This window comes from Cryptomeria japonica, chromosome 5, assembly GCF_030272615.1.
Source record: "Cryptomeria japonica chromosome 5, Sugi_1.0, whole genome shotgun sequence".
NCBI lineage: Eukaryota > Viridiplantae > Streptophyta > Pinopsida > Cupressales > Cupressaceae > Cryptomeria > Cryptomeria japonica.
In genome coordinates, this window is record NC_081409.1 from 859845802 (window position 1) to 859989980 (window position 144179).

General features: G+C 37.6%; 1 protein-coding gene across 4 annotated transcripts; it reads left to right on the forward strand.

The window, feature by feature from the left end:
- Positions 1–47777: 47777 nt before the first annotated feature.
- On the forward strand, positions 47778–94657 carry LOC131033827 (serine/arginine-rich splicing factor RSZ21A). Of its 4 annotated transcripts, none has more exons than XM_057965114.2 (7): positions 47778–48030; positions 56168–56258; positions 92370–92458; positions 92594–92813; positions 93178–93378; positions 93552–93674; positions 93773–94376. In XM_057965114.2, the coding sequence occupies exons 2-7, from the start codon at positions 56170–56172 to the stop codon at positions 93777–93779; spliced, it is 729 nt and encodes a 242-aa protein (XP_057821097.2). In that variant the 5' UTR covers positions 47778–48030; positions 56168–56169; the 3' UTR covers positions 93780–94376. The 4 variants fall into 4 exon arrangements, with proteins under 4 accessions (XP_057821097.2, XP_057821096.2, XP_057821100.1 ...); XM_057965113.2 differs by having other exon boundaries at positions 47780–48030; positions 93786–94657; XM_057965117.2 differs by lacking the exon at positions 93178–93378 and having other exon boundaries at positions 47786–48030.
- The last annotated feature ends 49522 nt before the right edge of the window (positions 94658–144179 follow it).

Below are 144179 nucleotides of genomic sequence, written 5' to 3' on the forward strand. Positions count from 1 at the left end.
ATCATAGTGAATAACTACTGGTGCATCACAATCCACCTTTATATCCTTCAACATTTTCTTCATCCATAAAACTTGTGTACAGTTAGTAGCAACAGCAACATACTCAGCTTTAGCAGTAGATAAAGAAGTATACGACTGTTTCATGTTGATTCATGAAACCAACTTATTTCCAAGAAAGAAAGCTCCACCGGAAGTACTTTTATGGTCATCAACATCTTGAACCCAATCATCATCTGTATATGCACATAAAGTAAAGTTATCATCCTTAGGGTACCACAAGCCATATCATGATGTACCTTACAAGTATCTAAAAATCCTTTTCACTGCCATCTCATAATTTTCTCTAGCATCACTCTGAAATCTTGAAACAATACAAACAACATTCATAATGTCAGGCCTATTCTGAGTCAAATAAAGTAGACCTCCAATCATAGATTTGTATCTTGTAGGATTTACCGGCGCAGAAACATCTTTTCTTGTCAATTTCTCACTCGTAACCATAGGAGTACTTACTGGTTTAAAATCTCCCATACCAAATTTCTTCAACAATTCCTTAGCATATTTAGTTTGACAGATGAAAATACCTTTGTCAGTCTAAGTAATCTGCAAACCTAAGAAAAATTTCATCTCACCGATCATAGACATCTCAAATTCTTTCTCCGTATTTTTAGAAAACTCTATGCATAACTTATCTTCACCTCCAAAAATAATGTCATCAACAAATACTTCAATAATTAGTATATCATCATCGGTGATCTTATAATATAAATTATTGTCAGCACTTCCCTTAGTAAAACCAAGCTTCAAAAGATATTTATCCAACCTTGCATACCAAGCTCTAGGTGCTTGTTTCAATCTATATAAAGCTTTCCTTAACCTGCAAACCATATATGTATCATCTGATAGTGAAAAACCATCAAGTTTCTCAATATAAACTTCCTCATCAAGATCCCCATTCAAAAATGCACATTTAAAATCCATCCGATAAACCTTGTAGTTTTTATAAGTAGCATAGGCAAGAAATAATCTTACAACTTCAATCCTAGCAACAAGTGCAAAAGTCTCTCCATAATCAATTCCTTCCTTCTGAGAATATCCTTTACAAACCAATCTAGCCTTATTCCTTATAACTTGACCATCCTCATTCAATTTATTCCTAAAAACCCATTTAGTTCCAATAACATTTTTTTTTAGGCCGGGGAACCAAGGTCCATGTGTTGTTTTTCTTAATCTGATCTAATTCTTCTTCCATAGATTTCAACCAATATTCATCTTTACATGTGTCAATTACTGATACCGGTTCAACTTGTGAAATTAAAGATACCTCATTAGTTTCCAGTATTCTTCTTGCCATCACTCTATTGCTCTTATCCCCAATTATTTGATCTTCTGAATGATTCAATCTCACATACCTAGGAGTCTTCTGAATTTATGTTCCTCTTCCATGTTCTTCAGTTACTATAGAATTCTCTGATAATGCTGGAGTAACTAGTTCAACTCTTTGTTCCGGTAAAGGTGCTACTAGTTCATATATAATCATTTCCACTATCGGTTCCTTCTCATAAACTCTTATTTGACTTCTATTCAGCTCATCTACTTTGACATTAGCAGTCTCCACAATTCTTTACAATCTCTTGTTATAGCATCTATATGCTTTGCTTTCATTATAATAACCAATAAATATGCCTTCATCACATCTAGGATAAAATTTCCCAATAATATCATCTCTCCTAATATAACATTTACTACCAAAAATTCTGAAATACTTAACTGTGGGTGTATTGCCAAACCATAATTCATAAGGTATCTTACCAGTTTCTCCTTTGATATGTACTTTGTTAAATGTATAAACCATTGTGCTGACTACTTCTCTCCAGTATATATGAGGTAGACTAGCTTCCATCATCATTGTTCTAGCAGCATCCAAGATAGTTTTGTTCTTTCTTTCCACAACTCCATTCTACTGAGGTGTCCGGGGAGCAGAAAATTGTCTTCTTATACCATGCTTGTCACAAAAGTTATTAAACTCACCGGATGTGAATTCACCACCATGATTTGATCTCAAACACTTAATCTTCAATCCTGTCTCATTTTCCACTTTAGCCTTAAAGATTTTAAACTTTTCAAATGCTTCATATTTCTCTCTCATAAAAGTAACCCACATCATTCTAGAATAATCATCAATGATTAGCATGAAATATCTATCACCTTGAAAACTTTTAACTCTAGCAGGGCCACACAAATCAGTATGAATAAGATCAAGTACATCATTTGATTTATCTTGTATACTCCTAAAAGAGGTTCTGACATGTTTACCCATTTGACATTCTTTACATACCAGATTATAGGGCTTCATAATCTTAGGTATATCCCTAATTGCCTTAGTTGAACTGATCTTCACAATGCAATCAAAATTCACATGACATAGCCTTTTATGCCATAGCTAACTCTCATCAATCTGTGTAATCAAACATGTCTTCTCACCAGAGTTCAAATGAAATATATTACCTTTTGTTTGTGTACTGGTTGCAATCTCCAAGCCAGATCTATTAATGATTTTGCATTTCCCATCCTTGAACTGTAGTTGAAATCCCTTATCTACCAATTGTCCTACACTCAAGATATTATGCCTTAAAACTTCAACATAATAAGCATTGTCAGTGTTGTTCTTACCATCCAATGATATCGTTCATTTTCCTTTGATCATTCATGCCTTATCATCCCAAATCTAACTAGACCACCATCAAATTCTTGCAAAGACAGAAACTTCCCTTTATCTCCAGTCATATGATGTGAACAACCACTGTCAATTACCCATTCATCATTGTCTTCAATTTTAGTAGCAAGTGTCTTTTCTTTAGGTACATTCTCTTCCAGTGTCGGATCATCTTCCTTGATAGCCAGGAATACCCATTCCTTCCCATTGTCGGATCCACTAGTAGAGTCTTCTGTCAGTTCATCATCAGAATCAATAATGCCTTCCTCATCCGCTATGTAGCATGATTTGTCTCTGTTCTTATTGTATTTATACTTGTTCTGATATCCAGGGTTAGGCTTAAATGATCTTCTAACTCTTTCTTCAAATCTTGAATTCCTTTCAAGACATCTAGATGCAAAATGACCAATCTTATTACATGCAAAACATTTAAAAGGTGCTTTTCCTTCATACTTACTTCCTACCGTTCCTTTAGGTACTCTGCTAGCAAATAGTGCTTCAAGTTGCTCAAACTCATCATCTTCTCTCTTCATATCTTCCAATTCATTTGCATACAAAGCTTTCCAGTCTTGCTTACCGGTTGTAGATGTAGATGAATGAAAAGCAGGTTCAAACTTCACAACTCCAGAAGGTCCAAATTCTTCAAGCTCAAAAGCAGATAGTTTCCCAACCAAAGTATCTCTATTGACAAATGTATTAGCTATTGTTCTCAACTCATTAATAGTAGTAGCCTTCATTTTGTAAGCCAGTGGTAGGGCTCTCAAGATTAGAAACAATTTCATCTTCTCTCAGAGTTCCACCACAACATTGAATTCCCATAACAATCTCATTTACCCTTTCCATGAATGCAGTAATCCTTTCATCTTCTTCCATCTTCAGGTTTTCATATCTCACCCAGTAACCATCAAGTTTAGCAATTTTCACTGTAGGGTCACCTTCATTAAGAGTCTCCAACTTATCTCGTATAGTCTTTCCAGATGATTTGTCGGTTAACCCCATTATTTGTTGATCAGAAAGTGCACACAAGAGGGCTTCTCTTGCTTTGCAATCATTCTCAAGCTCCTTGTCTAGGTTTGTCGGAGGAGGATTGCTAGATCCTAGATTATAGGGTGTGACACCATTCTATGTGATCTCTCAAATCCCCTTGCCAAGACATGTCAGATGAGTCTCCATCTGAATCTTCCATACTATGTAATTTGTCCCATCAAGCCTCGTGATAGGGAGAAACCCACAGGAGGACCAATTAAAGCTAAATATAATCTTCTTGTTAAGAGACTCCTTCAAATGAGAGAGGAAAGGTTTTGGTTTTCTTGATAAGGCCCACTTTCAATATTCACAAGCTTCACTCAACCCAAAACTTCCTCCTTGAGCTCTTCCTATCACTTGTTCATACACTTGCTCAACTTAAACTATCATGCTCTCATTCCTCAACCCATCAACTTCAACATATGGATACCCCTGCTCACCACACATTATTTATGTTGTTTCTTGGTATCATTTATCTTCTTCAAAAGGTTTAGACAAGGAGTTAAAAACTTTCTCTTGGTTTTGTTCTCAAAGGCCTTGTTCAAACCCACTTACTCAACACTTACTCAAACCCTTCTTATAGGTCTAAACCCCAAATATAGTACCACTTCTCTTACTAAGGTGTTAGGAGGATTTCTTGAGTGTTTTAAAATTATTTCCAATGGTTCTTCAAGACCATTCGACCTTGCACCAATCGGATTCTTAATTTTCTTCAAAACAGGGCTACAAGGAATAAGCCCTTTTTAGCCCTCCTGAAACACTATTTTGCTCATTACTCACTCCCAACTTGGAATATTTGAAAAAGGGGAATAGTTTCGAGTACCCTTTTGGCCAGAATAATGAACTAGTTCCAAGAGAGGTCTTGGGAAGGTCAATTTATAACTGTCCTGTTTTGTAGCCTCAAAACAAGGGTTTTTGAACAAGGGTTTTTGTGAGGGTTTTGAAGCTTGCTTTGTTAGATACACTCCTCCTTCACAAACCAAGGACCTATACTAATGGATAGACCCTTCCACACCTTTGAGAACACTATACAGACAAATACCACTTGTCATTTTTCCAAACACTTGGCATACCAGTTGTAGAAGATGACACAAACAGTCATTTTCACTATTTTCATTGTCTTTCACTGTTATTTCTGCATAATGGAGGTTAGAACTTCTAATATGACTGCACAAAAGCATAGATAAACCTTTCAAAAAAAAATTAAACCTGAATTGAACAAGTATGGAGAAGACTTCATGCTTAGAAGGTTCCAAAGACAATCTTGGTGCCAAAAACCAATATATTTCCCAAAACAGGGAGTTTGCTGCCCTTCACAAACAGTGACACTTTATAATGCAAAATGGATAAATTTTGGTGCTCCAACTTGCTTCAAATTACTTCTAGGACAGGTGTAGACCTTTGTCCAAGTTTGTTTTAACACTTGGTGCTTAGAAACCACATTTTGAGCTTTAAGGAAGCATACTAGCCAAGTTAGACAACTTGCCTAATTAGTGCTCAAATTCACCTTTTCCATCACAATGGACAGCACAAACTTAAAATATAATATGTACAAAGGTCCAAATTGGTCTCCAAGGTTCATTTTTTCTTGGTTACCCATGGAGACCAAGTGTTTCAACCCATTTTCTTCAAAACCCCAGTTCAAGGCAGCGAACTGGCAAAAACTAAAAGATTTTTTTTTATAAACCAAAACATAGTAAAAACCCTGACACAAAGAATGAAAAACCTTCATACAACCATGACACAAACTCCCATGAAAGAACAGTATGGAAATACTTATCTGTACGGACTATTACAGCAGATTAAGCTTTAAAAGCATGAAAAACAATCATATTTTATTAATTTCCTCTTGCTAATACAAATCCAACCTATTTACAATGTTTGAAGTGTCCTTATATAGGCACACTCAAACCATTTCAACCCTTATGGCATCCATAACTACCTTGTAGAGTGATTTTACAACTTTTCTCACTTTTTGTCAAAATGTTGCTTGACAATATTGGCAATTTTTTACTCTTAGTGCATTTTTGGCCTACAAGACAAATATATTCCACCTAACCATTTGAGATGGTGTCAAATAATTAAATAGACCTACTCCAATTCCTTGCTAATCTTGTTACAAGGTTTTTAACACATTTTCACTAAAATGCCATTTTTGGCTTACAAAGGCACTATGGGCCAAAATTGGAAAGAAAACTTGAGTAAAATTATCTAAACTACTCTAAGATAAACCTAAACCATAATGAAACCTAAAACACACACTTGGACTATTACAATAGTCCTTTATTCAATTCTTGATCCCATCAAGATCAAACAAGCCAAAATTGTGAAGGTGCTCCTGCACCATACTCCCCAAAATTGAAAAAGTTCCAAGTCCTCTTGGAAATGTTACCTGCAAAATAAATGATACCTGCAAATCATATAGGCTTCATCTTGACCTTGGGCATGTACTTGTCTTCGGCTTCATCATGCATGGCCAAATGAAAATCTCCTTCCTTTATCTTCACTCTAGGCCTTGCTTCAAAAATCAACATCCACCATAGTTGTAGCTGCTCATAAGGTGTAGATGATACCATCAACTGCCATTCCAGCAAACTCTCAATCCAAGAACAACTCCATGAATAGATATGAGAAATCTCAATGAACTTCATCTCAAAGTGAGGAGAAGTGCTCATTTGTGGGGACCAATATAGGTGCTTGGTGTCATGCTTCAGGAACCCAAGATAGAGCATTGTTCCCATAAAGGTCATGACACCTTCATAAAGACTAATACCAATCTGATAGTGTTCATGCATGTAGACCTGTGTAGTAACATAATGATCAGTAACAACTATCTTTGTATCCTACTTGTCAATAGGCTCCTCAAGTGCATGTGACCCTTGTACCATGTCTTCTTCTTGTCTAATTTGCTCAACAAATCCATCATCAAGATAAAGACTATGTGCTCCAGCCACATTGGTCTCTAACCCTTGCTCATCCTCAAGAACCTTTCCCATATAAGGTTCCTCTTCAACTCCTTGTTGCTCACTTTTCACTTCAGCATGTATCTGCTGCTCAAAGTCTCTGAATGGACTATCTACCTCTTCAACTTCACCTTCTATGGTACTTGGGGTCACTTCTTCCACTAAACTTCCATTGTGTACACCTGCACCATTTTCTTCTTCAACATTTTCCTTTCTCTTTTTCTCTAGTTCCTCTTTAAGCTCCCTCAATCTTACTTCATTTGCTTCTAAATCCCTTCTTAAACTTCTCAAGTCCTCTCATTTCTTTTCTTCTTCTTCTCTCTTTGTTCTTTCGACTTCTTGTTTCCTCAACTCTTCTTCCTCTCTTTTCTTATGTCCACCAAACATTAGTTCTTTCCACTTCTTGTAAGCACCTACTATCTCTTTCTCAGATTTTGTTAACTCCATCTTCATCCCTATATCCTAGACCTTTCGCTGGCTCTGATACCACTTTGATAGGGAGAAACCCACATGAGGACCAATTAAAGCTAAATATAATCTTCTTGTTAAGAGACTCCTTCAAATGAGAGAGGAAAGGTTTTGGTTTTGGTGTGTGTTTCTCAAATTCACCTTTTCCATCACAGTAGACAACACAAACTTAAAATACAATATTTACAAAGGTCCAACTTGGTCTCCAAGGTTCATTTTTGCTTGGTTCTTCCTATCACTTGTTCATACACTTGTTCAACTCAAACGATCATGCTCTCATTCGTCAACCCATCAACTTCAACATATGGATACCCCTACTTACCACACATTATTTATGATGTGTCTTGGTATCATTTAGCTTCTTCAAAAGGTTTAGACAAAGAGTTAAAAACTTGCTCTTGGTTTTGTTCTCAAAGACCTTGTTCAAACCCACTTACTCAACACTTACTCAAACCCTTCTTATAGGTCTAAACCCCAAATATAGTACCACTGCTCTTACTAAGGTGTTAGGAGGATTTCTTGAGTGTTTTTAAATGATTTCCAATGGTTCTTCAAGACCATTCAACCTTGCACCAATCGGATTCTTAATTTTCTTCAAAACAGGGCTACAAGGAATAAGCCCCTTTTAGCCCTCTTGAAACACTATTTTGCTCATTACTCACTCCCAACTTGGAATATTTGAAAAAGGCGAATATTTTTTAGTACCCTTTTGGCCAAAATAATGAATTAGTTCCAAGAGAGGTCTTGGGAAGGTCAATTTATGACTGTCCTATTTTGTAGCCTTAAAACAAGGGTTTTTGTGAGGGTTTTGAAGCTTGCTTTGTTAGATACACTCCTCCTTCACAAACCAAGGACCTATACTAATGGATAGACCCTTCCACACCTTTGAGAACACTATACAGACAAATACCACTTGTCATTTTGCCAAACACTTGGCATACCAGCTATAGAAGATGACACAAATAGTCATTTTCATTGTTTTCATTGTCTTTCATTGTTATTTTTGCACAATGGAGGTTAGAACTTCTAAAATGCCTGCACAAAAGCATAGATAAACCTTTCAACAAAAATTTAAACCTGAATTGAACAATTATGGAGAAGACTTCATTCTTAGAAGGTTTCAAAGACAATCTTGGTGCCAAAAACCAATATATTTCCCAAAACAGGGAGTTTGCTGCCCTTCACAAACAGTGACACTTTATATTGCAAAATGGATAAATTTTGGTGCTCCAACTTGCTTCAAATTACTTCTAGGACAGGTTCAAACCTCTTTCCAAGTTTGTTTTAACACTTGGTGCTTAGAAACCACATTTTGAGCTTTAAGGAAGCATACTAGCCAAGTTAGACAACTTGCCTAATAAGTGCTAAAATTCACCTTTTCCATCACAATGGACATCACAAACTTAAAATACAATATGTACAAAGGTCCAAATTGGTCTCCAAGGTTCATTTTTGCTTGGTTACCCATGGAGACCAAGTGTTTCAACCCATTTTCTTCAAAACCCCAGTTCAGGGCAGCGAACTGGCAAAAACTAAAAGATTTTTTTTGATAAACCAAAACACAGTAAAAACCATAACACAAACAATGAAAAACCTTCATACAACCATGACACAAACTCCCATGAAAGAACAGTATGGAAATATTTCTCTATACGAACTATTACAGCAGATTAAGCTTAAAAAGCATGAAAAACATTCATATTTTATTAATTTCCTCTTGCTAATACAAATCCAACCTATTTAAAATGTTTGAAGTGTCCTTATATAGGCACACTCAAACCATTTCAACCCTTATGGCATCCATAACTACCTTGTAGAGTGATTTTACAACTTTTCTCACTTTTTGTCAAAATGTTGCTTGACAACATTGGCAATTTTTGACTCTTAGTGCATTTTTGGCCTACAAGATAAATATCTTCCACCTAACCATTTGAGATTGTGTCAAATAATTAAATAGACCTACTCCAATTGCTTTCTAAGCTTGTTACAATTTTTTTAACACATTTTCACTATAATGTCATTTTTGGCTTACAAAGGCACTATGGGCCAAAACTGGAAAGAAAACGAGTAAAATTGTCTAAACAACTCTAAGATAAACCTAAACCATAATGAAACCTAAAACACACACTTGGACTCTTACAATAGTCCTTTATTCAATTCTTGATCCCATCAAGATCAAACAAGCCAAAATTATGAAGGTGCTCTTGCACCACCTCGAAATATCCCTTCGAAAGATAGCTCCAAAATAACTAGATGAACTTGAATTGTTAGTCACCATAGGATCTTCCTCAAGCGGTTAAGATTTTTGCAGAGAGGACCAAAGCTCTGCTACCAATTTTTAGATGGTTCAAATAACCAAAAGAGAACTGAGGGGGGGGGGGGGGCGTGAATCAGTTGTCACAAATTACCGAAACCATTAGCAATTTAAACTTTAATACCTGAACCCAAAACATTAATACCAGAATAGCAGATAAACCAATTAAGCATAAACAATAATCATAGAATAAATACCATCCACATGACACCAAGATTTGTACATGGAAAACTCGGTAAATGGAAAAACCACGGTGGGAAGCCTACCCACAATTAGATAATACTTTTGCAGTAAGTATGTGAATTACAATGAAGGGGCCTACACTTGCAGGAATGACAACAACCTAGAGCGCACTGCTCATCACAAAAGGAGCCCCACTGACTACATAGAAATCCATACTACAATCTGGAGAAGTGTTAAACTGCAAAAGATAGCATCTCCTATGCCTGAGTACAGTTCTGGTTAAGCTCAATACCGGAGGACTAAATCCTCTTACATAAACCCAATTTGATCTCCAATGATCGACCAACTCCTCTGCCTGAATGATACTACATTATTCGCACATTACATTCCTTGACCATGACTTCTAACAATAACCATGATGATATACAATGAGATCTTACATCTATATATAAAAATACCTCAATCATAAACAATTAGGTCATCCACCAGATAATAAACCAATTACATAATTACAAACCATGTCGGTCTTAGACCAAATAAATAATATCAACACATAAGACATCCCGAAAATACATCAATAGGTCTTATCCATACATTACATTAAAGTCGATCCACAACCTAGATCAACTAGGACCAAGTATAGGTCCACATGCCACAACAATGATCTCCATCCGCCAAGTCTCGAACATGATCAACATCAGCATCCTGAAACTCCACCAGAAGTTGCACCAACACCACTTATGCAATTCATCAAAGATCTCCACCAAAAGTTGTGCCAGTGAAACCCTCACCGGAACTAGAAAACCAATCTTCTAAGCAAGCAGGATATCAACCAATCTCCAAACCAAAACCAACTAACCAAATATGAGTATAAGTATCATGAACAAGATGATTCCATCACCAAAATATATCGGAGCCTACCGGATCATGCTAGATCCAAGTTAACTAGAAACCACTCAACCTACCGGGATCAGAAGGGTGTCGATAAAGCATCCAAACAACTAGTGTTGGCATCAATGACAAAACATCAATGCAACACATAATCAATTTCACTGAATGGCCAACACATAGGACCTAAATTATGTCATAATAGGACCTAGATTATGTCATATTAGGTGCTATTATTTCATGAGACCCCTTAAGAGGATCTATTATGTCTTAAGGGGTCTTATGAAATATAATAGGACCTCTTGAGGGGTCTTATGTCATAAGACCCCTTAAGACATGTTTAATAGGACCTATTATGACATAATAGGACTGATTATCACATAAAAGGTCGTATGATGTCATGTAATAGGACCTATTACATCATAATAAGTCCTATTACATGACATCATAGGACCTATTATGACATAATTTAGTCCACCTATTATGTCATAATAGGTGCTATTATTTCATAAGATCCATTAAGAGGTCATATTACATGTCTTAAGGGGTCTTATGACATGTAATGGGACCTCTTAAGGGGTATTATGTCATAAGACCTCTTAAGACATAATATAGGTCCTCTTAAGGGGTCTCATCAAATAATAGCACCTATTATGAAATAATAGATGGACTATTATGTCATAATAGATCCTATTATGTGATTGTTAGTCCTATTATGACATGGGTTAAAAGTGGATTGTTAGTCCTATTACATTTGAAGAGAAAAAACCATGATTAATACTATGCAACCTTGAGAGAGATTGATCTAAAGAGGAATAAGATGTTGAGATTAACATGTATTAAAATTGAATAGATTGCAATGAATGAATGTATTGATTTTGAGAGAATAAGAGAAACCTAATCTAAAATTAGGAATCTAAAATTAGCTCAAAGAACTAAATATTAGCTCAACTAAGTGAACTTTATCTATTATTAGCCTAATCTAATAAAAGATAAAAAGAACCCAAGTTTAGCTAAAGTGAATTAAGTAATTGAAGGACCTAATTAATTAAATAGTTAGATAATGTTAATTAGTCCAACAACCCCCCTTAATATTAACTTGGGGATAAGCTAAAGAGGTGATGATTAATATAAAATTCAAGCATGAATGGGTCTCGACAACAAGGTCTGATTACGTACCTATGTACATACCAAGGAAACTCTTAGAAAATGAAGAAAAATAGAAAAATTTAGTGGGAGAAAAGTCCTCTCCAAAAGAGAGAAAAATAAATACAAAAGACTACGTGACAAGAATGGACTCAAGATGTCCCCTCGAGTATTGAATCAGTCACATAAGTACAACCAATATCCTCCCCATAGGAGAGAGAAAATGAGGAAATTCCCCCAATGAAGAAGTAGCTCCTATGCCAATTACGAGAGCTTGAAGATAGAACACGATCCACTGCCTACAAACAACATTTGTCCCCTTGGGAATAAATAGATCCACTGAAGATATGAGAAGTGATTCCCATAAATTGGAATAAGTAAGAATCCCAATCCAAATACTATGCGCCTCTGGAAACTACTCAAATGCCATTATGTCCATGAAAGATGATTAGGTACATGCCTAATAAATGTAGGAGGTAACAAATTAGGACTCTGCAAAAGTTGATGTAGAACAATCTCTATGGGCGATAAAGATGGGTTGACAACACTAATGAGGCTATCAACAAATGGGAGATGAATGTCCTCTAGATAATCATCCAAATCTACAATATGAAACTCCACAAAAAAGGATGATATGTATGTAAGATATGAATTCCAAGTAGCTATGTTTGGAAGAATAATGTTCTGCTACAGTGAATCAATGGGGGACATGCATGTGCCAATGCCATGGTCATTAGAATCAACATAAATTAAGATTAAGATAGTGTCTCAATGCGGGGAGTGAGAATTGAGAGACAAGCTTCTGATCCATCGGGACATGAAAGACTTGTGATATACTCAAGCATCTCAAAAGTACCACGATCATAGGGTATACAATTTACATGTGCAATAGGAATGAGACAATTTATTTCTAGGTCCTCTAAAAATGGAGAGACATGGGGGTCTCCATAGATCTCATATTCAATATCCAATAATCTAGACAGTGTCAAAATCAACACTAGAACCAATCACTCTACAACATGGTTATTAATGATCCTCCAAGAATACTTACACCTCTATGAAGCTAGTTGAGGGATGAATCTATATAGATAAGGCAAAAAATTAAGCCACCTAAGATGTATCAAGATGCCCTTTCACCAAGACTCATAATTGCCCTTGCTAGGTTGATAACAAAAGGATGAATAGAAAAACCAATGATAAATCCTCAAATGAAATAATCAAACCCCAAACAAAAATAGTACATATAAATTAGATCAAACAAAGCACTCTCTCATAAATAAGATCTATTCTAGGTGTCAAAACATCTAAGTAATCAACTAGATAGTGAAAACACTAGAATTTAAATAAATATACGTAAGATTTTTTTTGGAAAATAAGCATAAAGAGCTCTAAACCACCTTTCCAATGCAACAAGAGTCACAAAAATAAGAGATACTGGTGAAAAGATATGGGTTCAGAAGCTAAAACTAAAGATTTGATTTTGATCGAGTGTAGCAAAATTCTAGAGTTAAATTTTATAATGAAACCACCACCTCTAGAAAGTGCTTGGAAATATATTTTCAATGATATCTTATTTGCTCAATTTCGATACCACATGCAAAAGCTATGGCAAATAGAAGAATAGGCTAATTTAGCCAATTAAAAACCTGCAAACACGACCCTTGAAATTTGATTTTTGCAAGATTTTCTCACTTTTCTACAAAATATGACAAATACCCATATAGTTTTTTGGGGTGAAGAACCCAACCTAGAAACCTTTTTTTTTTTTAAATGTGCAATTTTTTTTTTCATTTTTTTTTATGGGCAAATCTTGATGATTTTACCTTTTTGGTGCCATTTTTAGCTTCTTTTTTTCTTTTTTGATTTTATCACAAAATACGTTGAATATTGGCAAACTAAGAGCAACCCAAATGATTTTTTTTGTTGTTGTTAAGAGAACCATAAAAAATTTCCTCCAAGATGAGCTAATTTTTCTCCTCAAGGTTGGATCTCTAAAAACATATACAAGAACTTAGAATATTTAGAGCTTTGATACCATGTTGGAGTTATTTGTTGAATCCCACAAGCCCATGAATCACCTGGAAGAAAAACACCTATCACATCTAAAGAGAAGAAGTCATGATTATTGTTACACACTCTTTGGATCAATTCTCTCTTGAGGTTGCATAAGATTAAGCATGGATTTTTTCTCTTTAGATGTGATATATATTTTCTTGTAGGTGATTCATGGGCTTGTGGGGTTGGACAAATAGCTCCAACAGTAATGATGGAGGACAATTATTTAAATTCACATAAAAAACCCTAAAATCAAAGGGATTGCATCCCATGACCTACTAGACTTTTTGAGCATTCAAGAAAACTTCAACAATTTTGTTTCCCTTCTTTTGAGTCAATTTTTAAATTTTTAGTGAAATTGACCCATCTCACCCTTAAACCAAAAGATATGCATGTAGTGATAGGTTAGTGGACGATTACAAAAAACTATAGGGGAATTAGAAATGTCAAAGATGCTCACATGATGTATCCATGTGTCCATGTTACTTATTTGCAATAATCTTGGTTCTAAGAAATTTATATGTCAAATAATGTTGTAACTGGTGGCAAGAGTTTCTTTGGTTGTTGTTGGACGCATGGGCTCTCTTAGTAGTTGTACTAACCCCTACACCAATCCATCTATTCCCCCTATCATATCTCTACAAATTGTTGCAACTAATTCAAAGTACCTACATAATTTTTGGGCAAAATAGATGCAAGGAATGATGATGCATTAGATGAGAGAAGGCATTTTTTATTTCTTTTGGTTCCGTTGCCCAATCTTCTCAGCTTATATTAATTCATATGGAGTGTATATAACATAAGAAAGAAAAATAATATTTTTTATAATTAAAAATTGTATTCATTAGTTTATAAAAATGTCTAAAATGGTTAAATGAGCATCAATTTAAATCATGAGAGGTTTTTTGTACATGAGTTCTTCACACCCATATACAACTATATAATGCCTCTTGACATAATAAATAAATAATCAACATTAATGATAAAACACAAATTATTTCCAATTCTCATGTTATCAAAACTAACATCTATAACTAACCTATAAATGAACATACGTTTACATTGGAATGATCAAAGCAATAGAACTATATTCTATTTTGGATATTCTCAATTTAAATCTATATAACTCAAACATCCAAATAAATATTGAAAAAATCTACACAATTAAATTTTTTTTAAATAATTGAACATAAATTTACATTGGAATAATCAAAGCGATAAAACAATATTCTATTTTAGATATTTTCATTTGAAATCGATATAACCCAATATCAAAAATAAATATTGAAAAAATATACATAATTAAATTATTTAAAAAAATAGAATCACAATGATCAACTCTATGTGATAGAAGGGTAAATCCACAAACGTGAAAAGGACTTTTTTATTTTATCGCTAAAATGTTTATATTTTGTATTATTACTAAAATTCAAAAATACATATACGGCCATAGCCTGAATATAGATATCGGTTTAAGCACAAGACACCACTCCAATGTTAGATTCAATGAGAGTCCCAAAGACACTGAGAGGGGGGGGGTGGGTGAATCAGTGTCTAACCGGTTAGCAGAATATTTAAACTTATTTATAACTTTGCATCCCAAAATAGTGTACTAGTAAATAAGAATTAATGCAGTAAACAAAAATAATAGAGACAACATAGAAACACACCATAACACAAGATATTTAATGAGGAAACCCGGTGTGGGAAAAGCCTCGGTGGGATTTGTAACCCACAATATTTACTCACTGACCAATGAATAAATACTACTTACAATGAGGGGTCTGCACATGCAAGGAGGCCAACAACCTAGAGCTCACTGCTCAATAAAGAGTCACACTGACTACAAAAATGGATTATCAAATCCAATACAATGTACTACTCAAAAAAACATCTCTTATGCCAAGTTCAGTACCGGTTTAAGCTCAGTCTATAACCAAAACCTTTGTTGTCAACTATATCACCTTATAAAATAAAAATGTCTCATCACACACACAAAAATGATTTATAAGATCTCATACATATATGAGTCTTTTACAATATACCACGTCGGCTTACAAAAGATAATTACATTACAAAAACAATTCATATAAACAAAAACTTTATCCCATGTCGGCTGGAGTGCCGATATGCTTTGTTGCCAATGTAATCTAAATGTCGCTACCGGTGTATGAAGTTTGTGATGTCGGGCATGTATAAACCAATTACCGGTGACTTGCCAGTTGGTTGCCATCAATGACAACATCAACTATTCTCATAAGAGTGTAGAATGCCAACAATCTCCCCCTTTGGCATTGATGGCAACACTCATGAGAAAAATCAAAATTGTTATCCAAAACTGAAATCCAAAAAGATGTGCTCCCCTTGAGAAAATGATCTCCTTTGTACATGCACATGCATTGCATTTTTCTCCACTACTCCCCCTTTGACATCAATGACAAAGGATGCCATAAATAATCAAAAGAGTACAAAAATGCTACCTCAAAGTCTGTAACCGGTTGGTTACAATCTGAAAGATGTCTGCCAAAATCATATTCAAACTCTGCATAAACTTGTTATTTTCTGTCAGATATTATTTTAGTGGCGAATATTCGCCAATGGCGAATTTTTCACGTCGGTGACCTAGGAAATGGCGAATATTTTGTATCGACTGGGGGTGGCAATGTTGCCAGAATATTATCAATTTCCGTCAAAGTCACGGCCCAATCGCCATATGTTTTATGCAATTAAATGTTTCTATGCGATGATTTCGCCAAAACAATATATGGTGGACACACGGTAAATTTAATTTTTTTGCCTACACTCTCCGAGGTTGCCTTAATAGATGAACTTAATTCGCCTATAGGCATGTGAAGATTTGTTAGCCAGGGGGACCCAATTCACCCGACATCTTGCCGATGCGTGTCTCCATTCACCCCAATTTTCACCAACTATATTGTATTCGCCAATTATTTGGACGACCTATAATCACCTCAAAAATTACATAAGTCGTATTTGGACCACCTATAATCACCTCGAAAATTACATAAGTCATGTTATAGTTACGCGAGATTCGCCAAATATTTGTATACCATATAAAATTCCCGTGGAATTCACCATATAAGGATTGGTGTAAATACATGCAAAGATCAAATCTATCTCAACACAATCTTGTAGGTTCTAGGCTCTGATTCTGATCAGTAGCGAAGTTTCAGACCAAGGAAAATCATTGTTGTTGACTGCATTGGCGACTGCTAGTGACCTAAAGCCTAAAGGTGAGCAATCATATTTTTTAAGTGGTATATTATACATTATAGTCTATTATTGCTTCTTCAACAAATTGATATTTTTTTGGCAGCCTTTATTTCGTTGGAGATGTCAAACAGGAAGAGGGGTAGGAAACCTGAATGTGGGGAAGGCCAGGAGAGGCCAACAAAAAGCAGAATGTTGTCTTCGTACTTTGGCATTGGAAAAGACTGTGGTGAAAATCAGGAAGGTACATCATCACAAGTACAAGTACAAAATTCACCACCTACACTGTATGTTGAAGACGACGGAGAACCTGATATCTCAGATCAGGATGATCTTGAAGAAGATTATCTGGTAGATACCCAAGTTAGCTGGAATGATATAATCGACTTGGGTGATAATGCCATTGATGATAATGCACGGAAGGGGAAAAGAAAAGCCATATCAAAAAAGGGTGAACCACAATCAAAAAAGGATCGGGAGTGGGATATGTCAGTGAGGAATTTTCAAATTAATTGGGCATCAAAGTATCCATTCATTGAACCAGTGGAGAATCCAATTAAAGGCGAGCCTCCAATAGAATGCAGGTGTAAGATTTGCACTTGGAAACATAACAAGGAAATTAGGTTGCATCTAAAATTTGACACCATAGAAAAGCATATGGGTAAAGTTTATGAAAAACAAATGATAGACAGGGTTGAAAAATCAGTGATAATATAGAAAATAAAGGAGGAATGTAAGCATGTGAGGAATGTCGAAGAGTATTATTTTCATGAGAAAATACAGATGAAGCCTGCTGAAGTTAAAGGTTCTATTGAAGTTGTTTTTGGAAAAGCAATGCAAATAGAACAACTGGGAAAAGTTGTTCAGTTAAGCATTGTTTTTTATATTTTGAGTAGAGGGCGTGCTATGACAGATTTCCCATCAATTAGTGGTTTATTACACTTTTTGAAAGTTCCTAACTATCCTAATAGACACTGGTCAGTAAACAGTGGATGGGAATGGGCATGTTGTCTTGCTGAGGTTGAAAAAGAAGATGTAAAGGAAAAAATAAGAGAGTCAAACTTTATTGCAATTTCTTTAGACGAAGTTACGACAGTAGACAATACTTCATGGGCATGCATGCATATTTATACTATAGAGAATCATACCCGCCAACCTCATCTACTATCTGTTGCTAAAATGAAGGAGAGTGTGACATCGGAAAATTTATTTCAACTAGTAAAGAGAAGTTTAATTGAATATGGAGGTATGGATGACATGACAGAGCCAAAAAATTGGTTTGTGTTGGAGCGGATGGAGCTTCAGTAATGCAAGGTCACAGGAACGGTCTTTGTACAAATATTGAAACTTCATTTGCACCGTACATTACTACAATTCACTGCATGGCTCACATAATGAATCTAGCTTTTGGAATTGTGAGCAAGTTTGCTTCAGTTAAAAAAATTGAAATTTTAGTTAGAGAGATCTACTCACACTTCTGTCGAAGTCCCAAGTGATTTATGGAATTTCAACACTTTGCTGATGGAATAACTGATGGGAACAAGCTTCTCAAGGATAATGATACCAAATGGATCTCTTTGGATGGGTCCAGCACATCAAGTGTTTTCAGAATATCCATCCTTGATTGGACTATTTCACACAACTCACGACGAATCAGATCAACAGAAATTTCCTGAACTTCTTCGCAGGTTAAGTAATTTAGAGACACTCTTAACTTTAGCAGCTCTTCTACCCATGCTAGAGGAAATGAGAAATATTATGAAGGCTGCTAAAAAAAGAGCTTTGTATATTGCATAATATGCTATGCTACGTAAGATGACATGCATGACCCTCGATAATCTCTATCGAAATCAACCAACACTATCTGATGAAAAATTTGTTAAGTGGCAAACACTCACAGATTTGAACAATTCTGACAACTTTTTACAAATTGGTGCAGACGGGGAGTTATGTGCCAATGTATGGGGAGTTGAGATACCAATGCACTTCTATGCCATGGTCGACCCCGAGGAACCAGGAAAGCGCCCTAGGAAGCAACTAGCAAGAGTTACAAGGGAAGATTTCGACAAGATTGTTGAGACTGTAACTACTTCTATGAAGAAAATTGCATATGATCTTTCCTCACAAATTAGAAGCAGATTCCCTTCTGACAACCTTCTCAAAGCCATGTCTATTGTGTTTCCTCATTATTGGAGCCTGAACATTGCATCTGATTTTCGAAGTAAGCTACTGATTTTGATAAAACAATTTTGCACATCCAGAGAATTGAATGGAGTAACTATAAATGGAATATAAGACAAAACTCATCTTCGAGAGCAATCATCTCATTTTGCATACACTATGAGAGAACAATATGCCAAAATGGAGAACCCCTGCAAAGAGGGATCAATAATAAGGCTTTGGAAAACTATAGCTGAGAACAAAATGTTGCGTGATTCAATGCCAAAATATGTGAAGCTTGCTGATTTATATCTTACCATGATATTGGGTTCGGTGGAAGATGAGAGAGTTTTCAGTGCTTTGGGGGTCCTAAAATCAAAGCTAAGAAACAAACTAGAAAAAAAATTGGAAAATTACTTGAGGCTCTATACATCTAGGTATGATGTCCACACTTTTCCTTACGATAGGGCACTGCAAATCTGGAGGTCCAAATGTGAAAGAAGAGGTTTGGGCAACACTTCAAACCAAAATACCAGTGGGACTATTGCCCCATGTACTGGACCTACTAGTAGCATTGAGATGCAGTTCAGCGAAGGTATGCAGACTCAGAGTGAAGAAACTCAAACCACAAACAAGAATCAAGAAAGCTCTGAATTTGATGAGGATGAATGGCAACTATAAGAGAGTGGTATTTATTAATCTTATTACTGTATCTCATCATTCATATTACAAAAGCATATTACTTTTTGCAATTAGAATTTAATATTGATTTGTAATTGTATTTTTCAACTTTCTATTTCCAAATTTAAAATAGCATAATAATAAAAAAACATAATTTGTTTATTGATACAGAGATGTTTATTGTTTATTTATACATGTTTGAGTCTCAAATCTGTGTGATACATTTCAGAACCATGTGATACAATTCATCCAATAGTAATACACATGTCGAGAACTTAGATTTTCATTAATTCTTTCAAAATATAACCATATGATACAATTCATTCAATAGTAATACACCAATCTGTGTGATTCTCCATGCAAATTGCAAAAGTGAGTACAAAGTTTCAGAACCCTTTGCAAATGACCCTGAATTCCCTTTTATAGAAACAAGAGAGCAACAACAGCTCCTGTGTGATTCTCCAATGTCCATGCAAAAGTGAATACAAAGTTTCAAAACCCTTTGCAAATGACCCTGAATTCCCTTTTATAGAAACAAGGGAGCAACAACAACTTCAGGTCGAATTGCAAGTTTGCAACATGTGAAGACTGAACATCAAAATCACAAACTCAACACAGATTTATATGGCCATCACAGGACATATTAGCAATTTAACATCTGCTACATGTTTGATGTCTCCTGTTAAAAAAATAGAGTTCAAAATTAAATATTAATTCACGCCATGACAAATTAAACATAGATAATAGCAGTGCCTAAAACCTACTAATCATAAATAGAGAAATGCATAAATATTAAAGCAAGGGAGAATTTGAGAATACAAATTTACTAGCTGAAGTTTTGCACTGTGCATCATAGATTCATAGGCTGGATTAGCAAAATAGCAATAACGAGTGCTAGTTTTTTCCTATTCATAAAATAGATTCATTGGCTAGATTAGCAAAATAGCAATAGCGAGTGCATCATAAATTCATAGGCTGGATTAGCAAAATAGCAGTAGCGAGTGCATCATAGATTCATAGGATGGATTAGCAAAATAGCAGTAGCGAGTGCATCATAGATTCATAGGCTGGATTAGCAAAATAGCAAACAGAAAAAACCTAAAACCTTGAAATTAAGAGTAAAAGAAGAAAATTGTGCAATACATACTATGATTCTTAAGATTTTTGTGCCAGTTTTTGTAGGGTGCTCCACTCTTCGTCTGATGGAAGGTCAATATTCTGTAACCTATGGAAAGTCAACTCCAACTTCGTCAACATTCCATATTTAGAAGATTTACTTGACATCACTGTTTCATCCAATACTGAATTTAGAGTTGTAAATGGTTGGATGAATTCCAGAAAGCTTTGGGGAGTTGTGTCCTTTGGAAGCAAGACTAAATCAGACTTCATTTTTATCTCCATGCTTTTTTTGTAAGCTTCTTCTCCAATGAATTTATTTGATGGGTCAATGGTCTTAGGCAAACCAAGTTTAATCAAATTATTTTTCTTTTCTTGAGCTTCAAGATCTTTTTTCCACAATTTTCCATAACTTCTAATGTTTCCCTTAGCTTCTGACATTTTTGAATGATAGATGATGTCTTAACTGTGGCATCAATGCGGCTCTTAATTCCCTTGGATGCCAAGTAGCTGTCACTGGAACTGTAGACTACTTTCATAATCTTTTTTGCCATATCCTCTTTTGAATAAACATTTGTGCTCTTCTCATAGTGCCCTTTGATTTTCATATAAATTAGTCTCAGACTTTCAGTCAATTGAAACCATTCACACAACTTGTCACTCCTCTGCATTATTTGCCGCCAAATGTTTTCTTGTATATACTTCGTTGTATTTTTCATATTATCTTTCAATCTATCCTCCAAAGTTTTTATTTTATCATTTGCATTGTGCAAGTCTTCTTTCATTTGTGCACATTTTTTTCTTTCTTCCTTTACTTCCTCTTGCAAATGTTTTTCTTTTTCCTTCCCATGATCCAATAGGTCCTGTGATTTTCTCATAACTTTTGTATAATTTTTGAAAACTGGCTTTTTCCTCATCAATTTTTTTATTGCTTTTAGTCAATTTTTCTATTAGGTCCTTCAATTTTGCATCCATCTTCTCCTGCTCTGCAATTTCTATTGCAGAGCCCAAATTTTTTATCCTTTTCTGTAAATCATTGCACTTGCTATCTGCTGCTTTCCTCCTTGATTTTTTCGTTTTCCAGTTCTGCCTGTAACTTTTCTATTTGTTTCTCCAGTTTATTTTTTTTCTCTCTCCACCTTTAGCAGTGAAGTGTAGACCACTTCGTTAGTCCTTTTTGACACACTAATTTTGTCCACATTATGTACTTTGGAAAAATCCATTTGGAGGGTGCTAACTTGAAATTCAGAGGGATCTATCTGACTATGTGGTGGATTTTTATCTTTAGTTGGGGTTGGGGGCATAACAACTATGAACTCCATCATATCTTTATGTGGGTCATATGTTGGAAATACCATGTTCCTTGCAGGTTGTTCATTTACAACTTCAGTCAAGGAAACCCTATGAAAAGCTTTCTTTTTTTCTTTATTTGCTTTTGTTGTGTGTTCATATTTTTCATAGTAATCACGAAATTGAAAATCTGGGCTTGTTGAAGGAATTGAATGTTTGAAAGGTGACATAGGAATACCATAGGCTCCAGTTCCACTTATTCCTGTGGTTTTAACTAATGCTTGACTAGGATTACCAACAACAGTTCCTAATCCTGTCCCACTCCCACTGACACTTTCATGTGCAGTTTTCATAATCTTTTGAGGTGTGTGATCCGAAGCTGCAAATGATTGATTTGTAGTGTCAGTGGCACTTGATATAGGATTCTCAATAGTATGAGATTGAGTATCTACCACTAGTGGCCACTTGCGAGAGATTTTTTGTTGTTGCCCTTGTCCAACACCAAGACAACTAGTATCAGTATTAGTACCCATGCCAACCCCACCAATCACAACGGCACTTGACTGAACAATAATAGGAATACTATCTCCAGATTCTCCACTAGTGGCAGTGGCACTTGATTCACCACCAATGGGAATACCATGATGATGTGGTGGTTGTGGATTTGAACCTGAAACAAATGTAGGTGGACCCTAAGGGTAATGAGTAGTACCAATCGGTGATGAATTTGAAGAATCAAGTCCAATGACTAGTTTAATAAGACCTTTTGATTTTGACCCTGATGGAAGTTGTACTTGAAGTGGATACCAAATGCCCTCTCCTCTGGGATCTAGAGCACCACCTTCAAAACCCATTTTTTCCACAATGCTTGCCCCTTTTCTATATTTGTCTTCCATTGCCTCATGGACTGCACTTAATATTTTAGGGACTGTAGTAGTTGTTTGAGTGGCCTCAACCTCATATTGATCATCATCTTCACTCTTGTCATGTGTTGTTGTGGGATGCTCCATATTCCACAATTTGCTAAACTCTCCATCCTCGTCGATGGTCTCAAATTTTGCACTTGTCTTTGGTTCACCGAGATTCCTCCTCATAGTCCAAAAATCATTTATTTTGGTTTGAGTCCAATAATTCTCTTTACATTCATGCAAAATTGATTTGGGAATAGTTTTCTTAGATGGATTAGCAGATTTTAGGTAGAAATTGTAGGATATCCTATTTTGGATGCCTTGGCCCTCCTCTGTTGTCCTATGTGTGTGCAAGGCCATCATTTGTGATGAAATTTCTTCTGTTGAAATGTTATTGTCAGCTGCAATTTTCTCCATCTCTTTTTTAACCTCATCCCAGGAGTCCATGTTTCTAAGCTTTTCTAGCAATGGTTTACTTTCATGTTGACATAACGCTGAAGAGTTCCCATTTTTCTTAAGCCTTTCTTGAACTACATCGATTGGATCACACTGCCAGAGACCCTCATCACCAAAGTTAAAAACTATCAAAAAATCATGTGCCACATTGAATGCTTTTCTCTCAAATGTGAACCCTCCACATGAGAAAGACAAGGAAAGAAATATGCTCTTCTTTTGCTGACCATAGAAGTGCCTATCTGTGCTCTCCAATTGCCGTACATACTCTAATGCAAATACCCTCTCTGTCACATGTATTGGAAGTCTGTATGGTTTTACTGTCGATCCGTAAAACCTTAACACAGTGAATTCTTCCATGAAGAACCAGTCAGCCAATTCTATTTGACTTCCAAGTTGAATGCAATCTCTACAAGACACAGGCAACCTAGATATTGGAGTTCTTGTAATTTCATTATACATTGGTGCCAAAAAGAAGTCTACAAAATGGTTGTAGTTCTTTCTGTTATCATGCATCCTTATCTTTGGTGTCCAATCATATATTGGACACTCTGTTCTCTTCCCAGTCTTCTCATCAATCTTATAGCTCACAATTTGAAGCTTGTTGGTCTCGAATATTGCACGATACTTGGATAGAAGGAGATAGCACAAGTAGGATGAGAACCTAAATGTCTTACAGGAACCTTTTTTGATCATTAGTAATTGTTTTTGCATGGATTTTACAATGTGCTCAATAAAATTATATCTTACTAGCTTACCTACACAATGGATATTATTAATCATTTCAAGAAGGCTTGCACCCACTTCCCTATCATTTTCCAATCCTAGGCAAAACAACAGCAAGGAAATAGTATCCCCAACCCATGGAACAAAAATCTTAGAATCATAAGGAGGCTTATGATTTTGATCCAACACAATACCAGTACCACTCTTTATTAGACCTTTGATAAATGAATCTATGCGACTTGGATCGAGACTCTCATAATTCCCTGCCAGCTTTTCAAGGTCAATTTGGATGTTTGAGTTTTGGGCTTCAAATCCTAGGTTCAACAAATGAGAAAATTCTCCCTCGTTTATGGATAGAATTTCCTCTTTTGTATTTTTATTGACAATTGCTTTTTTATCTTCATCATAATTTTTTGCGCAGACCATGACAAAATTAGGGCAAGGGAATACTTCAAGTAACACCATGCTTCCCAATCCAACATCCCACGATGTGATTTTATATGTTCTTTGTTGTAACATTGGGTTGAAAACAATAAATTTTGCTCTGCATGGATCTGCCGCCTTACTAGACAATGCATATCTAATATCTATGATATGCTTTTCACCATGGATAGCAGGGTCATAAATATCATGGTATTCATCAATGAAACCTGGTGTTTTTACCAGTTCAGTTAGTTACATTTTATTTTTCACTTGGCTTCTTGTTGAACTACTACTTCCCATTTTCCCCATCACTATTATTGTTAATAATTCAAAATAATGCTAGATAAAAACCTAAAAATGCTAACCCTCAAATTGGACCATGAGATTACCAAAAGCAAAAAAGGCAGGATGTAGGTGTTCTACATCTTACCTGGAATTTCTATTTCACTAGATTGGCGCAGACAGTTTCTGTTGCAACTTGCATTGCTCAATCTAGTAGCTGCTTTTGAATCTCCCTTGATTTACAGGTTTGTCCATAAAATGAAATATGATTATGATTTACGAGTCTCTTATTTTGAAAACTCTGAAAAGTAGAAAAGTAATACCTAAAGGGCAAAATATCTAGAATCATGTTGTAATTTTATTAATTACTATTAATAACTATTCGATGTCAAAGGACAAAACATTCATTACTTCAGTATAAATTCCAAGGACATTAAGAATCATGTTGTAATTTTATTAATTATTATTAATAACTATTCGATGCCGAAGGACAAAACATTCACTACTTCATAACTTCAGTATAAATTATGAGGACATTAAATATAATACGTTCAATTCCGAGCGAAGTTCTCACAAATGTGGTCACTTTTTATATTCGAGCCAAAATCCACCCTAAGTCGTTGATCTTTGCTCATCCAACGGACGATGGTACTTGTTTACAAATGTAGTAGGTCCCATGCTTTCGACCATTTTTCTGGCACGTCACCATACTCATGTCACTTTTCAGGTTTGTTTTTAAGTCTATCTAATCATTTTAAACTTCCACCCGAAAAAGAGATTTATAGTCTATAGACTATAGACTTAATTATATTTAATTAAATTTAAAATGTTCAATTCCAGGCGAAGTTCTCACCAATGTGGTCACTTTCCACATTCGGGCCAAAATCCACCCTAAGCTGTTGATCTTTGCTCATCTGACAGATGATGGTACCTGTTTACAGATGTAGTGAGTCCCACACTTTTTGCCATTTTTCTAGCACGTCGCCATACTCGTGTCACTTTTCGGGTATTTTTTTTAAGTCTATTTAATCATTTTTTACTTTTGCCCAAAAAATAGATTTATAGTCTATAGGCTATAGACTTAATTATATTTAATTAAATTTAAAATGTTCAATTTCGAACGAAGTTCTCACCAATGTGGTCACTTTCCACATTCGGGCCGAAATCCACCCTAAGCCGTTGATCTTTGCTCATCCGACGGACGATGGTACCTGTTTACAAATGTAGTAGGTCCTACGCTTTCTGCCATTTTTCTAGCACGTCACATTACTCGTGTCACTTTTCGAGTCTATTTTTTAAGTCTATTTAATCATTTTAAATTTTCGCCCAAAAAAGAGATTTATAGTCTATAGACTATAGATTTAATTATATTTAATTAAATTTAAAATGTTTAATTTCGGGCGAAGTTCTCACCAATGTGGTCACTTTCCACATTCAGGCCGAAATCCACCCTAAGTCATTGATCTTTGCTCATCTGACGGATGATGGTACATGTTTACAGATGTAGTGGGTCCCACGCTTTCTGCCATTTTTCTGGCACGTCATCATACTAGTGTCACTTTTCGGGTCTATTTTTTAAGTCTATTTAATCATTTTAAACTTTTGCCCGAAAAAGAGATTTATAGTCTATAGACTATAGACTTAATTATATTTAATTAAATTTAAAATGTTCAATTCCAGACGAATTTCTCACCAATGTGGTCACTTTCCACATTCAGGCCGAAATCCACCCTAAGTCGTTGATCTTTGCTCATCCGACGAACGATGGTACCTATTTACAGATGTAGTGGGTCCCACGCTTTTTGCCATTTTTCTGGCACGTCACATTACTCGTGTCACTTTTTGGGTTTGTTTTTTAAGTCTATTTAATCATTTTAAACTTCCGCTCAAAAAAGAGATTTATAGTCTATAGACTATAGACTTAATTATATTTAATTAAATTTAAAATGTTCAATTCCGGGCGAAGTTCTCACCAATGTGGTCACTTTTCACATTCGGGCCGAAATCCACCCTAAGCCGTTGATCTTTTCTCATCCGACAAACGATGGTACTGTAAAGCGGAAAATCGCGATCGAACCCTAGTTGCTCTCCCCTCTTCCAACTCCAAGGAGAGAGAAGGGAGATTCACTAGGGTTGATGGTTTTCACTTAGGGGAGAGACTTTACATTCAAAAGAGGGGTTGAAACCCACAAGATCCAATCCCACACAATGCAAGATTGGATGCTAAATGAATTTCAAGGGTTAAGAAAGCAAGGCTACCCTCTTTTGTAAAGAATGTTGATAGAAGAATTGAACTAAGCATGCATAGAAAGTGACAAAGATTCACTTATAAACTGAGATAGGGATATAGGATGAAGCTGCGGACCTGGAATTAGTAGTAAAATGTCGATACGGCGCTGTCCTGCAAATTTGAGCAAAAGTTGTCGGGACGATGGCGCCCGAGCGCCACAGTCCTCCGAAAATTCCGCGAAACGAAGGGGGATCTGTTCGTCTCTGCACAAGGATTCCAGATCTTCAATTTCAGCCGCATACCTGCAACCTACACACAGAAAAGCGAAGAGGATTGGGGGGTTAGGGATTAGGGGTTTGCCTTTAGGTCAAACCCCGGTTTTGGAATTAACCAAGAAATGAGAAATTGTTGTAAATGTAAATGTCTGTAATGTAAAACAAGTACTAATACCTTGTTGTAAGGATGTTTGTATCCTTATGTGCGAAGGTATAGATGTTGTTGTTTGTTGTATGTTGTATGTTGTATGTAGCATGTAGTATGTGATCTCCTCTTCAATGGTTGAATCCTTGTCTTGAATGCAACACTTAGCCTTGAATGGAGACTTGAAATGATCAATTACTTGAAGGAATGCTTGAATGCTTGAATGCTTGAGTATAGTTTCCACGCTTTTTCCACATATGTCCCTCCTCCTCTTTTCAAATGGGAGAGGCAAATGTAGTTTATATACTTGCCAATTAGGGTTAATAGACTGATTTTCCCGACCTTAGGCCGACCAGGAAAGATAATTTTCCAATTTGCAAACATAAAGACTCGAAGTCCAAAAGAGACCGGGCCCAAAATAGGACCCAGGGACCAGGGCGCTGGGCGCCATGGTCCTGGGGGACGAGGGCGCTGGGCGCGCTGGTCCCACCTCCCGGGACAACAGGGTGCAAAGGAGGTTCAAGCCAGGGTGCAAGAAAATGCAGTTTTTGGTGTCGTAATCAGGTTTCGGGGTCTCCATTCAGGTTGCGTGTTGCATCGCCATCGTGAAGACCGAAATGCAGTCGAAATTGCAAGTGTCACAATTTTAGGACGCTACATTTAGCCCCCACTTTAGCGGGAGTATAAGCGTACGCTCATACTTCCGGTAAAGTACAAGGAAACAACATTGAAAGACTTTCACCACGTCAAGGAGGCAAGATACACCAAGCCCCCAGTGGACTAAGGATCTTACGACTTCGATTGACAAAGTAAAAGGGAAGATCACGAGGGAGAACCATGACTGTCAGTAGTAAGGTTCCCTCACTATGAGTCATGCAAGAAAGATATCAAAAATTTTCAAGGCAAGGTTAAATTTGCCAAGAAATTTTCAAGTATCTTGAAAAGATATGAACGGGATGTATGCCCCCCTACATTAAAGCGATCGCACACGCCTCACCAGGGGTGATTGCTTTAAGGTAGTGATACATATAAGAAATGAGAAAGGAGCACGTTATCACAAGGATTTAGCCCCCAAGTGTGAGATAAGCCCAAGGATAATAGACACAAAACACAAAGCACAAGGTAACTTCGCTTTCCTCGGGGTCAGTATGTTGTATGATTATTCATGTATATCATATGTATGTATGCATAATTGTTCTTCATTCCCCAATCAAGGAAGGTCACCTAGAAGAAGGGAACACATGTGTCTTTTGAGTCAACATGAGAGAGATCGAGAGATCTCACTGCTTTGCATCGTCCTCAAGTAGACAACACTAAGGACAACAAATAGAAGAATGAGAATAACACATAGAGGAAGTAACAAAAGAGAGGGCGAGAGAATCTGCTATGCTAATGAAACTAGTCTAGCATGTCATCTACCCCCCGATCTTGCTGATCAATGTTTCGGGAAGGTAGGGAACACGCTAGAGGAGGAACATCCAACACAGCAGATGGAGCTATCACCAGATCCAAACAAGGGCTATGTTCATATCCCAAGCCGCGGTGTTCTTGTCTAGGAGCTAGGATAAGTGCTTTAGAAAATGCATTAGATAAATGGTTATCAACATCAACAAGTTCATATTCACTATCAGAATGAACAGGAGTAACATTTGCATCATGAATAACATTTTCATCTATATCATCATCAAGATTTATGAAAATAGGATCTTTAACTCGCACAGGATCAAGACCATCATGCATCTTATGTTTAGGATATTTCGGCTCAATCGTCGGCTGAGGAGAAAATGGAATAATGCTTGTTGAAGGTGTTTTTGGGGATTGCAAAGTTTGAGCTCTAAGACGACGCTTTCGCCGGCGTTCACGTGCAGAACGATTTCGTCTAGTCTTAGTAGGAAGATTAGGAGATTGAGGAGGAGGAATGTTCTCATCCTTATCACTTGGGTGTTTAGGCTGTGGTCTCTTAGGCTGAATAATAGGAGAAGAGGAAGGTCTCTTCTCTCTATAAAAGGAAGGAGGAGGAACTGCTCCATATAAGGGAGGAATATTCGGTTTAGGAAGGAGACCAAGTCCATCATGACGAGGAGGGATAGGTCTACTTTTAGGAAGTTTATTAGATATAGGCATAGTCACATCCATAGGAATGGGTTGGGAATCTTCTTGAGGAAAGACATTGGTTTTATCTTTCAAAGGAAGAACTTCCTTCTCAAGAATGATAGGAATGTCAGGTTTGGGTGTTCTAGGTTCACTTAGAGATAGGATCATATCTGTTTTCCACTTTTGATAAGATTTGAAAAGATGATCACTTCGCGGTGGAAGAGATTGGAATTGTTTAGGCCAAAAGTAATCAATAGGAACGCTAGAAGTTCTTTCAGCTGGTTTAAAGAGACTATGATTGACAGTAACAACTTCACCATTATGGGGAAATTTCAAGCACTTGTGAATAGGAGAAGCGATAGCTTTCATGGAAGATAGCCAAGGATAGCCAAGCTTCACACGAAATTGTTCGGAAGATGGAATAATAGCAAAGTCCACATCAAGGGATTTGTTATGGACCTCAATAGGTAATGTAATAGAACCAATTGCAGGAGAAGAAAATGCATCAAATAATTTCACAACCACATTTGTTTCATCATAGATTACTTGATTCAATTGCAAAGTAAAAAGAAATTCTTCAGTAATGACATTAACCATGCACGAAGGATCAATAAGCACTCCACGACAAGGTGTATTCTTGACTTTTGCAACTATGTATAAAGGACCATCAGGTGCCCTAATGGTTTCACTAGAATCAAATGTGATGGAAGGTTCTTTAGGGATTTTCTGTTGCTCCACAAAGTTAATCACATTCGGAGTCATAGACACAAGATCATCAGGTGAGACAGAGGAATCAGTAGTATCAATCGCATTAGAGGTATGAGAAGGTAATGGATCAGTGAAAATCTGAAGATTTTGGTTAGGAAGAGCTACAGATTTGTTGCCTTTATCATTCATACCAGAAACAGAGATAGTATTATTATCAATCAAATCTTGAATTTTACCCTTTAAAGAAAAACATTTTTCAGTATCATGCCCAGGTTGACGATGAAATTGACAAAAAGATTTGTTATCAAAATAAGGTGAAGTAATCTTTGCAGGATCAATTTGCCTTATAGGAGGAAGAGTAAGCACATTTTGTTCCAATAACTTATTCATAATATTATGCAATGATTCATTCAAAGGAGTATACTTTCTTTCTTTCTTGAAAAACTTAGAAATAGGAGGCACACCTGATGCTGCATTCACATTGTTGTTGATGATGTGTTCATTGAATTTAATGGACTCTCTGTTCGGTTTAAACTTCCCAAATGGTTGTTGACTACTATCACCCTTATCACTCGGAGCCATAGGATGTGATTGTTCCATTTGACTCACAGTCAGTTGATAATTGTGAAGAGTTGCGCACAACTGTTGGAAAGAAGTAAACTCAGAAAATAGGAGTTTGTCTCGAATATCTTTTTGTAAATTAGAAATAAAGATTCTTTGAATATCATTGTCAGGCACTGGAAAAGAAATTTGAGCATACAAATTCTTATATCTACCAATGAAATCAGTCACTTTTTCTTGAACACCTTGTTTACAATGCATTAAATCAATCAAAGTAACTTTAGGACTTATATTGTTTTGAAATTGTTGAATGAAAGCATTTGCAAGTTGTTCGAAAGAAGTAATAGAATAGGAAGGCAACGAGCAATACCATTGTAGGGCTTTATCTCTTAATGTTCTAGTAAACAGTTTTGCAAGCAACCTTTGGTCATAAGCAAAATCGGTACATATTGTTTGAAAGGTCTTAACATGTGTTAGAGGATCACCCTTACCATTATAAAGCTCCAAATGTGGGATTTCAACATGTTTAGGGGGGATAGCTCGAACAATGTCAAGAGAAAGTGGGCACACTAAACTTAGATTGATTCATAGAGGCAATTTGTTGCTGTAAAGAAGAGACAGTTTGTGCAAGATTGTTAATGGTCGCTTCAGTCAAAGAGTTCATATTAGACGTGTTAGATTGTGATGGAGGTGTTATGTTATTGAAAGAAGGTAAAGAGTAAGGTGGTGGGACACTATGATAGTTAGTCATAGGAGATGATTGGACAGGAGGAACACTACAAGGAGGAATGGAATGATTAAACGAATTGCCCCCTTGTGTCATGTTCATTTGTGGTGATATAATAGGCACACTCATTGAAGGAATGAATGAAGAAGTTGGATTGAATGAAGGAAGAGGGTTGATTGAAGAAGAGGGATTGCCCCCATGACTGGTGATCATAGGAGGAATGTCTTGTGTTGAAGTAGTCATTATGTTTGATGTAAAAGTAGGTATGCTAGCAATAGAAGTCATCAAAGGAATAGAATGATTAACTTGAGTGGGAGGTTGTGTATAACCTAAGGTTTCGGCACAACTCTTCATAGGCATCACATTCGAACCCACAATGTGTGCAATACCACACAAAATATCAATTCCATTCTTATCACTTTGAAGCATACGTTTTAGACCCTCAATTAAAGGAAGAGCTTGACTATCAGGGTATTCTTGAGACATCCATTGTCGAAAATCGTCAAATTGGTTATCCAATTTTGAAAGTTGTTCTACAGAAACCTCATGGAGAGCTTCTTCATCATTAAGAGGATTAGAGGAATTACCCACGTCCTCGTTAAAAAGACCATTCAAATTAGGTTCCATCTCCTCAGTAATTAAACCTTGGAAAGACTTAATTCTAAGGCTTCGTCTAACGGGAATAGTGTAAGTAGGGCTTATTGTTGTAAAACTCATGCACTAAAGAAAGAGAGAAGATTTTGAATTTTAGAGGTAGCAAATTTCAGTAAAACCAGCCAATCTTCTAGATTTAAGCTGTTAAATACAATCAGGACAATCTCCCGAAATTTCGAAAAAAATGTCCGGGACCGTGGCGCTCGGAGTGCACACGGTCCTCGTAACTTTTTTCGAAATTTGCAGGGATGAAAGTTATGATGATTTTACAGCTAACCTGAAAAAATTGAGTGATTTTTACGATCTGTAGATAGGCCAAATTAAAGTTGCAATCTCAAAATTGAACCCTACCAAGATTGTCGAAAAATGCAAAATTTGAATTTTGAAAAAGAGAGGGAAATGAAATTTTGAATTTTATGATTTTAGAGGGAATACCAAAAGCAATGCAAGTTTTGAAATTTGAAAGTTGACTCAATTTCACACAAAATTCAATTTTGAAAGCGGAAATCAAAGTTGTTGTAATTAAGCACTTAATTTCAAAAGTCGCAAATTGCAAAAAATTTGAATAAATCACTGAAATTTCGAATGAATGATAACACCCTTTTCAAATTTAGGACTGTAAGAAACACAATTTTGACACAAATTTCAATTTCAACAATTTTTGAATGATTAGAAGCCTCAATCCAAGCAATCGCTAGACCAACTTTGACTGTAATTTTGAAGGTGTTAAAATTGATAAAATCAGCCAAAATTCTGGATTTTAGTAGAAAAATATAGTAAGATCTCGCTCCCGAAATTTCGGAAAAAATGTCGGGGACGATGGCGCTCGGGGTGCACACGGTCCTCTCAACTTTTTTTCAAATTTTCAGGGATGAAAGATATTGTGATTTTATTGCGGAATCCAAAGTTACAGCTGATTTGGAAATGTTTTGATCAGTGAAATTGTCAGTCAAAGGTTGAATCAAGAGGGTTTCAAAAATTAGGGTTTTGACACTTAACCACTTAATTTTCAAAATTAAAGCACAAATCTGAATTGATAATTTGTAATAGAAGGGCAGATCTGAAACAAGCATTAACAATTAAACATTTCACAAGTTTAATTACTTAAAAAGAAAATTTAGGGTTTTTATGCAATTAACCTCTAAAATTTTGCAAAAGATCAAACATGGAAATGTAATCAAGGAATCCAATTTTCAGATCTAGCCATGAAAAATTAGAAAGGATGTTCACGTCGAGTTCACCAAAATGTAAAGTGGAAAATCGCGATCGAACCCTAGTTGCTCTCCCCTCTTCCAACTCCAAGGAGAGAGAAGGGAGATTCACTAGGGTTGATGGTTTTCACTTAGGGGAGAGACTTTACATTCAAAAGAGGGGTTGAAACCCACAAGATCCAATCCCACACAATGCAAGATTGGATGCTAAATGAATTTCAAGGGTTAAGAAAGCAAGGCTACCCTCTTTTGTAAAGAATGTTGATAGAAGAATTGAACTAAGCATGCATAGAAAGTGACAAAGATTCGCTTATAAACTGAGATAGGGATATAGGATGAAGCTGCGGACCTGGAATTAGCAGTAAAATGTCGATACGGCACTGTCCTACAAATTTGAGCAAAAGTTGTCGGGACGATGGCGCCCGAGCGCCACGGTCCTCCGAAAATTCCGCGAAACGAAGGGGGATCTGTTCGTCTCTGCACAAGGATTCCAGATCTTCAATTTCAGCCGCGTACCTGCAACCTACACACAGAAAAGCGAAGACGATTGGGGGGTTAGGGATTAGGGGTTTGCCTTTAGGTCAAACCCCGGTTTTGGAATTAACCAAGAAATGAGAAATTGCTGTAAATGTAAATGTCTATAATGTAAAACAAGTACTAATACCTTGTTGTAAGGATGTTTGTATCCTTATGTGCGAAGGTATAGATGTTGTTGTTTGTTGTATGTTGTATGTTGTATGTAGCATGTAGTATGTGATCTCCTCTTCAATGGTTGAATCCTTGTCTTGAATGCAACACTTAGCCTTGAATGGAGACTTGAAATGATCAATTACTTGAAGGAATGCTTGAATGCTTGAATGCTTGAGTATAGTTTCCACGCTTTTTCCACATATGTCCCTCCTCCTCTTTTCAAATGGGAGAGGCAAATGTAGTTTATATACTTGCCAATTAGGGTTAATAGACTGATTTTCCCGACCTTAGGCCGACCAGGAAAGATAATTTTCCAATTTGCAAACATAAAGACCCGAAGTCCAAAAGAGACCGGGCCCAAAATAGGACCCAGGGACCAGGGCGCTGGGCGCCATGGTCCTGGGGGACCAGGGTGCTGGGCGCTCTGGTCCTGCCTCCCGGGACAATAGGGTGCAAAGGAGGTTCAGGCTAGGGTGCAAGAAAATGCAGTTTTTGGTGTCGTAATTAGGTTTCGGGGTCTCCATTCAGGTTGCGTGTTGCGTCACCATCGTGAAGACCGAAATGCAGTCGAAATTGCAAGTGTCACAATTTTAGGACGCTACAAGTACCTGTTTACAGATGTAGTGGGTCCCACGACTTCTACCATTTTTCTGGCACGTCACCATACTCGTGTCACTTTTGGGTCTATTTTTTAAGTCTATTTAATCATTTTAAACTTCCGCTCGAAAAAGAGATTTATAGTCTATAGACTATAGACTTAATTATATTTAATTAAATTTAAAATGTTCAATTCTGAGCGAAGTTCTCACCAATGTGGTCACTTTCCACATTCGAGCCGAAATCCACCCTAAGCTGTTGATCTTTGCTCATCCAATGAACAATGGTACCAATTTACAGATGTAGTGGGTCCCATGGCTTCTACCATTTTTCTAGCACGTCACCATACTCGTGTCACTTTTCGGGTCTGTTTTTTAAGTCTATTTAATCATTTTAAACTTCCGCCCGAAAAAGAGATTTATAGTCTATAGACTATAGACTTAATTATATTTAAAATGTTCAATTCCGGGTGAAGTTCTCACCAATGTGGTCACTTTCCACATTCGTGCCGAAATCCACCCTAAGTAGTTGATTTTTGCTCATCTGATGGATGATGATACTTATTGAGAACTTGAGTGTTGTCAGATGTCATCGGTCCCATAATAATAGACATTTAAATTTTAAAGATGTGCAATAGTTTGAGATAACTATTAAATATAATGTTAATATTATTTGTAAAAATTTGAAATTCAAAAATAGTATAAAACATGAAACTTAGCTTCTAGAATAAAACAAAAAACTAAATAAAAATATAAATTTTGATATACAATTTGAAAGGTAAAAATTTAATATAAAAAAGAAAACATTCAATATTAAATCTAAAATATTAATTTAAAGTTTAACAAAATTCTTTGAAAATATGTTTACGATATATAATTTTAAAAAATAGTTTAAAAATATATATAAAAGTTCAACATAAATTTAGTGTATTAATTTAAAAAAATGTGTAGTCCTCAACCTGTTAAGGCGAGCAAATTTGGAAAGTGCAAATGCCAAGGTGGCGATTAATTGTTGCAGAAGGAGTTGTCTGCGGCAGGTCGCACGAACGAAGGAAGGGGAGGATGGCAGGAAATCTTTTTCTTGATCTCATGGCATTAATGCCTTATCATACGCATTCATTACCCAACCTATAAGACAAAGGCATAATTTATTACCTTTTGATCTGTGTACCAGTTTTTGCTTTGAAGCAGAACAAATCTGTAGTTCGTAGCTTCTGTAAGATATTTTTTGCAGGAAGTGCTTTTGAAATTGCAGGTGACCATGGAGGCCAATTTCACACTTCGAACAGACAAGAAGTTGGTGCCCTTTTTGGGTAAAGTATATAATAAACGAATGCAAGGATTGTTCAGGTTTAAGGAGGAGAAGTTGTGGGCGGCAGCTTGACTGATGCTTGTGAAGGAGGTGGCACATATCAGTCATCGGTATCGAACTAACATGGAGGTTTACTCTCTGATTCTGGCATGGGCCTGTGAATTCGAACCGGAGGTGGAAAAGGTAAAACTCAAATTGGTCAAATTGATTGATGGGGATTTTTTGATTAACCTGGATTCAATCTTGGAGTGGGTGGTGTCGGGAGTTGGCATTCAAATTAAGGAAGGGGACGACAGAAGGAATTGCTTCCTTTTATTCATGGCCTAGAGGATGAAATCAAATACCACTGTCCTGAACATGCCTGAGTGGGGTGGGAAGCGATGAAACTCTTTGTGAAATTAACTAGGGTGGATGAAGTCTTGAAGGCTTTGCATGTGGTGGCAAGGATGGAGGTTGGTAGGGAATTGAGAGATAGGGCTGAAGAAGGAAGGGCCATACAGCTATTGACAAGCTTGGAGGGCGACCCCGACTTTGGGTGCCTAAACTGCATTCCAAAAATGAAAGTTGAAGCGGCAATGAAAGCATCGAAAAAAGGGAAGGGAATGGGAGGAGGCGACCCAGGGGGATAGTGAGACTGCGTGAGCGGCCTATCGACAATGAACTGGTTTTTTGTCTGCTTGCTATAAGCTGTGGGCAGTATGGTTTTCTCTTTGTCTGCGTTTATGCATGAATGATTGCAAATTTTGTATCTTGAAACTTTTGAATTAATAGAATGAAAAAACCTTTACCGATAAAATTTTGTATCTTGAAACTTTTGAAATTTTGTATTTTGAATGACTATATATTTATAAAATTATAATCAACCATAATCAATGTACAAATAATTAATGGAATGAACTCAATTTTTTTTTTATAGCATTACATAAAAAATATCATAGTATTAAATTTATTTCCATTGTTTAACAAATAATTGAAATAACGTAGCTCATATACAAAAAGCATTTGAAAGAAATTAATTAATAAAAATGAAATAGAATTATAGAAAGCATTTTTATATCCATAAGACTGTAAGAGGCAAACTGAAACAAACTGGAATTTAAAAAATTATCATTAATATTTATGCTTTTGAAATTTATAATTTTTTCATCTGAGACTTGAGTCCCCCCAAAACTTAAAAGCCAAAATGAGTGAGCCACTAGCATTGAGCCTGTTAGGGTTCGAGGACATAGGAAAAAAAAACTACATGAGGGCGGGCTAGGGCACAGGTAGTGGAATTGTTTACAATTTTGCCCTAAGAATCTGGCCCTCCTTCCATGTAGAATTCTTTAGACAACATAAGTTGAGAGAATTCTTCAAGCCACATGTAGTTTGGAAAGTGGTCCAAGAGGAACTATTTCCGGAGGAAGTCCCTGCCAATCCGTGCTCATTTTCTGTGACGCGTCAACTGCTCCGCATTCAGATTTAGGAGAAACGATTGCCTGACCATTGGCACTATTTGGTTAGGGAGGAGAAGCTTGGATTCACTCACCCAAGGGATCCCCACCCCTACTTTTGCAAGGACAACAAGAGTAATGTCATCTCCAAGGAAGTCTTCCTTAAAAACCTTCCTCAACAGCATCAACATATCCACCTTGTCTCCTCCCAGGTCCAGAAGAGACACTAAGAAGCGAGATGTAATGTCCGTGTTAACATGGTACCTATTTTTGTTTCGCAAAAACTCACTGCCCAACACCATCCGCATAGCCTCATTGGTGAATGACCCAACCTCATTGCAGACTGATTGGAGGGTTGGGTCTCTAATGGAGCCTAGAAAGGCCCTCTAGTCCTCTGCATAAATGATTCTCAAGCGGATGGGAGTGTCCACCTTGAGAAAACAGATTAACAAATTAAACAACCTGAGCCTATAAACCTAAAATATCGTAAGTTGAAGCTCTGATGATTTATCTACCAAATGGCAAAGGCTAATTGAAGATGAAAGAAGCAGAGATTGTATATAAATTGTTGAAGCTCTTGATTGTAATAATTACTTCTTTAACCGTATTAACTACTATTTTTTTTTTACATCTTTCATATCTCTGCAAATCTTTCTCATAAATGCACTATTGTGTGAAAATGGAAACAGCTATGAACCAGTACCAAATTGGCAAGTATCACATTGGAAGTCATGGGGACAGAGTGGATTGCAATTAGTAAAAATATATATATTAAATGAATGAAATTATCGATCGTGATTTATGACATTTGATACGTGTCTATTGAATCCAATTCCATTCCGGGCACTTTCTGGTGTGCTATGTTCTCTTCAAAAAATTGGGCCAAAATAAAACTTCAGCGATTGATCTACGATCATCAAACGGTTTAAAATCATTGATAGATTTTAGGTATGTATCACCCTTCATGTGTCAAAGAGGTCACGCTTATTGATACATCGTGCAGAGTTCGAACTCAATGTATTATGTGATGTGATGTACTGATGTGATGTGATGTGCCTTGTCTATTAATGGCAATGAATTCATGAAATCGTCAATAAATTATATATTGTACCATAAATAACAAAATATTCGCCAAAACAAATTAAATAATTTTCAAGTGGTGGAAAAAAATCGCCAATACATTTAAATAATTTTCAAGCGGTGGATAAAAATCGCCAATACATTTAAATAATTTTTCCTTCGGAGTAAATTTTTCGCTCATACAATTATATATTTGTTCCTTTTAACAAAAATTATTCGCCTCCCACAATAAATATTTTCCCCATAGAACAAGGTATTATTCGCCAGAAATTTATGGAATTTTCGTACCCTAGAAAAAAATCGCCAATACAAAATAATTTTTTCCACATTTTAAAAAATAAATTCGCCATCGATATGAAAATTTCCCCCCGAAAATAATGTTTGATTCGCCAGGATTTTACATAGTTGCCCCGGGGGGTTTCTTAAAGTTATCCTTGTTGTCTGTAAGAGTTGCCTCAGTCTGTTGGATCATACCGGTGAGATAGTGCATTTGCTGCTCCGATGATCGTTCTCCTTGAATTGTTGCTTTAGATATTTCACCTCTCTAAGTAATCAGATTATCCAGCCTCAGACCAAGTTTATCCTTTAGTTCCTGGGCATTAGACCTTATTCTTGCCTTCTCTTTCTCAAGTTTTTCTAACTTCTCCTCAAAAACTGCCATTTCCTGCTCAAAAACTGATATAAGTCCGGATGAACCTATAATATTATCCGCAATGTCATCAATTTCCTTTTGTGTCTTTTTGATCTCCTCATCAATGTCCTCGGTCAAGCAGTGAGGTTTACATGCTTCCCTATATAACTCCTTATACTCCAAAATTATAGAATTGAGTACCGATAAAAGTGTATTCAAATGATCGGTACAATTCTTTATTGTGTTCTCCAAGAATGTGTTTTTCACTTTTTCAACTCTCTCCTTTATGGTATCCTCATTCACCTTATCTATAGTTATTACATTATCAGCAATAAATTTGGACAATGTGTCCAATTTCCCCAAAGAATCATTAATGTGATCTATCTTACAATTGGGTGCAATCATCTTTAGAATAGGTAATGTGTTATTAATTGCCTTAAATGCTAAGGAATTGCAATCAGTAATCCTTTTAATTGAATCCAAAAGTACCTCTATGATATTGGTTGGTCTGAATTCGCTTGTAGATGTGCTTGGTTCTGTTGTAGATTTCTTTTCAATAGATGTCTGACCAATCACCTTCAGTATATCCTCTTTATTTCCATCAAATGCATCCACTTTGTTTTTATTTTCCTCCGGTGGATCTGTCTGTGTTTGCACTTCTACCTTTACTGGTTTCTCAGTTTGATTAGGCTTCTCTGCAACTGCCAGTGTTACAAACTCAACATGTACCTCTGCCTCAGATTGTTTCTCTGTTAGTACCACTGCCGGTTGCTCAGATTCTGGTGGCCCTGTGCCAGTTGTCTTGTCCTCTGTATGTTTTTCAGTCTCTGTCGGTTGCTCTGTTTGAGTTGGTATCTTAGTTTCCTGAGAGTCAACAGTTTGTACTGGTTGCTCTGATACCACATGAATTCTCCATGGACTCTGCTCAATACAAGTTTGACAACTTCCTTTGGAAATTCAGGAATGTTCATAATCTCTATAAAACATAAATTTTCCACAATCTTATGTTCAGGTTTAATCACTCCATTTTCATCAATAATAACCTCATTGAATATTTTCTTTAAGATCCTCAATCCCTAGGTTTTCTATGTTGCAATGTATGTAGATTCTAGGGTCTTCTGCAAATGCTACACATTTCGGTATTTTCGAAAAAGCTCCTACAGAATCATCTTGTTTTGCAATCTCGGGGATAATCTTGAATACGGGTCTAGGGCGTTTGAAATTTTCCACAATGGTAGGGTTTGAAATAAACCTAGGAACAAAAGATGAGGAAGCCATTTTCAAAGATAAATACCTCTAAACCGAAATTAGAATGCCTGAAAATCACTTCGCATCTTCGCCTTAGGATGCCCTTGCTCAATTTTGCGCTTTCTGATTGTTTGAACGCTCAGTGAGTTCAAAATGAGGGTTCTCCGATGTTATATAATGAAATATCTTTCAACAACCCCATTAAATGCTCGTCGGTTAAGTGAAAACTTAACACATCTGCCGGTAAAGAAGAAATGTATCTTCTCACCATCAACCGAGGGTAGAATGCATGATTTTCAACTTGTTGCAATACCCCTTAAGGATTATTCCTCAGTTAGATGAAGAATCTCCTGTCGGTGGAGGATTACTCTACTCTACTGGTGCAAAGACAGTTTCATCAGTTTTCTGATCACTCTTCTTAATCCATTGTTTTGAAATTTTTTGCTTAACTTCATGTACCTTTTCTTTGCCCTTCAAGCTAGATCCTTTATTGTTTGTCGGTGCATTCTTGCTTCTCTAGAATTTTGCAATATGTCCAATCTTGGTGCATGCATAACAAGTTAAACTATTCCTCTGAATAGCCTTTCCATATCCTTGACTAGTTTGTGATCTGCATTGATTAGATAAATGCCCAAATCTTTCACAAACATAGCATTTCACATTCATTCTGCAATTTTCTGAATTATGACCAACTTTGTTGCATTTGGAACATTGACCGGTGGGTGAGTTTATATTTTGATTATTCCTAAATCTACACTGATTTGCTTTGTGATCATATTTGTTGTAGTTAAAACATTTCCCATTAAATTTATAAGCATTAGGTTGTCTTACCGGTTTGTTTTGATTTTGATTATTTGCAATACCAGAACTTTCTCCATGTTCAAATCCAAGTCCATTTGTATCTCCATCAGGTTTCTGTCTTTTAAGCATGTCATCAAGTTCTTCTGAACTTTTCTTGAATTTGTCTTTGTGTTTATTTGCAGTAACCAACTCATTTTCCAGAATTCCAACTTGTCTCACAAGCTCAGCTTTATCATGTTGCATGTGAATCAGATCTGTCTTTAACATATTATTTTCATGACCAAGTCTGAGATTTTCATTTCCAGCATCATTAAGTTTCCTAGTCAAGTCTTCTTCATTCTTCTTTATGTCTTCAATATCCTTACATAACCTCATAGTCATATCTTGCATTTCATTCTTCATATTACTGTTTTCTTGTCTCAACTTATTTGTGTTAGAGTATTCGGGTATTTACTTGATTAATTAAACAATATTTGTTTAATTATTTAAGTTCCCTTTTATCTCTTTTACACTTAAGCTAACTTTAGGTGCATATAATTAATTATTTTAATTAATTATTATGTGCAAACCTAGATTTTCTCTTTTAGGGTTTCTTGACCTATTAAAGGTTGAGTTCTTTCTTTTCATTGTAAGAATCACATTACATATTTTTATGAATATTGAGCTCTCTCTTTTTGAGCATATTCTCTGTGTATTTGTTTTTCTGTATTTGCTTCCTTGCTTCTCCTTGTAATAGGTTTTTCAGCTTGCATAGATCATTTGGGCTCCTGTGGTGTTGTATTTTCTCAACTCCTATACGGTATCATAGCTTCAGATCTGCAACTACCTGTTCTTGTTTTGAGAATTTTGCATTGGAAGTAGATCTGGGGTTTCAGAAATTTTTTATGTACCTAAGGTTTGACCTTTTTTCTGAGCACTTTGGGCCTAAATGAACCTCACTATCGTGCTCAAAAGACCCGAAAACCCCTATGGTCATATAAAATTTGACCTATTTTGGTTCTTGAGCCTCTGGGAGTATTTTTTTCTTAGATTTAGATCGTACGACCTTGACACGCATTTTGAGAAAAAAAAATTCAAAAAAATAAAAATATATTTTGCCTTTTTATGGCATGTAGGCCGGATTTTGATTTTTTATTAAAAAATCATAAAAAAAATCAAAAGAAAAAAAAAAGGCGAAAATAGGGTTTTTAAATTTTTTTTTGTTTTTTTGCAATTTTTTTTTTGGGGGGGGCAACCCCACGGTACGCAGGGTATCGTGGGGCCCCCTGCCATGTTGCAGGCCCGTACAGCGCTGCCGACATTTTTTCCCTGGCCCTCGCTGGTCCTCTGACCCCTACCGGCGCTGGCCTTCGGCTCCCCGGCCTCTGGCTTCCCCGACCCTTGCGCTCAGCCTCGGCCTTTGGCTTCCCCGGCTCCCCGCCTCCGGCCATCGCTCCCGACCGTCGCTGGAACTTCGGCCACCGTCGCTGCAGCGTTGCTTGTGCAGCCCACTCCACCCGACAATGCCTCCTTCGTGCCGCCCTCCCCGGCTCCCCGGCCGCCACCTGCGCCCAACCTCCTTGCGGCCTAGCACCTCTCGCCGTCGTCGGAACCCTCTGCACCTCCGGCCCACCGCCCAAGCGGCCCCCGCTCCGCCCAAACGCGCTGCCGCCGCGCCGCCTAGCGGGTCTGCTTCGCACGAGAGCGCCGCTCTGCCCAAGCTCACCACTGGAGCTCCTCCCGACCACCAGCCCATCACCAGGCCGCCACCGGAGCGCCACCCACTGGCCACCGGAGCACCGCCCAGCCACCAAACCTCCTTTTTTGGCCTCTTTTAGGGGGGGTTTGGTTTTTTGGCTCTATCTTGGACATACAGAGTCATTTTTTCAAAAATGAATAGGCGTCAGAAAGCTGGTTCCGAGCCGGACCTCATGATGTTGGTAATTTTTTCCAATTTTTCTATTTGACAATGTTTTTTTCCAGTCAAAGTGAGGTCTCTTTTTTGCACTCTAGGAGACGTAGAATGAGCATCTGATCTCCGTTTTTCAAAAAAAAAAAAATTTTGGAAATCGTGTGCTGTGTAATTTCCAGATATATGAGTTTTATTTCCAGATTCTGCTCCATGCATATTTTATTCAGTTTTTTGCTTTTCAACACTCTGGTGGATATCGTGGTTGTTTCAGGTCCTGGGATCTCTTCTCTGAGTAGGGTGCCTTTTTTTGGTTTTCGTTTCTATTTCCAGTCTTCTTATCATTGTAGCTTGTATTTATGCAAACACACTGAGATAAAGTGCCATCATGCATTGTTTACTTGGAATCTTGCACATCTTGTGTCTTGTTGTACATGCACTATTGATAAAGTGCCATGAGGGGGTTAATGTTTTTCATCTTCCTTTGTCCAGTGAGTGTTCCTTCCATGACATTCGCCTCATGATATGTGTCAAGTGAGTGTTCCTTCCATGACACCATGTACTTATCTCAACACCTTTGATGTTCCTGGTTCTTCGTCATGCAGTTCTTTTTGGCTGTCCTTTTCAGTGTTCTTGTCCCTCTCCCACTTCCGCATTATGGGGAGGTTTATCCTGTTGGTTCTAATGCTTCCGTGGTTCGATTGATCAGCTCTTCAGGCTTTGGTTTCTCATGCCATCTGTATCTTCATTTTCAGTATTTGCCTTGTTTGCCATCTGATTCGAGTAGTGTCATTTAAAGGCACTCATGCAGATTACAGTCTTCTCTACCTGGTCATGTTCTATTTTAGTGGAGGTTCTCCAGATCAGCAGTTATTCTTCGACAGAGTTTGCAGGTTCTTCATGCTTCAGTGATATTCTTTTTTATCTCTTTTTGGAGTAGAGTTTTGTTCCCATGTGGTTTTCTCTATTTCTCTAGTTCATAGAGATTTCATTGTATTTGGGTACCTGATCAGGTCTTGTTGTCGGGACCCATCTTTATTGCTTTCATTAGTTGTTCTAGGTTTTAGCTTCTCCCTAAGTCTAGCTTAAGGGGGTGTTAGAGTATTCGGGTATTTACTTGATTAATTAAACAATATTTGTTTAATTATTTAAGTTCCCTTTTATCTCTTTTACACTTAAGCTAACTTTAAGTGCATATAATTAATTATTTTAATTAATTTTTATGTGCAAACCTAGGTTTTCCCTTTTAGGGTTTCTTGACCTATTAAAGGTTGAGTTTTTTCTTTTCATTGTAAGAATCACATTACATATTTTTATGAATATTGAACTCTCTCTTTTTGAGCATATTCTCTATGTATTTGTTTTTCTGTATTTGCTTCCTTGCTTCTCCATGTAATAGGTTTTTCAGCTTGCAAAGATCATTTGGGCTCCTGTGGTGTTGTATTTTCTCAACTCCTATAATTTGCAATGTTTCTAAGAGTTTCCTTTTCATCATCATCATTCTACATCTTCTCATGAAGTTTTTTTCTCTTATTTTGTGCTATAACCAGATTTTCTTGAAGTCCTTTAATGAATTCCTTAGCAGTCCTTAGATCATCTTCAAGTTTGATATTCTTCAATTTTTCTGCATCAAAATCTTCAAGAGCTCCTTCCAATTGTTTCCTTAAGTTCTCCATCTGTACCGGTGTCAGAATCTCCCTCAAGCTGTTAGGCTTTTGCAAATAGAGGACCGAGATCTGATACCAATTGTTAGATTCAATGACAGTCCCAAAGACACTAAGAGGGGGGGGGGTGAATCAGTGTCTAACCGGTTAGCATAATATTTAAACTTATTTATAACTTTGCATCCCAAACAGTGTACCGGTAAATAAGAATGAATGCAGTAAACATAAATAATAGAGACAATATAGAAACACACCATAACACAAGATATTTAATGAGGAAACCCAGTGTGGGAAAAACCTCTGTGGGATTTGTGACCCACAATATTTACTCATTGGCCAATGAATAAATACTACTTACAATGAGGGGCCTGCACATGCAAGGAGGTCAACAGCCTAGAGCTCACCACTCAATAAAGAGTCACACTAACTACAAAAATGGATTATCAAATCGAATACAATGTACTACTCAAAACAACATCTCTTATGCCAAGTTCAGTACCGGTTTAAGCTTAGTCTATAACCAAAACCTTCACTGTCAACTATATCACCTTATACAATAAAAATGTCTCATCACACACAAAAATGATTTATAAGATCTCATACATATATGAGTCTTTTACAATATACCATGTCGGCTTACAAAAGATAATTACATTACAAAAACAATTCATAGAAACAAAAACTTTATCCCATGTCGGCTGGAGTGCTGGTATGCTTTGTTGCCAATGTAATCTAAATGCCGATGAAGTGCTTGCCGGTGCCGGTGTCTGTCGGTGTATGAATTTTGTGATGCTGGGCATGTAGAAACCAATTGCCGGTGACTTGCTAGTTGGTTGCCATCAATGATAACATCAACTATTCTCATAAGAGTGTAGAATGACAACATCCAAAACTTACTAACTACAGACTCCTCGATTTGCAAACATCCATTATTGGATATAATCTATTAAGAACTAAACCTAGGGATTGAGCCATCAATAGTAAAAAATCCTTACAAAAACTATTATGAAGCCGCTTACTGCTTCAACTCCTTCTCCTTTAGATTTCCACCTCCAATCCAATAGTCTTCCTTTCGAAAGATAAGTTTTAGCTTACCCTTCTCTGGATCTTCTCCTCCCGTTGACTGCTTTGTTTACCCACAGTCACACAAATACTCCTTGATGAGAGACCACTCCTCTTATGCCTCCACCCTCCTCTTCTCTCTATCACTATCTACACCCCAAACCAGAAACAACATCAAGGGCGGTATGAATTTAGCATCTCGAATTCATTCACCACCCTTGGTGATGAAACCCTCCCTAGGACGTGCCATTGTCAATAGGGTGTCTAATCCGTATTTCTACTCCCCCCTTACACACTCCCCCATGACCCATTTAACATCCTATTTGGTACCCAGCTCCAAGCACCATGCAAGAAACATGGACGTCACATCCAGGTTGGTTCGATATCTGAACTCAGAGCTCATGTACTCTTCACTCAGTAATTTGTCTCCCATCCTCAAAAAGTGGGGGTCTTCGATCTTAAAATTTTTCCTCATCCGCTCCTTAGAAACCTTGCCTACGAAGGCAAGTTGTTGCTTATATGTACCTAGGGAGAAATTGGTTTCCATGACACACTTCATGGAAACACACTCTCAACACCCTACACTCAACCATAGTCTCTGCTCGCACCTTCCTACTAGACCAAAAGATAAGAAATAATGCCAAGAACTGAATTGATGAATGTTTAAATGAATGCTCACCCCCATATCGCACGTATCGTTGCCCTCTTCATTAATGATCACATCTCTCAGAGAGCCCAACGATTGTGTTGCACCGTTTTTCATCTACCCCACTCTATTTCAAATGTCCACATATCACCTTGAAGGATCCTCACCCCATTTGGCCATCACATCACCTCGCTTCAATAATGGATTGCAAGTTTCTGAAGTTATCCCACCATTCCTTCTGATTGTCTTCTCCCTCAGGTCAACCTCAATTTGATAAGATATTCACATCCTTGTTCCCTTGTCGCTTGATGTGGGAGACTTTAAAATTATGAAATTGCCTTAATTTTAAAACAATGAGCTTAACATATTCATCAAGCTTCCTTGATTGTGCCTCTCCCTTAACAATTAAGTTTATAATCACTCGGGAGTCGCCTTCAAGGTGGAGGTGTGGAACATAGAGTCGAGAAGTCAAGTTGATTGCTAGGATTGCCGCTTGAGCTTTTGCCTCATTATTTGTTCTTTTTTGGAGCTTATGTGAACTGATTGGAAGGATATTGCCCCTATCATCCCTTGCCACACATCCGACACTCGACGAACCTGGGTTGCCTTTGGAAGCACAATCAAAGTTTATCTTGATCCACCCTTTATTCAGGCTTTGCTACACCACTTCATTATTAGACTATTTTATTAGATTAGTGCAATGAGACCCATTAACAGACCACAAATATGAAAAAGACTTGAACCTACAAACTTGACACTAAATAATATAGAAGTGTTGTTGCCTTGTCGCCATTTCCACAACAATCATATAAATACTAAGTATTCATTTAATTAAGTGGACAAATTTAGGTGTCTACATATCGTATATAAAATTAATGCATTACACACATGTATCTATACTATCCTTAAGTAAAAATTAATTCCAATTCTAAAATCTTCATCAAAATTATTCATCTTCAATTATCAAACTACACACTTTTATCCACTTGACTTCTAATTTTCTAAAATAGCACTTAATCTTATATCTAGATTTTTAATTGCTTTAGTTATTTAATTAACTAAAGCACATATACTCTGAACATCCCAATTTATCTATCTTCCACGCGTCGGGTAGATTTTCTGCACGGAAAATATTATATAAAGGTTTCGTACGTTCATGACGAGATTAGGGTATGAAGCCCAGGGTTTTACATACAACTCCATCTGCAAGTTCCCCTGAATCTAATCTTTATATTTTCGTACAATTTTCTCGAAATTGGCTCTTTCTGAGCTAATCCCGCACGGTTTTCTAATCCTTTATCAGTGCCGAATCGGAAGTTTTTTCAGTGGGAAGGCTTTGGTACAGGTAATAAATGGTTTGCAAAACGTTTCTCTGTTTCTCTTTCAGACAATAGGGAGCACAATCTATTAGATCCTACCAAGGTCCATGTGATAGTAAATCGCGTTAAACAGGTTTTTTTTGGTGGAATTATTTGGTATACCGTTGTATCATTGAAAACCATGACTCGGTGTTTCGAATTCGTTGTTCTGCCAGCACTGGCTAGGGTTTTAGTGCGCAAGCCTATTTTATTTTTTAATATTTGTCGAATTTTTAGTTGCAGTAGGTTTAGGCGGACCGGCAATATGTATCATAAATGAACATAAATTCTTGTACTGGTTAATTTTAGGGTTTAGAACTTATAAAATATGTATGCTAAATGAAAATAAATTCTTTTGTAGGCTTTCCAGGAGGGGTAATGTCTACCATAATTCTAGGTGCACTTTTTATCAAAATAATTATAATTAACTTGTTAAATGCAATACATAATGTTATGAATTTTAATCAATCATTATTTTGGTAAAAAGTGTATTCATAAGAAAGGATACGCTAAATTGGGTTTTCAACAATATTTAGAAGATAGAAAAATCCATCTCGTGCACTTAAATGGGGAGGGAGGTCTGAAATTATAGAATTTGAAGAATATCTATCACAAATGAAATTAAGGAAATTCTTTGTAAGCTTTCACAAGGGAGGTCTTGTGGGTGACTCTTTTTAATAATATTTTTAAGGTATTTAAAAATAAAAATTCTCGTGGAATCTCCAATTCGAACAATATAGATAAAAAGGAAAATAATTCTTGTCGGATTTTGGCAAGAGAGGCCCCTTATGCCAAATTGACTGTCTTAATCAATGCCTTTACTGCAAACAGAAATATAAAATAAATCATCTATCGGACATTTGCAGGGACGTCTGATATGCCAAATTGGTGTCTGGCTTGGTTGTGATTCACAAATAACATTTATCTTTTATTACTACTTAAACTATTTGTTTTGACATTCTTAAGATTTGCAAAGATAGGCCACAGTTGACCATATGTACGATCTTAATCCTCACACCATAATCTTACCATGTTATTCGCTGTAGTCATGGGGCTGCTGTATTCCTATGAGGAGGTTTGAACACCCACATTGCTGAAGACAGATGTTAACATGGGTCATCCATTATGGGTAGTCCATGATTGCAGAAACCTTTAAAAAAATTATGATTTATTGCTGAAAAATCTGCAGTCTTTTGCAATTGATTGTTTTTGGCCCAAAAAAACCTTGATTCTTTTTTCTATAAATTTTAATTTTTAGGTCTTTTTAAAATTTTTGACAGTGATTTTTAATTTTTTTTGTCCCATTAAATTTCAATTCATTGAAAGAGTTTGTTTTTTCGGTTTGCCAAGTCATGTCAGATAATTTATTTTGCTACTATTACATTACAGCCTTTGGACTTGGATGACATTAATTTTTTGAATAAAGGGGTAAAAACTTTATTTGAAAATCAGACACAAGAACTACAAAGAGAACCAGAACCCCAAGGCCCCAGAAAGGAACCCCAAACCCAGCCCAAGATCAGACAGCTTCATAACTATCCATGTCCTCAACAAAAATCTTCTGCAAGTCTTGACAGTAATCCGAGGAGAGATGCTCCCAACCTTCAACTTTCCAATCACTACCATGTTCTGAGGCCCACTTAGCCAAACAATCAGCTGCTCTATTCCATTCGCGAGGAATGTGGATGAAAGACACCTGCTCCATTAACGAACTAATATGAAGAATTTGACGAACAATCCCTGCCAGCTGCCAATGAATCCCACTCACCTTTTGCTCTGTCAACAAGTTAACAAAATTTGTGAATCTGATTCGCAGATAACCTTCCTTCGTCCCAACTCCCAAGCACGCTCCAGGGCATAGAGAATTGCAAATCCCTCCATAAAATTTTTAGACTGTCGCCTTTTATGCACCGAAAAGAAGAAAACCACCTCCCCCATACGATTCCTACCAACACCACCAACCCCAGCAGGGCTTGGGTTACCCCTAGAGGAGCCATCGATGTTAATCTTGATAAACTCATCCTGAGGGGGCATCCACCTTCCCACCCTTTGAACCTTCTTCATAGCATGTCTACCTCTCCTGACACAAGTTGAGGCGGGAGACAACTCCTGCAAACCCAACCTACTCACAATATCCGCCTCATCTCTATCCAGAGGAAAATTCACATCACATTTAGCTTCCACCGTCTCCCGAATCATAACAATGATTCTATTCCACACTTGCTGAACTAACAGTCTGACCTCACGAAAGATCCTCCTGTTCCTCTCGAGCCAGATCTGCCATAGTATGAAAATGGGCCCAATATACCAGATAGTCTGGAGGAAGGAGGACAAGATAGGAGGTCTGCCCAAACTGCTCCAAAACTCCACCAGTGAATCCGCGTGAACACAAGGATGCTTCCACACCCCTCACCAGTAATGCCAAAGAAGCAAAGAGAAGGGGCATCTGAAGAACAGATGTGAGGAATCTTCCTCCCCATTACCACACAAAGCACAAATGGAAGGCCCCAAGAATCCCCACTTGCGAATATTGTCCCAAGTTAGGCATCTATTCAAAGCCAAAGTCCAAGCAAAGCAGTTACACTTCGGCCAAGAAAAATTATTCCACACCTGTTTCCACCAGTGCACCTCTCTTCCCTCTAGTCTTCGGTTCAACAGTTCCCGGTATCCACTAGCCACAGTAAAGATGCCCTTAGGATTCGGAAACCAAGCAAGTCCATCCCTACCCTTGAGGGAACTACAGTGTCTACTCACCAGAATGCCATGCAACTCAGCACACTCTTCTTCCATCCCAGCAACCGGCCACTCATTAGGGGCCTTCCACCACTCCAACTCCAGCTGCCCACATCTATAAACAGCCTTGAAGTTACTCACCCTTGACCACCCTGCCTCCAAAAACCTCTGGCAAAGATTCCCAAGGTTAGGAAACTGAACAAGGATGGGGGGGTATCCATCCCAAGAGTCATTCTAGAAAAGGACCTCTTCCCCCCTCCTGCAAATCCAAAAGAGTCCTTCCTTAATTAGAGAAGCCCCCTTCTTGAGAGTATACCAAATCGATGAGCCTTTTCCCTCAAGCGGATATCTTGGAATTTCCTCCATTGGGATCCTCTGCATATATTTGTAGGCCAAAATCCTAGCCCAGCCTCGATCTTGCTCAACACACCACCTCCAGTACAATTTAGCCGCCAGAGCCTCCCCAAATAAAATAGACTGCCTTAAACCAAGCCCCCCCGACTGCTTTGGGCTACACACCGAGTCCCAATTGACAAGACTCCATTTGGATGAGGATAGATTGCCTGCCCATAAGAATTGCCTTGCCAAAGAGTCCAATCCCTTCAAGAACCACTTAGGAGCCACTTGTAGCATACATTGATAAATCGAAAGAGCCTGAACCATTGACTGAATCAGCCGAATCCTCCCAGCAAAGGATAACCATCTGTTTGTCCAATGTTCAACCTTCGTGCGAAATTTATTAAAGATCCCTTGCCATGACTCCCTAGGAGGGTTACCAGGAGAAATAGGAGTACCCAAATAAGTCAAGGGCAAAGAGCCAACTTGGAATCTCAAGATAAGAGCAATCCTCCTTTGAATAGTTCCAGGAGTGTTGAAGAAGAGAATAGAAGATTTATCCTCATTGATCAACTGGCCGGGGCCGCAAGATAAACATCCAAAACCTTACGCAGATTAGTAGCTTCTCTGATTCGAGCTAGTCCCATCAGGGCCGTGTCATCAACAAACTGCAAATGAGACTGCGGCTGCAAGTCATTACCCCAACTCCAACCCTTAATCATACTCAAACCCACATTATGCTTAATCAGCCTCCCCAGACCCTCAGCCAGAAGAATGAATAAGTAAGGGGAAAGGGGGTCCCCCTGGCGAAGACCCCTAGAAGCACCAAACAACTCAATATGATCTCCATTGATTAGCACAAAGAAAGAGGTAGACGTAACACAACTCATAACCCATTGGATCCATTCGTTAGCAAAGCCAAAAGCCTTGAGGACCTTCTGGAGGAAGGACCAACGAACTCTATTGTAAGCCTTAGCCATATCCAGCTTAATAAACATAGCTTTTTCCTTGGAGGTTGCCATAGAATGAATGGTCTCTGTAGCAATGACCACACCATCCAAGATTTGGCGCCCTTCCACAAACCCGCTCTGCTCCTCAGAGATAACATCCCCCAGACACTTCTTCAACCTATCCACTATCAGCTTAGAGATGATCTTATAATCACATTGCAGAGCGAGATAGGTCGGAACTGGCCTAACCGGTCAGCCCCATCACACTTGGGGATTAGAGCAATGAAAGTGGCATTCAAAGCTCGAAGCATCTGCTTATTCCTCTGGGACTCCTGGACAACTTCCAATAAGTCCAGTTTGATAATATCCTAGAAATCTTGAAAGAATTCAACCGGGAACCCATCCGGTCCAGGAGCTTTTCCCTTCCCCATGTGAAAAACAATCCTCTCGAGTTCTTCTAGCAAAATAGGACCCATTAGTTACTCATTCGTCTCCCTAGTAACTAGAGAAGGAATGCAAGCGAGAACCTGATTCTCCTCCACCGATTCCCCCTGAGAATCCTCACTGAAGAGGGACGGGAAATATTGTAAAGACTCCCTAGAGATCTCCTGCAAGGATAAAAATTGCTCATCTCTATCATTGACCAGAACAGGAATGGAATTTCCATGTCTTCTTGCTTTCACCGAGTTGAAGAAGAAAGCAATGTTCTTAAGCCAATCAATACGAGCTCTTTGTTTCCAGTATATTTGTTCGCTAAGCTCCCATTCCTCTAAAGCCTTGACAACTCTGTCTTCCTCCCTAAGCAAGGCTTCAGACAAACCATACTCTCTGATTTCACTGGTGATGCCATTCAACAATATTTGAGCAGCTTTCTTAGCATGAAAAATGTTCCCGAAACCCTGACGGTTCCACTGTTTAAGCTGAAACTTAACAAATTGCAGCTGCTTGGCAAAAGTGTACATAGCAGTGCCAAAGGCAGGCCTCCCTTTCCTCCACCACTTCGCTACAAGAGTCTGCAAAGTCGGATCCCGAAGCCACAAAAGTTGGGATTTGAATGAAGGAGAGTGAGCAACCCAAGCAAAAGAAGAAACCATCTTGATGGGCCAGTGGTTTGACCCTCTCTAGTCAAGAATCTCAGAGCTTGTGGACCACCCCCCACCAACCCAAAAACTAGAAATCAGAAATTGATCCAGCCTCTCCGCAATCCAATACTCCCCCACCCTCCTATTGTTCCAAGTGAACAAACCTTTACCAGGCTTAATGTCAACAAGATGCAACGATGATATACTATCCCGAAAAAGGAAAGAAGAAGGTTCCAATCGCATAACACCCCCCTTCTTCTCACTCAACTCAAGGATGGCATTGAAATCGCCCGCCATAATCCAAGGATGAAAAGGGACCAACCTTCGCATACAAGAAATATGAGACCATAAGTTCTGCTTACCACTGAAGATCAATGGGGGCATAGATGTTAGTAAACAAGATATATTCCCCAGTCTCGAGACTAGAGACAACCCCAAATAATGAAGATCTGGAGGCAACCCACCAGACAGGGCGAATCCTAAAGGGTTCCAAAGACAGGCCACCCCTCCCGAGGAGCCAACAACCCCAATACACTGACACTGGCTTCTCCCCCATAGCTTTGGCACCAAATCCATCATACTTTCCACTTTAAGTTTTGTCTCCTGCAAGAAAAGGATATCAGGAGAATGTCACCTTATCAACTCTCGAACAACTTTTTGTCTAGGGCCACTATTCAAGCCCCTCACATTCCATGATAGAACAATCATTTCGGGGGATTGCAAAAATGAGAATCAAGAGTCTTTACTGACCCTAACTCAACCAAATTCTCCCCATCAATTTGATCTTATCCAAATCCTTATTTCTGCCAGCCTTTAAAATCTTCTCCGTTGGTCCTTTCTTAATGTCCTTCTGATAGAGACCCAAATGTAAGGCCATCTTGTTACTTTTGGCCCTAGCAAATTCCAATTTTTGAGCTGCAGGAGAACCATCCCCCCAGCCAACTCCACTACAACACTAGAAATGTGCCCCAACTGAGCCACTACTGGCATATACATCTCCATTTGCTGACTCCCAACAATTTGCAGAGCCTGGGTCGAGTCCCAATTCACACTATCATTGACCAACCCTGATGCACCTTGATCCAAAGGAGTTAACCCAGGGTTCACCTCCTGTTGGGTAAGGTCGTCCAAGGCTTCAAATCTGTTAAAGGTATCCTCTTCCTGTCTCTCCTATAGTGGCCTCTTTTGTCCCCGATTCCTGTTCTTTGTCTTAACTGGGACAAAACCATCAACACCCACAACTTCCACAGTCATGGCAGTTTTTCCTTTGTCAGCCCCATCTATGTTACGGGTCGGCTGTTGAGGTTGGCACACCACCAGTTTATACCTAGGACACTTGCACTGCAAATGACCATACTCATGACACAGACGACACCAAAATGGTAAAGTCTCATAATCCAGCTGCTGAACCCAAGAATAAGAACCCGCACACATATCTATAGCATCTGGCAGGGGCTTACTAAGATCAATTTCAACACAAATACGGGCGAAAGTCATTACCTTTCTCTCCAAGGTTTGCATTGAGGCTCCAACTGGCTTCCCAAGCATTGAAGCGAGCATCCGTAGCACATCCTCCCGACAACATTCCACTAGAAAACGCGGTAGACGAACCCACACTGGGACCCTATTCGGGAGCTCCTCCGAAGGGTTGAACCCCGCATGCCAAGGTTTGATGAACAACCCCACCTGGTTGTAAAAATACGACCCTCCTTCAAAAATCCTATTACGATCCTCCATGCAGTTGAAAGTAACCATGAAGTAGTTGTTTGCCAACAACATAATCTCCATTTCCCCTTTCGGTGCCCAAGTCCTCTGAGCCCTCATCCCCAAAAACTGCAAGGAAACCCTCATCCCCAAAAACTTGCAGTATAATGAGTGTTTTGAAAAGTATTTAGCATCTTCCGCTATCATCTCTGGAGGAATAATCAACCTTGGTCTCTCGCTGCACCTCTCCAGGCAGCCATTAATATTTGAGATCTAAGAGCCACTAGCACTACTGGCCCCCGAATCTGAGGCAAAAAGGTTATTGCCAAAGGTCTTGACATTTTGGGATGGAGATTTCAAACCCACCGCAGTACGGAAATCCATATCAAGAGTCGCCTTCAAGGGCTCTCCACCAGTTCTAGACATAGTACCACGCAGAAAGCCCACCCCCCAAAGGGAAATGAGCAAGGAGTCCACACCACCCTGCAAGAAAACACACACCTCCCCTTCGAAGCTCCACCATAGGGCAGAGCAAACCCCCACCACCCTTCCCCGCAAGCAGATTGCAAACCCGTAGGAACCCCGAGCCCCTACCTCTCGCAGCACCACCCACCACCCGCAACCACCGCACCTCCTTCAACACCCGCAGCCCCGTAACCAGCCCCTCCTGTAGCACCACCCACCACTTGCAAGCACCTCCCTCCCACCGCCGCACCAGCATGTAGACACCACTCACGAGCTAGGGCTGCGATGCCCTAGCCCGCGCACAGCTCTCTCCACGCACAACTCCATCCCCGAATGTACATTCTTGGCCGACATGTTGACCGCTACAGATTTCGATGACATTAATTTAGCTTGTATTGATTTTCATGATTATTTGGGTGTTCTGATTTCTTTAAATAGAAACTTTCATTTTGAGTAAACATGATTTTGAATTTCTTTGGAATAAAGAAATTGTACTAGGTTAAATGTAAGTGTGAAGGATTTAAGATTGAAAATGTTTAGCAGGGATTTGATGAATAATGGATCTAAATTTTAGATTCTTCCAGTATAATTGGTTTGATTTGGTCTAGGCCACTTTTTAGGAAGATTGGTTGGATTGCGTATATCATCAAGGCTGCACTTCACAAGAATTAGATCTTATTTGTTTAATATGTCTCTGCCCCTGATATTATTTGGATTCTCTAATGACCTTATATGGTTAGTTTCTATTCAGGGTTATGTCTTGAGAAAGGATTTCTAGATTGATTTGCATTTTTCATTTTCCATTGATTTAGGCAATGATTTGTTTGAGTCAACTTTTCTTGATATTTTGTCAGCCATGTCTCGTGTTTATGTTGGTGATTTGGATCCTCGAACAACCGAGCGGGACTTGGAGGATGAATTCCGTGTTTTTGGTGTACTCCGCAGGTACAAAAACATAGTTCTATGTATTGTTCTTTTAAAATGAACTGCTCTGTGTGTACTGATCTAGAATTAAGGGTCAGTGTTATTAATGAGCAGATACATTTTGAACTTAATTTTTATTATGCATTGTTTTATTCTTCCTTTACAAGGTTAAAATTTATTGCTCTGTGTTTGTTTGGGCTTGTATGCTCATCTATAATTAGGAGTATTTGTAGTAGATAAATGATAAATCCTCTACCTGAATATTGAATTTCACCTTGGTAGGATTTTTGCCATACTTGTCATACTTTTTCATCATTTTTCTTTTACCTTATATAAACCATCGTTATGACTTCACTAAATTTATTATGTGTGCACTTATGAGTAAATTTGATTTTTTTTTACCAAATACTTTGTCGGATCTGTAATTGCCACCAATGCTATGAGTTTTTAGCAAATTCTTTCTGAAATTTATTGTTATATTTTAATTTTGTCAGAAATTATTAGAAAATTTAGGCCAAACATTGGAACCCACTCAAGGATTAATCACTTAAGTGTGTGCTGTAATCTTTCAGCCCTCCTGAACAACTCCTGGAAATTTCCCTTCAAAACAGTAGCTTTTTTGTGTTTTCTGAAAGGTTTTGATTTTCCTCTTTCTAAAGCAGTCATGTTTTCATATGACCCACTGGCAGCAAATTTTAATGGAGTGGTAACACTCTCATCCAGGCACTTTGGTTATGCTCAATAAGTATTTATATTTCCTTATCATAATGCTGCATTATTATGACAATTTATTTTATAGGACAGAGTCTTTTGTTAGTGCAAAAGTTGTTCAATTTTCATTACTTATGAGAATTATGTGGTTTGTTCTCTACCATATATATTGTCCTCAATTTTGTCTTGCAAAAATTAAGTAGTTCTCTTAATATAACTATCACTTGTCAGCCTATTGATTGAGTTCACTAGCCTCCTCTCTTGAGACCCACTCCCTCAAAGTATTCCCCAGTTAGAGAGAGGTTGGAGAGTGGCAGGGAGAGCTTACGCTTCAATTATTGCTTCAAAAAACTGATATAGGGTGATTTATTAGGATAAATGTGTCATACACCTTGCAAAGTACAGGAACAATGTATTATTAAATTAATTACAATGTGTTTAATTGTTGACCCCTCATAGAATGGGATACTGATGGGATTCACCTAGTTTGCTCAACACTTCACCTAGTAGGTGTTGCTCAATTCTACCAACTCTCCAGGCCTAATTGTATTCTAGACCTCCAAGTCCTTCTCAATCTCTTTTAGGGCTTGCTTCTTAACCATTCCAAGGTGTTTGCTTCAAGTGTTTTAGCTAGGAACCCTACCAAGTTACAATGCTTCTCATGTGCTCAATTATGGCTTTCTTGGCTTCAACTTGTCAAATTGACCTCCAACTGTTGTGAGTTGATGCAGAGGTGTGGAGGTGTCTTCTAACATGTTTTGAATAGCTTTTGGGTCCATTTGAGGTTTTCAATCTTTTCCCTCCTTACCGATTTCACCATTTTGCCTAGAAAAGGGCTACAAGGAATTAGCCCAATTAGGCCTCCAAAATCTGGTTTTTTAGGGCTTGGAGGAAAACGGTCCAAAAGACCCCCTAGCAAGTTTGTTTTTTCTTCAATGATTCACCTAACCCCAAGTGATTTTTGTGGTTTTGGTTCCTTACTCCACCGTACAATATGCTAACCCCAAAATGGGGGTTTTGAAGGGTTTCTAGGCCTTCTAGCCGGCAGTGACTGGTCAAGTTGGTGTTTGGGCATCAAATGATTTTGTCAAGGCTTCTCCTTGCATTGGCAACTCTGTCCCAACTTCATGGACCCCTCCAAAAGCTTAGATGGTGGTTTGGCATTCACCCCTGCACTTTTCACATCAATTTCACCTTGTTTCCTCTAGCCGGGTTGCTCCTGGACTCACCTAGAACAAGGTGACAGTCATATTGAAACTCATCTCCAGCACTTGTCCCTGCATATGTACACTGTACAAGTGGTTGCCCTTCATGTCCCAACAGGCCGTGATGGTAACACGTGTGGAATTCATGGGGCAACCATTTTACATAAAACTGCTATATACAAGCCAAAATTGGCTGTGTGCAAACCAAAACAAGAAAACACTAATGTAAACTATCTACAAAGCTTGAAATGGAACTAACAACTCTGTAACACACCAAAGAAACTCAATCCATTGCTGGATTAATAAAAATGAACAAAACAAGCTAAAATGCTGCCAACTAGTCTGAAAATGAGTAGTTTCAGATTGTTGAACTTACAAAACCAAGTCTCCAACCTTGGTAACCATGCAAGAGAGGGTTCTTATAGCATTTCCCATGTGTGGAGTCTTTCTAGGGCGTTGGACAATCCCTAACTCCATCGCTAACTGTTGTGACCATTTCACACATCGCCCCATTAGAATGGGGACCCCCTCTTTCGCTTTTGGTTTTGTTTTTCTCTCTGCTTTTAGGATTTTGAGTGAGTGAGTGGTCTGATTGAGCTGGCTGGACTAAGGCTAAACCTTGAAAGCTCATTTGTTTTGGATTTCATTCAAGCTAAGTCTAACCAAATTTTGAAAAATTGTTAGTCTACCTGAAGGTTCAAGATTGTCAAAATGAAATATACCTTTTAGGAGAGTCAAATTGGTTAGGTCAAGGATAGGATAGGTCTCAGGTCAGGTCTAGATTGAAGGAAGGTTTTTCTGGGTAACGTCCTGTTTGTTTTTGAGTCTGAGTCAGCTAAGCATGGTCAGTGAAGAAAGGGAGTCCAGTTGGCCAAGTTAAATAGAGAATGAGATGGATTAAGGGCCTAAAAACCTAAAATTCGCTCCTGACCCTTCCAGAGGGTCTAGAGCAAATTTCATTCTAAACACAATTTCTTGTTTTGAGTGGACTTGCAAACTGGTTCCTGGCCTTGAAAATGATCGAACCTTGCCTTGTGAAATGGTTTGAGACTTAAAAATTGAGCAGTTTAGTCTGGAATGAAGATTTCGCTCCTGACCCTTCCAGAGGGTCCAGAGCTAAAATCTTATTTGAGCTTATTTGTCACTAATTTTGGCTAATTTTTTATGTGCAGGGTCTCTTGGAATGAAGATTGGACGTCACTTGATACATTTGAAGATTTGGAAGCATGCAGAATGATGAATTTTGGACAAGGAAGGCAAATTCGCTCCTGACCCTTCCAGAGGGTCCTGAGCAAAATTTTGAATATCTCTTATCTTGCAATAAAAAAGGTCAAGTTTTGGGCATGAGTGAAACAAGGACAACTCCCTTTACCCTCCTAAGAAAGTTTCAACTTGAAAGGATGAAGGATCTCGCCTAAAACCTAAATTTTGCTCCTGACCCTCCCAGAGGGCCCAGGGCGAAAATCTTAGTAGAGGACATTTCTTGCTCAGTTTGGGCGAATTGGAGTATCAAAGGCATGATGAAAGTTGGAAAGAACATGATGAAACCCCTAGGCACATTTGGAGATGAAAGAATGAAGGAGTTTTGCCCAGGAAAGGCAATTTCGCTCCTAACCCTTCCAGAGGGTCCAAAGCAAAATTCCTTATAAATACATTTTTTGGCCTTTCTTGGACATGAAATCCTATTCCTAGCACAGTGCAAGATGAAATCTTACTTAGCAAAGAAGTTTCAAGGTAAAAAGTGAGAGATTTTGGTCAAAATTGCAAAATTCGCTCTTGACCCTCCCAGGAGGTCCAGAGCGAAATTCTCAAAAACACCTTTTTCTTGCAAGATCAAAACGATTTTTGTGGTTGGAGTGGATGTAAGGAAGTATGTTTTGTCCTTTGAAGATAATTTGGATAGTCAAGAAGAAGCAATCGAGCCTAGAATGGGAAAATCGCTCTTGACCCTCCCAGAGGGTCCAGGGCGAAAATCCAAAACTTGTCTTTTCCTCAAAAGTTTGAGCGAAGCTGAGCCTAGGCATGGGTTTAAAACGATGTTTGGATTGCCTTGAAGTGAAGAGGGATTGTTGAAAGTGAAAGTTTTGAAGCCAAGAAGGAAATTCGCTCCTGACCCTCCCAGAGGGTCCAAAGCGAAATTTCCAAGTCCTCCCCTTTTCTTGCAAATTCAAGACAAAATCTTGCTATTCATGACTTAGAGGGGAGAAGGACATGATGTTTTATGCCTTAGAAGTGATTTGAAGTTAAAAGAATGAAGGAATGTGCCTAAAAACTCAAAATTCGCTCCTGACCCTTCCAGAGGGCCCAGGGCGAAAATCATAAAATCAACCTATTCTTTTTGAGTTTTTTGCTAAGACAAGGATGCACTAAGGTAGAAATAACCTTTAAGACCATGGATGAGTAATTGTTTGCTTCAAAACTTGATGATTCTAGGCCAAGGAGGAAAAATCACTCCTGACCCTTCCAGAGGGTCCAGGGCGAAAATTTGAAAACCCCCTATTTTACCTTGCAGAAACAAGACAAACTTGGGTGGAATGAATAAGGAAGAACATTGCCTAGCGATGAGTGAAGGATTCAACAAAAGATGATGGAGGAGTAAGCCTAAAGAGGAAAAATCGCTCTTGACCCTTCCAGAGGGCCCAGGGCGAAAAACCCTAAAATCACACTTTTCCTCCTAAGTTGAATAAAACTAAGTCTAGAATGCAATGAAAAAGCCTATTTGGGATGCCTTGAAGAGGTTTTGAACTTTAAAAAAATGAAAACTTTGAGCCCAATTATGAATTGCGCTCTTGACCCTTCCAGAGGGTCTAGAGCAAAATTCCCCTAAATGCACTATTTTCTTCAAAATTTTGATGAGCCAACTCAGTGATACAAGGAAATGGACCCTGGAGATTGCCTTGGCGAAGTTCAATGATCAAGCTAAGGTGAATTTTGGCCTAAAATGAAAAAATCGCTCCTGACCCCTCCAGAGGGTCCAGGGCGAAATCATTAGCAAGCTTCATTAGGCCTTGATCAAACCTTGATATTCCCTAATTTGCATTGAATTACCCAAATTCAAGACATTTGGAAGGTTGAATTAAATTCGCATTAATTAAGGCATTGGCAATTTAATAATTTAATTTTTAGGCCTTAAAATAATTAAAAATTTCACCTTGGAGGCATTAAAATTAATTTTTAAAATTAAAAAAAAATGCAAGATGAGCACTTAAAATCATTATTATGCCTTTATAGGCAAGTCGGCCACCTTTTCAAGGAGTTTTTATTTATTTTTACCCCTTATTTGCCAAGTCGGCCTTGAAGGGATTAAGGTGAGCGCCCTATATAAAGGGGGAGTGTTGCTTCAAATTTCAAATCATTCATTCATTCCTTCTAGGTGCGATTTTGAGGAGCAGATTGAGGAGCGAAATCCAGCAGATTGGAGGCTAAATTTCCAGAATTTGCTAAGTGTTGAAGGATAATTTCCAGATTTTGAAAAGCTAGTGGAGGGTGAAGCTCTTTTGAAGGATAATTAAGACATAATTCATCCAAGAAAGCCAGCAATTCAATCCTTATCTAGCAAAGTCTGATCTTCTTTCTTCATTTTTCCAAGGTTGATAGTTAAGCTTCTAAAGAAGGAGGCATCAAATGGCGACCCCCAAAGCCGGAGGATCTACTAGTCGGCAGGCTCTCATCAAAGAAGATCAGAGGAGCGACGAATTGGAGACCAGGATTGTGTCCAAGTGGAGTAATATCGGAGACACCAATTTAGGAAACTTCAATGTGAAGAAGTTTCGAGAGGCCCCCTACATTGGCAAGCCATCACCTATTGTAAGGAAGATAATCGAGAGTGGCATCATCAAGGCGGCAGGTTTCCCTCCCGCAGTAAAGTGTCATGAGCTGATGATCGAGTGTGCCCGCCACTATGACTCACAATCAAGGACGATCGTAACCAAAGACGGGAACATCTTAGCTTACCTTTCAGAGGAAGCTATAAGCGAAGCTCTTCATCTTCCAGACCATAAAGATATGATTTACAAAAGCTTAGAAGGAGCGAGGTCGATCTATGAAGATGATCCTGAGACTTGTCTGAATCTCATCAATAAGAATTGGTTGCTCAAAAGTCGGCCTCGCCTGAACAAGATTCCCAATACACCACATAGGATCGACTTCCAGGAGGAATATAGAGATTTGATAACTTTGCTCAATCAAGTTACAGGGGCTCCTCAAGCCTTCTTCTTCGAAAAGTGGATGTTCTTCTTCATTCAAATGATAGTCCAAGGAAAGGGAATGCTTCATTGGGCCAGAATCATTAGCAATTGTTGGGATGTGCAGTTGAGAAGGCTAAGACCCACCAAATCATTCCACATGAGCTCATATGTTATATATGCCTTAATTAGGAGTTTCGAGTATGCAGGGCTACCTCACAGAGGAGTGATCGGAAGAGGACTCGGAGAAATGAGGGTTTGTGATTCTTATGTTCATCTGCATCATCCGCCTAGAAGTGACTACAAGTTAGTCAATGACACCTTCACAATGAACATTACCAGGATATTGCAAGGTGGGATTCACAATCGACTATCTCTGGATGCGCAGGAGCTTGTGAAGAAATATGGTGCATGGTTCATCCAGTTTCAAAAATTCACATACATCAGAGTTCACGGGTGTCCTTCACCGCCTTACATGTTGCCAAGATATCCAACAGACAGGATAGTACTACTTGAGGTGACTAGACAGTTGGCAGCTTATGCAAAGGCATCCAGACACAAGCATGGAAATGGAATTCCCGTGCCCATCATACTAGGGAATTCAGTTGAGGTGTGTCCTAACACTCAAGCCTCGGAGGATGTAGAGAAGGAATTATCTTTATACTCATTCTCATTCTTTGCCTTGCGGGAGAATTTTGATCCTCATGGTTATATGGAGGAGATAGTCGACAAGAAGTACAAGCATGAGTTTCAGGTGGAGGACTTTTGGATGAATCTCCTAGGTGATTTAGAGGTTAAAAGAAAGATGCATTCCAGGCTACCCTTAGATCTCATCAAGAAATGCAAAGTTTATAGAGAAGCCGATCAAGCCCAAGATAACGGTAGATACCTCCAGTCGTCCAATGAGAAAGAAGACAAAGAAGTGAAGATAGATTGGAATGAGCCCGAGGTTTTAGACTTGAGAGCTTTGATGGACCCCGTTTTATCTTGCACTCGCAGATGGGTGGATGTACAGCATTAGAAGTTGAAGGAGCAAAATGTATCAATGACATTTACTTTGGAGGCAAGGCCAGAAGAAGGAGAAGCAAGCGTGAGTGAGAATACTTCTCAGTCCAAAGGCTTAAAGAGGAAAGAAAGACCTGAGAAAAGGGAACCCACCAGGAAGAAGCAAAAAACCAGTCCTGATCACCTACCAAGCACATCTTCTCGACATGAAAGGAAGGCAAATCAAGGAGAAGATCAGGGGAAGATGGTATATGAAATTGATGAATCTATGGAATCCATGGTACAAAATGACAAGCAAGAAAAGGGACAGACACCTCAGTAGTCGTCGAGTCAATCTCCCCAAGTTGATGCTAATGAGCTACATGAAGAGAAGAATGATGATGAAGCGACATCTCCTTTCCGAGAGGATAGACCACTGCTTAAAGAAATACAATTAAGGGAAACAAGATCCGCCATTCCGGATTGGTTAAAAGAGAGACTGACAAGGGTAGTTGTGGTTGAAGAGGAAGAAGATGTATTTGATTTGGAAAGCCTTATAGGAAACTCTCAAGAGGTAATGGAAAAGAAGAAGGCCACAAAGATGTCCAAGGTAATTAGAGATGAGACAGGATCCAGGAAATTGCAAGTAGCTACACCAGTAGTGGACAAATATGAGGGTGAGATTCTTGCAGATGAGTATGACTTAGAAACATTTGAGCTTGGTCCACTTACCTCCGAACAAGCAATGGAAGAAGCAACCGATTCATTTGAAGCACTTAAAGACAAACTTAAAGAAGAAATGGAAAAAAATAAGAAGCTTGAGAGAGAGGTAAGTGCTTGGAGAAGCTATTTTAGTCATCTCAATCAGCCCTTGAGACGTCAGGATCCAGCAGTATCCCCTTTACAAGCACTCCCTCTTGAATCAGTAGGCAAGGCAGAAAGGGTGAAGAGCTGGTTCAGCTTATGAGCTCTTGGATTGATAAATCCCACACGGTAGCCGTTGAATTTGCAACAAGAATGATGAAGACAGTTCATCGAGCTATCCAGGTCCTTGAGATTATCCATAATCTAATGATAACTGTAGCTGCATTCACTCACACTAGAGATGTAATCATTCCTGTCCAACAAGTGATAAGACAAACACCAAGACGGATTCTGGCACAAGAAAAGATAATGGATGGAGGAACCCATAATCTCATACAGTGGTCAGCTCTGCTCCAGATGAAAGAGGTCCTTTTTGAAGACATTAACACCAGATGCAGTCAAGTTGAAGGTATCATTCATCCAATTCAAGATAAGGTGTTTGAGGTGTTGTGTACCATTCTTGGCAGGCGGATCGAGATTGAGACAGATGTGGACATCCAAGAGTTGGAGGAGAGAGTCAAGGTTATCTTTTGCAAAGAAGAGAATGTCATCACAGATAAGCAACGAAATCAGATGTACACTACTATGTTCCTGATTGAGAAGACCAAAGAACTTGAACCTGGATGGGAGACAACTCTTCTCACGGCTTTTGATCAAGTCCTTCACTTGGAAGAACGAATAAAGAATCTTCTTGAGATTCCCATTGCTGAGATCGAGAGAGCTGTGTCCAGATTCATTGAATATGCTAAGAAAGAGCATAGGAAAGGGAACAAAATTCTAGATGAAAAGTTGTTATAGGATGATGTGGCAGCTTAATTCCTATTGGTCTATGTTTCCTCGATATTTGTGCCAATTAATTATTGGCTATGCATTTAATGATGTTTATCTAAATGGGGACCTTTTTGTAACAAACCCTAATTAGGGTTTAGGTGTCAAAATCTCAGCCGTTGATCTTCTTTCGATCTGGGCCATTCATTGTATTTGAGGATGCTATATATACCCTCACTCATTTTCATTTTTATAGTTAGAAGTTAAAAAAAAGGAGAGAGAGCTTAGAGAGAAAGAAGTAATTGTGTAGCAAGCTTGAGTAGTGAAGAAAGAATTTTGAACAATTGTTGTCTGTTTGGCTTTGAGATCAATAAAATATTGAAGTTATGGTGTTTTATTGCAATACTTGTGGCTATCTTCATGATTGTTTATTTTCTTGAATCACTCTTAGTTGAAGTAGTATTTAAGTTTAAGTTTGAAGGACTAAGTGTTGTGCTTGATCTTTGGTGAGATTCACGTTCCAAACCACTAGCTTCTTATTGATTGTAAGGACGCCTTGTGTGGTCAACTGGAAATATTGAGATTGCTTTAAAAATTCAATCATTTTGGAAGTATTGATATGTATCCCTATGATAGTATCTATATCCTTGATGATTTGAAAGTTACTAAATCACCTTAGAAGATCGCATCAAGTCCAGTAGAGTTTAATTTCTTGGCGATACTGAAATTGGTAGAATCTTACCAAGTCTAGCCTTCATTGAGTCATTCTTAGGATTAGATTAGCATTCCTTCCTTGAAACCCTTATCCTTTTGACATTTTTTGAAAATCTGTTAGTGTTAGGAAAATCCTGTTCCTGCAGTCGAAAAGAAAGTAGCACGGACAAGCTTTCTCTGAAAGTATGTAAGGCCCCTTGAAGAAACATCATACACAACGACCACTAGTGCTTACCCACACGTAGAGATCCTACAACGAAGAACCTTGAAGTCATCCCGATTGATCCTTTTCGCGACATCTTCAGCATTCAGAGACTTTAATCAAGAGAGGATAAGGTACCTTTTGGGTATTTTATTCTGTGTTTGGTTGTGTACAAAATACACATCAACACTAACCAATTTAGGACAAAAGTTGTCATGACAACTTTTTGCAACTTTGCACTTTTTCATTTTTTGGCCTTCTCATCCTATGAGGCCTATTCTAAGTCATCACACATGACTTTTAAAACATGTCTAAGACTAATTTAACCCTCCCTAATGCCTATACCAAGTTTTGACACTTTTGACCATCAAGAAGGTCAACTACCTACTCAAACCACTATTTAGGCACAAAATGCAAACCTAAGAAGAATGAACTCAACCTAGGCCTACATTGACTCTAAACACTAACTCTTGGACCCTCCTGGAGTCCTTATTCACTAACTAACTTGGCTAGGGTCAGTACAAGCCAAAATTGAGAAATCACTACTAGCCTAAGTCCTAGGTGCTCCTGCACCAGATACCAACCATGGAGGACCATGGAATTCTTTGGAAGACACACTATGTTAGAGTCACCAATGGACTCAAGCTCCTAGGATCACTTGCAAAATCAAAAGATTTTTTTCTCAAGTGAGCAACAAGAGCAAAATATTGCTTGATTATGGTGCACAATAGATTAGATCTATTGATCAAAGATTATCTTATATTGATTATAAGATCAAAGATTAACCCATTAGGATTATGGGATCAAAGATTAAGGGATGCATCAAATTTCTAAAATCAAAGATGAAAATGTATATATGATGTCTTACTTATATAGGCAAGGTTGAGAGATATGACTAACTAGGATCATACTTGCAAAACTTGGCGAGCAATTCAAAAACTCGCGAGTAATCGCGATCCATAATGGCGCGCGAGTTAATCGCGGAAATACTCGGGGCGATTTTTTCATATACTCGCCGCGATTTTTTTGGCAAATACTCGCCGTTAATGGCCAAAACCCGCCCGAAACGCGGCACAAAATGCGAGAAAAACGCGACTTAAGTCGCAGGCAAAAAAAAAAAACGAAGTCTTTATTCCATTTCGCGGCTCGCGCAACTCCGGAAGGCAAAAAACGCCACGCGATTTGCAGTAGGGTTTGCATTTGCACGCGCGACCAGGTTTTTACTTGTTTATTCGTGATCTTTTTGTATTGTTTTATTTCGAATACACAGTCATTTTGACTGTGTAATACATAGTCATTTGAAATGACTGTGTATTACACAGTCAAAATGACTGTGTATTGTTTGCATTTGCACGCACGACCAGGTATCTTTTTGTATTGTTTTATTTCGAATGACTAAGACTGTGTAATACACAGTCATTTGAAAATGACTGTTAGTCATTTCAAATGACTGTGTATTACACAGTCATCATTAGATTCATTACACAGTCACAGTCATTTGAAAATGACTGTGTATTACACAGTCACAGTCATTTCAAATGACTGTGTAATACACAATCATTAGTAATTACAGTCATTTCAAATGACTGTGTATTACACAGTCATCAGTCATTTGAAATGACTGTGTAATACACAGTCATTTGAAAATGACTGTGTATTACACAGTCACAGTCATTTCAAAATTCAAATGACTGTGTAATACACAGTCATTTCAAAATGACTGTGTATTACACAGTCACAGTCATTTCAAATGACTGTGTAATACACAGTCATTTCAAATTTTCAAATGACTGTGTATTACACAGTCATCATTACACAATCACAGTCATTTCAATTTTCAAATGACTGTGTAATACACAGTCATTTCAAATTTTCAAATGACTGTGTATTACACAGTCATCATTACACAGTCACAGTCATTTCAAATGACTGTGTATTACACAGTCACAGTCATTTCAATTTTCAAATGACTGTGTAATACACAGTCATTTCAAATTTTCAAATGACTGTGTATTACACAGTCATCATTACACAGTCACAGTCATTTCAAATGACTGTGTATTACACAGTCATCATTACACAGTCACAGTCATTTCAAATGACTGTGTAATACACATTCATTTTCAAATGACTGTGTATTACACAGTCATCAGTCATTTGAAATGACTGTGTAATACACAGTCATTTCCAAATGACTGTGTATTACACAGTCATTTTCAAATGACTGTGTAATACACAGTCATTACAGTCATTTCAAAATTTCAAATGACTGATGACTGTGTAATACACAGTCATTTTCAAATGACTGATGACTGTGTAATACACGGTCATTTGAAATTTTGAAATGACTGTGTAATACATAGTCATTTTCAAATGACTGATGACTGTGTAATACATTAATCATTAATGTACATTGTAATTAATGACTGTGTATTACACAGTCAATTGTGAAATACTCATAGTCATTTGAAATGACTGTCAACTGTGTAATGTCAATGTGTAATATGTATTAAAGTATTTCATTTAAATTTAAATTTGAAGTTAAAAACTTAAAAAAATACACAACCAACTAAAAATTTTAATTTTAGAGAGTCATCTATTAATAGATGACTGTAAATAAAATACAGTTATACAGTCATTGTAATTTTTGGATGTTTGTGATTTTTTTTGGTAACAATGTTATTTATCTCTAAATGTTGCCTCTCTTTTGCTAGGTTCTTTTCCACATCTTTTTGAAAGAAAATGGATTCAGCTTCTACAGTTAAAGTTGGTGGCAAAAAGAGAGACCCTTGTTGGAAACATGGGAGACCAGGTCCAAAACGAGGAGATGTTTTTTGCAACCATTGCAAAAAAATTGTAAAAGGTGGCATTAATAGGTTCAAATATCACCTTGCAAAAATTCAATGCCGAGATACCACAAGCTGTACGGAATGTACTGAAGAGGCTACGAGAGATGCAATAGCAACGCTTGAAGCATATGATCAAAGGAAGGCAACAAAAAAGAGAACAGCAGAGGCAATGGCAGCCCCAAGGGCAGATTTGAGTTCCATGGGGTCACATACAGATGTGGGGACATCTAGTTCTTCCCTTGGGCCACGGATACGAGCAAAGGGAACTTTGGACAGCAACATGGAAAACTTCTTTATTCCACGTAACACTCCTGGTGCACAACCTGGATTGCTTGGCACTGCATGGAATAAAGAGGCTCACCAACAAGCCAAGGTGGCGTGTGCTAGATTTTTTATCTACAACGATGTTCCGTTCAATGCTATTTCTAGTCCATCTTGGGACCAATTGGTCACCGCGTTGATTGTGGCAGGTAAGGGGTTCAAATCCCCAAGCCGTTACGAGGTAAGTGGACCGTTATTGCAGGATGAGGTCCAAAACACTCATGCATTAGTGGAAGAGCAAAGGACTATTTGGGAAAAGAATGGCTGCACCATTCTTTCTGATGGATGGACAGATGGTAGGAACAGGACACTCATCAACTTTCTAGTTGCTTCAGGAGGACAGTTAGTATTTTTAAAATCAATTGATGCCTCCAATGAAGTGAAGAATGCGGAGACCTTGTGCAACATGTTGGATGAAGTGGTGATGGATGTGGGAGTGCAGAATGTCATCCAAGTTGTGACTGATAATGCAGCTGCATATGTGGCAGCCGGCAAACTTCTAATGGCTAGACATCTGACATTATTTTGGAGCCCTTGTGCTGCCCATTGTCTTGACTTGCTCCTTGAGGACATAGGGAAACTAAGTTGGGTAAAGAAAGTGGTTGAAGATGGAAGGAATATCACCAAATACATCTACAATCACACATGGGTCCTGAATCTTATGAGAGAGCACATTGAAGGTAAGGATCTTGTGCGGTCGGGGGTCACACGCTTTGCTACCAATTTCCTCACCTTGCAGAGCATACTTGCTACATTGCCCAACCTGAAGCGGATGTTCGTGAGTGAAAGATGGTTGGGGAGTCCTTATGCTACAAAGCCTGAAGCAGAGAAGGTTGTGATTGCCATTTTTGATACTAATTTTGCCAAGATAGTGGAGGAGATCATCAATGTAAGTTTTGAAACTTTAATTGTTGATTTATTATTTAATTTTCTAATATTTCAATCTGCTGATTTTGTTAGATTTTTTATATCTAGGTGTCGGAACCGTTGGTGAGGGTGCTACGAATGGTGGATGGGGATCATAACTCCATGGGGTATCTATATGAGGCCATGGATAAGGCCAAAGAGGCGATTCAACACTTGTATGGGTCAAACAAGACCAAGTATGAACCCATATGGCGCATAATTGATCGGAGGTGGAACCATCAACTCCACCAACATATTCATGCTGCTGCCTACTTCTTGAATCCCAAGTTTTTTTACTCTCCGAGTTTCAGAGCAGATGCAGAGGTTAGAATTGGCCTTGACACATGCATTCGGAGATTAGTTGATGATGAGATCCTTTGAGACCTGATACTTGATGAGTTGCAGAGTTATAAGAAGGCCTTAGGGGAATTGTTTTCTTCACCTGATTGCAAACGTAGGAGAGCCACCTTACGACCAGGTAAAAAAAAACATATGTTTAATTTTTACCATTTATTTCTCTCTTTAAGATTATTGAAATCTTTACAAGTTATAAATCACATTTTGTATCCTTGCAGATTTGTGGTGGGAAGATTATGGTGCCACAACGCCTAATCTTCAAAAGCTTGCCATCCGCATATTATCACAGCCTTGTAGTGCTTCTGGTTGTGACCGCAACTGGAGTGTTTTTGAGAACATCCACACAAAAAAGCGCAATAGGTTGACTCAACAACGCTTGAATGATCTTGTCTATGTGCGGTACAACATTCGATTACATGAGAAGAAGGTGCTAGGGCAAGATTCATATGAAGCACTTGACTTGGATGACATTGATCCATATGCAGTGGAATGGGTTGCTTCTCCTGATGATGTTGATAATGATTTGGATCCATTCCTTACTAATGAGCAGTTGAGTGAGTTGGAGAGGGCAGGAGAGGAATGGGATGCGGAAGTGGCAGCACGTGAGGAGGAGCAGGAGGTTGATCATGCAGCAGAGGCACCTGTTAGTGTTGAGGATGTTGCCACTACTTCAGCACCACCCACCCAGCGGCCACAATCTGTTTTGAGCTTTAGTCGTAGACGCAATTTATGATTTCTTATTTTCATTGATACCAAACTTTGAACTTGATATGTAATCAGAATTTCAGAGGTTCTTGTTTTGTGGTCTATGACTCTATAACTCTATGAGACTGTCACTATGATACGTTGATATGTATTGAACTCTTATACATATGTTGCACTTGGTTTTTGGTTTATGCTATGATACTTGCATTTGTTGCTATGTATTACCAAAAAAATTTGATTTATATATCATGGAAATCATATATGTTATACAAATTTGGTGTAAATGTGTGTTTTTGAATTATATATAAAAAAAAAATGTATTTTCAAATGTTCGATAAAGTTGCCGAGTTTTGCCGAGTTTTTTGACGAGTTTTGGCGAGTCCCGAGTTTTTAAAATTTTTTGGCCTTGCCGAGTTATTGCAAAATCCGAGTTTTTCAAGCTTGACTAGGATGATTACAAGTGTCTTAATCCTATGACAAGAGACAACTATTTGGTAAGATTACGTCTACTATAAACTTCTAGAAAGATTCTTATTTCCTTGAATTGGCTGGATGATGTGCCTTGTTCACACTACAAAAGGGGAAACTGGATAGTGAAATACGTCTGTTCACATCAACACCCCCCCTTAAGTGCAACTTAGGGAGAATGTAAATAAAAGCAAATGATGCAAAGATAATGATGATGATGATGAACGACTAGGCTATGTTAGGTATCTCTCACAAATGGAGAAAAGGAGAAAACCTAGTGGGACAAATTTTCTCTGAAAGAGAGAAAAGATGCAAACACACACAAACAAGTGATGGACATCCTAAGGATGAAACCCATGACAAGTATACAATCAATTACCCCCCAATAAGAGGGAAAAAGAGGCACTATGTATCTCCCTCCACAATATGTAATCTATTACAATAATGATGAATGCTTGAAGACAAAACATGATGCAATGCCTACAAATAATATTTCTCCCTTTGGGAAGAAACAAAACCAAGTATTGATTCAAGAATGCCTCCCATTTTGCATAAGTAGTAGGAGGAAGAATCCAAATGTACGATGATGGTGTCTGCATAACCTGCTCATGTGTTACCATGTCCATAGTAGATGATGGTGACGCAATCAAATCAGGTCCATGTCCAGTCAAGGAAGAAGGTGACAAGCTAGGATCAAACGACAACTTATGATGAATAGGATCCAAAGACAAAGATGATGGCACAACAACTATTACGGGGTTGTCATCAAAGATGAGAGATAATTCCTCAAATGTGCCCTCCAAATTTGACTGTGAGACTCCACAAACAAGTCTGAAATACTTGTCAAGTAATCATCCCACAAAAGTGAATATGAAAGACTTTGATTTACTTGTTGCAAAGAATTGTCGTAAAGTTCTTGAAGAAGCAACTCTACTCTATTCAGGCAACAATAGATGGATTTGTGATCTTAATAGGAGTAGGAGCAATTGGATAAGTCTCTATATCATCACGCTCAAGTGTTGCATCATATTCAAGCTTCGCTTACATATCTTCATCGAAGGGTATATTGTCTACATCATTAAGTGGAATGAAGCAATTTGATGTAGGATCATTTGGGAATGGAGGATTATGTGGGTCTCCAAAGATCTCCCAAATTTTGGTCCAAAGTTTGTGTCGGCACCTAATTTCTAAGATCTTATAGTAAGTGTCCCAAAAAATGACATTACCAATGGTTGGGCTTATCAATCCTATGATATGATCATTTTTATTATCCCAAACTGATATCTTTCAAGGTGTATTTGGCTTATGGATGAGTCCTTAAAAATGAGACAAAAGATTAACCACTTGCAATGTATCAAGATGCCTTTTTGCCAAGATTCATTATTGTCTTAAAATGATTACGGAAGGATGTGTTACATAACCATGATATTACAAAGAATCCACCTCTCAAACGATAAGATCAGAGATCAGAGATCAATACATCAACTGAAATGAAGTCATTCGATCAAAATAGAACCTTTTCAAGTGCTAGGATGTCCAAGCAATCATCCAAAATGCAAATATGCAACAAACTAAATAAAATGTACATGGGACTTAACCTAGAAAAAGTGCATAGATGGTTTAATAGAGCTCTTCAACACCTATCCAATGCTGCAAGAATCACGAATATTGGAGATCTAGGAAAAAAGTTAATGAGCTCAGAGGTAAAAAATGAAGATTTGACTTCAACAACTTGTTGGCTAGGTACTGGTACTGGTCACCATATGACCAACTTCTAAATGTTCTGGGCATTGGCTTAAGTGGAGGATTTGAGGAGCAATGTCGTTGCACTTGGTGGTGCTTGTGGTGGCAGGTAAATCACGTCACTCGCGGGAGATAAGCACCCTAGGTGTTGGAAGAGATTATTCCCATTGTTTTAAAAAATGATTTTAATAAAATTGAAATTCCTACCCTTTTATGCTAGCTTGACATGATGGTGATGTAGGGCTGATTTCGTAGACGTGATGCCTCCACAAAAAATGTTGCAAAATATTTTTTCAAGTATCATAGATTTAATAGTTGATTGCAATACTGTTGTACGATACAGATCTGTATGGATATGCAAATGGATTCCATAGAGATTCCCTCAAATTCTCCTAAAATGGTCAAAATTTTCCAATCGCAAAATATGGAGTAATATATATGAAAATAGGGGTTTTTGGGCCTTTTAAACATAGTGGTGAGGTTTGTTTTGCCCCAAAGTGCATTAAACAAAAACTTATACTTGAATATATCCCAAATTTGAGAAGGGTCTTGTAGATTTGAAGCTTTGATACCATGTTAGAGTCACCAATGGACCCAAGGTCCGAGGATCACTTACAAAACCAAAAGGTGCCTTCCTTGAGAGCTAAGTCACCAGGTTCGGCCGAATTTGAACCTTGAAGTTTGAAATTCGCCGAACTTGAAAAACTATGTAAAAATTCGATTAAATTCGAAAAAAAGTTTAGGGTTTGCGATAAAGTGTTTTTTTGGCTTGCGTTTAGGGTTTCATCGCTGATTTTATAAATAGGGCGGCCGCAAGAGTTGTAGTCATGCCCACGCGAGTTGCTAACGGAGTCGCCCAGTCTGCCCGGCCGCCACCAGTCGATGACGCCACCACCAGTCAGCGACGCCACCAGCCCGCACGCCACCAGTCCGTGACGCCACCTGCAGTCCGCGACGCCACCACCAGTGACCTGTCCGCGACTTGCATAGGTAGGCCGCCATTTTTTTTAGGTTTATTATTTTTTTTTTATTTATAATTTTTATAATGTTCATTGTTTATAATGTTTAAAAATTTATAATTTTATATTAATAGTTTGTAATATTATATTATATATTTTTATATATTTTTAATTTTTTTTAGGTTTGATATTTTTATAAACAATTTAATAATGTTTATTATAAATTTTATTATTATTTATTTAATAATGTTGTTTATTTAATATTTTTTTAGGTTTATTATTTATTTATAATGTTTATAATGTTGTTTATTTAATGTTTATAATGTTGTTTATTTAATATTTTTCTAGGTTAATTAATAGTTTATACTTTATAATGTTTATTTATAAATTTATAATGTTTATTTTTTATATATTTATAGATATATTACATATATTTATTAAAAAATTTAAAAATTACATATGGCGAATTTAATTCGAATTTTATACATTTCGAATTTCTTCCGCATCGAACTTCATTCGAATTTCAAAGCTGTCGAACTTCACAAATTATGGTGTATGATGGATTAAATCTATTGATTAAAGGTTATCCCATTATGATTATGAGATCAAAGATAACCCCATTAGGAATATGGGATCAAAGATTAAAAGATGCATGAAAGATGAAAATGTACATATGATGGCTTGCTTATATTGGCAAGGTTGAGAGATAGGACTAATTAAGATGATGGCAAGTGTCTTAATCCTAGGACATGAGATAACTATAGGATAAGATCACATGTCTACTAGAGACTTCCAAAAAGATTCCTAACTCCCTAAGTAAACTTAACATGTGAACATGCATGCAAATAACCTAACTAGGAACTAGTTAGATATTGTGCCTTGTTCACACTACAAAAGGGGAAATCGAATAGGAAATATCCCCATCCACACCAACACAGTCAAACAGTATTATGATTGGTGTAAGAGCATTAAAATTTGGGTTACTTAGTGGACTGGGAAAGGATTGTCTATTCTAGGAAGGCTCTAACAGCATTGTGGAAGATGAGTTACATCCTACAAATGGAGCATCTATTTTGATTAGTTTGACGAGTCAATGGTGGGAGTTACACTAGCATGCATTAAAGGCGGTGCATGGTTTTGAATGGTCACCTTGCCCATGACTTGGATAGCCTTTTGAAAGCCCACGATTTAGTGGAAACCTCAAGTGGTTTGTTGGTTGGCTTATTTCCTATAAACCAAGCCTTGGGATAGAGGTTTAAGATCACCTTAGATGATGGTATTGCAGGTTTAGAGTGAGAGATTGGCTAGCAACATGCCATTAGAGTGTTGACAGTAGTGCAACACCATTTGTGGAGTCTTATCATTGTTTTGTAAGACTTGTTTAGAGTTATTAATATGGTGAGATATATATTTGAGGCTGAAAGAGTTTTCTTAGTATATATATTGTGTCGTTCTTTCTTTGCTGATTTCTTCTTGCTACTTCATTCTTTATTCTGTTTGATTGGCTTTGATTTTTGATTCAAAAGAGTGAGATTCAATGATATTTTATAAATGCTCCTAACGGAAGTGTAAACATTCTAAAATAACAATTTGTCCCACTATAGCTATAGAATGGGAGGGTTACGTTTCTTCCTTTGTTGGTATAGGCTGCCTATTGTAGATGGATGAGATGAAGATCTCATTTTGGCTTTTGGTTGTGAAATACCAATTTGCTGATTTTGGTATGGGTTCAGGATTCAGGTATGCTGGTATGATGATTTTTTCTCACTTGACTATATGTATATATATAGCCATCCCCCAAGGAAAAAATTGTGTGTAACAGTGGCAATATAACATCACACTGTTAAAATGAAGCCAGAGAATGTCTGCAGAAGCCTACACACAACCACATACCAAAAAAATGTATTTTGGACTTCTTACACAATACCACATCAGAAATTTTGAAGTTTTTCTGTTAGTCATAGTTCCATGGAGTTTCCTAATGGAGGGACGAGGGGAGCAAGGGTCTAAGTTTGGGAACGGGGGGCAGGATTTTGAATTCTCAAATGAAACTTTGGCAAATTAGTAAAATAGTAAATACTAAAATACTACTAAAATTTGAAGTTAAACATTCAACATTAACAATTTAACAATGAAGTTTGAACAATGAAAATTTCAGATTTGAAATTTATATTATATTCAAGATTTCATAAAGATGATTACAATGATGTGAAAATAACAAAAGTAGTGAAGTGAGGCTTCTAGTCATCTCGAAACTCCTCATCGTTATAATTGTTGGACTCTACGTGGTCAAGATCCACCAAACTAATACCAACCAGCCTTGCCTCTGTAAGTTTAGCATCCTCATCAATTTGTGTTGGCTCCTTGGCTCTACATCCCATTGTGTAATGTCCCCATTTTGCGAGCATCAGAGTTTGTAAGAATTAGCCTATCATTTGACCCTCGTAGGCTAATAATTATTGATAGAGGACCTCGTGTGGCAATTACTTGGTGATTAGAGACATTACTCTTCAGCTGGATTCAAGTTTTGGCCTTTGCGCAGGTTTTTTGACTCAGATTGGCACACTTACTATTTATAGTAAGTTACTATTTTGGGAGAGTCAGGGTTCCTATTAATAGAAAGACACCTGAGCAGAGCTTATTGGCAGTGTCGACCTTGATTGGGCCTTTGCAGCTATTTCTAGACTCAGTTCCACGTACTTACTATTTATAGTAAGTCATTATTCAGGGTTTCTATTTTTAAACAGGCATCCAATCACATGGAGAACAGGGAGAGTCGACTCCTGGCTCAGACGGCTTAGCAATCAGACAAGTACATCAAGAGATATTAAAGTTTAAGTGACTTAAGTGATTTATTTAATATTTTAATATTATTATAAAGTTCTAAATTAACTTTATAATAATAAAGTCACTTTAATATAATAAAGTGCGTTAAGTGAATAATTTAATGTGGGAATAAATCTTTTATCCCACATTGGCCAGGAAGGTGTTTGAGCTCTCTTAAGGAAAGAATAAAAGGAAAGGCAAGAGTTCATTCTCGGCATCCAGTTGATGAATAGTATTTTGATTGATTTTTATTGTGGAGCCTAGGGCTTTCGCAATTTTCTTCTTTGATCATAGGAAACGAAAACTTCCTATTGATAGTAATTTTGAAGGTGTGAAATAACACCTGAATTATTGCAGTTGTGGGAAAGAATACTTCAGTTCTTTCATTTGTGCAAATTGGTGAAGTTTTCTACAAGGGTTTGAAGTTTATTGTTGGCGAACATTTATAATTGGTTGTGAATCATCCTTCTTTGGCACATGGAGTTATATCATTCTTGTTGGGAGAGATTATCAACAAATTATTCAAGGTTTTAAGAGCAGATTGCAAGTTTGTTCTTGCTGCTACAGTGCGCGTGAACAGTGCGCATGAACAGTGCGCTACAGTGCCATGAACAGTGCGCTACAGTGCCATGAACAGTGCCGTGAACAGTGCGCTACAGTGCCGTGAACAGTGCCGTGAACAGTGCGCTACAGTGCCGTGAATAGTGCGCTACAGTAGTTTGAGTTCTATAGAAGGGGATTTAGAAAGGTTGAACAGATATATATATTTGACAAGGGATTTGCATATGAGGAGAATCAAACCAATATATCAAGGCAGCCATTGAAATACTAGGTTTTCTATCTATGGTCATTGTATTAGAAAATCATTACTTCATTGCATCATTTTCTATTATGATTATATCATGAAATACTTGGAGGTTGCATATGTTTAATGGAGATATAATTTGCATATTCCACATTCATGGTAACATTCAACATTGATCAACCACTTAGCTTTCATGCCAATTGTTTGCTTAAATGCCTAATGGTTGTAGGTATACATTGGGATGCATGACAAGTGTTTGTCTTAATGTCAACTAGCTGTACTAGTTAATTTCAGTCATTACATATGTGTGGAAAGGTCTAAAACAGCTAGTATATCATTTCTATAACAACTTTGCATTGTTAGAAGCTTTCCATAACTTCATTTGCAGCCTACAAACCCAAAGAAGACAAATAAAGAATTCACTACAGTGGCTTCAAACATTGTATGCCAAATGTTTGACAATATTCCTTGGTGTTCAAATAAGCAAAAACAGGGTCAGATTAGCCAAGGGATATTACACATTGTCCTGTTGGACTCTCTTTGTTCAAAAGTGTCTTCTGGTCAATGAGACGCAAAGCACTATGTATAGCCACAAACTTCTTTGCTCTCCTAGATTTAAGTTTCTTTCTTTCAAGAGAGTGGATGAATCTATAAGTAGGACTAGTTCCTCTTAGAAGTTGAAGAACTAGAAACTTGAGATAGCAATCAAATGGCTAGAGTGAAAGAAATCAGTCCATGGCAAGTCCACCACAAAATTGGGTCTTCCTGTGCCATAGTTGCCATAGCCATCTTGGCCGCCTCAAAATTATCCGTAAGAGTGGCAAATTTTGTCCATCCAATATGAATGATGTTGGCCTCCATAAAAATCTACATCCTTTCAATGGCCCTAAAGAACCCCGCCTTCACCTCAGCATCTTGTATGGGTGTAACGTTACCAGGCCCATGCTTGTACCACTTGGGGTTCAATGCATAGGCAGCCATGTGCAAGAGAGTGCTGAGCTCCTCCCATCTCCGATGAATGATTGGCTGAATGTTTTCATTGTCAAATGCTAATGTGGGGTCTTCTTGCACGACAACCCTCATTTGGTCAAGCATAACATCAATGCACTCATACACCTCTCCAAGGTTGGGTGCATCGACATCCCCATATCTAATGACTTGGAAAATTGGAATAATGACGGAGACTATATATTTTGCATCACCCCAAAAAGCATCACTCATCATTACATCCTTGACCCTCGTCCCCTGCTCTGTGTTGGACTTAGGCCACCGATTCCATTTTGTTGTCCTAACCATTAGTTGCAATGCCTCTTGCAACTCGAGTGTCCTTTTCAAGAGAATGAAATAAGATGCATATCTAGTCTCAACATGTTTCAAGAACTCTTTAGAGAAGCTCTTGAAGAGTGCAAGTGAATTGTGGTGGTTGTTGATAAACAATTTGCATATCTCTTAGCATCATTGACCATTGATAAACAAGGAGCCCATCAAAATATGTCTATAAGTTGTCTCAACCAATTTCCCTACAACTTTGCATACATGGGTTGCATCCGTCACTACTTGGACCACATTTTGTAGCCTCAATAACATAGGATTTGAAATTGAAAATCGACATCTTTGCGATGCCCTAAACAATCAATTGCATTCAGGAAATATGGGTCCTTTGTACACGTAACCATGATAGTGATGAGTGGACAATGCTTAATGTCCATCCACCCATCCATGATTATACTACATCCACTTTGCACCCAATATTCCTTCATTTTGTCCATTAACAATTTATCTTGGAATAGTTCTTATCCAAGATTGTGGTTCTCAACTTTGTCTCCCCTAGTGGCACATATCTAGTCTCAACATGTTTCAAGAACTCTTTAGAGAAGCTCTTGAAGAGTGCAAGTGAACTATGGTGGTTGTAGATAAGCAATTTGCACATCTCTAGCATCATTGACCATTGATAAAGAAGGAGTCCATCAAAATATGTCTATAAGTTGCCTCAATCAATTTCCCTACAACTTTGCATACATGGGCTGCATCCATCACTACTTGGACCACATTTTGTGGCCCAACCTCCTCAATAGCATAGGATTTGAAATTGAAAATCAACATCTTTGCGATGCCCTAAACAATCAATTGCCTTCAGGAAATATGGGTCCTTTGTACACGTAACCATGATATTGATGAGTGGACAATGCTTAATGTCCATCCACCCATCTCCATGATTATACTACGTCCACTTTGCACCCAATATTCCTTCATTTTGTCCATTAACAATTTATCTTGGAATAGCTCTTATCCAAGATTGTGGTTCTCAACTTTGTCCCCCCTTGGGGCACATATGAAGGTTCTCCCCTTGCTACCATCGCCATCATCTTCTTATAATAAGGATATCGAGCCACATGGAATGGAATGCCATTAGCAAAGAAGAATTTGCCAATAGCATCATCTATATAATCCTTCAATTGCACATTGAATAATTCAGCTATTGGGTTAGTGTGATGTCCCCGGTCCCTTAGTGTCTCAATAAATTAATAATATTAGACTATTTTATCCTTAGCCAAGTGTATAAGAATAAAGGGGATAAAAGATTAAATAAAAGTAAATAAAATTCATTAGACATTGAGGCCACGTTATTCATTATGGTGGGCCCCTTCAAATAAGTTACCACCTCTTAGCATTCTTATGTGATAAATAGCCTACTATTGATGGGGTCAATATTTTAATTTAAAGTTAGCCGCCACTTTTCAAATAAAGGGGAAATGAAATAAATCGGGGTTTTTTGGAAAGTATATTATCGGGTCTTCCAAGGGAAAAGGTATCGATTCATTCTTTCATTTTTGTTTGGGAAAAATTCTGCGAAACAAGTCGTGAGAAAGGAACCCAAGACGAAACCCCTGGCCAGCCAATGTCTTCTGGACAGAACCCCGAGCCAATAAAATTCTTAATACCTTGGGCAGCAAACAGAGTCCAAATCGCAGTTTGGAAGTTGAATTTGCAGAGTGTTTGGAAGTGCACATAGATCTGGTCTGAGCGGCCAGCAATATCATGAAGGCAGATCAAATTTCTTGAGGACCCATCTCACTTCATAGTACGCTGCTTGTAGGAGAAGATGTGTGAAATTACAACCAGCTTAAGCCTTATCTCAGCCTAGATTGACTCAGATCTTCAGCCACAGGGGATAATAATAAATAGCATGCTGTAGGTGAAAATCTGTGATATGCAGCTAGCGCCAGCATTGTACATTGCCTGAGTCAACTCATTTATCAGCCTGTCAATTATGGGTATAAACAGAGAATGAAAACAGTCCGGGTATGTTAACCAGTATTAATTCTAAGTTTCTGAAAATAGCAGCATAATTTCTCTTTAATAATTTCCTGGATTATTTATTCCAATAATAATACTCACAGATCTGCCGTTTCACTATTTGAATAAATTCAATAGTTTACATTCTTGGCAAATTATTTCTGTTGTATGAGCAAATGTTTATGACATTACCCAAACTCAAACAAACCTCCAAAGCAAAAACAAAAACCTCTTAAGAAACCGTGGGAAGTTTATTTCAGTTAGTAGTTGAAATTGTCAACTTGCATTTCCCTATAGCCTCTACTGCATGGGCCCCTGAAGAAGGACTTGGCATATGTGCTACTCGCCTCTGCAAAATAGAAGAACCGTGTGGCTGGCTTGGATGACCCTACGGCTTGTGTGACAAAGAAGCAGATAGAGGTGCAGCTACATTGTCTTCATTGACACCCCATAGCTTTTATATCTCAGCTCTGTATTTCAGGTTTGCTTGTTTCCCCAAAAATGTTCATGCTTTTCCACACCTTTTCTTCGGATATGAAGGAGGTGGGTATTAACTCTGGTCATGCTGCCAAAATTTTCAATGGCACAAAAGTGGCACTTCCACAACCTTGTGCCGCCAATTGTCCTAGGCTTGCTCGGTAATTTTGTTGCAAGTTGTTTCAAAGGAGGCTTACAATCAAAAGGACCCTAGCATACTCTGCCAATAATGTTGAAGGGCAATTAATAGTACTTGTAGTTGCACTCGCCATGGAGCTAGTGGTTTGGATTTCATCGTCATGGTCACCCATCTTAGTCTCAACCTTAGGTGCATAATCAGATTGTACCTCACTGTGAACTTCAACCTCATCCTCACTCATGTCATGAGAACTCTTTGCGACATTGCAATAAAAAATATAAAATTTACAATTTTATAATTCTAAAATTAAAATTCAAACTATGCATGCAAGTTGCAACAACATAATGCGAAGGATTAAGACAAAGATTTTCTTTTTGTTTTTCTTACATAAGGTCGCATGAAGCATTGAAGTAGAGAATGCAAAAAAAATCATTCTTATTCTTTGTCAACCAAGGATTTCACTTTTGTTTTTCTTACTTCAGGTTGCACGAAGCGAAGAAGCAGAAGATAAAGTTTTAGCTGAGTTTGACCCTGAAAATAAAATTTAAATTTTGATGTTGAATTACAATGTTCCACGGAGTTTCGGGAATGGGGACGACAGGGGATGCCGGGACGTGTTTCCGGTACAGGGGTACCTTTGGGTCATTTTCGGGGGGACAGCTGATAAAAAAATAGGGGGGTTTTTACAAATATAGAGAAATTTCAAATATGCATATCATAACAATGGCAAAGCATTCATCAGACATTAATACATTGCATTAGACTTGAATTGAGATTTCACAAGAGAATTGACAAACATTTTACCAAAATTCAAATGCTTTTATCAATCATTGCCAATTGTTGATGAAATAGCATCGATCGGATGAAGAAATCCTTGCCAACATATATATATATATGTATATATATATATATATGTATATATATATATATATGTATATATATATATATATATGTATATATATATATATATATATGTATATATATATATATATGTATATATATATACACGTATGTATATATATATATATATATAATATATATAATTAATTTATATTAAAAGTTGATAACTATATGTTATCGGGTTAACAATGAATAATATCCGATTGCATTTTTGTTTTGATCGGCGACTTGCTTAACATTAGTTAAGCGCCGATCATATGCTATTGGGTTACTAGACTCGATAGCATATTGGTGTCGATTCATAATGAATCGGCACCAATATGCTATCATTGCAGATACACATTGTTATCGGTTGGCAATACCGATTGTTTGGCATAAACAAAACGTTGATCGCTGTGTTAAACCCGATAAGCATACACCGATTCATATCGGTTTATTTGTAGAGGCACAATTAAGAGATGCCATGGACAGGCATGTCTCCACTATGGAGACATGTCTGCCCATGACATCTCTCTTGTAAGATATATATGTGCCTGTTATTGTTATCCAAAGGACATCGAAATTATTAATGTTCTTTCTCCACCATCTGCAATACATAGAAGATAATTAGAAAACAGAATTGATATATACTGTGAGAAATATTTGCATTGCAATACAACATCATTATACATACCTTGATTTTGAATTGATATTTGAAGAACTTTTACATGGTATCAGAGCCTCGGTAGATCGAACCTGAGGCATTCAATTTTGTGAAAAATTCAAAGTCAAGAAGATATCTAACATCACATTTCTTCAAATGGCCAGCACTATCAGATTTGAAGATAGACTCGAAGGAGGCGACAGTTTCTCATCATGGAAATTCAGAATTAAGATGATCCTAAAGGAGAATAAAGTTGAATCATTTTTAAGAGTCGAATCTAAAGAACTTGAGAATGAACCTGACAAAACAACATGGATCGAGGGTAATGAAAAGGCCATCAAGATCATAGTTGACAGAGTGAGAAACAATATTATGCCAATCATAAAGAAACATGAGACTGCCTATCATATGTTCAAGGCACTCGAAAATGCATTTGAGATAACCAATGCAAGCAGAACCTTGGCTCTAAAAAGAGAGATAAATCATATAAGTATGATAAAAAGGGAGTCAATCAATGCCTACTTCATGCGGATATCTACCCTAAGGGATGAACTAGCAACACTTGGATATGAAATCCAAAGTAAAGAGTTAACACTCATTGCTCTAGATGGGTTACCTAGTGTCTGGGAAACATTCGTTCAAGGCATCAATGCAAGGGCTAAATATCCAAATTTTGAGAGGCTAAGAGCGGATTGTCTTCAAGAAGAATCAAGGTTGAATAAGAAAGGGATCAAGCATAAGAATATAGATGAAGATCTTCAAGCTCTAAACGCCAACTCTAATAAGAAAAGAAAGAAGAAACAATTCAAGAAGAGGAAAGGACATCAAGGCAAGAATACCTCCAAGAAGGATCTCTCTCATATTCAATGCTTCAGGTGTGACAAGTTCGGGCACTATGTTGCTAAATGTCCTGAAAGATCTAAACAAGCTACATTTGTCAAAGTTGGAAAGTCAAAGGACGAAGATGATTCCGAGAAATATGTGTTCTACTCGGCACTTTCAAACCAAGTATCAAACAAGGCTAACTCATGGGTGATTGACAGTGGCTCATCCAGACATATTACAGGGTTCAAAGAAGTGTTAGACTCCATGATAGAGGAGACCGATGAGGAAGTAACAATCGGAGATGACTTTGCATATCCAGTCAGAGGAATTGGAACCTGCATCATCAGATCGAAGTCATGCTTATCATTACAGCTTACAAGAGTACTATGTCCCAGGCATCAAGAGGAACCTAGTCTCCATCTCAACACTAGAGGATAATGGGTATAGGGTGACCTTCATGGACAACAAAGTGTTGGCTTGGCCAAAGAATTCGTCCATCAAGAAAGCCAAAGCCATTGGTCAAAGACAAGGTTACTTATATGAGCTATGCACAGAGCCCAACTTGGCCCTAATCCATGAAGTTGCAGATGCTAATGAAGTTTGGCATAGAAGACTAGGTCACCTGAATTTCAGAGCTTTATCATCTATGGAAAACCTTGTCACAGGTTTACCCAAGTTAAAGCAATATCATTCAGGGGCATGCAAGGGATGTGCCCTAGGTAAAAATACTAAGGGCTCTTTTCAAAATAGTACTAGGAAAACAAGTAATGTTTTAGAATTAGTCCACTCTGATGTATGTGGACCTATGTCAGTACCCTCTTAAGGGGGATTTTCGTATTATGTAATATTTGTGGATGACTACTCTAGAAAAACTTGGATCTACTTTCTGAAATGTGAAGAATTAGAAGAGATCCTTAATAAGTTTAAATAATTTAAAACCCTAACAGAAAACTTCTCAGGTAATAAAGTTAAAACCCTAAGAACTGACAATGTGGGGGAATACACCTCAGATCTATTTAAAGATTTTTTGTAAAAATGCTGGGATTAAGAGGGAGTTTATTGTACCTTATAATCCTCAACAAAATGGGGTAGCTGAGAGGAAAAATAGGACAATTGTAGAAGCTGCCAAATCTATTCTTCTTGATCAAAACCTAGATACCCATCTTTAGGCAGAAGCCTCCTGCACTACCGTGTATATCCAAAATAGATGTCCTCACTCCTATATTGAAGATAAAACTCCCGAGGAAGTTTTTACTAAAACAAAGCCAGATATTAGCCATCTTAGAATATTTGGATGCCTTGTTTATATCCATGTACCTAAAGAGAAAAGGTTAAAACTAGAGCCTTCAGGAAAAAGGGGAATATTTGTTGGGTATAGTGAAACCTCCAAGGCCTATAGAATCTACATACCTAGTCAGAGGCATATTGAACTTAGTAGGGATGTAATATTTGAAGAAGACTTAGCCTTCATAAAAGCCCAAAGTTATATAGAACCTGAAGTCCATGTTCCTGCTCCTAGCATAGATGAAGATCCTGCTTTTGAGTTTCAAAGGGAGAATCTTGAGGAAAATGAAGGTGAAATTCAAAACCCACCTAGAGAAAATCTCAAGAAAAGACCACTATGGACCACCAAAACTGTAGAAGAAGCTCATAAGTATGCTGCCCCTTCAGGAACCTTCAGAGAAAGCAAAAGGCCTAACAGATTCACCAGCTATGTTGCCCTCATGAATGACCTTTCAAAAGCTGAACCTACCAATGTATCAGATGCACTTAAACATCAAGTATGGAAGGATGCCATGTCTGATGAATACTAGTCCATTGTAGGAAATGATGTTTGGGAGATTGTTCCCAGGCTAGTTGGAAAATCTGTTGTATCTTCCTAATGGCTCTTCAAGATCAAACATGCTCCAGATGGCAGCATTGAGAAACAGAAGGCCAGATTTGTAGCCAGAGGGTTCTCACAAAAGGAAGGAATTGATTACGAAGAAACCTTTGCACCTGTGGCCAGATACACCTCAGTAAGAGTAGTCTTAGCCATTGCCGCAACAAAAGGATGGAAAGTACATCAGATGGATGTAAAGACAACATTTCTTAATGGAAAGATTGCAGAAGAAGTATATCTAGAGCAACTTGAAGGATTTGAGATTCATAATGCAGAGTCTCATGTGTGTAGACTCAAGAAAGCTCTTTATGGGCTTAAACAGGCTTCCAGGGCCTGGTATGAAAGAATTGATACTTATCTCACGGGGCTAGGTTTTTCAAAGAATGATGCAGATCCAAATCTTTACTATAAACAAAACAAAGGTGATATGTTGATATTGATTCTATATGTTGATGATTTGTTAATCACAGGTGAAGATCACCTCATAGATCAATGCAAGAATGACCTTGCTAAAGAATTTGACATGAAGGACTTGGGACTCCTTCATTACTTCCTAGGATTAGAAGTATGGCAAAATTTTGATGGCATCATACTAAACCAGGGTAAGTATACCTTGGACATTTTGAAGAGATTTGGATGTTAAAATGTAGACCTATGACTTCTCCGATGGAAACAAACCTTCATAGACTTAAGGAAGCAGCAATAGAATCACAACCCACAAATCCTACTCTATACAGACAAATGATTGGGTCCCTGATGTATTTGGTAAATACAAGACCAGATATCTGTTACGCAGTTAATGCTTTGAGTCAGTTTATGTGTGAACCAAAGGAGATACACCTGGTAGCAGTAAAACACATCATGAGATATCTACAAGGTACTTTAAATCTTGGTCTCATGTATAAGAGAGTTGATTTGGATTTACATGGATTCATAGATTCAGATTGGGCTGGAAGTGTATATGACAGGAAAAGCACCTCAGGATGTTGCTTCAATTTAGGTTCAGCCATGATATCAGGATTAGCAGAAAACAGTCATTAGTAGCACAGAGTTCCACTGAGGCCGAGTATATTGCAGCTTCCATGGCTTCTTGAGAGGCAGTATGGCTTAGGAAGTTGCTTGTAGGGTTATTTGGTGAACCAATGAAACATACAGTTATTCATTGTGACAACCAGGGTTGCATAAAACTCTTAGTGAATCCGGTGTTTCATGACAGATCCAAACATATTGAGATTCCATACCCTTATGTGCGAGATATGGTAGACAGGAATGTGATCCAGTTGGAATACATATGTACAGGGGACCAGACAGCAGATATTCTTACCAAACCACTTTCTAGGGTGAAAGTTGAGCACTTCAGAAAAGGTCTTGGTATGATTGAAAGGTAATTTGCTTCGTAATCTGTACTTATATATTAATAAAGATGTTTAATGTGTAAACTTCTTTGTCATGCTATGACTTTTATGGGCTCCACCCCTTGTGTACATTTCTAAGAGGTGACGATCTCTCAGATAATGGACACTTGTATGTAGACATTATAAGGTGACGATCTTATAATGATCAAACCAGATATCATGTGTGATTCTTGGTATGTTATGGATGTGCCATAATTATATTGTGGTAAAGACATTTTGAAATGTCAGCGCACATACCACAATTTGGATAAAATGAGGATTTAATTATTCTCGTGTTTTTATCCTTAGTATTGCAAATTGCAATACCGATATCACGTGCTTAAGTGATATCTTGTCATCAAAAGTTATTGTGGTGAACTTTTGTATCACGTGCTTAGGTGATATGATTTTTGTATCACATGTTTAGGTGATATTTCATATCATGTGTTTGAGTGATATGATCCTCTGTAGAGTGAGATTATGAGACTCCATAAGGAATCCTGACCATCATGAGTCACGTGCTTAGGTGATATGATTTTTGTATCACATGTTTAGGTGATACTTCATATCATGTGTTTGAGTGATATGATCCTCTGTAGAGTGAGATTATGAGACTCCATGAGGAATCCTGACCATCACGAGAAATGTGATGCTAGATATGTTGTCATTCATCTTCTCGAGCTAAGAGGGAGTGTTGATGAAATAGCATCGATCAGATGAAGAAATCCTTGCCAAGAAATATATATATATATATATATATATATATATATATATACATGTGTATATATGTATATATACACATGTATATATACATATATATAATATATATAATTAATTTATATTAAAAGTTGATAACTATATGTTATCGGGTTAACAATGAATAATATCCGATTGCGCTTTTGTTTTGATCGGCGACTTGCTTAACATTAGTTAAGCGTTGATCATATGCTATCGGGTTACTAGACCCGATAGCATATTGGTGTCGATTCATAATGAATCAGCACCAATATGCTATCGGGCTATTAACCCGATAGCATACATTGCAGATTCACATTGTTATCGGTTGGCAATACCGATCGTTTGGCATAAACAAAACATCGATTGCTGTGTTAAACCCGATAAGCATGCACCGATTCATATTGGTTTATTTGTAGAGGCACAATTAAGAGATGCTATGGACAGGCATGTCTCCACGTTGTCTGCCCATGACATCTCTCTTGTAAGATATATATGCGCCTGTTATTGTTATCCAAAGGACATCAAAATTATTAATGTTCTTTCTCCACCATCGTCAATACATAGAAGATAATTAGAAAACAGAATTGATATATGCTGTGAGAAATATTTGCATTGCAATACAACACCATTATACATACCTTGATTTTGAATTGAAATTTGAAGAACTTTTACACCAACATATGTCATAAACATCCATAACTATGAGATGACATAAACTGTAAATAGAAAAGTTAAAACATAGAAGTCCATAATCAGCTGTCTATCATAATGTCAAGACTCAGGATAAACTAGGAAAATATATGGCTGTCCATAAGCAGCACATGGTAGGTCTAAGACTAAGAGTCTAAATCAAGATCAGAGCTAGAGTCTCTGTCCGAGTCACTATCAATATGAGGGGCTGCCTCCTCAACCAATGGAACCCCAAGCAATCTTTGAGGTGTCTCGTCGTCCTCAACTTGCATAGCATCTTTAGGATTGACATCCCAACGTAAAGCTGGAGTCCGGCGATCTTGTAGCCGCAATGCATTGTGAACAACCACTAACTTCTCTGTTCGTCTAGAGGTAAGGTGACTCCTCTTGACTGATTGGATGAAGCTATGTGTGGACCAATTCCTCTCTGTAGCAAAGGAACTGGACCAATTCCTCTTTCACCTGCTGTTCACTCCTTAACCAGCTGCTTCTTCTCTTCTTGCTGCTCTTTTCCTATTTTGCAAATGTCAAAATGAGTGTCTTTTTCTTCCTTTAGTTTGTTTTATGCATTAGATTAGGGTTTGTTATATTTTAATGTTTATTTGGGGTCTTGGTGGGGCCAGCCAAACCTCTATTGTAAATTAAAAATGTGTTTATTTATTTATTTTGGACATAAAAATTCTGGGCAATAGGGGACGGCCAGCTGTCTCGGGGACAATTAGGGGATGCCAGCTGTCCTGGGGACAATTAGGCGTCCCCTGGCTGTCCCGGGGACAGCTGGCCGTCCCCTAGGCGTCCCTTGGCTGTCCCGGGGATAGCTGGCCGTCCCCTGCCGTCCCCTACTGCCCAACAGCCGTCCCTGAAACGTCCCTGTGTTTTCGCCAATAAGGGGACGCTTAGGAAACGGCAAATTCCCGTCCCCACTCCTCGGTACGGGTATGAGGGAAAAAGGGAAGGGGATGCATCCCCGTGGAACATAGTGTTGAAACTTGATGATAATATGAACAATGAACAATGAACATTGCAATGAATCATTGAATATGCACTTGCAGCCATGTCTATGAAATGATGAATAAAATTAAATTTTGAAAATAAAACTAATATAAAAACAAAAAAAGCTCAAAAAAATTATAGAATATTACCTTATGCTTGGAAAATCCTTCCAACTGGGTGTAGAATTGCTCTCCTTCCTCTTCTTCTTGCTTCTTCTCACCCCTTTTGTACTTGCAACACCTCAATCACACTCTTTCACTCCTTCACTCACTCTTTTGCTCCTCTTCAACCTAGCTGTTGAAATGAGGTTGTGAGTAAAAATGAGGGATTTGGAGTGTTGAATAGAGTTTAGGAGGCACTAGTGGGGCCCATTGGCCGTTAGGCATCAGCCTTGGGCTCTGTTACCATAAAATATTTTAGATTTTTTATTTTTTGTCACTTTTGGCGTGATTGGCCATGGGTGCTTTTGGGCTTTCTCGAGATGGTCAAGGGACGTCTAGGTCTACAGGACATCTTGGAGACATCTAAGTGTCCCCGCCATCTCATTGGCATCCCCAAGGTACTTTAGAGGTGGCACGGCCTTCCCCGTGTGCCCATGTCCAGGAGACGTCTCTGTCCTAGAAACGCTAGGATTTTGAAGGGGGGGCGCATTCCCGTGGAACAGTGCTTTTGGTTAAAGTTTGAACAATGAAGTGGGAATTTAAAATTATTGCCGTTAGTGTTATGTATTATATACTAAGTTACCAATTCGTCCAAGATGTATGCCGTATCCAGGTACGATACGTTTCAGATTCTGAATCATTTTGGAATCCCTGTGGATTCGGATAGGGTTCTTTCATTTTTCTCCTGAAACGCTTCTACGTTTTCAACCACGAATCCGTCACGTTTTTTTTTCGAATCAAAGTCGGACATGATTTTCGAATGTTTTTTTTCCAATTTTCAGAATGAAAACGGGTCATGTAAACCGTAAAAGGCTAAAACAAAAAGTTAGAAAACACATTTTTTTGTTTTCCCGTGTTGCGGCAGATAGCAAGAAGAAAGGGCACAATTTGGGCACAAACTGAGCACGACGCAGGCGAACAAGGCACAACGTAGGCACACTTTCTCCTGTTCTGCAGTGAGAGCAGCCATTTTTCTTTTGCGGCAAGAACAAACATGGGGAAATATCTAGATCATCTCTTCATCTATCAGTCAAGCTCCCTAATCTGCTACATTGGATCATCTCCCCCAATTATTATTGTTAGGAGAGCTTACCCCTCTTCCTCCTTTGTCGGGAGAATGCTACCTACTATAGACGGATGGGTCACTCATTTTGGCTTCACCTAAATATGATCAATTTTTTTGTCCTACTATAGAAGGGGGGGTGAGCTTATTTATGCCTCCTCTTAATTTACCTCTAAGTTATTATGCCTACTATAGATGGATGGGCTCTCAGTTTTGGCTTTGCCAAAATACTTTCAAGTGGTTTGATATAGCACATGTAATGTCCTGTTTTAGAATTTCTTTATTTTTGCTTTAAATAAATATCCCACACTCACAATAGGGCTTAGCATAATTAATTACAAATATCATTTTATTCTTATATTATAATTTTGATATAAATTTCAGATTTAAAATTTATAGTATTATTTTGAAAATATAAAACTTATTTTTGAATATTTGCTGCAATTCTTCTTACACTTAACAGCTACTTCTTTTGTAGAAATGCCTTTAAACATTTCTGCTAAAGTTGGGGTTTTCATCCACTAACTCAAAGAGGAAATTAAGGGTTTACGTTCTTGAATTTCTGATCTATGAGAGGTTTTGTCCTCAAAATTGCTGAATCTTTAATTCATACTCCATGAAGGAAAAAATAAATAATTATATCTGCTGATGCCCTTCCTTCCCCTAGATTTATCTTCTTATATACCTCTTTTCTTCAATGGTCATAACCCTTCGGGCGCCTCTTGACCATTAGTTCATTATTATTTATTCTGTTTGGAAAGAAATTGCAGCTGTACAAGTAATCGCTTCATTATAATTTCTAATTGTGGATTGCCTGTTGCTTTAACTTCTGCCTAGTATTAACTTGCATTTTTTAATTGGTTTAATTAATATTCAATATTAAGACCTGCTGGGATCGATGGGCATATTATTTAATTGAGATTGTTTGAATTTAGGCAGGGACATGACAGCTCACCCCTCTCATTTGTTGGGATAGTGCTGCCTGCTATAGATTAATGGATCCTTAATTCACAAAAATGAAGAGATGAGCTACTAAAGAAATTTGAAAGCTTTCTGTGTCTGTATTGACTGCTATATTATAAGAAGGTTTTAGGTTTTCTGTAGGGATTAATAATTACTAATGAGTTTGTAAATTTTGTTGAACTTAAATTTTACTCAGGGATGTTGGCTTTAACTGATTGTTTTTGTGTTTTCTGTTATAGTGCTTGTTTTTTAATTGACAACGTTGTCATCCTACTGTCTGTAGTCTGTACTGTGTCACTATTCTTGATATGTTTCTGATTTTGTCTTTTTTAATTATATTGTCTTGAAGTGTGTCAATTGTTTAATTTTTCATACATTTTTGATAAACCAATGCAGTGTCTGGGTTGCAAGGAAGCCTCCAGGCTATGCATTTATAGAGTTTGATGACCGACGAGATGCAGTGGATGCAATTCGTGGGCTAAATGGTATGATTTTTCTTATTGTGGAGCTGTTATTATACCTCACTGTTGTCCTCAAAACAGTTTTTGGCATCAATTTCTGATGCTTTAGCAATAACTGTTGTAATCTGTTTTAACTTCTACATTTGTTAATTTATACAGGCAAGAATGGGTGGAGAGTTGAGATGTCTCGGAGTTCAAGAGGGGGAGGAGGTGGTGGTCGTGGTCGTGGTGGTGGGGATGATCTTAAGTGCTATGAGTGTGGTGAGCCTGGCCACTTTGCACGCGAATGTCGATTGCGTATAGGTGCTGGAGGCTTAGGCAGTGGCCGTCGTCGAAGCCCCAGTCCTCGCTACAGGCGTAGCCCAAGCTATGGGCGCAGGTAAATAATGCTGTCTGACTTCACAATCAATTTTTATTTTCCAAAATAGAAGTAGCCCAAAGCCATGGGTGCAGTAAACTGTGCTGTTAACAATATGCCAGCTATTTATGATGGTAAGGTTGACTCATGTCCTGGATTTTTAGGTTTTTAAAACCAATTCATTCTTGTAAGATGTGCTGGTGGTTGTATGTTCGTTTGCGATTTTTATTTATGGCTTTTGCATATTTCAATTTTCTATGCATTGTTGGTTGGGTTCTGTGCATGATGGATAATGGATGGATGGTACATCTAGACTTTGGGTGTACAAACATGGCTTATCTATTGCCAATGGTAAATATCTTAATTATGATTATTATTATTCTAGTGTGAGAAGCCCTAGGTATAGTCCTGGTGTTTATGGTACATTGGCAACTGGGAGGCAACGCTTAAGCTACAGCCCAAGTTATGACAATCGTCACTACAGTGCCAGCCCAGGCTATGGAGGTAGCAGCAACAGAAGAAGAATTCAAAGCCCATCATATAGCCCCTATCAGGGAGGCTATGGGGATGGTTATAAATATGGGAGGTATGGCTGGAACAGTCCGGTTTTCGACCTGCAGGGAATCACTGATATGTGCAGAAGGCATAGGGGCTATATGAGATTGAAATGCACTTTATTATAGTTTTTTTTTTAAGTGTTGTAGTTAGTTAATCTTCAAGCTCCATTGTCACTCATGCATATAATTCGTTTGTACACAGGAGTCGCAGCCCTCGTCGAAGTTACTCTCCAAGACGCCGTAGCTACTCACCACGACGGGGGCGAAGTTACAGCAGGTCACCTCCGCTTCGTCGTGATCGTCGGGTGTCTCCATATGCTAATGGGTATGCGATAATTGTTCACTTAGTACAGTAGGCTATAATTGTTCAGCTTGATTAGTTCTGTGCTATTTTCTCTCCACTAATGTTTAAAAACTGTTAAGTTGGTGAATGCAGGAGCCCTCTTCTGAGAGATCGGTACCGTAGTCGTAGCTGAAGAAGTGGAAGGATTTTATAAGATTTGGAGACATGTAGTTTTACATCAATGATGTATACAGTAGTGTACTGCCCTTATGGACTGGATCTTTGGAGATCAAAATCTGGCACAGTAATCAGTCTGCATGCTCTGTTGATAATTGGCAGTTTTTTAAGCTCAATCGCACACTGTTTTTAATTAGCATCTGGTTGGTAACTACTGGCTCAACAGAGGGATAGGCTGCTTGATGTAGAGTTGGACTATTGTTTCAGCCTATTTCTTCGGTCTTCACAGTAGATGGTCTCTTCGGCTGCCTGCCATTTGGATAAGTTTCTTTCCTGTTTTTGCCCTTATGTTTTTTCTTTTAAACATAATCTTTTATAATGAGAATCATATTTTTCTGGTTGACGTATTAAACAAATTGAAGTAAAATGGTTGTAAAATGTTGGCATGATGAACTGTTGAGAGAAATCTCACTAAGGCCTTTTAACTTGTTTCTGTGTTCTGAGGTGTGATCTTGCTAAAAAACGGCATGGCACGGAACTGCTCTGCTCCTTCTCCTTGCTTGGGTAGTCTGACTCTCTGCCCCATGTTATCTCTGGATAGTGTGCCTCTTCGGTCCTTCTGGTTTCCTCATTTGCATCACTACTGCAATTTGAAGTTCACAAGATCTTGGAAGTTTGGTTATCATCATGATTAGGCTCTTCAACGAAAAATTACTTCTTGCCATGTGATCTTTAAGGGTGCGATACAAAGAGGAGGTAGGTGTGTAATGTATTCGAAAGGAAAATGAACTTGTTTATCATTCACGCTTTCCTTGAATGTAAGATCCCTTTTATGATTGTCGTCACTACCCGTTGAGCCTCTAAATCACGAGAATAAGACAATTCTAGGCTGTTGGTAAAAAGAAAGGATAGAAATTAGTTTTCTTGTGCACATAAACTTGATACTGAAATGTGTCCATAACGAGTAGTATGTCTGTGCAAACCCCTTCTAGGAAAGGGGTACAACAACTTTCATTAGCTTCAGTTGAAGCTATTAGTTACACTAGTGCATCAATTATGCTAAATTGACTTCTGATTAATGCCTGATTGTTGATTTGGTCACTTATTTGACGTATGGAGTCTGATGTGTTCTTACCTGCTATCTTAGGTAGTTGCAACATAGGTGTCAGCGTTCAGGTTCAGTATTAAAACCCCTATTGTAGCTTCATTACGATGAGATAGTGCCTGTAGTTTTCATCTCTTATTAAGTGGCAGAGGTGAAGATTTTGCAAATGCTTCTTGCTGTTTTTCTTTTATTATTCCTTTAATCTTTGCGTGTTTTGTAGACTTTGTATGCTGGGTATCATACTGGATCTATTTTTTCAGGTTTTATGGGACCGTTAGCTCACGTAGGCCAATTTGAAAATGTCTTCTAAATGACAGACCAAAAAGAGATCGAACTACTGTAAGAATATTTTGGGGAGATTATGAAGTGATTTGTACTAATTATAACATGGTTTGTTAATTAATGTATTTAAAAATGTCTTCTAAATGACAGACGAAAAAGAGATCAAACAACTGTAAGTAAGAATATTTCGGAGAGATTATGAAGTGATTTGTACTAATTATAACATGATTTGTTAATTAATATATTTGTAATATTTTGAGCCAATAACTTACGCCTGGTTTTTGTTTGCTGTGATGGGCGGTCTTGTTATTTTGTGTGGTAGTTTGATCTTAAGGATAACTGAATGGGGGAATATTAAACTATTACATACAATGAGGCCTTGCCATTTAGGGTAAGATGATTCAATGTTTTTCTTTCTTATAACTTCAAAGGTTTTGTAGTCAAGAAGACCAATTTTTGTGTTCTAACCTGTGAATTAAACAATCTCAGATGGCAGAAATATTGATCCTAAAAAAAGCACGTTTCAGTGTTAATTTGTTGGGAATAAATCAAACTTCAGAAGTACCTGCACTTTTCAACGAAATCTGTTTCTTTGTTTTGGGAATAGTGGTGAGCTTAATTGTCGAATGCGACTCCTAGACTGCAGAATATGTGAACATGAATTAGCTAGAGTAATCATGTATAAAATTTGACTCTTGAATGCAATGATTAACATTTTTTGTGGTCGGCCAAACTGGTCAGATAAAAAATTTACCCAAAAATGGTTGGATTTTGTGGTTGTCTTTTTGCCAGATGCAAACCTCCAATCCATTATAACCCATTCTTTAAAAGGTTGGTTGAGGTTTTGCATGGCTAGGGCGTTTGTGGCTTTCGGGATAGCAGACTGGTACTTATAATCCTCATAAAACGAGTTATATTTGTGTGTTGAGTCATTTGAAAATTCTGAACCCAATTAGGCCATTAGTGATACTTTGAGCGAAGATTATGGATATGATAAGTGGACAACTGGATGAAATTTATTTGAATTCTATGGTTACAACCTACTTCTAAGGTCATTTGGATTCAGAATATTTCATTACACCCTTTTGAAGGGATTCTAGACAAGGTTGTGTATCTTCAATGTTTTTTTTGGACGTCCTTCGAGTGTTGAGCAGAGTATGGCTATTTTTGTCTTTGTCGGGTCAACAGTATAATATTTTGGTAGCATATCTTCCCGAACTTGCTGCAATCTACTTCGCCATATTTATATGTAATGTTTTATTTTTCAATATTTGGTTTAAACCCTTTTCTAAAGCATTAATTACCATTATTTTTGTAAACATGAAGGTCCTTTCATATCTTGACATGTAATGTCTTGATTTGCAATTTTTGGATTGAACCTTACTGAAAATCATTGTATTTGCACTTGGTGGTCTTTTCTAGAAACCTTGACATCCCAAGGAAGGACCTACCTTCCAAGGTTTAGGTTTGGATTTGTCTCATTGGCTTGTTGGTTTCTTTTGGAAAGATGAATCCTCAAAAGTTTTGGGTAACTCATTGAGTTTTAGTTAGGCAAAAAGTATCTTGGGAAAAAGAATCTAGTTACATCTTGTGTGTGGGTTTTTGTTTGGCATCAAACCTTGGATTATGAAGCCCCCTCTTTAGAGGTAAGGAATGCCACTAGTATGAACCTCTTTTTGTGATTGTCCCTAGCTTAAATCTAATGATACTTTTGAGAGTGGTAAATGATAAAAAGGATGCACATTAAACAAGTTAATGAAGTCCAAATGTTGATGGCTTCATAAATGTTTGTAAGAAAGGCAAGGTTTGGTCTATTAGAAATCTTGGAATGCATAATAAAAATCACAATAAGCTTGCTATTATTGGAGAAATTACCACTAGATTTCAAGATGGCTAGGATGAAAAGAAATGAATGGTAGAAAATTAGGGGAATGATGAAATTATGTATGAACAACAAAGTAAAGAAAAATAATAGGATGTTAATTTTTCCACTAGTAATCAAGATTGTTTAATACGAGATGGTAAGTTTTCATAGATCCATGAGGAGATTTTACATGTCTATTGTCATAGCTAATGGTCAACGTTCCCCTTAGACAAAGTATATTTTTTCTACCTAGAAGCCTCTTTCTATTCCTAACAACTCTTAGAAATTCTTGAAGTAGAGGGTCTTTAAAAAGCTCGAAAGTTGTTGAAAACCCCTATCATGGATTATTATAATCAAGAAAGTGTATCTATTTTCACCTTCAAAATATCTTGAAGACATGATTTTTTATAAGAAAACATAGCCTTTAATACGAGATTTAGATATTAAGATAAAATGTTTTTGATAATAAAGCAGCCAAAACAAAGGGGCTGACCCGGCATATTAAGATAAAATGTTAATAAAATGAATGTTGTTAATTTATTCAATTGAGGTTCCCAATTGAAGTTTTGGTTATAGTATTGATAGACATAACTAATATAGCCCATGGCCCATGGTCTATATGGGGGTCTTATTTGTGCTTGGGGTTCTAAATATTTTTCTCCATTTAAAAAAAAATTAATAGTGGTCTCTCTTCAAAAGAGGTTCTCACAACCAATAACTTGAGTGTCTATATCTTTTGATTATTATTCACCCTAAGATCTTCAGGGGAAGGTCAAATTTTTAGGTAATTTGTAGGTTTAAAGAGGGGATTGACTTTAATGCAATGCTATCTTTTAATGAGAAGAGTAGATTTTTTACCCTCCTTTAATTCAACATTCTTCTCTAACAAAACGCTAATCATATTTAGTTGATGGACACTCATCCACATGATAGTGTTTATGCTTGAATAATTGAAGAATTCGGGGTGCCATCATTGCAAAACATTTGGACAGATTTCAGGTGAGTGAATTTTGGCCGCCTTAGCATCTTAGGCTTGTTTCTCCCATCTTAAAGATGGGTATCGATTGTTGTGCTTTTGCGTTGCATTGGGAAGGAGTTTTGTTTTATTATTTATGTTTTGTAAAGAAAAAAAATAGAAGAATGAAATACTTTTTTATGAGTTTTTGTTTTGCAAAGGAGAATTGAGTTTTTTTTTAACGTTGGCAAAGATCCAATGTTGTATTTAGGAATAGTGCTTAGGTAGGGATCATGATAGATGTAAACTTTGGAATGAATTAGAAAAAAATGAGCTTTAGGATCAAGTCATCCGGTGAGAAAAATATTGTGCTAAATGGGAATAAGCAAGTGACATTAATTTATTGTACTTCCATTACTCTATTATGGCCTAGTAACATGCCACTCCCTTTATTAAGATCCAAAGAGAGGAAGGGTCCAAGGTTGAGTCTGTTTAGGCAAGACGTTTCTCACTTTTGTGAGTTGTTAAAAGCCCCATTAATATTTTTGTTGATGATAGACAAACTAGTTTGAATTGTATTCTTAAAATCATCCCTCAAGATAAATATTTTTTTAATGTTTCCACTTCCATGGAAGAGTTGGATAAGGTGGACTTTATGATAAAAAAATGATAAAACCCTTGGTTTGGAAGGATTTGAGGAGCTATGTATCTCAAAACAAATATTATGGACTCTTGAACTTTTTTCTTGCTTTGATTCCTAAAAGAGATCATGTTTTGAATACTTTAATGTGTAATTAATATCTTTTAATACTCCTATTATGCAATGCATTTAGTCTCCAAAAATAAAGAATTGTCTTATGTTAAATAATTATGGTGGAAACTGTCAAATATTTGTGCTTTCACTGGTACAAATATTGAGAAATAAAAATGAAATTGTTGTGAAAGCCATCTTGTTGATTATGATTGAAGTCTTCTCAAGTGACCACATCAACTCTCTCTGAATTCTTTTCTTGTAAAATCTTCCAAAGAAGACGCATAGGTTGTTAATTATTAATGTTTAACGTGTACGCCATATTTCCTGATTTGCAATTGTTGCCACTGATTTCTTAACACTAAGAAAATGAGACATAACATTGTTAGTGCTAAATGATGTAGAAGTATCTAGGCTCACAAGCAATCTCGCACCACAATGTTTTCTTTTTAATGTTCATGTTTTGTGATTTTGGTGTAGGTTGAGCTTTAAGACAACCTTGTGGAGTGTTGTAAGGATAAAATATTCATTGAACAATACTTGACTTCCATTTTAAAAAGTTGAGGCAAGGATGTTAAAATTATTGTATTGCATAATTTCAAGGTTTGAAGGGTTCAATGACATGTTAGAGGGAACATATAAAGACAAATTAATATTCATTTTATCAATTTTGATGCCAAAATAAGTGTTCGTAAGACAAGTGACTTTTAACATTCCATTCTTGTCTTATTTTTTCAATTCGGGTGCTAAAATGGAGGAAAAAACTAGTGATTTTTTGAAAAACAATAAATGACTCTTCAATTACCAAAGGAGTACGAATTGGCTTAGTAATTTACTCATTTTTTGAAGAAAATACATCAGCAAGTCGTATATGATGTAACAACATATGGAAAGTAAAAAAATATTTTATTCCATATTTTTAAAGGAATTTGAAAGGTCGAGGGAAATGAAAGAGCAGATTTGGGTTTCACTTTTAGGCGTCTCACAAATGTTATAACCTTTATAAAATGCAACCTTTAATGGTGTTCAACCTTTTATCTAACATCACTATTTATTGAATCAAAGGAAAGAAACTAAATTTTATTGACTAATAAAGTAATAACATGAAGGTAAATAACCACATGAAAAAAGTATGTTTCAAACGAGCTTTTTGAACATATATCAATATGATTTATTGCATTACATAAGGAACACTAAAATAGCATTGAATTTCCCATCAAGAATTAAACATGTTATTGTCTGAGTAATAACATACTTTCAATTAAATAATTCAAAATGTATACACTCAAAATTGTTTATGAATAATTAAATAAATATTTATTATTTATTTAATGTATATTCTTCTATTAAATAATTAATTTGAAATGATTAATTTATTTAATTCACTTTCATGCTTATTCTTCTATTATTTAATTAAATTGAAACATTTCATTAATTAATTCATTATCACTTTCTTCTAAACCAATTCAATTAAATATCTAATAATTAATCATCCCCTATCCAATTTTTTTATAGTCTCATCAATTAAATAATTTCTTAATTATAAAATCTCCAAATTCAACTCATCTCATCTCCACATCACTTCCTCTTTTGCCAGTTCATCAATTATGTGGCTAAAGATATTAATAGTTTTTAATTTTAATTGATCACTTATCTTCAACTTCCAATTCATAAATAAAAGAATGTGTACGCACACACATTTCTCAACCAATTCTATATTTTTTCCAACCATCCTACATCTTGGGAGAGAGTTGAGTCCACTTGTCCTCATACCCCTAAATCTCCTCCAACCATCCTATATTCCCTCAAGTCTTCAACTCTAGTCAAGGTGAGCCTTTTGACACTTGGCTTTTCCTTCCACCTTTTCCTCCATCCTACATGTGTAGGAGGAGCATTTTCCACTTTTATCTCTCACATTCCAACCAATCTTTTCATAGCCATCCAATTTGCAAGATTCAATCTGAACCGTTGATCTCTGCCACATGAGATTTTTGCTCATAAAAATCTATAAAAAGGCATTTCCTAAGCAGTTTTGGGAGGTAATAGTCATCTAATAGGTATCTTGCATCTGTGAGTTTTTAACTTAATCATTTTCATATAGCTTTTGCATAATCATTTAGCTTATCATATCAACATCTAGTTATGTTCATATCTTGGAAGCAACCACAATGCATGTCTGAGAGCAATACATATGCAACCAAGTTCAAATGGTGATATGACACAATGAGACAACATGTTAAAGGTATAAGATTTCAAGTTTTGTACTCCTTTGTTTGTTTCATTGGTTAAATTTGGAGTTCTTGTAGCTTTTATCTTTATTATTGTTGAAAACTAATAGGTTGCAGGTATATTCTAAAGTAAAAATTTCAAGTTGACACATTTTGGCACCCACCCTGGGGCTTAGGCCTCATACTTTCTATTATCTTGACTTTTTCTTAGAATTTAGCAGTTTCACGCATTTGTAATCTTTTTCACGCATTTGCTGCTTTTGGCAACGCATTTGTTTAGTTTTAACAACACATTTACTGCTTTTGATCACTCATTTAAATAGTTTTCGCGCATATGCATTGGAGGATCACACATAGATTACGTAGAGTTGCACATTTACAATTTTTGGTCCCACATTTGTTCTTTTAGCGCATTCACTTGGATAGTCTGTAAAATTTTAATTTTTCAGTTTGTTAAGTAACACTTTTTGCAGATTCGATTGTTGAAGACCAAAAAATTTCAAAACTGCTAACTTGTGCTTTTGCAGGGTATTTCTCATGCATTTCTCACATTTAGTTTAACTAGGGGTTTTGTAATTCACCATCCTTGCTTCACATAGCTTAACTAGGCAGTCAATATACAACATGCAACTTGCATTTGTGTCTTCTTTAAATTAGTTGCACTTAGATCAATTTTTAGGGGTTAAAAATTAACCTTTATTTACTGTGTTTACACAAAGTGGTAGGTTATTATGCTCTCACCTCAACTAGGTGATAAAAAAACCAGACCCACTTTCTAGAATGTGTAACCTTTAGAGGGCCTGCCTCCTGAGTAGCCCTTAAGGCTTGGTGAGAGGGAATGACCCAAGTGGAAACAGGCTAACGCCAAGCTCTTCCGATCGACTATAAATAAACCATGTTTGTAACGAAAGTTACAGGCAACGAGTGTTGATTAGTCCATACCGACGTTATGAGTCCTCGTAAACCCTATGGAGCGCAACCTCTATAGGCTGTGAGGCCTTCCTTAACAGAGCGTAACACGCCACATGTATGGCCACTCGACTAGATGCCTTGATTAAAACCTCTTTTGTGCAGAAGCCCAAATCCTTCTAGTTTTTGGTGCATGAGGTTAGACTTATGAAGCGACTCACATACATACGATTCTTAGTAGAGATACAAAGTTTGCCATGAGGAATTTTCATGGGAAATGGTGCTTGGCTGCCCTAGATAAGTGAGTGTCGAGGGTGGAGCTAGTGGGGTCAAGCATCTAAGTATCCGCTTTGAATAGCGTAGCCTTGGGGAAACCCACGTGAGATTCAACAACTATTGTCCTGGCCTACCATAGGAATTGTACTTGCCTGTGCATTTTGCTTTCAAAACATTGTGTCTATGGTGTTTGCATTATGTTCTCAATCAAAAACAGAAAACAATCATTCTAGTGAAAAACTCAAAACTTGATGGTCACAACACAGAGTCGCGCTTTTACAAACTTTAGCAACGCATTTACATAGCAGAACAACGCATTCACAATTTTAGATCATGCATATACACTATCTGATAGTGCATTTATCACAAAGCAACACTTTTACAACATTTGGTAGCGCATTCATAGCGCAGAGCATTTGCACAACAGTGCAACACATTTGTCACATATGACAGTGCATTTACACAATTAGGTTGCACATTTATTTTTGTGCATTCATAACAGAGGGCACATCCCGACATCAACTCAAAACTTTGAAAACAGTTCTGGATACCCATTTTCGAGAAGAATTCATTTCAACTTTCATAGATTTCGCAACTACTCAAACAGATAGGTTTCTTGAGCAATTCAACCAAAACAATAGATTACACCTAAGGTTATCACAAGTATTCACCAAAAACAAGTCTTAGATCCAATATCTCAAGTGCACAAAACACTTTTTCTTGATAAATTTGATCTTTCAAACATAGTTTCTCAATAGGATACATCATCCTTCATCACGAAACTTTAAGATCAGATTAATCTTGTTCATTGACTTGGATATATCGTTCCACCTTGAACTTGGTATTATCAAAATTTCTCAAAACTTGTACTCACATTGGGATCAAAAACTTGTCAACCATTACATACCTGTATGACTTTTTCACGTCGTCTCAAGAAGAGGATACTTAGTTATAAAACACTCTTGAAAAAGAGAAGGTTTCTATACATAAATCACAAAATTTTGTTGAAACATCGCATATTCCTACACCGTTTCGTAACTATCTATGTGGTCGTGGAACTGAGTTTGACAAAAAAACCTTACAAGCACGTGTTTTTCAACAAAGAGATGCTTTATCTCAACTTACCAATAGAGGTGGTAGAATCAACTTAGCTTATTTGTCTGAACAATTGATCACCGATTGAGTTACATCTAGAAGATCAAAACTTGGGAAGTTTCAAATTGATCATATGTCAGTTTGGACTAGAGCTCAACACGAGAAATTGAGAAAACAACAAAAACACATGGAAGAAGAAAATCCAACGTTTCATGAATTTGGACACACAGATTTTGATGAAGAAGCAATCAATAATGCCATTAGAGACCTTCAACAATATTTCAGATTTGACAAATTAATGGAAAGAATCTTGGAAAAAGAAAAGCAAAAATATTTCCCAATGTTGGCAAATTCAGGAGCAAAATTGCCACAAGGTTTTAATATTGAAAGTTTGAAGCAAAATGTTGAAACAATTCATAATCAAGACACTGATGACTACAACGATGATGACTTGAATCCGATAAACCAAGAAGAAACAAGAAGAGATAGAGAAGAAACAAGAGGAGATAAAACAAGAAGAGACCACGATGATACAAAGAACCCAGATGAGACAAGAAGGGATCGTGGTGATAGAAGAACTTATGAGGATACAAGGAGAACTCATGTTGATAATCCTCTATTAACTCTTACTCAACACATGCAAACTTTGGAACAACAGATGCATGATATGCAAAATGGAACAAGTTCTAAAAGATATTCCTTCGAGGATATTTGTCCATATCCTTTTGACAAGAGTTTAAACATGATACCATTCCCACAACATTGTGAAATCCCGAAATATGATAAATATGATGGGAAAATGGATCCTCAAGATCACATTAGGGAATTCTGTACCATGAGTATGGAATTTGTGCATAATGAAACCTATCTTATGCGTTTATTTCCCAGAAGTTTGAGTGGACAATCAATGGAATGGTTCTCTAAATTGCCACCCAGTATTAGATCATTTGAGGAGCTCGTAAGCAAATTCATCTCACAATATTCATATAACATACAACATAGATAACAATGTTGGATTTGTGTAACATCAAACAAAAGAATGGTGAACCTTTCATGGTTTTTCTACAGCGATGGAGACGATTGTTTAACAGATACCCTAGAGAGGTACCGGATCAAGAGAAAATGGACATATTCATTGATAATCTTACCAGTGAAATGAGTTATAGACTCAAAATGCAACGTCCTCCTAGTTTTGCAAAAATGATTGAAAATAGTTTAAAAATATAGGATGTTATGGTCAAGAAAGGAGAATTAAAACTCTACAATTCCTCTAACTACAACAACAACAACAACAATGGCAATAATAGCAACAACGATAAAACAAAATTTTGGATGAAGAATAGTTGTGTTGCCAATGAGGGAGTATCTCATAACAACAATGCTAAAACACAAAAACCCATTTTCAATCTCTCATGTCGAGCACCAGTAAACAATCAAGAGAACGCTAAACCAAAGTGCTTTTATTCCAATCCTCGCAAAAAAATTACAAACATTGGGAACCATTGGAATCGGCTCTAAAAATGCTTCTTGCAAACAAGTTAATCACATTACCAGAAGCAAGAGATTTTGAGCCTAAGGTCAAACCAAGTTGGTGGAATGAAAATCATTTTTGTGATTTTCATAGAAACAAAGGACACCGAACGAATGATTGTCAAAGACTGAAACATATCATTCAGGACTTGATTGATAATGAGGTTATCGTAGTGGATGGTCATAAAACGAATGAATCACACTTGGCATTCAAAACTCCACTCCCCAATTATGAAAAGGGTGGACCATCCAATCCACCGGATGACAAGGGTAAAGAAAAGGTAAACTATACTTACACATATGATAATGTAGTGAATGTCATCATTGTTAAAGACAAAGCACCTGCAGAACCAGTGAGTGCAATTACTTGAAGTAAGGCAAAGGTAACATTTCCGGGTGTAACAAATAATACAAAATCCACTTCAAGATAGTATAACTCAGAGGATCAATTACAAGAAATACCCGCGCAAATATCAATCTTAGAGCTTCTCAAGATCTCACCAATACATAAAAAATTATTGGAAAAGTCTCTAGTGGAAACAACAGTCTCTAAGGACTTGGATGTTGATCAATTTCAAAACATGGTGGGACATCTCATAGCCCCTCATTGCTTATCATTCACAGAAAATGATGACGTATCATTGCAACATCCTCATAACGCTCCCCTACACATTGAAGTCACTATTCACACAAACCGCATCAAACATGTTCTTATAGATGGAGGAGATGGCTTAAACATTTGTGCATTAAGTTTGATAAAGCTTTGGAATATTCAGAAAATGTAGTGGATGCTAAAAAGAAAACAACAATCAAGGCCTGTGACGAAGAAGATCACTCTTCTAGGGGAACAATGGTTTTACCACTCAAACTAGGATCAGTTGAGAGAGATACAGTTTGTCAAGTCTTGGACTTGAATTTATCTTACAAAATTCTTCTAGGTAGACCATGGATTCATGATATGCAAGCAGTTCCCTCGACATATCATCAATGTGTCAAATTTCCTCATAATGGACAAGAAATAACCATATCAGCAGATTCTAGTCAGTATTGCAACAATTTGAAACCAACTCAAGATGCAAGGGTTCCTCATAATCGAGAAGCATTATTTCCTGCCAAAGCATCTCAAGAGACATTATATACATCCACTTTGGAAAGTTTTTAGAAAAAGCTAAAATTAAATGATGCAGGAATGGGAAAGTATTCTTTACAAGCTTTACCACTTTCTCCAAAGTCATATGGAAAACCAACAAATGCAAAAACAAAAATCCAACAAAAACCTATTGAAATATTTGATGGAAAATTTGTTAGAGCTGGAACATTATCTAAAGAAACCGAAGAAAAGGACATCCTTGATTGGTTGTACACAGTTGAAGAAGAAATCAGAGCAACAACTTTAGATATCACTATCCCCACAGAGCAATATGGCAATGGATTCAAAATCATGCAGAGAATGGGATACCAACGAAAAGGCCCTATTGGAAAGCGTCAAGAAGGCATGATAAAACCAATCACACCTCACTCTCAACATGCTAAAGATAAATTTGGACTTGGGTATGACAAGCATACTCAACCCATACAAAATCGAGATCATCATCAAAATCCCCAATGGAGAAGAAAAGTAGCACACAAAGAGGAATCATGGAAAGAAGTGATACAACAAGCAGCTAAAAAGACAAACATAAAACAAAAGGAACATGATTATGAGAAATAACAATAAGAACTTTCCGTTCAAAGGGAGGAGGCTTCTTATAAACAGATGCATCAAGTGCAAGCAAGTACAAAACCTGATCAAGCCAATACGAAATGAACAACCGAAGAAGCAGTCAGAAAACAAAGGGAAGAAAAATATGAGCAACAACAAGAAGAACTTGCCATTCAAAGGGAGGAGTCTTCTTATGAACAAATCCAAAGAGTGCAAGCAAGTACAAAACCTGAATCAAAACAGGTGACAAAACTTGTATCAATTATCAACGAACTCTTCTCACCATATAACATCCCTATTAGATATAGTGGTGTAGTCCTAGAAAGTGATTCTGAAACTGACTCACATGAATATGAATGGGTGCAGATCCACTATCTAATTTATCAAGTGGAGAAACTGAAGACAAGGATGCTACTCCAAAGGATAACACATCTTCCAAGAAACAAAAAGAAGAGATTGACAAAAGACAAGAAGAAATCAGAATCCAAAGAAAAGAAGCATATGCTAGAAAACAAGAAGAGGAAAATAAGAGAAAACAAAAAGAAGTGACAAAAACAGTCAATAATAAAAAACAAAATGGTACAAAACCTACACCAATCCCCAATCAACAAGTACCAAACATGGGAAGAAGTCAAGAGGAACTAATAGCAAGTCAAACAAGAGAAACGACCAGTCCAAAGGAAGCATAATATGAAAGAAGACAAGAAATGACAAGAAAAGAAACAAAAGTTATTCAAATATGTTAAATACAAGCAAGCAATGAAACTAATTCAAATACTGAGACAACTTCTAAAAAGGTGTGTTATCCAAAAGATATACAAGTTCATATGATCGATTCGTTTGAGGGACAAACGTCAGCAAATAGACCACTTGAGGGTGAATCACAATTTACTCATTCTAGCTTTGCTAGAGCTAAGTGGAGAGTGATCAGAAGAGTATATCCTAAAGAGAGTGCCATCCTTAACTTGACTAATACACTTGAAAATTTTGATAAATTATGTTATGACAATTGACCAAGATTATGACTTACGCTTAATCCACCCAGAATTGATTGACTGGGAAAACGACGAAATCCCTGAACTTGATATCTTTCCAAACGACCATGCCATATCTGTATACCTTAACACTATTGAACCAGTAATACCAAAGAGAGCTTTCACCAGTGAATCAAATAACGCTTCTTGTAGTTAGGAGGGTGCCAAATCTTCTAGTCGCAAAAGTGAAGTAATAAATCAAAGAAAAAGGTCTAATGCTGAAAACCATTTTATGGCAACATTAGATCAATCAAAAGACAAAATAAATGACATATTTGATGGTGAAAACCTCCTCGAGGCGCTTGAAGATGGAAGATTTGACTCTACCAGAATATTTTCAAGAGAGATCAATTATTCTGATATAACCCACAAAGGTAGTTCATATTGGTACCCCAGAGAGTCCTAAGATTCTTCATCTAGCAACATCCTTATTAGAACAGGAAAGGCATGACTTTACTGAGTTCCTCAAGAAGAGGCAAATCAACTTTGCCTAGTCATACGCTGATATGCCAGGACTGGATCCATATCTCATTATGAATCCTCTTAATGTCCCTCCGGGAGCTAAACCAGTTAAACAGAAACTTAGAAAGATGCATCCTCATATTGCTCTTCGTGACAAAGCATAATTGAAGAAGTTATTGGATGTAGGGTTCATAAGACTAGTCACATATCCAGAATGGGTGTCAACTATTGTGCCTGTATCAAAACTAGATACAAGTATCAGAGTATGCATATATTTCAGGGACCTGAACAAGGCATGCCCAAAGGATGACTTTCCATTACCAGGCATTGATATCATTGTAGATCTATCAACAGGACATGAAATGTTCTCTTTAATGGATGGTTTCTCGGGGTATAACCAAATCAAGATAGATCCCAAAGATCAAGAGAAAATAGCTTTCACGTGCCCTTGGGGTACTTTTTGTTGGAACGTCATGCCATTTGGGCTCAAGAATGCAAGAGGTACTTGCCAACGAGCTATGACAACCATTTTTCATGATATGATGCATACTTTCATGGAGGATTATGTGGATGATATACTGGAAAAATCACATACAAGAGAAGAGCACTTGGAAATCTTAGACAAGATCTTTGATAGACCAGAACAATACAAATTTAGGCCGAATCCCAAGAAGTGTGCTTTCGGGGTTACATCAGGTAAACTCCTAAGTTATATCATATTAGCTCATGGAATAGAAGTGGATCCAGAGAAAATAAAAGCTATTATGGAGATGGAATCCCCAAAGAATATTAGCTAGTTGCATTCTCTACAAGGGAGATTGTAATCAATCAGAGGTTCATAGCTCAGTTAGCTGACAGATGTCACCCTTTTACTCACTTATTACATAAGAATGTTCCATTTAGATGGGATGACAAATGTGAGGAAGCTTTTACACAAATCAAACAATATGGTAAATCCACCAATGCTAGCAAGACCAATCAAAGGAAAACCATTGTTGCTATACATATCGGCAACATATGTATCATTAGGGGATCTTCTGGCACAACATGACACTGGAGGAAAGGAAAGAGAAATATATTATATCAGAAGAACCTTGGTTGGTTATAAGTTAAACTATACAACAATGGAAAATACATGTCTAGCAGTGGTATTCACAACTCAAAAATTGTGGCATTATATGCTTACCCACTCTGTTAAGCTAATTACAAAGATTGATCCATTGAAGTATTTACTTAACAAGGCAACATTAACTGGTCAATTGGCTAAATGGGTCATGATGTTAAGTGAGTTTGACATTGAATATGTTGATAAAAAATCCATAAAAGGACAAGTAATTGCAGATAGACTAGCTGAAGCGCCCCTGCGCGATGATGCACCTTTACACATTGAGTTTCTTGATGCAGATATTCTTACAATTAGCACAAAGTTTTGGGAGTTGTATTTTGATGGCTTGTATACACAACATGGATCAGGTGTAGGGATCGTGTTCATAACGCCTCAGGGTCACACCATTCCTAAATCATATAGACCGTGCTTCCCATGTACAAACAATACTGTAGAGTATGAGGTGCAGTCATTGGGATCAAAATGGCTATTGAATGGAACATCAAGGAGTTACATGTCTATGGAGATTCACAACTAATAATCAGTCAGATCAATGATGAATATCAAACCAAGGATGATAAACTGACGCCCTACAAGAAGTTGGTTGAAGATTTCAAAGAACACTTTACTGAAATCACATTTACTAGAATCCCAAGGAATGAGAATAAATTTGCCGATGCCATGGCAACGATAGCATCTCTTTTGAAAACTCAAGAAAGTCAAGAGCGTTACGAATTCCTAGTGGAAGAAATCTTTTGTCCTACTATTGATTCCCAGAATACCAAAATCATCTGCAACATATCTGGAACCGATGCCTCCCTATATGGCCAAACCTATCTGTACCTAAAAGAGAATATCCTTCCCCAAAACCTTTCTTGCAATTAGAAGCGAAACTTTATCCGACAGCCAGCTCGTTACACCATCATTGTTGATACCCTATATAGGCGAGGTTTGGATAGCACTCTCCTAAGGTGTATCGAACGTGAGGAATTAAGAAATATCTAAATGAAGTCCATGAAGGTATTTGTGGCACACACTCAAGTGGTCTTACACTGGCCAAGAAACTCATTCAATTGGGGTACTATTGGCCCACTATGGAAAGATATTCCTTCACATATGCTAAGAAGTGTAAACAATGTTAGATTCATGGAAATCTCATTCATGCACCAACACAAGAACTACATCCTTTGGCAGGATCATGGCCATTCTCTCACTGGGAGCTAGATCTAGTGGGAAAGATAAATCCTTGATCGTCAAATGGACACAAATTCATTTTGACTGCAATTGAGAACTTTACTAAATGGATTGAAGCAGTGCCCTTGACAATAGTGACATGAAAACATATCTCCTCATTTATCCTGAACTACATAACCTGTCGCTATAATGTTCCTATAACCATTATCACTGATAATGGACGACCTTTCAAAAATCAAGATGTGAAAAAACTATGTGAGTGATTCCAGATCCAACATAGGTTCTCAACACCATATTATCCACAAAGAAATGGTCAATCCAAGGCATCAAATAAAACAATCCTCAAGATTCTGAAGAAAACAGTCAATGAGGCTTGTAGGGACTGACACATTCAGTTGAACCCTGCTCTATGGGCATATCTCACTACCATTTGTACACCAACGGGGGCAACTCTGTATTGCCTTGTGTATGGATCAGAAGCAATCTTACCAGTTGAAGTAGAGATACCTTCTCTACGAGTGTCATTGAAGGGACTTATCTAAGAAGAAGAACAAAGAGTCTCTAGGGTACAAGAATTAGAACTGATACAAGAATGTCACCAAAATGCTTTAGATCGCTTGAAGGCATATCAACAAAGAATGGAAAGAAGCTACAATCACAAAGTGAAGCCAAGAGTATTTTAGATAAGAGATCTCGTTCTGAGATAAAATCGACGCAACCAACAAGACAGAGAGAAAAAGGGCAAATTTGAGCCAAACTGGTTGGGTCCTTTTGTCATGGTAGCAACATATGGATCAAGAGCATATAGATTGTCTACACTAGAGGGTGAATGGTTTGATGAACCTATCAACACCATGCATCACAAGAAGTTCTATGCCTGAAATATAAGCAAAATACCATAAAAAGTATAAAAACAACAAAATCCAAAAAATAGTACAAAAGAGAAATTCCCTAAAAAGTAGAAAAGAGGAAAATACAAAAATAGTGGAAAACAAAGAAAACAGTGAATTTTTTAATTAAAAAAAATCAAATATATGGAAAAATGCAATAAATTTAGATGGTGAAAACTTGGTAACAGGTGCTATCTAAAAGTTGGCTCTTCTAACTATGAGTTTGCCTTTTCTTTTGCATCCATTTGACCTAAGCCATCAACAGAAATCCGCAGCTCACAAAGCTTATTAAACATGGACATACTTAGCGTAGTCACTATCCTTGTTTATCTGAACAGTTATCTGCATTGTATCCCACCATGGTTTCAGTCATCATTGTACATCCATAATAAAGTTTGTTTCTAGCTAGGGGCAAAAATCTTGAACTTAGCTGGGGGCAACATGTTTTGAAATCTAGAAAATCCAAAAAACGTTGAAAAACTTAGAAAAACCAAAAACAATAGGATTTTGAAACAGGTGACAAGTAGTAAGGCAACAAGGCTTAAACAAAATCATGACATATCCAACAAAGTAAATTGTGAATCTTAGAATTTCGAGATTCAACAAGCAAGTGACAATATATATCAACAATCGTTTGATCAGGATGAGTATATCTGCTTTTGAGAACGTACATGCGACATATAGAATATATCAACAATCATGACATATCCAACAAAGTAAATTGTGAATCTTAGAATTTCGAGATTCAACAAGCAAGTGACAATGTATATCAACAATCGTTTGATCAGGATGATTATATCTGCTTTTGAGAACGTATATGCGACATATAGGATTCAATGTTTGTGTAGACACCTAAAATTGTCTTGTCTAATTAAATAAATATTTTTTATTTAATTTTTTATTTTATCCTAAATCTTCTATTAATTAAATAAATATTTATTTATTTAATTAATTCATTAATACTCTTCTAAGCCTTTCCTCATTTAAATTGTCCTTTTCCTAAATTAAATAAATATTTTATATTTAATTGATCCCACTTCTTCTATTAATTAAATAAATATTTATTTATTTAATTAATTCATTAGCCTTTTCTACCCAGGACACATGTCATTCATCTCTTAATTTCTACACTACCTACCCCCTTTATCATTTTATTATTTCATCTACCTACCCTTTAATCCTAGCCGACCATCTATCTTTTATACCTCTTAATCTTGTCCCTTCATTTTATAAAGTGTCTTCTATATAAGGAGATGCTTCTTCCATTATGAACCCTAATCGGCTAATGAACATTCTAATCCCCTGATAACACAATCAATCTTATGCAATCAAGCCTTTTTGCGATCAAGCTATCAACCACATTTTCGTTCTTTGTTGATCTCTTGTGCACACATAAAATCTGAGAGAAAATATATCAAGCAAGATCAATGGAGATAGGAAGAATGGAGATTCAAACCCTAGTGGACATGTGATGGTATAATCCTTTTGATTTTGCTGATTTGCATTGTCTTAGGTAATCTTCATATGCTATGGTGGATCTTTGGTGTTGTTAGGCTAGGGTTTTGTGGTTGAATTCATTTAGTCTTTCACTATTGTTGTTTCCATTATCCACTTTTCACCATACACATTTTGGCACACCCGGTGGGATATGGATTTTTATTAGATCTATGTTTTTTTTTGCAGGTTTTTCGAACCCTATATTGCTGTTTTGTAAAACAATTTGGAGAATAACCACGCGCAGTTAGGGTTTTGGACACAAACGGCTTAGAAATTTTGCACCAAATTTTGTTTGCAGGTCGAGGACTCTATCAAGCACTCACAATCCAAAATTCAGAATTTTTGGAGCATATTTGAATTTATTATGAATTTTTTATTAATTTTCATAAAAAAATAATTTTGAGAGAAAATGAGCGAATTTTTTGTATTTCTTTACAGTTCCAGAAATTTATCATAATTATACAGGTGGTCTATTTTTTGTGATTTAAATTTTGATGCAAAATATTTCATTAAAAATTGGATCTTTAAAAATTAGGGTTTTTCATTATTTTGATCAAATATCATAAATGGTCAGGAATTGTTGCATAAATGTTTTTTGGTAGGTCTAGAACTATGTCAGAAGTGCTCAGTAAAAAAATCAAATTTTTTGGAGCATATTTGAATTTTCTATGAATTTTTTATTAATTTTGATAAAAAAAATAATTTTGAGAGCAAATGAGCGAATGTTTTGGATTTTTTTACAATTTTGGAAATTTCTCAGAATTCTACAAGGGGTCTTTTTTTTGTGATTTTAAGTTTTAGGCAAAATAATTCATAAAAAATCGGTTCTTTAAAAATTACGGTTTTACATTGTTTTGATCATATCTCACAAATTGCTTGGAAGTTTTGCAGGAATTTTTTTATGCAGGTTTGGAAGGCTATCAGGAGTTTCCAGTAATTTATTTAAATTTTGTGGATCAATTTTGCATTTTGTATGAATTTTTTATGCTTTTTCATAAACAATTAATTTTTGGAGCAAATTAGCAATTTTTTTGAATTTTCTTACATTTCTAGAAATGTCTTAAAATTTTACAGGTGGTATGTTTTTTATGATGCAAAATAACTCATTGAAAATCATATCTTTGAATCTATCAAAAAATCGTCTTGTCGAAGGCCCCTATTTCACAAAGTGTTTTGGGTTTTTGTTAAAATAAACCTAACTTATTTGCTTGCAGGAAGGGGTAATCAATTGAAACAACCTGTATGCGGGAAAAGTGGGTCAATATAACTTGAAATGCGAAAAAAGGAGCTCTAGGGAGCCTTTCTCACACACCCACAGAACTTCTTGGTGCAAGCTATGGAGTCATGAAGTATGACTCAGCTTCCCAAGGTTGGTTCCATGGTTCTCTATCTTACACGGTCCCTCAAACCAATGTTTTTGTTCTCAGATCACTGAGCAAAATGGTTTAGGGATGACATATGCAAGAACGAGGGATGCTTTTGTTGATTTTAAGATGAAATGCATCCTAAGCTATGCATGATCCTATAAATGCAATAAACTAGTTATAAGATGACAAGATTAGCAAACAAGACTATCCTAGCATACTATATTAGTCTATGATTAAGCTAAATGATAAGGAACATACTCTAAATTTGCATATTTAGATTCATTCCTATTTAAAAGAGAAGCTAAATGATGAGTATAAATGATATATGAAAGCTTGAATGGATTTTAGTATAAGTGTGATGCTAAAGACTTGGATATATGAAAATGGAGGATGGAGAGCTCTATTTATAGCAAGAATAGGGCAATGGATGGTCAGGATTGAAAGAGTTAATCAAGGGTTGAGGTTGAAAGTTGGGAATCCATGTTTGCAATTGGCACCAATGAAATGGTGACAATTGTCAACATAAGGTTGGTTGAGAGGAGATGTAAGAAGCATTAAATACTTGAGAAGACCTCATGGTTACCCTAGGGGTTAAGGGTTAAGGTTAAGTTAAGATTACCCATTGGATAAAGCTTTTATCCAAAGGATAAATTCTTGTGCAAAAGATTAAGGATAACCATGGTCAAAGCAATAAATGCTTGATGAGACCCTTGGGTTACATGGAGGTTGAGTTTAGGGAAATTCTTTAACCATGCTAGAGGGTTGAGTTAACCATTAATGGTTATGAAGACTTTGGGGACAAATTTGTAAGAGTCCTTCCAAATTTGGGGGTATTCAACAAGTTAGCTTGTTGAATGGATAAAGACTTTAATGCCTTTAGAAGACTTTACTCCAATTTTGAGAAGTGACCTCCTCAAATTTAGGGAAAAGGGATAATGGATGGGTTTGGGTTAATTAATTAGGATTAGATGGATTCTAGAAGAAATTAGGAAGAGGGTTAGGATGCAAGTGGTAGGTGTAGGATTTTGCAAGTGGATGAAGGGATAATGGGTTTTAATTGAATTTAATTCAATTTGGTTGCAATTAAATAAATTAGATTTATTTAATTTAGGATAACTATTTTAATTAAATTTGAATTTAATTAAAAAGTGGACAGGGGCTTTAATTGAATAAAATGAATTTATTCTATTAAATGGGTATAGTGAATTTAATTGAGTAATTTACTTAATTAAATAAATGAATACGGGTAATTTAATTAAATTGGATTTAATTAAATAGATAAATGAACATAAAATATTCATTTAGGAATATGGTCATTTTTATACGTCTACATTTTGCCCCTCTTTGAAGTGACGTGTGTGCACATGTTATTTCAAAGAAAATGATGTGTCATTGCGATTTTATGATCAATATCATTTTTATGGATTTTCATGTCGTGCCCCAGATTTGATAATCGATGGTGACAATGCCCCCTCGGGAGATGAATCAAAATTTTGGAAAAATTGATTTGATTTGATAATTGTGTTTGCGGTGCAAAATTTTGGCTAGGCGAAATGTTTAAATTGATTCATCTCCCGATAATTGATGTGTGTGAGGGTATGAGGGATTCTGCGAGCAAATTACATGCTCATTTTCCTAACCCTAATTTCATTTTACCCTATAAAAGGGGAAAAGTGCATTTGTTTTGTCTCATTTGTGCTTGTTGACTTTGGAGAAAGAGACTTTTGGAGAGAAGACAAAATGCCTATTCCCTATTCTACGTATTGATTCGAGCGCGTTTGGAGGCATCGGAGGCCTGCCACGTATGGACCACCAGTAAGTCAACCCTTTTGACCCCTTTTGGATTTTTAATTTGATCGTTTTTGGTCAGTTTTTGATTTTTGAAATGCGGTTTTAACGTTTTAGCACATAAAAGTCTTAGTTTAGCGCATACGAAAAATTCAGTAGCGCATAGGGTTGCAATTTAGGGTAGCGTCCGAAAATATTTAGGGTAGCACATGAAATGTTTAGGTTAGTGCATGGCCTTAGGTTAGCGCATGATGGACATAGGGTAGCGCTTTGGGTCAAAAGGGTAGCGCATAGGTTAAATCTAGTGCATAGGGTCCACAGGGGGTCGCATGGGCAGGGGGATGTAGTGCGTAGGTTAGACCTAGCACATAGGGTTAAATAGGTAGCGCAAGCATGGGATAGATTAGCGCATGGGTTGGGTTTAGCGCTTAGGGTGGATTAGTTGGCACATGGAGAAAAAAGGGTAGCACATAGAGTTAGTCTAGCGCATAGGGTAGACAGGATAGCGCGTGGAGAAAAAAGGGTAGCGCATGGATATAGTTTAGCACATAGCCAAATTTAATTAGCGCATGGATCGGGTTTTGCAAGATTTGACAATTTTTGAATGTAGAAAATTGCATAGGAAAAGGCCAGTTTTTCCTGGGGAGGTGGATTTTTGTCATGTTGTTGATAATTTGTCCAATATGAGTATTGATATAACTTGGTTTAATTTGCGTTTGTTTAAGTTATTGATGTAGATATTACTGTATTTTTTATCAAATCATGATTTGATTTGCACCATTTCAAGTTCATATGTGTAGAGCCTGATGTGTTTTACAAGCTGATATGAATGTGGAACTTGAGTTGTGTTACAAGTTGATATGGGTTGGAAACTTGAGTTGTTTTACAAGCTGATATAGGTGGGAAAATTGATTTATTTTACAAGTTTATGTGATGTGGAGACTTGAGTTGTTTTACAAGTTTTGATATGGTTTTTGAAAACTTGAGTTGTGTTACAAGTTGATATGGAACTTGATTAGATTTGCAAATTGTTTCATGTTTTTGATGTGATTTTGATTTTGATATCTTTGTTTTGATGTGGAAACTGATATTGGACTCGTTTTGCTTTTTGACAGGAGTGATTGGGAGTGGTTCAGTCATGCGAGCGGTTCCCCAGACCATGGGCGTTGATACCACGGTTGGCACAGGCTGACCTAGATGTCATTGAGAGATGCGGCTTGCCATCTTTGTTGGATATGCCTCGGTTCACTGTGAACCGAGGTTTACTCACAGCACTCGCCGAGAGATGGCATAGTGATACGAACACCTTTCACTTTGCTACTAGTGAGATGACGGTTACTTCAGAGGACTGTTACAGGATATTACGGATTCTCGTAGCAGGTGCATTATTGTTGTATGAGTAGACCGAGGAGGGTGGGACTGAGGCACCGTGACACATATTTCACGATGAGACAGTCTGTGGATATGAGATCCCTTGGCAGAAGTTCTTGGATCTGGACTATGCGCCTCTTCCATCCGTACTAGCAGGTTTCATCGGTGGATTCCTTTGTCCCGACCGTAGGTCGAAGGGATTTTCTATGGGTTGGGGATTGGTGCTCGAGGAGATGGTGACCCAGGGCCGCAGGTTTGCTTGGGGATCGGCCATGTTAGCTCACTTATACAGGGACTTACATGAGGTTGTGTATATGGGTTACGGGAGTTTGTCAGCTGGCGTGACACTCTTACAGGTATGGTGCTGGGAGCACATTCCAGCAGCGAGGCCACTGGTGGATAGAGACAGGCCTATTGGGCGGGCATATGCATATGGTTACAGGGGGCTAGTTATCCAACATAAGCTGAGCAAACTTGAGCACTGGAGGAGGGTGTTGGATGATATTGATACGGTCGTCTAGCAACCGTATACAGATTGTGAGGTCTGGGCCGAGGATGGGCTGGAGATGCCTTATGTTTTTATGAGTCAGTTTTTGATAGGGCGGACGCCCTTTGTGATTGAGAGATTCTAGGTTGGCAGGGTTTTGTGGCAGTATGGTCGGCAACAGGGGATACCACAAGGGACCTGCTTGTATGCACGCCGAAGATAGGATATACCGGATTGGGGCCCTACTATTGATAGTGGAGCAGCTGTAGAGGAGTTCTCCAGCTTAGCGGATCAGATATGGGACTATGCTTCCGAGATACTAGACGCGGGGATGACACATGAGTTTGCTGGTTTGTTTGTAGCTCGTGCTGTGGCCAGGATATCAGATACTGAGGAGATGCGGCCTGCCTTTGATGATGACGAGGATGAGGTAGGCGAGATGGTGACAATGGAGATGATGGAGGTGGAGGACGATGAGGGAGAGGATACTGGGGGAGGAGAGGAGACAGGGGTAGAGATGGGGGAGTGCGGGTGGAGAGAGCAGTTCGACGAGCTGTGATGGACAGAGGGAGAGGAGGGTTGGCGATCGGAGCAGGGGACGAGGGGAGAGTGGGGGAGGTGATAGCAGTGATGGGAGGGACTGATGAGTGGAGATGGCTAGCGCAGAGGAGGACGACAGATGAGCTACCTCCACTAGCACCGAGGACAGGCAGAGGGATAGGGGGTACCCCTTCACAGGTGCCCCTATGGGTCCGGGTCCCGACACATGTGGAGGACACCCAAATCAGGACTCTGCAGTTGACCGTACAATAGCTGCAGGCACAACTATTGACGCAGCAGCGTCAGATTACCCAGCTGACCCTAGAGCAGGATACGGAGATAGAGTGGTGCGGTCGAGCGGAGGAGCTAGTAGGGAGCATTCAGAGAGCGGCAGTAGGTGGTCTGATGAGGGACATCATGAGAGAGTTGTCCTCAAGAGTGAGGGAGGTGGAGTACTATTGACACCATTATGAGGATGCAGTGCCCAGGGAGTGTAGAGTGCAGAGCTTCACGCAGGCGAGATCGAGTTGATCTCGAGAGACTAGGTCACAATCAGAGTGCAGAGGCGTGACGGGGCCCTCGAGACAGGATCTTCCTGGAGATCCAAGAGCTGGGACATCAGCGGTGAGACCATCCCCCTCAGGAGATAGTCATACTTGAGAGATGATGTCTCTATTGTATTTTGGACCATTGTTTTTGTTGTACGGGGCACATACATGATAGATATTTGTACATTCTGATCATTTTTGATATATATATATAGATGACACCATTTTCTTTGATCATGTGATGTGTTATGGATGCATGTTTTATATGTTCTTTCTTTTCTTTATGATGATGCAATGCTTAGATAGATGATATGATGCATGATGTAAATGTATGATGTATGATTTGATATGATATGAGATGTATTTTGAAAATGAGATGTATGATTTGATATACTGTGAGATGTATCTTGAAAATGAGATGTATATTTTGATATACTGTGAGATGTATCATGAAAATGAGATGTATGATTTGATATGCTGTGAGATGTATCTTGAAAATGAGATGTATGATTTGATATGCTGTGAGATGTATCTTGAAAATGAGATGTATGATAATGATAATGATGTGCAACTAAATGAAAGATTTAAAATGATATGCAACTATTTGTAAAATGACATGCAACTACTTGTTTTTGGAGCATCCTCAATCTATATTTGTCATCCTGATATAACCATATGTTATTTGCTTTCGATATAGGTATCATCATTGAGCATTGATTTGTTTGGGATATGTTGAAAATTTATACAAGCATAATGGTATATTTGAACCATAATGACCTGAGAAAAATTTACATGATGTTTGATTTCGCAAGATAGCACAAGCGTCAAGGTATAATTGAACTAGGATGACCAGAGTGCGGATTGCATATAAACAGATAAGATTAAACCATTTGTATGCGTAAAGCAGAATCATGTCTTCAGTGATATTCGTTGTATCACGTCTCGAGACAAGTATTTACACAGTACAAGTGATCGCCTCTCAGACAGAAGACTAAGAAAATATTGGAGTTTTGCCATGATCTCTAGCTTTGAAGCATTGTTGAGAAAATGCAGAGAATCCAATAATTTAAAAAGTTCAAAATGCAAAAATAGTCAAGACTTTATGCAATAATGCAACATTTAGTACTTCAGAAAATCATCCATCTGTAGCGTCCTAAAATTGCGACACTTGCAATTTCGACTGCATTTCGGTCTTCACGATGGCGACACAACACGCAACCTGAATGGAGACCCCAAAACTTGCTCGTGACACTGAAAACTGCATTTTTCAAGCACCCTAGCCTGAACCTCCTTGCACCCTGCTGTCCCGGGAGGTGGGACCAGAGCGCCCAGCGCCCTGGTCCCCAGGACCATGGCGCCCAGTGCCCTGGTCCCTGGGTCCTATTTTGGGCCCGGTCTCCTAAGGGGCTCGGGTCTTTTTGTTTGCAATTTGGAAATTACATTTCCTGGTCGGCCTAAGGTCGGGAAAATCAATCTATCAGCCCTAAATGACAAGTATATAAACTACATTTTTCTCTCTCATTTGTGAAGAAGAGATACATGAGGGAAAAAGCATGGAAACTATACTCAAACATTCAAGTATTCAAGCATTCAAGCATTCCTTCAAGCAATTGATCATTTCAAGTCTCCATTCAAGGCTAAGTGTTGCATTCAAGTCAAGGATTCAACCATTGAAGAGGAGATCACATACTACATGCTACAACATACAACATACAACATCTATACCTTCGCACATAAGGATACAAACATCCCTAGAACAAGGTATTAGTTCTTGTTTTACAGTCATTTACATTTACAGCTCTTGCTCATTTCTTGGTTAATTCCAAAACCGGGGTTTGACCTAAAGGCAAACCCCTAATCCCTAACCCCCCAATCGTCTTCGCTTTTCTGTGTGTAGGTTGCAGGTACACGGCTGAAATTGAAGATCTGGAATCCTTGTGCAGAGACGAACAGATCCCCCTTCGTTTCGCGGATTTTTCGGAGGACCGTGGCGCCGGGCGCCATCGTCCCGACAACTTTTGCTCAAATTTGCAGGACAGCGCCGTATCGACATTCTACTGCTAATTCCAGGTCCGCAGCTTCATCCTATAACCCGAACTCAGTTTATAAGCGAATCTTTATGACTTTCTATGTATCCTTAGCTTAATTTCCTTAACAACATTCTTTACAAAAGAGGGTAGCCTTGCTTTTCTAACCCTTGAAATTCATTTAGCATCCAATCTTACATTGTGTGGGATTGGATCTTATGAGTTTCAACCCCTCTTTTGAATGTAAAGTCTCTCCCCTAAGTGAAAACCATCGAATCCTAGCAAACCTCCCTTCTCTCTCCTCAGAGTTGGAAGAGGGGAGAACAACTAGGGTTCGATCGCGATTTTCCGCTTTACATTTTGGTGAACCCGACGTGAACATCCTTTCTGATTTTTCATGCTTAGATCTGAAAAAATTGATTACATTTCCATGTTTGATCTTTTGCAAAATTTTAGAGGTGATTGCATAAAAACCCTAAATTTTCTTTTTAGTAATTGAACTTGCGAAATGTCTAAATGTTAATGCTTGTTTCAGATCTGCCCTTCTATTACAAATTTTCAATTCATATTTGTGCTTTAATTCTGAAAATTAAGTGGTTAAATGTCAAAACCCTAATTTTTGAAACCCTCTTGATTCAACCTTTGTCCGACAATTTCACTAATCAAAACATCTCCAAATCAGCTGTAACTTTGGATTTCGCAATAAAATCACAATATCCTTCATCCCTGAAAATTTGGAAAAAAGTTGCGAGGACCGTGTTGCACTCCGAGCGCCATCGTCCCCGACATTTTTTCCAAAATTTCGGGAGCGAGATCTTGCTGTATTTTCCTGCTAAGATCCAGAATTTTGGCTGATTTTGTCAATTATAACACTTTCAAAATTACAGTCAAAGTTGGTCTTGCGATTGCTTGGTCTAAGGCTTCTAATCATTCAAAAATCATTGAAATTAAAATTTTGTGTCAAAATTGCGTTTTTATTATCATAAATCTGAAAATTGTGTTTGCATTCATTCGAAATTTCAGTGCTTTATTCAAATTCTTGCATTTTGTGACTTTTGAAATTAAGTGTTTAATTACAACAACTTTGATTTCCGCTTTCAAAATTGAATTTTGCGTGAAATTGAGTCAATTTTCAAATTTCAAAATTTGCATTGCTCTTGACATTCCCTCTAAAATCATAAAATTCAAAATTTCAGTTTCCCTCTCTTTTTCAAAATTCAAATTTTGCATTTTTCGACAATCTTGGTAGGGTTCAATTTCGAGATTGCAACTTTAATTTGGCCTATCTACAGATCGTAAAATCACTCAATTTTTTCAGATTAGCTCTAAAATCATCATACCTTTCATCCCTGCAAATTTCGAAAAAAGTTGCAAGGACCGTGTTGCACTCCGGGTGCCACGGTCCCGGACATTTTTTCCGAGATTTCGGGAGACTGTTGTGATTGCATTTAACAGCTTAAATCCAGAAGATTGGCTGATTTTACTGAAAATTGCTACCTCTAAATTCAAAATCTTCTCTCTCTTTCTAGTGCATGAGTTTTACAACAATAAGCCCTACTTACACTATTCCCGTTAGACGAAGCCGTAGAATTAAGTCTTTCCGAGGTTTAACTACTGAGGAGATGGAACCTAATTTGAATAGCCTTTTTAACGAGGACATGGGTAATTCCTCTAATCCTCCTAATGATGAAGAAGCTCTCCATGAGGTTTCTGTAGAACAACTTTTGAAATTGGATAACCAATTTGACGATTTTCGACAATGGATGTCTCAAGAATACCCTGATAGTCAAGCTCTTCCTTTAATTGAGGGTCTAAAACATATGCTTCAAAGTGATAAGAATGGAATTGATATTTTGCATGGTATTGCACACATTGTGGATTCAAATGTGATGCCTATGAAGAGTTGTGCCGAAACCTTAGGTTATACACAACCTCCTACCCAAGACAATCATTCTATTCCTTTGACGACTCCTATTGCTAGTATACCTACTTTTACATCAAACATAATGGCTACTTCAACACAAGACATTCCTCCTATGATCACCAGTCATGGGGGCAACCCTTCTTCTTCAATTAACCCTCTTCCTTCATTCAATCCGACTTCTTCATTCATTCCTCCAATGAGTGTTCCTATTACATCTTCACAAATGAACATGACGCAAGGGGGCAATTCATTTAACCATTCCATTCCTCCTTGTAGTGTTCCTCTTGTCCAATTATCTCCTATGACTAATTATCATAGAGTCCCACCACCTTACTCTTTACCTTCTTTCAATAACATAACACCTCCATCTCAATCTAACACATCCAATATGAATTCTTCGACTGAAGCGACCATTAACAATCTAGCACAAACTGTCTCTTCTTTACAGCAACAAATTGCCTCTATGAATCAATCTAAGTTCAGTGTGCCCACATTTGACGTTGCGAGCCCACTTTCTCTTGACATTGTTCGAGCTATCCCTCCTAAACATGTTGAAATCCCGCATTTGGAGCTTTATAATGGTAAAGGAGATCCTCTAACACATGTTAAGACTTTTCAAACAATTTGTACTGATTTTGCTTATGACCAAAGGTTGCTTGCAAAACTGTTTACTAGAACATTAAGAGACAAAGCCCTACAATGGTATTGCTCGTTGCCTTCTTATTCTATTACTTCTTTCGAACAACTTGCAAATGCTTTCATTCAACAATTTCAAAACAATATAAGTCCTAAAGTTACTTTGATTGATTTAATGCATTGTAAACAAGGTGTTAAAGAAAAAGTGACTGATTTCATTGGTAGATATAAGCATTTGTATGCTCAAATTTCTTTTCCAGTGCCTGACAATGATATTCAAAGAATCTTTATTTCTAATTTACAAAAAGATATTCGAGACAAACTTCTGTTTTCTGAGTTTACTTCTTTCCAACAGTTGTGTGCAACTCTTCACAATTATCAACTGACTGTGAGTCAAATGGAACAATCACATCCTATGGCTCCGAGTGATAAGGGTGATAGCAGTCAACAACCATTTGGGAAGTTTAAACCGAACAGAGATTCCATCAAATTCAATGAAAACATCATCAACAACAATGTGAATGCAGCATCAGGTGTGCCTCCTATTTCTAAATTTTTCAAGAGAGAAAGAAAGTATACTCCTTTGAATGAATCATTGCATAGTATTATGAATAAGTTATTGGAACAAAATGTGCTTACTCTTCCTCCTATAAGACAAATTTATCCTGCAAAGATTACTTCACCTTATTTTGATAACAAAGCCTTTTGTCAATTTCATCGTCAGCCTGGTCATGATACTGAAAAATGTTTTTCTTTAAAGGGTAAAATTCAAGATTTGATTGATAATAATACTATTTCTGTTTCTGGAGTGAATGATAAAGGCAACACATCTGTAGCTCTTCCTAATCAAAATCTTCAGATTTTCACTGATCCATTGCCTTCTCATACCTCTAATGTGATTGAGGCTAATGATTCCTCTCTTTCATCTGATGGTCTTGTGTCTATGACCCCGAATGCGATTAACTTTGTAGAGCAGCAAGAAATCCCTGAAGAACCTTCCATCACATTTGATTCCAGTGAAACCATTAGGGCACCTGATGGTCCTTTATACATAGTTGCAAAAGTCAAGAATACACCTTGCCGTGGAGTGCTTATTGATCCTTCGTGCATGATTAATGTTATTACTGAAGAATTTCTTTTTACTTTGCAATTGAATCAACTGATATATGACAAAACAGATGTGATTGTGAAATTATTTGATGCATTTTCTTCTCCCACAATTGGTTCTATTACATTGCCTATTGAAGTCCATAACAAATCCCTTGATGTGAACTTTGCTATTATTCCATCTTCCGAACAATTTCGTGTGAAGCTTGGCTATCCTTGGCTATCTTCCATGAAAGCTATTGCTTCTCCTATTCATAAGTGTTTGAAATTTCCCCATAATGGTGAAGTTGTTACTGTCAATCATAGTCTCTTTAAACCAGCTGAAAGAACTTCTAGTGTTCCTATAGATTACTTTTGGCCTAAACAATTCCAATCTCTTCCTCCGCGAAGTGATCATCTTTTCAAATCTTATCAAAAGTGGAAAACAGATATGATCCTATCTCTAAGTGAGCCTAGAACACCTAAACTTGATATTCCTATCATTCTTGAGAAGGAAGTTCTTCCTTTGAAAGATAAAACTAATGTCTTTCCTCAAGAAGATTCCCAACCCATCCCTATGGATGTGACTATGTCTATGCCTAATAAACTTCCTAAGAGTAGACCTATACCTCCTCGTCATGATGGACTTGGTCTTCTCCCTAAACCAAATATTCTTCCCTTATATGGAGCAGTTCCTCCTCCTTCTTTTTATAGAGAGAAGAGACCTTCTTCTTCTCCTATTATCCAGCCTAAGAGACCACAACCTAAACACCCAAGTGCTAAGGATGGGAACATTCCTCCTCCTCAATCTTCTCCACTTCCTACTAAGACTAGATGAAATCGTTCTGCACGTGAACGCCAACGAAAGCATCGTCTTAGAGCTCAGGCAGCTGCTTCTCAAACTTTGCAATCTCCAAAAACACCTTCAACAAGCATTATTACATTTTCTCCTCAGCCGGACATTGAGCCTAAATCTCCTAAACATAAGATGCATGATGGTCTTGATCCTGTGTGAGTTAAAGATCCTATTTTTATAAATCTTGATGACGATATAGATGAAAATGTTACTCCTCTTGCTTCTGATAGTGAATATGAACTTGTTGATGTTGATAACCATTTATCTAATGAATTTTCTAAAGCACTTATCCTAGCTCCTAGACAAGAACAATGTGGCTCGGAACATGAACATAGCCCTTGTTTGGATCTTGTGATAGCTCCATCTACTGTGTTGGATGTTCCTCCTCTAGCGTGTTCCCTGCCTTCCTGAAACATTGATCAGCAAGATCGGGGGGCAGATGACGTGCTAGACTAGTTACATTAGCATAGCAGATTTTCTCCCCCTCTCTTTTGTTACTTCTTCTATATGTTATTCTCATTCTTCTATTTGTTGTCCTTAGTGTTGTTTACTTGAGGACGATGCAAAGTATTGAGATCTCTCGATCTCTCTCATGTTGACTCAAAAGACACATGTGTTCCCTTCTTCTAGGTGACCTTCCTTGATTGGGGAATGAAGAACAATTATGCACACATACATATTATATATATACATGAATTATCATACAGCATACTGACCCCGAGGAAAGTGAAGTCACCTCGTGCTTTATGTTTTGTGTCTATTATCCTTGGGTTTATCTCACACTTGGGGGCTAAATCCTTGCGATAACGTGCTCCTTTCTCATTTCTTATGTGTATCACTACATTAAAACAATCACCCCCGGTGAGGCGTGTGCGATCGCTTTAACGTAGGGGGGCATACATCCCGTTCATATCTTTTCAAGATATCATATCTTTTCAAGATACTTGAAAATTTCTTGGTAAATTTAACCTTGCCTTGAAAATTTTTGATATCTTTCTTGCATGACTCATAGTGAGGGAACCTTACTACTGACAGTCATGGTTCTCCCTCGTGATCTTCCCTTTTACTTTGTCAATCGAAGTCGTAAGATCCTTAGTCTACTGGGGGCTTGGTGTATCTTGCCTGCTTGACGTGGTGAAAGTCTTTCAATGTTGTTTCCTTGTACTTTACCGGAAGTATGAGCATACATACTCCCGCTAAAGTGGGGGCTAAATGTAGCGTCCTAAAATTGCGACACTTGCAATTTCGACTGCATTTCGGTCTTCACGATGGCGACGCAACACGCAACCTGAATGGAGACCCCAAAACTTGCTCGTGACACTGAAAACTGCATTTTTCAAGCACCCTGGCCTGAACCTTCTTGCACCTTGCTATCCCGGGAGGTGGGACCATGGCGCCCAGCGCCCTAGTCCCTGGGTCCTATTTTGGGCCCGGTCTCCTAAGGGGCTCGGGTCTTTTTGTTTGCAATTTGGAAATTACATTTCCTGGTTGGCCTAAGGTCGGGAAAATCAGTCTATCAGCCCTAAATGACAAGTATATAAACTACATTTTTCTCTCTCATTTGTGAAGAAGAGATACATGAGGGAAAAAGCGTGGAAACTATACTCAAACATTCAAGTATTCAAGCATTCAAGCATTCCTTCAAGCAATTGATCATTTCAAGTCTCCATTCAAGGCTAAGTGTTGCATTCAAGTCAAGGATTCAACCATTGAAGAGGAGATCACATACTACATGCTACAACATACAACATACAACATCTATACCTTCGCACATAAGGATACAAACATCCCTAGAACAAGGTATTAGTACTTGTTTTACAGTCATTTACATTTACAGCTCTTGCTCATTTCTTGGTTAATTCCAAAACCGGGGTTTGACCTAAAGGCAAACCCCTAATCCCTAACCCCCCAATCGTCTTCGCTTTTCTGTGTGTAGGTTGCAGGTACGCAGCTGAAATTGAAGATCTGGAATCCTTGTGCAGAGACGAATAGATCCCCCTTTGTTTCGCGGATTTTTCGGAGGACCGTGGCGCCGGGCGCCATCGTCCTGACAACTTTTGCTCAAATTTGCAGGACAGCGCCGTATCGACATTCTACTGCTAATTCCAGGTCCGCAGCTTCATCCTATAACCCAAACTCAGTTTATAAGCGAATCTTTATGACTTTCTATGTATCCTTAGCTTAATTTCCTTAACAACATTCTTTACAAAAGAGGGTAGCCTTGCTTTTCTAACCCTTGAAATTCATTTAGCATCCAATCTTACATTGTGTGGGATTGGATCTTATGAGTTTCAACCCCTCTTTTGAATGTAAAGTCTCTCCCCTAAGTGAAAACCATCGAATCCTAGCAAACCTCCCTTCTTTCTCCTCGGAGTTGGAAGAGGGGAGAACAACTAGGGTTCGATCGCGATTTTTCGCTTTACACCATCGTAGTGTTTTTTTTTGTGATTCTTGTTTTAGTGATCCAATGTTTTGTGTTGCGATGGAGTAAGTTTTTGGTTGCTGGATGTGGTGTTTCCGAGTTTGGCAAATAGTCTTGATGTCTTGAATGTGCTACAAGTGTTGATGATTATTGCCCCTAGCTAATTGTACCTCTCGATGAGGATGTGCACAGTGATTACCAAGCCATGGTGAGATGTGGTAAAAGGATATATGGATAAACTAGGATAGTGACTACGCTAAGTATGTCCTGAATGGATATGTGCTAGGTGTCGAGCGATGGCCGATAGTACTCTACTGTAGGGGTATAGATATAGATAAAGGAGCTGGCCTCTCACAATGGTGCCTGTTACCAGGTTTTCACCAGTTGCTTTTATTGTACCTTTTTTGTTTGCTTTTTCTTGATTTTTTTGATTTTTTTTTTTTTTGGTTTTTGACTTTTTCCGTGCATTAGACTACTCAAGTGTAGTATTTCTTCAGATGAATGTTGTTAGTTGGTTCGTCGAGCACATCTCCTTCTGAAGTTGTAAGCTGATAAGTACCTGATCCATAGACTGATATGATGACATAGGGACCCAACCAGTTAGGTTCAAATTTCCCTTTCTTTTCTCGATCTTGTTGATTTCTTGGATTTTCTTTGAGGACTAGGTCACCAATTTTGAAGTTGTGAGGGATGACCTTGTGATTGTAGCTTCTGCACATGCATTGCTGATATGCTTTGAGATGAGTGTAAGCATGCTGATGTCTTTCATCTAATAGTTCCAGTTCTTGCAGTCGGTTGACTCGATACTCTTCATCTGGAATTAAGTCTCTTAGAGAGACTCTGAGAGACGAAATTTCTACCTCCAGTGGTAAAATAGCTTCGGATCCATAGACCAATGAGAAAGGTGTGGCTCCTGTAGGTGTATGGATGCTAGTTCTGTATGCCCAAAGTGTTGGATTGAGTTGTATATGCCAGTCTTTGCTTGCATCATTTACTATTTTCTTGAGGATTTTCAGTATTGTTTTGTTGGATGCTTCTGCTTGACCATTCCCCTGGGGGTAGTATGGCATAGAGAACCGATGTTGTATTTTGAATTGTTCACATAGTTCTCGGACATCTTGGTTTTTGAATGATCATCCATTATCGGTGATGATGGAACTTGGAATACCATATCTGCAGATTAGATAGTTTAGGATAAAAGATGCAATTTGTTTTCCAATTATTGTGGTCATGGGGACTGCTTCTATCCACTTGGTAAAGTATTTTGTTGTAGTTATAATGAACTTGTGCCCATTTGAAGATGAAGGATGAATTTTGCCGACCAAGTCTAGTCTCCATTGACAAAAGGGCCAGGATGTTGTAAATGGTTGCAGTTCATGTGCTGGTGCATGTATCAGATTGCCATGGATCTGGCACTTAGGACACTTCTTGGCGAAGTGGTAAGAATCTTTTTCCTTTATAGGCCAGTAGTATCCCATCCTTAGAAGCTTTTTAGCAAGAGTAGTCCCACTTGAATGTGTGCCACAAATACCTTCATGAAGCTCATGTAAAGTGGAATCAGATTCATTCCGATCAAGACAATGAAGAAGAGTACCATCTAGACCTCGATGGTACAAAGTATCAGCAGTAAGGGTATAATGGGTGGCTTGTCGGATAAAATTATGTTTTTGGTTTTGGGATAAATCAATGGGTAGGATGTTGTTCTTTAGATAATCATATATCGGTCCATACAAAGGAGAATCCGAACCGGTTAAGGCATAGACAACATGGGACTCAGAGTGGTCATAGGTTGGAGAGAACAGTTGCTCTACCAGAAACTCATAATGACTCTGTTGCTCTGGAATTTGTAGTAATGAAGCGATAGTAGCCATGGTATCGGTTTCTTTGTTGTTCAACCTTGGTATTTGCTCGAAGGTGATGTGTACAAAATACTGTTAGAAGTCATCCACCATTCATTTTTAGGGTAGTAGCTTGTCATCCTTTATCTGATAGTTGTTGTTGATTTGATTGACGACTAGTTGCGAATCTCCATAGACCATTAACTCTGTGATTTTCCATTCTACTACCATTTTGATGCTTATAACCAATGCCTCATATTCAGCCACATTATTTGTGCATGGGAACATAAGCCGATATGATATTGGTATAGTATGTCCTTCAGGAGTGATGAATAGAATGCCAACACCTGAAACATGTTGTGTGTAGGATCCGTCAAAATATAGGGTCCATTGTGTGGTAGAAATAGCAAGAACGTCCATGTCCGAAAATTCAATCTCCATAGTTTATTTTCCTGGTAGTGGTGCTTCAGCTAGTTGATCTGCAATTGCTTGTCCTTTGATAACTTTTCGTTTTGTGTAGTGGATGTCAAATTCACTAAGAATCATGACCCATTTAGCCAACCAACCGGTAAGAGCTGCCTTGCTGAGTAGATATTTGAGAGGATCAACTTTTGCTACTAGCTTAATTGTGTGTGCTAGCATATAATGTCAAAACTTTTGAGATGCGAAGATGACTATTAAACAAGCCTTCTCAATGAATGTATAGTTGAGTTCATAGCCATTCAATGTTCTGCTGATGTAGTATATGGCTCGTTCCTTTCCTTGTTGATCATCTTGTGCCAATAGTGCCCCCAGTGATATATCTATTGTTGAAATATATAGAATAAGGGGCTTTCCTGCTACCGGTGGTACTAGAACTGGTGGGTTCATCAGATACTGTTTGATTTGATAAAAAGATTCTGCACACTTGGCCTCCCATTTGAAAGGTACATTCTTATGTAGTAAATGATTGAATGGTAGACTTTTATTAGCTAGTTGAGCAATGAAATGCCTGATTGATTGGAGTCATCCTTGTAGAGATCTGAGCTGACTGATATTCTTTGGTGGTGGCATCTCCATAATGGCTTGTACCTTTGCTGGATCCACTTCAATACTTTTAGCTGAGACGATGTAGCCCAATAACTTTCCTGATGTAACCCTGAAGACACACTTCTTAGGGTTGAGCCTGACTTGGAATTTCTCCAATCGATCCAAGATCTTTGTTAGGATGCTGAGGTGTTCTGCTTTGGTGAAGGATTTAGCTAGTAAATCATCCACATAGTCTTCCATGAAAGTATGCATCATGTCATGAAAGATTATTGTCATTGCTCATTGATAAGTAGCCCCTGCATTCTTTAAACCAAAAGGCATAACATTCCAACAGTACGTTCCCCAAGGACAGGTAAAAGCTATTTTATCTTGATCCTCTGGGGCTATTTTTATTTGATTATAGCCTGAGGAACCGTCCATTAGTGAGAGCATTGCATGGCCCACTATGAGGTCGACAATTATGTCGATACTGGGTAGAGGAAAGTCGTCTTTTGGACAAGCTTTGTTGACATCTCTGAAGTCAGTGCAAATCCTGATATTGTCATCTAGTTTTGATACTGGCACTATGTTGGAGATCCATTCTGCATAGTCGATGGATCGGATGAATCCGACATCTAATAGTTTCTTTAGTTCAGCCTTGACCATGAGTGCCACTTGTGGATTCATCTTTCATAGTTTTTGCTTGACTAGCTTAACTCCTAGAGAGATGGACAAGTGATGCATGATCAGGTGTGGATCAATTCCGAGCATATCTGCATATGACCAAGCAAAGTTAATTTGCTTTTCTTTAAAAAAGATGAGAAATGTCGATCTTTCCTCCTTTGTCAGAGATTCTGCTAGGTGTATGTTTTTGGCTGCTTCTGTAGTACCAATGTTGATTGATTGAGTGGGCTCAACCAATATGGGTGATCGCTCATGAAAATGTTCAGGAAGAGTGTCAAGTCTCCCATCCTTAGGTGCCTTAAAAAGGTTTTCACCCTCAGATGCATCCTTTATTTTTACTTTTTTGTTATCTAGAGCTGCCATTGACTGGTTTTCAGCATCATATCTTTTATTTGGTTCATTTTTGCAACTGAGAGACTTGGCACTCCCTGGTTTGCAGACATTGTTACTTTGTTCACTGGTAGAGCTTGTTTCCAGGTTAACGGTACATAGGTAGTGGATAATAGATTCATCATCTGGGAAAATTGGTATATCATGTATTTCGGGTTCGTCCCAATCAATGAGGTCGGGAAAGACAAGCGGTAAGGAATCGTTTGGTGGGTCAAGTTCTGCTACTGTAAGTGTCAAGACAACGGTTTCATCATGATTGGATTTGGTTTCAAAGAAGTCAAGGATTTCGTCAAGGTCTTCGATGGTATCATTTTGCGTATAGACTTGTTCATAATGTTTCTGTTCGCTTTCCTTAGTGTCATAGATATTCTGTGGTCCAAATTCAGGTAGTCTATCTCTTGCGTTATGCTCTTCTTGAGAAAGGGATATGGAGCCAGTATTGTCAGTGATATCTCCAGTAGTGTTTGAGCAGCTACCCCATTCATTTTCATTGGAATCAGTCTCTGAGTTATCATCCCAGATTTTATCCATGCTGTAAATAGGTATGTTATATGGTGAAAATAGATCTTTGATGATGGATACCAGTTTGATAGTCTTTGCTGATTCTGTGTCGGATCCTACTTCTACCTTTTGTATTTGCTCATAGATTGTGCCTCCTTGGAGAGGAAGAATGGTATTAGTAGATGATTCTATTGATTTTTGAGATATTGGTGTTTGAATATGAGCTACTGCTACAGATATGGCCTTTGTATGAATGAGGAGCTTTTCCTGATGTTGCTTCTGTTCTTGACGTTCACGTGCCTTGCGGATTGTTTCGGCTGACTCAAATAGTGCTTCCTACCAGAATTTTTCTTTGTACTTCTTCTTTGCTTTCCATTGAGGTTTTGGAGTTATGCATGGTGTATTTCTTAATAGGAAAGTGAGTTTACAACCCAATCCTGTTTTGTCTCTACTGAGCTATGAAGGAAGGTCTATGGGTTCAGTGACTCCTCCTTTGCATTTTCCAATAGGTCCTTTACCATCATATCCCATTTGCTGCATGATTAAGTAGCCCTTTCCATATAGGTGTGTTGGTAGAACTATATCCAGAGCAGCTGCTCTGTTATCTTCTTCCTCATCTTTGTATAACCAACTAAGAATGTCCTCTTCTGATTCATGTGCTAGAGTGCCTAGTTGGATGAAGGTACCATCAAATTTGGTCATGGGCTGAGTTACCTGATGCGTTGATGTTGTGGGTAATCCATGAGATCTGGGTGATGTTGGTAAGTTGGCCAAACACATGGGTTCCCAAGAGTATTCTTCCATACCTTGTTCTCTGATTTGCATTTTCTGCTTGAAATCTCCAGGTAATGATCCGAGCTTTGCCTTCTGTAAATCTGATGTTGAGGATTTCTGTTTTTCCCTATTATGGGGAACCAAACTGTCTTGGGCTGCTCCCATTGCATTACAATGTTGAAATGGATTGTGATCAGCAGATATAGAGACCTCTTGTCTGTTATAGGGAAATTTGACACACTGGTGATACGTAGAAGGCACCGCTTGCATTTCATGTATCTAGGGTCGACCTAATAAAATATTGTAGGTGAGGTCTATGTCTAAGACCTGACACATAGTATCCTTTTGCACTGGTCCAAATTGAATGGGTAACATCACGGTTCCTTTAGATGACCTTTCCTCATCATCATATGCCTTTATGGTTATCTTTTTACGTGGATCAATAGACTCCTCTGAGAAGCCTAATGCATGGATAAGTTTTAAGGTACATATATTAAGTCTAGCTCCTCCATCTATCAATACTCTTTTTACTTGGTGTTTATAAATGATGACTTCAATATGGAGGGGAGTGTTATGCGGATGACTTAAGGAAGCATTATCATGCTCTGAGAAGGTGAGATTATGAGGCCTTGTCATATGAGTGACCATGGCTTGAAATCTGTCCGCATCCAGATCTTGAGGTACATTGGTTTCCAATAGCGCTTGTTCCAATATGTTTTTGTGTTTTGGCAACAATTTCAGCAATTCTAGTATAGATATCTGAGCAGGAGTTTTGGGTAGTTGGCTGACTAAATCATATTGGATTTTTGGTGTAGTGGTAGTAGGTGATGTATGTCCCTTCAAGACATATTTCTGAGCTCTGGTTGCTACATTGATGGATTCATGATCATGTTGGTCTTGGATTGTGATGACATTCACATGATGGTCTTCAGCTGATATGTGATTGATGGTGTTATTGTAGATGTGGTTGATACGAGATCCATGTGTATCGTTTGAGGTTGAAGCTCCATCTTTGTTGTAGTTTGGAAGAGGATTTTTAAAGGCTCCATGGTCACCATTTGTTTTGAGACCATCTACCGTTAAGTCACCTCGATCAATCATGTCCTGAACAATGTTTTTCAATCTCATGCAATTGTTCGTTCGATAACCTTTGTTACGATGAAAATCACAATAGTGTGAGTCATTCCACCATGGTGGTTTGATTTGGGGTTCATAGTTGTTGATTGCAGGCAAAGAGATAATCTTGTTTTCCAAGAGCTCTCTGAATGCTGACTTTAGTGATTGTTCCAATGGTGTGAAGACACGTTTTTGGAAATTGTTGGTGCCATCGTGCAAATTGTTATTAGGTCCTTGATTCGTGGTTTTGTTTTGAGTATCGTTGGTGTTGTTTGCATTGGGTTGACCTTGATTGGTATTTGGTGTGTATGTGTTAGCGTTTGGGTTAGCACCTTTAGGAATTTTCATAGCTTGAGGATTTCCGGATAATGCGAGCACTGGTTGCTTAGATTTCGGATCATGTGATTCATTGTTGCCTTCGTTTTTGTTTCGAGTCCAGAATCGAGACTTGTCTAAGTTGCTATTGTTTTGGTTATTGTAGTTTGATGAATTTGTTCCTTCTTTGAAGAATTTGAGCATTCCCTTTTTGACACATGCCTCTTCTACTTGAATGTCATTTTCAATTAATTTAGCGAAAGACGGTATGCATTGGAGTTTGAGCCTGTAACTCATCTCACCATTCAAGTTGTTGATGAAAATTTCCATTTTCTCCTTTTTCAGGAATGTCTTGAGGATATCGCAAAACCATAAGTCGCCAACATTGAAGGAATATCATAAATGTTTCATTGTTTTTCTGTTTGGTGTTGCAGACATCTAGCATGGTTATAGCATGTTGAATGTTATAGGAATATTGTGTTATGAACTTGTTAACCAATTCATCAAATGATCTGATAGGAGGTGTAATTTTGGATAACCATTCCATTGTTTGTCCTCCCAAGCTTCTGGGGAATAACCTCATCAGATAGGTGTCATCATGAGCAAATTCAAGACTCATCGTACAAAATTCTCTGACATGATCACGAGGATCACTTTTTCCATCGTACTTGTAAAATCTAGGTACATCTGAGTTTGGAGGAAAAGGGATCATGTGCAATCTTCTGTCAAAGGGATAAGGACAAATTTTGTTTAATGAGTACCGCACTGTCATCCCTTGTTGCATGTCTTGCATTTGTCTTTGTAACATTTGCATTTGTTGAGTAAGGGAAACCAAAGGCGCATTGTTTTGCCAAGGGAAGAGCTCTTCCCTCGTGTTGATCATGGGTTGAAACGGTGTATGGAACGGTATGTTTTGTTTGGGGATGTTTTGTCTTGGTGTATGTTGTTTTGGTATGTTTTGCTTGGGGATATCTTGTTCAGGGTCGCGTGCTTCCCCTTCTCGTTGTCGTTCTTGATATTCATATTGTTGAGGTCTCGTTCTAAACACATCTGTGTCAAAGTCTTTAGGGAGTTTGACTCCTTTGCTTCTGAGCATGAGCAAGTATTTTTCCTTGTCATTTTCCACGAGCCTTTCTACAAGTTTTTGGAATGAAGCACTTTCTTGGCATTCCTGAAGAAGTTCTTCAGAAATTTCAGTATCCTCTAGGTGTAGACCTTCAAAAGGATTTGATAACCTTCGATTCATACTGGATTTTGCTTGTGCCTCGCTTTGTTTATTTTGAGAGCGAGTAACAGGCATCTTAATAGAAACTTTCTGTGACGAAGGGAACAAAATCCTCTTCGATATGTTGCTCGGGAGTTGGTGGTGCAAGTCGGGGTGTGTTGTAAGTGATGCACTCGTCGAGAAAGAATGCCGGATTGATCTTTCCTCCACAGTTTATGATTTGATTAAATGCAGATTTTTGACAATATGCCCTAGTCTTTAAAGGCTCTTTGTCAAATTCGTTGGATTTTTTTTGGATATAAAGTTTAACGTGATGAAGGAATGTTCGATGAGATTTGAAGAGTTGACAATTGATGTATAAAAATTTGTTTCTTTTGATAAATTTGGAAAAACTTGGTTGTTGTTTCTTCAACGTGGTGTTACGATAAATATTCTTTCTTCTCAGAATATGGGGATTAGTCATGCATAAGTGATCAATGGTTTCCTTTGAATGGTTTTGAATTTAGCTGATCTTGCTTTGAGAACTCAAGTTTTACATTATCGAAGTGAAGGTTTAGATGCCCCTTCATGACAAAGCGTGTCAAATGATATGGATAAAGTCGCTCGATATGGAAACTTGATTTGACAACTTGAGGTTTTAAACAAGTGTTTCTGTGATGAAATCCGTGAGATGATAAAGGACCCCTTTGTCACTTGTGATGGTGTTTCCTGATTTTGATAGGATAGATATGTTTTATCATGCAACCAGTTTTGGATTTTTACAATGTTTGTTTGATACAAATTTCGCTCAAGAAATAGTTTTTAAAGCTCTATTTTTTGCTACTCTGTTTTGATGAAAAATGATGCTGATGGAAAGAGGTTTTGAAAAATGTTTTCGAAATTTACAAAATTCCTCACTGTTTTGCCCTCTGTTTTTTTGGGTTTGGTCACGCGCTAAAACAGAGACAAGATGCGCTAAATAAAAGACCACACACGCTAAATAAAAGACCACACGCGCTAAGCTGCCCCCAGCCACGCGCTAAAATTTTTTACTGCTAAAATTTGCTTTCTGCTTTGCTTGAAAAAGCTATGCGCTAATATGGGTCTGCTACGCGCTAACTGATGAACCTTATGTGCTATTGTTTGACTCCTATGCGCTAGGCTGATGTTCCAACGCGCTAGGCTATTTTTCAGACGCGCTGACTGTTTAAAGTTGTTTTGAAATTTTACGTAGAATGCTACTGTTTTAACCGGAAGCGCTAACTAGATGCCCTGATGTGCTAACAGATGTACCACACGCGCTAAGAAGTTGCTCTCACGTGCTAGATTGCTTTGATATTTTCCTTTGGTTAGTTTTTGGCAATTTTTTGGATTTTTGCTATGAGTTTTCCAGTTTTGATGGATGATTTCCCGAAGTAGTAAATGCAAGCACAATACCAAAGAGATAACCATTTTGTTTAATCTAACAAAAAGTGTATGTTCTGCGAGGATGTGTTCAAATCCCCAATGTTTTGACAGGTTTGGATACAAATAATACACTTCAAGAAGACTCTTTATTCAAAGGTCATAAATAACATCATAGCCCACTAGTCTCGATACTCCGTCAGCTCAAACAACCGTGTCACCCCCTAGAGGGCGCCCGTTTGTTTGCCTTTTGCCAGAAATTAACTCAAAGTGAATTGCTTCACAATTGAGTAGTGTAGACACCCAAAATTGTCCAGTCTAATTAAATAAATATTTTATTTATTTAATTACCTAAGCCTAATTCTTCTATTAATTAAATAAATCTTTATTTATTTAATTAATTCATTTATCCTCTTCTAGCCTTATTTCTCATTTAAATAAATACATTTATTTATTTAAATTATCCTTTTCCTAAATTAAATAAATATCTTATTTATTTAATTGATCCCACTTCTTCTATTAATTAAATAAATCTTTATTTATTTAATTAATTCATTATCCTTTTCTACACATGAGACATGTCATTCATCTCTTAATTCATACACTACCTACCCCTTTCATTATTTTATTATTTCTTCTACCTACCCTCTAATCTTAGCCGACCTCCTTTTACACCTCTCAATCTTATCCCTCCATTTCATATTGTGTCTTCTATATAAGGAGATGCTTCCTTCATTATCAAACCCTAATGAATCATCTTAAGGACTTGACTACACTACGATTCTACTTGCAACCACATTCCGTTCTTTGTTGAGCTCTTGTGCACATAAAATCTGAGAGCAAATATATCAAGCAAGATCAATGGAGATAGGAAGAATGGAGATCAAAACCCTATTGGACATGTAATGGTATAATCTTTGTGATTTCTTGTGATTTGCATTGTCTTAGGTAATCTTCATATGTTATGGTGGATCTTTGTTGTTGTTAGGCTAGGGTTTTGTGGTTGAATTCATTTAGCCTTTCAATATTGTTGTTATTGTTATCCATTTTCACCATATACAAGTAGTTATCTTGGGAGATATATGGTGAGTGATCTTGGGGGCGGATTCTTCCCCACCCTTGCACTATGATATTATAAATGTCTGGTTACTGACTCGGCTCAATGTTTCTATTTCTATGGTTCGTAATTAGGCTTCTTGTTCGGCCGTTAGGGATAAACTCCCTCAGGAGGCTTCCCAACCTTTAGAACAAAGGTTTTACGTATCTCAAGGATACTAGAGGAAGGCTAATAGCTGTGCGCAACCGTTGAAAAGGAATTTTGTCACTTTTCACTTTTGATTATAGTGGGTTGGAATACTTGGCGTTAAAGTCATTTCCCACTTAGGTCGTTCCCTTCACACCGACCATAAATGGCTTTAAGAGTTGATTCCAACTTCTTGGGAAGGCAGACCTACTAAAGGTAGTATAATGCTTGAAGTACAGAAAGCTTAAGAGTGGTTTGACTTTTTGATCACCCAGTTAAGGGGAGAGCATATACCTTCCACTTTCGAGACAAGACAAACAATCTTCTTTTTAGGCTTCAAGACAATGATTTGCTAGCTTCTATTTGGAGATGTTGCTCCAAAAAAAAAAATGGTGTTTATTTTATTTCCCCAAATCAGTGATTATCTAATCTAGGAAAAGAACCAAGTCAACAAAGCAAAACTTCGATTTGGACAACAAAAAGAATTCGGCAAAAAAAAAGGAATAACGTCCCTTTTTGATTGTAACAAAAACTTTTAAGTGTGGTTCTTTCCTTTGCAAAAATTTAAAATGAATCCTTTTATACACCAAAGGATGGTGAGGTTCTTTTTAAAGCTACTTTTGCAAAAAGAAAAGTTTGTATTGTTCTTTTTAGAGCTTAAAATAAAGTTTTTCTCCTATGAAAGCAAGAAAATTTCTGATTGTGGTTCTTTTTATAGCCCAAAAATAGAGTGAGTTCAATTTTAAGAAAAAGAAGTTCAAATTTTAAACTAACTTAACTAAGTTAGTAAAAACTCTAACTATCTTAATAATCTTAAGACTAAGCTCCTATCTGCAATAAAATCGTTAGAATCCTGCAAAACAACAAGCGAAAAACGTTAGATAACTGGTGGACTTCAACAAGTCTAATTTTATCCTCGATTATAGATTTTATTTTTCTTATCTCTGTCTATCTATGATGTGCTATAAAACAAACTGTACGCGCTACAAAATAACAGTGATGCGCTAAAAGAAGGCAACGATGCACTATACTATTTTCAGGATGCGCTACTCTATGTTCTGGAAGCGCTGCTCTATTTTTCTCCCGCGTTGAGACCTATAGGAAAATATTAGTTTTATGATGCGCTAAGGAAAAGACTTCACGCGCTAGATGATGTACCCAACGCGCTGAACAGTAAGCCGGATGCGCTAGGCTGTTAACCGGATGCGCTAGGGAATGTTTCCCACGCGCTGATTTTTGTTTCCCACGGACCTGCAAAAGTGGTTAAATTCAAAAACCGATTTGATATATGGGGTGATGCCCCACGGTGGGCACCAGAAATGTATGCGGGAAAAGCGAGTCGATAGAACTCGAAATGCAAAAAAAAGGAGCTCTAGGGAGTCTTGCTCACACACCCACAGGACTTCTTGGTGCAAGCTATGGAGTCATGAAGTATGGCTCAGGTTCCCAAGGTTGGTTCCATGGTTCTCTATCTTACACGGTCCCTCAAACCAATGTTTTTGCTCTCAGATCACTAAAAAAAAATGGTTTAGGGATGACAAATGCAAGAATGAGGGATGCTTTTGTTGATTTTAAGATGAAATGCATCCTAAGCTATGCATGATCCTATAAATGCAATAAACTAGTTATAAGATGACAAGATTAGCAAACAAGACTATCCTAGCATGCTATATTAGTCTATGATTAAGCTAAATGATAAGGAACATACTCTAAATTTGCATATTTAGATTCATTCCTATTTAAAAGAGAAGCTAAATGATGAGTATAAATGATATATGAAAGCTTGAATGGATTTTAGTATAAGTGTGATGCTAAAGACTTGGATATATGAAAATGGAGGATGGAGAGCTCTATTTATAGCAAGAATAGGGCAATGGATGGTCAAGATTGAAAGAGTTAATCAAGGGTTGAGTTTGAAAGTTGGGAATCCATGTTTGCAATTGGCACCAATGAAATGGTGACAATTGTCAACATAAGGTTGGTTGAGAGGAGATGTAAGAAGCATTAAATGCTTGAGAAGACCTCATGGTTACCCTAGGGGTTAAGGGTTAAGGTTAAGTTAAGATTACCCATTGGATAAAGCTTTTATCCAAAGGATAAATTCTTGTGCAAAGGATTAAGGATAACCATGGTCAAAGCAATAAATGCTTGATGAGACCCTTGGGTTACATGGAGGTTGAGTTTAGGGAAATTCTTTAACCATGCTAGAGGGTTGAGTTAACCATTAATGGTTATGAAGACTTTGGGGACAAATTTGTAAGAGTCCTTCCAAATTTGGGGGTATTCAACAAGTTAGCTTGTTGAATGGATAAATGCTTTAATTCCTTTAGAAGACTTTACTCCAATTTTGAGAAGTGACCTCCTCAAATTTAGGGAAAAGGGATAATGGATGGGTTTGGGTTAATTAATTAGGATTAGATGGATTCTAGAAGAAATTAGGAAGAGGGTTAGGATGCAAGTGGGAGGTGTAGGATTTTACAAGTGGATGAAGGGATAATGGGTTTTAATTGAATTTAATTCAATTTGGTTGCAATTAAATAAATTAGATTTATTTAATTTAGGATAACTATTTTAATTAAAATTGAATTTAATTAAAAAGTGGACAGGGGCTTTAATTGAATAAAATGAATTTATTCTATTAAATGGATATAGTGAATTTAATTGAGTAATTTACTTAATTAAATAGAGGAATACGGGTAATTTAATTAAATTGGATTTAATTAAATAGAAAAATGAACATAAAATATTCATTTAGGAATATGGTCATTTTTATACGTCTACACAACCCAAACTACTAAAAAATCTTTGTTGTAGGACCTTGGCAAGTGTTTGATTTTGATTTTCATTGTGTGCCTTGTTTTCATAGATTAGCAAACACTTCAATTGGTGCACTAAAATTGAATCAGTGTCTTTTGTTTCTTGAGCAGTAAGTAGGCTCTTTGTGTTTAATCTTTAGAGGCCTTGCCTCCCCGTGTGGTCACTAGGGACTACTAGTGAGGAGGGAATGACCCAAGTGGTAGCGAGGCAATACCCCCTCTTCCGAACCACTATAAATAACTGTATCCATGGTGAAAGCCATGGGTAACATGTGCTGATTAGTCCATACCGACACTATGTCTCCCCATAAAATCGTTCGATCAAATTTATTTGATCAATAGTTGGGCATAACTTGTGTGCTTGCGGGAGGGGTATTATTCCAAAACTACTAATAATCTTGGTGCAAGAGCTTTGGAAAAGATTTGATTTTAAAATTGCATTCTTTGTCTTCTTAGTCCAACAAACACTTCAATTGGTGCGCTAAAATTGAACTGGTGTCTTTTGTGTCTTGAGCAATAGGCTCTTTGTGTTTAATCTTTAGAGGGCCTGCCTCCCCATGTGGTCATTAGGACTACTAGTGAGGAGGGAACGACCTATGTGGTAGCGAGGCAATACCCCCCTCTTCTGAACCACTATAAATAATTGTATCCATGGTGAAAGCCATGGGTAACGTGTGTTGATTAGTCCATACTGACACTATTTCTCCTCATAAACCCATTTGATCAAATTTATTTGATCAATAGTAGGGCATAACCCCTACTGGCTGGGAGCCTTCTGTATTTACAGAGCTGAAAGTGCCGCATGTATGGCCACACGAGCGAATGCTCTTACAAACACCTTTTTGTTTTAGAAAGCCAAAATCCTTCTAGTTGTTGAGGCATGAGGTCGGACCTCTAGAGCAGCCCACACACATACGGTTCTTAGTAGAGGTACAAAGTTCACCATAGGGAGTTTTTGTGGGGATTGGTGCTTGGCTACCCCGGAGAAGTGAGTGCCGAGGGTGGAGCCAGTGGGGTCAAACACCTAAGTATCCGCTTTGAATAGCGTAGCCTTGGGGGAAACCCCATGTGGGATCAACAACTATTGTCCTGGCCAACCATAAGAATTGTGCTCGCCTTCTTTTAAACATTCAAACATTCAAGAACAAACATCAAAACATTGTGTCTTTTGTCTCTTCAAGTGTATGCAAATCATTTTTACATCAAACAACACACTTTATTTTGAGTCATTTTGAGTCTAAACATCTGCAAACATAGAGTCCTCATCAACATTATGTCCTCTTGTCATGAAAAAATGGTCAAAAATTCAGATTTGGTCACAACAACAACTTCACAAATTGGAAAAATTGCATTTAGATTTTAGAAACATGTATGTGTCTCACATAAACATGTCTGCATACTTTAATCACGTCTATGTAGGACACAAACACATCTGTGTCATCGCAAAAAACTGTATATTCACAAGATTCTCAGAAACACGCTTGTGCAATATCTAGTCAAGTTTGTGTTTAATAACCATGCCTGTGAAGGATACATGCACGTCTGTGTTCAGTGTTGGGAAAACTTACAATCCAGTCAGCAAGAGCTATCAGTTTCGGAATTTTTAAGCTTCCTAGGTTATTTCTTCAGGTTTTCATCTAGCATTCAACCTATTTTTGGGTCTCACATAGTCCATCATTTCTTTACACCTTGCATTACATTCACATTTGTCTAAACTTGAGTGAAAAGGTCGCTTGTCTACATCTTACTTTGTCAACACAATACATACAACAAAATTTTGCTAAGTGGTTCCTCATCAAGGTCTATCACCTTTGGGTCTCATTTGGTCTTAGTTGGAGTCAAGATCAACTTACCTCATCAAGAGATCTATCATCTCTTTGGAAGTCATACCTACTCTTCTACATACATACTTGGTCTTACACTTTGGACATTGCAAGTACACCTCAGATTCATTTGCATTCCATCCAACTCTTGTTCTTCCATACTCTTTCCATTTTTCATCTAGTCTCACACATCTTGGTCAAGACCTAGTTCATGGTTGAAACCCGTTCCCAAAAATCTAGGAGGGAAGCTCACGAGGCTCAAGAGTCTGCAAACATGAGTGGCTATGAGTACGACAATTATATCTTTTTTAATTCTGATCATACCACATTACCTGATATAGACATCTATAGAAACATTTAGAATGTTGAGAACATGGATAATACAAACAACAATGATGCACAAGATGCCAACGTCGACAACATTTCAGTACACTCAACAGAAGTGGAAGATGCAATCATGGATCCTCAGTTCAACAAGATGATACAAGAAATCATGAGAAGAGATAGACAATATTTCCTACAAGTGATGGCACAAAGTGGAGCTAAGATACCTCACGATTTTGACATGTCCCAAATAATAGAAATTCGACCTACTCAAGAAAATCAAGTCAACATGGATCAAAGGAGACCTAATAGTGGAGGTAATAGAGGACCATGTTTCATGCCAAATTCACCATCATCCTTGTTTCAAAAACCTCAGATCCCAAATACACATGGTCAAGCTTATGATACTCAAGAAAGAACATCTCATGAACAATTCTGTCTACGTAGACCCTTATGGAAATATTATGTGGATAAATACACTTAACAAAATACCAATACTAAGGACCAAACTCAAAAGCACTTGGATACCTAGAGGCATGTTCAAAGTTCGGACACAAGATTACCCCGTGTCAAATTTCGGGGCAATACACAAGAGAAAACTCATGATATGCCTTATGACCCTATATTAGGTGGTCCCTACATGCATCATCATTATAGACCCCCTCCATGTGAACATGTATACAATCAATACCATTCATTCATGCATTATTCTTCTCCTCCACCCGGTGGCTCAAGCATGGGATATGGTCCAAGAAGTCGATCTCCACCAAAAACAATTTGGAACAACAGATAAAGGACTTACACAAGAATATGGAGGACATCAATACACCAAAACCAGCTTACACAATGAGAGATATATGTCCCTATCCATTTGATAGAAACATTCCAATGCCTCCATTTCTTACACACTTCGTAACACCAAAGTTTGAAAAGTACAAAGGCAAAGGGGACCCTAAGGCACATATAAGAAATTTTTTCACAGCTTGTATTGAGGTAGTA

Coding starts and splice junctions, on each gene's coding strand:
- LOC131033827 (XM_057965113.2), top strand. CDS start 56,170: ATGTCTCGTGTTTATGTTGGTGATTTGGATCCTCGAACAACCGAGCGG. Junction 92,814..93,177: donor AGCCCAAGCTATGGGCGCAG/GTAAATAATGCT, acceptor TTATTATTCTAG/TGTGAGAAGCCCTAGGTATA. Junction 93,379..93,551: donor GATGGTTATAAATATGGGAG/GTATGGCTGGAA, acceptor GTTTGTACACAG/GAGTCGCAGCCCTCGTCGAA.